Source organism: Acipenser ruthenus, chromosome 6, assembly GCF_902713425.1.
Source record: "Acipenser ruthenus chromosome 6, fAciRut3.2 maternal haplotype, whole genome shotgun sequence".
In the NCBI taxonomy this organism is placed as follows: Eukaryota; Metazoa; Chordata; class Actinopteri; order Acipenseriformes; family Acipenseridae; genus Acipenser; species Acipenser ruthenus.
In genome coordinates this window covers 75,688,194-75,821,970 of record NC_081194.1, presented here as the reverse complement: position 1 = coordinate 75,821,970, position 133,777 = coordinate 75,688,194, and the positions used below count along the sequence as shown (strand labels likewise).

General features: G+C 37.2%; 7 protein-coding genes and 5 non-coding genes across 18 annotated transcripts; 10 read left to right on the top strand and 2 right to left on the bottom strand.

Moving 5' to 3' along the window:
- Nucleotides 1-23,533: 23,533 nt before the first annotated feature.
- Nucleotides 23,534-40,845, bottom strand: eipr1 (EARP complex and GARP complex interacting protein 1). The gene is made up of 9 exons (XM_034018607.3): nt 40,709-40,845; nt 38,226-38,309; nt 35,030-35,162; nt 33,274-33,430; nt 31,801-31,900; nt 29,302-29,438; nt 25,456-25,623; nt 24,240-24,404; nt 23,534-23,783 (listed from the first exon to the last, which is right to left on the bottom strand). The coding sequence occupies exons 1-9, from the start codon at nt 40,748-40,750 to the stop codon at nt 23,609-23,611; spliced, it is 1,161 nt and encodes a 386-aa protein (XP_033874498.1). The 5' UTR covers nt 40,751-40,845; the 3' UTR covers nt 23,534-23,608.
- A 115-nt stretch (nt 40,846-40,960) lies between these two features.
- trappc12 (trafficking protein particle complex subunit 12) lies at nt 40,961-62,827 on the top strand. 2 transcript variants are annotated; one of them, XM_034018605.3, is made up of 12 exons: nt 40,961-41,058; nt 42,250-43,475; nt 45,447-45,563; nt 50,842-50,955; nt 53,042-53,180; nt 54,996-55,108; nt 56,331-56,403; nt 57,729-57,802; nt 59,566-59,664; nt 60,955-61,058; nt 61,418-61,505; nt 62,415-62,827. In XM_034018605.3, exons 2-12 carry the CDS (start codon nt 42,261-42,263, stop codon nt 62,655-62,657), a joined length of 2,379 nt encoding a protein of 792 aa, XP_033874496.3. In that variant the 5' UTR covers nt 40,961-41,058; nt 42,250-42,260; the 3' UTR covers nt 62,658-62,827. The 2 variants fall into 2 exon arrangements, with proteins under 2 accessions (XP_033874496.3, XP_058881799.1); XM_059025816.1 differs by lacking the exon at nt 40,961-41,058 and adding an exon at nt 41,113-41,131.
- A 1,462-nt stretch (nt 62,828-64,289) lies between these two features.
- On the bottom strand, nt 64,290-67,670 carry adi1 (acireductone dioxygenase 1). The gene is made up of 4 exons (XM_034018608.3): nt 67,361-67,670; nt 66,880-66,999; nt 66,586-66,765; nt 64,290-65,448 (listed from the first exon to the last, which is right to left on the bottom strand). The coding sequence occupies exons 1-4, from the start codon at nt 67,478-67,480 to the stop codon at nt 65,323-65,325; spliced, it is 546 nt and encodes a 181-aa protein (XP_033874499.1). The 5' UTR covers nt 67,481-67,670; the 3' UTR covers nt 64,290-65,322.
- Nucleotides 67,671-70,497: 2,827 nt separating this feature from the next.
- rps7 (ribosomal protein S7) lies at nt 70,498-79,939 on the top strand. 2 transcript variants are annotated; one of them, XM_034017091.2, is made up of 7 exons: nt 70,498-70,608; nt 71,219-71,300; nt 71,516-71,587; nt 72,815-72,958; nt 74,390-74,454; nt 75,656-75,806; nt 79,826-79,939. In XM_034017091.2, exons 2-7 carry the CDS (start codon nt 71,226-71,228, stop codon nt 79,901-79,903), a joined length of 585 nt encoding a protein of 194 aa, XP_033872982.1. In that variant the 5' UTR covers nt 70,498-70,608; nt 71,219-71,225; the 3' UTR covers nt 79,904-79,939. The 2 variants fall into 2 exon arrangements, with proteins under 2 accessions (XP_033872982.1, XP_033872983.1); XM_034017092.2 differs by lacking the exon at nt 70,498-70,608 and adding an exon at nt 70,821-70,845.
- On the top strand, nt 72,363-72,584 carry LOC117411629 (small nucleolar RNA SNORA73 family). Its single transcript, XR_004545820.1, has one exon. It is a non-coding gene; the product is annotated as a small nucleolar RNA SNORA73 family (small nucleolar RNA).
- LOC117411628 (small nucleolar RNA SNORA73 family) lies at nt 73,337-73,558 on the top strand. The gene has a single exon (XR_004545819.1). It is a non-coding gene; the product is annotated as a small nucleolar RNA SNORA73 family (small nucleolar RNA).
- LOC117411627 (small nucleolar RNA SNORA73 family) lies at nt 74,606-74,827 on the top strand. Its single transcript, XR_004545818.1, has one exon. It is a non-coding gene; the product is annotated as a small nucleolar RNA SNORA73 family (small nucleolar RNA).
- LOC117411626 (small nucleolar RNA SNORA73 family) lies at nt 79,474-79,695 on the top strand. The gene has a single exon (XR_004545817.3). It is a non-coding gene; the product is annotated as a small nucleolar RNA SNORA73 family (small nucleolar RNA).
- A 276-nt stretch (nt 79,940-80,215) lies between the features above and the next one.
- LOC117411630 (small nucleolar RNA SNORA73 family) lies at nt 80,216-80,437 on the top strand. The gene has a single exon (XR_009329012.1). It is a non-coding gene; the product is annotated as a small nucleolar RNA SNORA73 family (small nucleolar RNA).
- Nucleotides 80,438-82,237: 1,800 nt separating this feature from the next.
- colec11 (collectin sub-family member 11) lies at nt 82,238-94,586 on the top strand. 2 transcript variants are annotated; one of them, XM_034017507.2, is made up of 7 exons: nt 82,238-82,968; nt 83,799-83,954; nt 84,615-84,686; nt 87,836-87,907; nt 90,642-90,695; nt 91,565-91,660; nt 93,901-94,586. In XM_034017507.2, exons 2-7 carry the CDS (start codon nt 83,825-83,827, stop codon nt 94,308-94,310), a joined length of 834 nt encoding a protein of 277 aa, XP_033873398.1. In that variant the 5' UTR covers nt 82,238-82,968; nt 83,799-83,824; the 3' UTR covers nt 94,311-94,586. The 2 variants fall into 2 exon arrangements, with proteins under 2 accessions (XP_033873398.1, XP_033873399.1); XM_034017508.2 differs by having other exon boundaries at nt 82,258-82,968; nt 93,919-94,586.
- A 1,693-nt stretch (nt 94,587-96,279) lies between these two features.
- On the top strand, nt 96,280-102,434 carry allc (allantoicase). Its single transcript, XM_034017506.3, has 12 exons — nt 96,280-96,428; nt 96,660-96,807; nt 97,245-97,295; nt 98,445-98,532; nt 99,004-99,129; nt 99,245-99,324; nt 99,556-99,688; nt 100,328-100,483; nt 100,927-101,000; nt 101,082-101,190; nt 101,388-101,515; nt 102,244-102,434. Exons 2-12 carry the CDS (start codon nt 96,718-96,720, stop codon nt 102,376-102,378), a joined length of 1,170 nt encoding a protein of 389 aa, XP_033873397.3. The 5' UTR covers nt 96,280-96,428; nt 96,660-96,717; the 3' UTR covers nt 102,379-102,434.
- Nucleotides 102,435-103,358: 924 nt separating this feature from the next.
- Nucleotides 103,359-133,336, top strand: LOC117410951 (doublecortin domain-containing protein 2C). 4 transcript variants are annotated; one of them, XM_059025814.1, is made up of 12 exons: nt 103,359-103,911; nt 107,051-107,099; nt 112,368-112,444; nt 113,280-113,411; nt 113,759-113,908; nt 114,277-114,331; nt 119,466-119,667; nt 122,273-122,376; nt 123,096-123,245; nt 127,577-127,646; nt 130,429-130,499; nt 132,908-132,987. In XM_059025814.1, exons 1-11 carry the CDS (start codon nt 103,619-103,621, stop codon nt 130,455-130,457), a joined length of 1,311 nt encoding a protein of 436 aa, XP_058881797.1. In that variant the 5' UTR covers nt 103,359-103,618; the 3' UTR covers nt 130,458-130,499; nt 132,908-132,987. The 4 variants fall into 4 exon arrangements, with proteins under 4 accessions (XP_058881797.1, XP_034777664.2, XP_058881796.1 ...); XM_034921773.2 differs by having other exon boundaries at nt 130,429-130,482; nt 132,908-132,985; XM_059025813.1 differs by lacking the exon at nt 127,577-127,646 and having other exon boundaries at nt 130,429-130,482; nt 132,908-133,336.
- The last annotated feature ends 441 nt before the right edge of the window (nt 133,337-133,777 follow it).

Here is a 133,777-nt window from a genome sequence, read left to right as displayed (position 1 = left end):
TTATTATTATTATTATTATTATTATTATTATTGTATTGTTTTGGTCTCTAGAGTAAAGAGAGCTCCTTTAATAAAATGGGGTGTCCAAAATCATGCTCTTCCACATATAGTAAAGTATTATGGGATATTTACCTCCACCCAAACTGCAGACTTCTATAACAATCTAATATCCTATGTCCATTATTTATTTATTTTTCACAGAAAGGGGTAATGTCAAAAACACCAAGGGTTTTATTTGCATGTACATTAGTACCTTACTAGCAGCAATCTGCAGTGTTGTAATGCACTCAAATGTGGATTGTTTTTATTTAGGTTAATACTTGCATCCTGCAAGTAGTTTACCTATGCTGGGTTTTCATCATTTGCTACAGGAGGCAGGGGTAGTGAATGCAGCAAAACAATGACAGCCAAAAAGGTTTGTGCAGCGAGACAAAAGATGATATCACGTCGAGACAAATTACAGTGGTACGGTGCCTAAATGGGTGGAAGCAGCAAGTGCTGTACAGCAGCCGTATCACAGGGAAGCTGTGTGCATCTCTCATACGCGCTCAGAATGTAAAGCAGGAGCACCGGGGACATGATGCTGCTATTCAGGTCAGAAATGAGCCTCTTCCTGGAAGCTCATCACATGGCTAGCTCCAAGGCCCTCTGTAGGCCAGTGTGCTTATATGCAGAAAACACTCAGAAAGAAGTCATTTGAAGTGACAGGTAGCCACAAACTGGAGGCCAGAGTCTTATACATTTTTTAGTCTGTCAATAGTGACCCATACACCCTGCATCTCCTGTAGGCATACAGCTGCACAGCTTCTGCATCCACATTCTGTGAAGCAACCTTTCACAAATCCTGCTTGGCTTCATCTACAAAGCCTTCTCCTGGACGGTGTAAGCCCCAGTTTAAGAGTCACCATTGTGTTTGTATTTTCAGAACCAGACAAACTGGAGGGAGCCGGCAGATTTGCATCTAGTGTTCTGTTCCTGTAGCAGGAGACAGATTTCGAACCCGTTCTGCAGCAGCAATTCAATATACACTTAATAAAAGTAAGGTCTACCTGCTTCGGGTACATTGTTATGCAACCTTTTCTCTGTTTAATGCAGAGGTAGAAACATTAAGCAGAGAAGAGCACACAGTCCTTACTACTCTCCCTATAGAGTTGGCCAGCCACCAGACAATATTTCATGCTGTCACCTCCTTTCTCCCTTATTAGCAGAAGGATGGAGCTAGCCTGAAAATACACGTCAGCCTCCTGTTTTACTAGATTACAGTCTGAGCAATATTTGGGTCTTGTGCACCTTCAGCTACTGAAACGCATTTTATTCTCATTAATGACAAAATCCACTGCAGTATTCTTGAAGGATAATAACAATTACTTGATAACATGGTTTTGGAAAAGACCTTGCTGAATATCTAAAAAATCGAATTCCTGTTCAATTATTAATTTAGTTTTTTTTACCAAGGACAGTGTACAGTAGATCAGATGCTTCATCTTGGACACGGTTTCTCTCCAACTAACAAGTTAACTGAATTGTTCCAAATTCAGTGACTGATTTGGCATTTGAACCCAGTATTTCTCTTTCTGTTTTCATCTCTAACTACCAGTATATACTGCCTCCTAGCTGACAATTAACAAGAAAACGCTGACAAAGGGTGTTCAGTTTCTTAGCAACCGACACAGGATGCCTCTTACTAAAACACAGAGACAGAAATGTGCACTTTCATTATACAAGTATATTAATTTGAATAAATCATATCTAGTTCAGAACAATTACACATCTAAAAAGACTGGCCACTTAAACACCATCCATACACCAAAATATATTTTTTTTAAAAGGTATTTTACAGTTTCTCTGCCTCACAAGAGCACCAGCTACATTTTGGTCAGTCTAATTAAAATCCTGAATAATGATGTTCTGTTTGAAGTGCTTGAAGATGAATAATTGTTATAATTCTATAAAAATCTATCTATTATGGTAATGTATGTGATGGACTGGATAGCCTTTGCTGAGATTCCTTTTCAGCAGTTGGGTGGAGGGGTGAATGCTGCAGTGATCCAGGACAGAGTTTTAAATGACCAGACAAAGAATTCGATTTTCACCAGCACCGCACCATATTGCATTAGCCTGTAGTGGTGTTAACCCCACCATTTGGCTTCAACATAGTCCATGCACTGCCAATTTGGAAATTACATTATGTGTTCTTTAAAAATGCAGATACTGCCAGAAACAGAGAACTTCATTCTTAATTAGTGGCAAATGCTTACATATTTACGGCATGTGATGCTTCCTTATAAGAAATTGCATTTTAATATTTGTTTTAATGCAGTTAATTTTAACAACCTTGACATCGCTGCCTTTAACTCATGAATAAACTCGAGAGTGAAGCTTCCACTGTAAATCACCTCTGTGGGAAAACAGTCAGGAGTATCACAGAAATGAAGGGCTGCAGTATTTGAGAACGTTGCTGTTTAGATAATACAGTACTGTAGATTCACATCTTTATTTCTACAGACAAGAAGGCATATATTTAATATTTAATAATCGCCTCTTGACAAACGCTTGCAATTCTGCACACAAACGGAATGCAGTAGAATGCTGTGTGACAGGCTAACTACAAAGACACAAATATGAAGCTGAATTTAAAAAATAAAAAAAATCAATGTCCAAGACAAACCAATTGCTCTGATTGGCTGAACCCATGAAATCTAATTATAATCTGATCATTTAACTGATCTGCATACTGTATGTGATATAGTTATATAAGACAAGTCAACGCTCTCTGCAATCCACAGTTGCTCAATATAGGGTGGATTAAATCATGTGCAATACAATCCCCCTCGGGAAGCAAGCAAAGTGTTCTTGCCAAAGTGTTCTCTAAGACAGAGTTAGCCACCAGACACAATATGAATCAATAAATAAACACATACATATGTATTACTTGTCATGACGCACGTGCATCAACATATGAAATTAACTTAATAAGTAAAAGCAAAACAATAGGCAAGTATGTTAATAAACTATAATAATAAAGTAACAGACAAACTAACGTTAATAAAACTGAAGCAAAACAACACTGTCAAAAAGCTTAAATCGCTATGTACTATGAAATTAGCTAACGTGTGTGTTTCGGTCTATCACAATGGTAGAGGCAAAAATAATGGGTGTTACTTAGGGTTAACAACGTTAATAAACTGTCAAACAAAATTATCACAGCACAAAATGTTACAAAATGCAGCAGCAGTATACAAGACATGCACATTATTTAACAGAATGGTGAAGCAACTCACCAGAACAGGAAACACCAAATTGCTCAGCGACTTGTGTCTGATTCAGGTTTTTTCAAGAGCTTGAACAATTTCCAACATTTTGTAGCAGGTGGAACAGCGGCGCATTTTACTGTTTGTTTACATGCCAATTTGTAGCGATGAGGTGCACTCGTGGAAATCAGAATACAAAACAATTTAATGAAATGACAGTGGTTCTGGAAAGATTTAATAAACTAAGTGTTCCTCAAGACATTCGCAATGACAAGTCGCTTTCTTACAAAACAGCACTGTCTGTATCCGTTGTGAACGCCAAGAAAGTGTTATTTTAAGCGAAGTCCTGTGCCTTAGTTTAGCTGGAGCATTTACAATGGCAATAATCCGTTTCACCCTAAGGATGTTCCCTTAGGCGAAATGTGCTCTTAGGAGCTGTTCCTATTCGCAGAGACTACTGTATTAATATTCGATATTCAAAAGTTTATCATGTGAAAAAATCAGGGTGTTGTCTTTTTGAGTGATGGTAGAATTTTAATCAGAAGGTTTGTGAGCGTGAATGTGTGACAGACCTCCAAAGTCTGATAACTACCCAACATCATCAACTTAGACTGGGGATAATTAGCAAACTTGTAAAATTTACAGATGACACACTTAAAGCTACCCAGTAAATGCACAAAGATTTAGACAAAATTGGGCAAAACATGGCAAATGAAATTCAATGTCAACAAATGTAAAGTGTTACATGCTGGTCACAAAAACGTTTGGTATAGGAACAGGCTCGCCAAGAGAAAGACCTTGGTGTTTTAATAGACTCGGCACTGTCCACAACCAGACAGTCCAATCAAAACATTTCAAAATAGCCAACAGAATGCTTGGGTATATAGCCAAAAGTACAAATTCAAGGAGGTTATGATGATGTTGTTTAATGGACTGGTGAGACTGTGCTTCAGGTACTGTGTCCAATTTTGGTCACCACAGTATCAAAGGAACATTGTGGCCCTGGAGGGAGTCCAATGAAGAGCAACTAGACTAATCCCAGGGCTTAAAGGACTGAGCTACAAAGATATGCTGAAACAACTGAATCTATTCAGCCTGGCGCAAAGAAGAAATGGTGTGTGTGTGGGGGGGGGGTCTATAAAATCTTAAAGGGAATTGACATAGTTAACTATAACCAAATATTTTAAGCACAGCACAGCTACAAGGACCAGATGACACAGCTGAAAATTATGTAGAGACAGACTTAGGACAGAGGGAAGGAGAGACATCTTCCGTATTAATTTACAGGGACCGAATGGCCTCTCATTTGAAGATTGTCTTAAGAACATAAGAAAGTTTACAAATGAGAGGAGGCCATTCAGCCCATCTTGCTCATTTGGTTGTTAGTAGCTTATTGATCCCAGAATCTCATCAAGCAGTTTGAAGGATCCCAGGGTGTCAGCTTCAACAACAATACTCGGGAGTTGGTCCAGACCCTCACAATTCTCTGTGTAAAAAAGTGCCTCCTATTTTCTGTTCTGAATGCCCCTTTATCTAATCTCCATTTGTGACCCCTGGTCCTTGTTTCTTTTTTCAGGTCAAAAAAGTCCCCTGGGTCAACATTATCAATACCTTTTAGGATTTTGAATGCTTGAATCAGAATCAGATCAGATCTTCTTTGCTCAAGATTGAATAGATTCAATTCTTTTAGCCTGTCTGCATACGACATGCCTTTTTAAACCCAGTGTGAAAGGGTAGCGTCACAGGCCCAGATGTTATTGGCAGGCAAGGAGACTCCGAGGCAAGGAAACTGTAGTTAAAGCGCTTCTGCGCAGTTTAATAAACAAAAGGAAATCAAAAAGTTGAACAAAACACTGCTCACAGAGCAAAAATAAAACAGTTAAACAAAAACAAAACTTTCATACTAAAACAATCACAAAATAACTGGTGCAAGGGCCAAAACAAAAGTTTTAAACAAAATACAAAAATGTAGACTGGGCATTAGCCTACACTACACTACACTACACTACACTACACTACACTACACTACACTACACTACACTACACTACACTACACTTTTTCTTTTTCTTTTTCTTTTTCAAAAAATAAACAGAGCACAAACAAACACTCACCCAAAACACCTCCACCAAACAAAGGAATTTCCCCTTTTTTATACCATGTGGCTGGAGCCTAATTATCAATTACTCAATTAGCTCCAGCCACATTCTCACATGTATTTTGGCAGGGATAGGACATTAACCCCACCGCACAACAATATTATTTACAGGCAGGGCCCTGCCCTGCCACACCCAGGATAATTCTGGTCACTCTTCTTTGCACTCTTTCTAGAGCAGCAATATCCTTTTTGTAACGAGGTGACCAGAACTGAACACAATATTCTAGGTGAGGTCTTACTAATGCATTGTAAAGTTTTAACATTACTTCCCTTGATTTGAATTCAAGACTTTTCACTATGTATCCAAGTATTTTGTAGGCCTTTTTTATAGATGAAGACATTTCTGAATCAACATAAACTCCTATGTCTTTTTCATAGATTCCTTCTTCAACTTCAGTATCTCCCATATGATATTTATAATGTACTTGTGTATTGCCTGCGTGCAGTACCTTACACTTTTATCTATTTAATGTCATTTGCCATGTGTCTGCCCAGTTCTGAATGCTGTCTAAATCATTTTGAATGACCTTTGTTGCTGCAACAGTGTTTGCCGCTCCTCCTATTTTTGTGTCAAATTTAACAAGTTTGCATACTATATCAGAATCTAAGTCATTAATGTCAATTAGGAATAGCAGAGGACCTAATACTGATCCCTGTGATACTCCATGGTTAGCTCGCTCCATTTCGCTCCGTTTCCCCTCTAATCAGTACTTTCTGTTTTCTACATGTTAACCACTCCCTAATCCACGTGCATGCGTTTACTTGAATACTTACTGCGTTCAGTTTAAGAATTAATCTTTTATGCGGGACTTTGTCAAAAGCTTTCTGGAAATCTAAATAAACCATGTCGTATGCTTTGCAATTATCCATTGTCGATGTTGCATCCTCAAAAAAATCAAGCAGGTTAGTTAGACATGATCTCCCTTTCCTAAAGCTATGCTGTCTCCCAGGATACTGTTACCATATAGGTAATTTTCCATTTTGGATCTTATTATACTTTCGATAAGTTTACATTTAATAGAAGTCAGGCTTATTGCTCTGTAGTTACCTGGTTCGGTTTTGTCTCCCTTTTTGTGGATCGGTATTACGTTTGCAATTCTCCAGTCTGTCGGTACAACCCGTGTCAAGAGACTGTTGCATGAGCTTGGTTAGCAGCTTGTAAATAACTTCTTTCATTTCTTTGAGTACTATTGGGAGGATCTCATCCGGCCCAGGGGATTTGTTTATTTTAAGAGCTCCTATTCCCTTTAACACTTCTGCCTCAGTTATTTAAAACTGGATAGGAACAGGTCGACATGTGGGGCATGTTGTCTGTGTCCTCCTTTGTAAAAACTTGTGAAAAGTAATCATTTAATATATTTGCTATTTTTTTTTCTTCATCTATGATTTTGCCATTTGTATTGCTTAGACATTTTACTTCCTCTTTGAATGCTTTCTTGCTGTTATAATATTGGAAAAACTTTTTGGAATTGGTTTTAGCCCCCTTAGCAATGCTCATTTCTAACTCTCTCGTGGCCTTTCAAACTTCCTTTTTGACTTGTGTTTGCAGTTCCAAGTACTCTTTCTGTATACTTTGTTCTTGGTCCCTTTTAAACGCTGTGCAAAGTGCCTTTTTTCTCTGAATATTTTTTTTTTTAATTGAAACCATTTTGGCAATTTTGTTTTAGATTTAGATTTGTCTACTTTTGGGATGTAATTGTTTTGCGCCTCTAGTACTACATTTTTTAAAAAAAACAGCCATCCTTTTTCTGTGGATGTTTTCTCTATTTTACTCCAATCTACTTCTGTTAGTCTGTTTCATACCTTCATAGTTTGCCTTTCTAAAATTGTAAACCTTAGCTTTAGTAATTACTTTTTGGGTTTTAAAAAGTACTTCAAATGAGACCATGTTGTGGTCTGAGTTTGCCAATAGCTCTCTGACCTCTGTTTTAGTTATTCTGTCTTTGTTATTTGATCCATCAAAACTTTTTAAAAATAATATAAAGACAAACCACTTTTCTTTTTTGAGTCAAATCATTTTGAACAGAGCCCAATACTTCAAAATCATGGTAATGTGTAGATGTCAGGCAATAGTTTACTGCTATTGTTCTCAATAGTAGGTGGAGCCATCGTTAAGATGCATGTCACATTACAGGGACTACGGCAGCCAAGACCTAATCACTTTATAACCACTTCCAATGTTTCTAACACTATAACTGTAATGGTTGTATTTATAAAAAAATATTCTCAATAGTATTGAAATTTATTTGCTTCTGATAGTATTGTACAAGTAAGAAAAATAATAAATAATAATAACTTGAACACCACACTACACTTTCACTGATTTTTCAGTTCAGATTCCAACAGGGAATTATGTGACAGAAACTTATAAGTGTCATGATAGTATAATTTGTTAATAAAGCAGTTAATAAATCATACTTTTAAAACACTGTTAATGCTTTTTGTAGTTTTAATTTTCTTTGAATGAAATTGCTTTTGTGCATTTTCTAAATCTCAGATTTGTAATATACTTTCAATTGGTAGCTGTAAAGACAAACTGAATTACAAATGGGATTTTTTTTTGTGAACAAAAACAAAAAAAACATAACATAAGGGTAATTGTATATCTGATCAAACAGTTTGCAAACACCAAGTAAAACGGATAGGTAAAGTAGATCGGTATCGTTGATATGGCCAGTGGTTAAAACAATGTGGCAGTGAAATGGTCCATTTGTTCTCATCAACTGCAATGGAATTTTATTATTTTTTATTTATAAAATCATAGAATATAACTGTGTACCCAAGACCTTAATATGGTAGCCATATTAGGTCAGAGTCAAATGTCAAAGTCATCAACATATTTTGCATGAAGTTTTTAACCCTGCAAATATAAAGTCGCTATGAAGATACAAAAGGGCTCATTTTAAGGTATAAGATATTGACCTAGAAAGTAAAAGTTGATTTTTTTTTTGTTTGTTTTTTATAAGTATAGTTTTTGTAGTAAAGACAACCAGACAACTGGTACAAATTCTAAAATAAAAACAATGCCACAAAAGTATGTACTGTACATGTGTAATAAAAAAAAATGTTTTGCATAGACTGAAATGTCAAAGTGTCACATATGGAAACAATTCTATTAAAAGTGACAGGTGTAATGACAGGTTTTAAAAGCCATTTTCAAAACTTTCATGAGCTCAGTAACTGCTAGTCTCCTTTATCAATGTAGTGTTTGGAAGGTTCTTCCAAATAGATTTATTTTACCCAGATTGCGTTCTTTACAAAACACAACACTGAAAACAAAAACTGTATCTTCATAATGACTGAGAGTTGGCAGAATTAGCACTCAAATTTGCCAAAATCAAAAGTACTGTAGGAAATTGTTCATAGCACACCAACAACATGTCATTTACACCCTTATATTATGGAAGCACTAGATTTTTTTTCATATAAAACCATTATTACATTTATGTTTGGCATTGTCACTTTTACCAAACGCCTGGCTACTGAAATAGTTAGCAGGTAAACAAACGTTTGTATTTGCCAGACAAGCATGAGGTTAAGGGATAGTTTTTCAATAAAATATAACAAAAAGATAGATAGCTTTGTACCAAATATTACATTTAAAAATTCCAGTTATATATTGTGGCAGGGAGAAAGCCCTAGGGTGTAAATAGTTTGTGTGTGGCAATGTAAGGTTGGCAGGGATGTGGTTAAATCTGTCCCTGCCAACAATCACAGGTGTGGCCATTCTCCAATTGAGTGAGTGCTAATTGGGGAATGGTCACATGCATAAAAAGAGCCAGAAATCCTTTGTTGGAGGAGTTTGGGCAGTGTGCAGTGTGTGCAGTGTGTGCAGTGTGTGCAGTGTGTGCAGTGTGCTGGTTTGTTTAGGGTAGTGAAGGCCCAGCCTGTTTATTTGGTTTCTGTTTGTTTAATAAATGTGTGCTTTAGCGCTTGAACTGCAGCTACTGTCTCTGAGTCTCTAATTCTTGCCGGTAACATCTTGGGCACAGCGCTATCCCACCGCTTACACCACCTGTCACAGGATAGTGCTGTAGCCCAAGATATTACCGGCAGGAATTAGAGACTCAGAGACAGACGCTGCAGTTCAACTCACCCCAAACTCCTCCAACAAACAGGATTTCTGGCGTTTTATACTTGTGGCCGCTCCCCAATCAGCACTCAATTACCTAATTGGAGAATGGCACAGCTGTGATTGTTGGCAGGGACACATTTAACCACATTCCTGCCAACCTTACATTCCCACACACACTACCTACACCCTAGGGCTCTCGCACTGGCACCTGTATCTATCTATTTTGGTAAATTTAGAATCTTAAAAACTGATTCACGTTAGAGAAAAGATACTTCTATCCAGTGTTGGAGCCGCTCATAAAAGGCTAATCATGAAAACAAACTGATAGAACAGAAAAAATATCCTTTTTTACATTTCTAACAGATATCTTTAATCCAGACGTTGCTCCTGGTTGCTTTAACATTTAAAAGATCTTTCAATTTCCATTAAGAATCACACCTTCATTTTCATTATTCCAATGATATGCTTCTTAAATTAAAAGGGCATTCAGACACAAATTCCATGACATACTTATCCAAATACACTATCTGTCTTTGTTATTCAGCCTTGAATAGATCCCTGCACAGCGCTCTTCAAATGCAGGAGATGTGTGCTGCTAGAATGGCACTGATTCAAAGGTGCATCCCATCTCTGAGACGACCCATTTCTGCCACTGTACTGCTGATGCTAATGCTTTTATACTTGGGATGAGTGGATGGTATTTCAGTTTCTGCCCTGAATAACAAAATAAAAATGTAGTTAAAGCTAGGATTTTTGTCTTTCTTCCTTATACAGAGTAATCCCTTAAATTCCACGCAATATAATGTTTATTTTTTACCTTACATCTAAACAGTTTGCATTTGTATTTATTTCAATCAATGACCAGTTCTATAATTTCTCAGTTCGTCATTGAATTTCTTTTAATTGCAAGATTATACATGTACAGGAGAACCTCAGAGCTACGAACACCTTGGCTATGGAGGCTGTTCGTAAGTATGAAATGTCTGTAGTTTTCAATGAATTTAATAAATCTGTACATCTGCTTTCTACACCCTCAATCTGTCGAATAATACAAGGATACAGCACAGTAATGAAATACTCATATAGTTATGGCTCTATACCAGGGGTGTCAAACTCATTTTGTATGGAGGGCCTGACCTGATACCCTGGCGCTTGGTGCGGGCCAAGTGACAGTTATAAAAATACAGAGACGAACCCAAAACCTCCAAATTATCGAATTTACAACAATTATCATACATAGCATATTTACATTCCCCTAAATAGCACATTTTGATTATTTCACTCACTGTCACCTCTTAAAACACGTGTGCAAACATAGCTCTGAGCGAGTTCCAAATTGTCATGTTGCTGTGATTGCTGTGAATCGGCGACCGCGTGGGTGAGACGGCAGTGCATCAGCTGGTTTAAGTTAAGACACCAGTGATACCAGAAAAAGTGTTTTAGTTGATTTAATAAGTTCTGTAGTGACAAGTGTCCTCATGTCTTTATCTGTGAAGAGAAAGGTGGACCAAGAGTGCCGTGTGTTTCAAGAGAAATGGGGAATTTTGTATTTCTTTGTGGACATGAATCGAAAGCCAACGTGCTTACTTTGTAAGCAACATCTGGCTGTTGTAAAATAATACATTAAAAGACACTGTGAAGCAAACCATGGCAAGAAATATGATAAATATACAGGAAAGTTAAGTGAAGATAAATACTCTAAATTAGCACACTGAAAAAGCAGCAATCGATGTTTACGAATGCTTGTAACATAATCAAAATTTTGTTCTCAACTTACTTAACTCGATACTCAAGATATCCTCAGCCCAGTCTTTTACTCTAGATGTTGATGCGCTGGTTCAAGCAAAGTGGTCCCAGTTATCAGGAAGCAGCAGTAGCAGTCACTAATATTCTTTGTCTTTATCTTTTGGTGAGTGTTAAATAAAAAATGATAAGTAGCTATTTATATTTTGTGATTTTTGCAATTGTATTTACCTGTATCCCATACTTTATCAGGCCACTACAGATTTCAGTTGACAAAAGCTCCCTTATTTTGAAATCTCAATGTTCACGGGTATGCGGCCCACAGGCTGTATGTTTGACACCATTGCTGTAAAGTCTTTAATTGTAACTGTAGCAAATACACAGATTTAAACGTCCAGGAAAACATGGGTAACGTAGTGCTTGTTTTTATTTTATTTTAAACAAAATTAATTCATTCAGCTTGCTCCTTTGGCTTGAAAAAAAAACAAAAAAACAAAATCTGCCTGGATACATTTATTGGTATAGTAATTTTGCCTCATTCATGACCAGCACACCACTTATAAAAGTGCTCATATGGTTGCATTGTACTCATGGTTAAGTGATTGCATACCTCTATCTCAAAGTGGGGTGTTCCATTGACCGGTCAGTTTGTAAGTTTCGTGTTCCTAACTCTACTGTATTGCTAAAATTTTAACAATGCTATGAAGGAATAAACTTTGATTTCTCTAGTACAACAAACATATTTAAAAATGCACTGCACACCTCAGTAAATATGCGACTAAATAAATCTCTCTCTGTAGATATACAGTATTTGACGCAATTAATCTAATTTAAATGCTGTTTAAAAATTGCTCTTCCGCCATTAAGTTGAATGTCGTTTTCTTTTCTGCCCTGGAAACACTTAAGATATACTCAGTATCTCAGACTCATTTACACTGCCAGTAGCAACCTGCTCTATGAAATGCATGGCATTCTTGGGTAATGTTCTTTATTCTATCTAGCAACCTTTGATTGCCACAAAAGTGGTAAAGGGCACAGGCACTTCTACCCAGTGTTGCCTAAAAAATAAACAACCTAACAGTAGAGAGGGGTTTTGAAACTTACTGCTGCATTTGTAACCATGTTATCTACCTCACAAACGGGATCCTCAGGGATATTTTGCAGGCTATAATTGACTTCCTGCCATGGAACCAAAGCTGGAGGCAAAAGTTTAATCCACTTGTGTCTGCTTTCTCGAAGATAAAACAATTAAGCAACACTCTTACAGAACCCAAACAGGATCTAATATGTTTTTCATGCAATGCAATTAGATAACTCATGTTAATATTGGGACAGCTTGCGCTTGTAGGTTCAAAGCAGCTTCTTGTGCACAGCTCACTCAACCAAGCCTCAGTAAATCAAATTTACACAAAATGCTCATTCATTTGAAGGATTTGGGGGTTTTATTTTTCAAATACAAAAGATAGTGAATACTGATATCAGAATACTACAGTAGGAAAAAAAACAACTAATTATTAGGGCCTGTGATTTTTAATGATCCCCAAATATAAAGGGAGAAAAACACCAGTCAAAACCAGTCATTGTAAAATTATTTCCAGTACACCCAAATTAAGGGTAATTACTCACTACTCACTCAATTCAGCCATTTTAGAAGTGTCCCATGTATGAGGAAAACCTCCAAGATGAACTTGTTAGTGCAACAAATTGGCCAGGGATATATACTTAGTGTTCCGCGTTTTCGGTTTATATCCTTAAAAACATTTTCTGGGAGTTTATTTTACATATATTAAAATAGTGATAAAATCGGTACAAAATAGTTTTTAATTGAAACATCGGTAAAAATTGAGGGAAAAAATCTCATAAAAAACCGCCTTACATGTGGAATATGATGAGTAGCAGTTCTGGTTTCTGATTAATAATGTCACTGGCATGTATGATGAGCAGAATCTGTGCAAGTCAAAGCCACATTTTCCCAAGTTAGCTGGTACTTTGCGAACGTTTGGGCAATCGCTGTGCTGACGGAAATAGTATCTACAAAAGGTATGATCATGACATCAGCACAAAACAAGACAGGTTTATTTGCCTTGAAATCATAAAAATAAAAGAAAATTGACAACTAAAGCATCACCATTTTCTGCCAGATATGTACGATTAAGATTGTCGGTGTTAGGCAGTGTTTTACTACAGACAGTACTGTCGCATAAAGTCACCAATAGTACATACCTTTCTGCAATAAATAGTGGCTGTCCAGCAAAGCACAACGCTCTGACAAACTCATTAACACAGTCATCCTGGCTTTCCTTTTATTAAAGCACATATAAAAGCTGCATAAATGGAACTGTCTTTCAGTTCACTGTCTTGTTTTAGTTTAATGTGTCGCTTATTTTTCAGTATGTTCTTTTATTGTCAGCACGAACATGTACCTCAATAAAATAAACAAATCTCTGGGCTGGGTGAGATCCTCCCAATAGTACTCAAAGAAATGAAAGAAGTTATTTACAAACAGCTAACCAAGATCATGCAACAGTCTCTTGACACAGGGGTTGTACCGACAGACTGGAAAATTGCAAACGTAATACCGATCCTCAAAAAGGGAGACAAAACTGAACCAGGTAACTACAGACCAATAAGCCTGACTTCTATTATATGGAAACTTATGGAAACTATAATAAGATCCAAAATGGAAAATTACCTATACTGTAATAATATCCTGAGAGACAGTCAGCATGGTTTTAGGAAAGGGAGATCGTGTCTAACTAACCTGCTTGATTTTTTTGAGGATGCAACATTGACAATGGATAATTGCAAAGCATACGACATGGTTTAGTTAGATTTCCAGAAAGCTTTTGACAAAGTCCCGCATAAAAGATTAATTCTCAAACTGAACGCAGTAGGGATTCAAGGAAATGCATGCACATGGATTAGGGAGTGGTTAACATGCAGAAAACAGAAAGTACTGATTAGAGGAGAAACCTCAAAATGGAGCGAGGTAACCAGTGGTGTACCACAGGGATCAGTATTAGGCCATCTGGTATTCCTAATCTACATTAATGATTTAGATTCTGGTATAGTAAGCAAACTTGTAAATTTCCAGAGGACACAAAAATAGGAGGAGTGGCAAACACTGTTGCAGCAGCAAAGGTCATTCAAAATGATCTAGACAGCATTCAGAACTGGGCAGACACATGGCAAATGACATTTAATAGAGAAAAGTGTAATGTACTGCACAAAGGCAATACAAATGTGCATTATAAATATCATATGGGATATACTAAAATTGAAGAAGGAATCTATGAAAAAGACCTAGGAATTTATGTTGACTCGGAAATGTCTTCATCTAGACAATGTGGGGAAGTTATAAAAAAGGCCAACAAGATGCTCGGATATATTGTGAGAAGTGTTGAATTTAAATCAAGGGAAGTAATGTTAAAACTTTACAATGCATTAGTAAGACCTCACCTAGAATATTGTGTTCAGTTCTGGTCACCTTGTTACAAAAAGGATATTGCTGCTCTAGAAAGGGTGCAAAGAAGAGCGACCAGAATTATCCTGGGTTTAAAAGGCATGTCGTATGTAGACAGGCTAAAATAATTGAATCTATTCAATCTTGAGCAAAGAAGACTACGCAGTGATCTGTTTCAAGCATTCAGAATCCTAAAAGGTATTGATAATGTCAACCCAGGGGACTTTTTTGACCTGAAAAAAGAAACAAGAACCAGGGGTCACAAATGGAGATTAGATAAAGGGGCATTCAGAACAGAAAATAGGAGGCACTTTTTTACACAGAGAATTGTGAGGGTGTGGACCAACTCCTGAGTATTGTTGAAGCTGACACCCTGGGATCCTTCAAGCTGCTTGATGAGATTCTGGGATCAACAAGCTACTAAAAACCAAACGAGCAAGATGGGCCGAATGGCCTCCTCTCGTTTGTAAACTTTCTTATGTTCTTATGTTCTTAATGCAGCAGTATTTATAGCACTATGCATCCTCTGTCTCATCTGACCCACTTCTGCTATTTTTGCTTTTTGTGGACTTCGAAACATTTTTTTTCTTTTGAATATGCATAAACTGATTTATGTTTACTCTCCATTCCTCATCCACTAAAAATATTATATTTTCATGTAAGTATTTCAATTTATTTTTTGATCAAGCTAGTAGTTACTACGCCCAGCAATTGCCACATTAATCAGACTTTGATTGGCCAACATAATCAGGTGATAATGTGTTTGTGAAGTGACAGAGAACCACGTTTGAATGTTATTTGATCATCTGATGTCTAAAAGTCTGGTGTATCCTAGGATATACAGTGTAGAGCTGCTTATTACAATGTCGGAGTCAAAATAAACAGCATTTTAATCAAAATATTGTGTATTTCCTAGAAAATAGTACCAGGAAAATATTGAATAATAGCCAAAAATAGTGTATAAATCAGTAAAAACCGAAATCCAGTTAAAAAAAATCATTTTTTGGTAAAATTCAGAATAGACCAGAAACGAGAAACACTATATATACTGTATCTGTTTGTGTACATATATATATATATATATATATATATATATATATATATATATATATATATACTGTAGCGATATCGGTTAACGCAGGCAGGTGCATCACACAGGGTGAGGCAATCCACACACAAGCGGAGGGCGGGCGCGAACCCGGGACCTCTCACACAGTACAAAAGAACCAGAGCTTTTGCAAGGAGAGGAGCGGATATCGACTTATGACTTTGTGTGTGATTACGTCACCTACCAGCCCTGCTCTGTGCACGCTACAATACAGTAAGCAATCGATTTTCCAGAGATCGTGACAGTGGGCAAGGAAAACAAGAACAGTACTGATTTTTTAAATGATTTATAGACTTGATGCATTTTACTGTAGTAAAATGAACTGATATAAAGCATAAATAATTCACAGTCCTCTGAATGCTACACGCTAATAAGAGTAGACAATCTTGATTTATCTACTAGTCATTCCAGGCAGATTTCCTGTAAGATATCCTGATCTGTTCAGACTTCTCAACACACCTTTATGTAACAGGTCCTCACTCACTACAATTCAAAGAAATACTGAATATATATTCAGACATTTTGAAGCAATCACGGTAATGGGGAAAGCTGTGAAGTTTAAAAAAAGTGCTCCAACAAATTCCCCATGAGTGATTATAATAAGTCTAAATAAAAATACAACATGCAGATCCAACCTAAATGTTAGAAAATATATACTTCTATTATGTGTTAAAGTGGTACCTAATGTAAACTATGCCACCTTTTTATGGCAATGGTTAATATACTCAACACATATATTGTAATTCTTGCACTCCTCAAAACCACATTAACCAAATTACTACCCTTCAGGATTGGTGTTGTAAGCGTGTGATGAGATTCCTCTTCTGGTGGTGACGTCTTCAGTAAGTGTAACTTTTGGCCTTTCAAGAGGCGACATACAGCTGTGCTGGAGATTCCATGGTCTCTGGATCGAATTCAACCATCAAAGCTAAATATGAATCAGTCTATTTATAATCTAATTCTATAATGTGATGCAATCCTAGGTGAGAGAACGCAATATAAAGCAGTGGCTGAGGATCTAAACCAGGTTTCCAGTTTCAGACAGCAAGACTCAATTTCCAAAGCAGACTTTACAAAACTCAACTGTCAACGACTGGAGCGTTCATTGCAAGGACACTATGGGCTTGGATAAGCGTGACCTCCTGCACACAAGAATTCATTCTCTGCACCCTCACAGAACATCATCTGGGCTGTCAGTCTCTCTGGAGATGGACTGACAATAGAAACAGTCTGAACAGAACAATAACTGACAAGCTCCATGTCCATCACCAACAGTATCTGAAAACAGAACAGTGTGCAAATACCAATGCACAGCTTCATAAAAACTGAACACAATTATTCAACAGCTGCAATAACAGAGCTATATCACATGTCAATGCATCTTAATTCCCATGCAATGTTTCATCAAAATTAGACAAGTAACAACTTATTTGTTAAATACAATAAACCTTTTTGATCAACTTGAAAAACTATTTTCCAATGTTGCCACACCATTAAAACCAACATATCGATCAGGAAAACTGCTTTATTTCACCAACCAAATCAACTACAAGCAATGGTTTTATGACTTTAAGAACATAATTATTGGTAGTGTATGTAGTGTATGTAGTGATACTGGTGTAATTCATAAGTACAAAAATGTAAGCAGATGATACATTGATTGCAACTTTCCTGTTCTCTCATGAGATGGGACATTCCAGTGTATTACTAAATAAATGAAGATCTATGTACATGTGACATACAGACAGACAGTGCACCCCCCATATACTCCCAGATTAAAAGTTACAAAGGCAAACAATCTTATGAGCATGTATCATGCTTATTATTTATTTCTGTTTTTATATCCTAGTACACAACAGCTAAAGCACTTTATCTTCTGAGAAATTATGATAAATAAGATGCTTTTGACATACTGTACTTGGTCTGTGAGGTATTTGTCACTAAAACTAGTTCTCCAAGTGCCTTACATCCTTACTTCAAAGGCTCTGGACTGTAAAAATAAGTTTGCGGTGAGGACTGAGGTTTGATTAACATTTCCTCAGAACATACACAATCCTGATGTATTTGAACTACTGTCACTTGTGTTCTAGCCATGGAAGGGAGAGGTGACTCCACATTACTAATAATGTTACATTTTATCAAAAAAAAAAAACAACACTTTTTCACATACTTTTGAAATGGTATCTTGTTGAAAGAAAGTAATTTTTTTTTAGTGCCCATGCACTTTAAAGCTGTTTAGTGAACAGGTACATTTACATTTGCATTCACATTTAGCCAAGGCATACTGTATGCTGATGTTCAGAGATAGCTGGGACACAGCTTGAAACATCAACTTATTGAAGTCAAGGGAGCGTCTGTTAAAAGCTAAGAAGTTTGCACCATTTGTTTTTCACTTTGAGGCTCAGATCCACATTTATATACAGTAGCATAGGTTGTCAGGAGCAGTGTTTACAGTCACATGTATGGGCAGCAATAGCAAGTCCTCAACACGGGACTAGACTTTCAGGTCTGGAAGTTCAATTGGGAGGTCTTTCCATTATAAATGAATATGTTTTGCAGGGTCAAAAATGCACCTTGTTCTAGAAAGCTATAGGGAAAGTTAAGGCTGTTCCTGCCAAGTTTATAATAGAGATCTACTGTGTTAGCATAATAAAACCGAATAAATAAACATCTGGGTTATTAGGGCTAATATGTGAGTGTAGGATTTCCAAAACTCACCCCTGTGGTATGTCTGATGCTGGCACAAAGTTCATAATGTACTCACTACAATGACATAGCCTCGTGCCTGAATCTAGTCTAGTGAGGACTGTAAATAACAATGCCCACTTTTCAAGCCAGTTTAAGTGAAGAATTGAACACAGAGCAAAATTATACAATGAACCATGAAAGCTGATGTGATCTGACCAAGCGTGCCCAAATATTAGGGGGGGGGGGGGGGGGGGGGGGGCGGTCAGTGTGTATGACAAAGAAAAATGGTTAGGCTTATTAAATACTTAAATGAAAAATGAATGTATGTTTTTCTCACAGCTTTTCTTCAAAGTTTGTTTTTTTCCTGATTAAACAGCAACAAGATTACAAAACATTTGATCCCAAGGCCCAGGTGCAATTTAAATCAATAAATCAATCAATAAATCAATCAATAAATCGATAAATAAAGGATAAGGATAAGAGAATGCATGATCAAAAACATACATTTTCAAGTGAGATTTAAAGACTAAGACCAAGATTGAGTCTCTGAAATGTCAAGGAATAGAGTTCCGGAGTGTTTGGATGCATACAGTAGTGACAGAAGGTTTTTTTCTGGACACTTGCAGCAGGTCAGTTTCAGCGAAGTCCGATTGCTTAGTGTAGAAGGGGAGAGCAACAGTGAATTAGGAGAAGGCAAGGTCATTTAATGCTTTATAGGTTCACAGTTACATTTTAAAATCAATTTGGTAGTGTCCTGGCAACCGTTGTAAGGAGGGAAGAACAGGGGTAACATTTTGATATATTTTCGATTTGGTCAAAATCCTAGTAGAAGAATTTTGAATAAATATAGTTTGGCCACGAGGTTAGTAGGTAGCATAGCAAATAAAGCATTACAGTAGTCAGTTCTGGAAAAAAACAAAAAGCATGCATTAGCTTCTCATCTACTGGTTCAGTATTAATCACAAGGTATTAATCATAATCACAATATACATTGTTTAAAAAAAACCTTAATAAAATTGCTCGCCCGAGTCAAGGATGACTTATTTCAGGTTTGGGTATAATTTTGGTTGTAAAAGAGAATCCTGAAAGAGGGTACTTTACCCAAGAGTTTCTGGAAACCAATGACAAAGAGCTTCTACCTGTTACAGCACAAAAATACAACAAAGCTTGTTTCATAATTATTTATGACTACATATTATGCACTCCTTTGCATGGAACCCCCTTCAGAAACAGCTTTTCTGCTTGTATGATCATTGAGCTCAACATTATTTGTATTATGAAAACACAATGTCTGAAAATGCAGTGTAAGTGGAAGACATTGGGAGTAGCGATGACAGCTAATTGTCTTGTTTATCAGCCATATTCTTAAAGTGAATCGCATTTCCAATTGAAATTGAAGTATTGGACTGAATTAAAGTGGATGGAAGTCATTATTTCAAGTTGAAAATTTGTATTGAATCTCTTCCAAATCCAGTTTTAGATTTATATCTTATTTCTAGGGTTTCCAAAATAGTAGCAAAATGTGAATAAAACAATAAGAATTCCTCAGAAAAGGTAAGGGGAGAGTAAAATATTGAATATTGAAAATGTTATTTTTAAGCCAGATACTCTTAATTTAATATACATTGAAGATGAGTGTACACTATAATAGAAACACCAGGTATTTCATATTATACTGTACATTACAAGTCCATATGGGACACATCATACAATGACAAGGCTATTCTTTTTTTTTGCACTGTGATATTTACACATGTAAACATGCACTTAGTTTATTTTGAAGGGGTGCTTACACTAGATGGAGTGTCATTTAATATTTCTGGAGTATCTGGACTTTAAAAGCTACAGCATGGATATTTAATTAACTATATAACTACAATTATATACAATACCTACAACTTACTGTAGTTTTTTGCTCTTCAAATAGTTATTTTAATAGTGGGAGTGCTTTCTTTCTAATTCCCTGTCCACTTTTTGCACAATATGTAATTCAGTGCCAGCAGTATTCGGTATGAATTGAAAAAGGGTCCTGTTTTTGACTAATATTTAAATGCTTTTAATCTGGGTGTACATAACCAGTTTCCAGTTTGTTGTTGCTTTTCTGTAGCCTACATTCAAAAGGTGACAAAGTAAGGTAACACATATTGTACTGTAGAACATTATGCTGTGTAAATGTACATATCATTGTAACAGGGTGATATGTTACATGTGTCACTGGACAATGATGAGGCAGACACAGAGCATTGGGTATTGGGCATTTCAGCAGCTCCCAGCACGTCTCTCAATGGGGCTTTCCACTTGCCCAATTAACATTAACAACAATAGATGCATACTGTACATTCACACGAAATGTAAATGCATTACTTTCTTACAGCTCTGTTCAGCTGGAAAGATCATAATAATACAATTAAGGTTACTATTTTTTGCTTAATATAACTGTTTTTTTATGCATATAAACATGGATTGTTATTGTCATAAAACTTATGACTGAATACGATGTAGATATACAGTAGTGTTGCACAGAGTGCTGTCCGTTAATGTCTAGTTGCAGTAGTCAGTCTGTAAAAAAAACTGTTTTAGATCAATATACATTTACAGGATTTTCCCCATATACAGTGCCTTGCGAAAGTATTCGGCCCCCTTGAACTTTGCGACCTTTTGCCACATTTCAGGCTTCAAACATAAAGATATGAAACTGTAATTTTTTGTGAAGAATCAACAACAAGTGGGACACAATCATGAAGTGGAACGAAATTTATTGGATATTTCAAACTTTTTTAACAAATAAAAAACTGAAAAATTGGGCGTGCAAAATTATTCAGCCCCTTTACTTTCAGTGCAGCAAACTCTCTCCAGAAGTTCAGTGAGGATCTCTGAATGATCCAATGTTGACCTAAATGACTAATGATGATAAATAGAATCCACCTGTGTGTAATCAAGTCTCCGTATAAATGCACCTGCACTGTGATAGTCTCAGAGGTCCGTTTAAAGCGCAGAGAGCATCATGAAGAACAAGGAACACACCAGGCAGGTCCGAGATACTGTTGTGGAGAAGTTTAAAGCCGGATTTGGATACAAAAAGATTTCCCAAGCTTTAAACATCCCAAGGAGCACTGTGCAAGCGATAATATTGAAATGGAAGGAGTATCAGACCACTGCAAATCTACCAAGACCTGGCCGTCCCTCTAAACTTTCAGCTCATACAAGGAGAAGACTGATCAGAGATGCAGCCAAGAGGCCCATGATCACTCTGGATGAACTGCAGAGATCTACAGCTGAGGTGGGAGACTCTGTCCATAGGACAACAATCAGTCGTATACTGCACAAATCTGGCCTTTATGGAAGAGTGGCAAGAAGAAAGCCATTTCTTAAAGATATCCATAAAAAGTGTCGTTTACAGTTTGCCACAAGCCACCTGGGAGACACACCAAACATGTGGAAGAAGGTGCTCTGGTCAGATGAAACCAAAATCGAACTTTTTGGCAACAATGCAAAACGTTATGTTTGGCGTAAAAGCAACACAGCTCATCACCCTGAACACACCATCCCCACTGTCAAACATGGTGGTGGCAGCATCATGGTTTGGGCCTGCTTTTCTTCAACAGGGACAGGGAAGATGGTTAAAATTGATGGGAAGATGGATGGAGCCAAATACAGGACCATTCTGGAAGAAGACCTGATGGAGTCTGCAAAAGACCTGAGACTGGGACGGAGATTTGTCTTCCAACAAGACAATGATCCAAAACATAAAGCAAAATCTACAATGGAATGGTTCACAAATAAACATATCCAGGTGTTAGAATGGCCAAGTCAAAGTCCAGACCTGAATCCAATCGAGAATCTGTGGAAAGAACTGAAAACTGCTGTTCACAAATGCTCTCCATCCAACCTCACTGAGCTCGAGCTGTTTTGCAAGGAGGAATGGGCAAAAATTTCAGTCTCTCGATGTGCAAAACTGATAGAGACATACCCCAAGCGACTTACAGCTGTAATCGCAGCAAAAGGTCGCGCTACAAAGTATTAACTTAAGGGGGCTGAATAATTTTGCACGCCCAATTTTTCAGTTTTTTATTTGTTAAAAAAGTTTGAAATATCCAATAAATTTCGTTCCACTTCATGATTGTGTCCCACTTGTTGTTGATTCTTCACAAAAAATTACAGTTTCATATCTTTATGTTTGAAGCCTGAAATGTGGCAAAAGGTCGCAAAGTTCAAGGGGGCCGAATACTTTCGCAAGGCACTGTATGTATGTATTCTGCAAGTAAGTTTCAGTACTGACAGACTTTTATATTATATTTAGGGCTTCTGTTTTTCAGTTTTTATCATTTTTTTTTGGTGCTTATTTTTAGCTATTTTTTTAGTTTTATGTAAATCGTTTTTTGTTTTTTTTTCGGGGCTTTTGCTTTTTATGTTCTGTATGAAATTATTGTTTTCGGTTACTTTCCCAAAAAAAATTCTGTCACAATAGTAGTAACCCGACAGTACTTCCACACTTAATTGTACCTTCTTTCCTTTGCTGTCACGAAATCCTTATGGTCACCAGCACATTCTTCTGGGGTTTTTGTGTGTCTAGGCATTTTTTTACATTTCAAATTCTCACTAACTGTAATATGGCTTTAAATCCCACGAACAAGTCTACCCACAAAAGGTTTTCTTAGGTGTTTTTTTGTGGTACACTTTGTGAAGTAAACTTCAGTGTGGAGGACACACAGGAGGATGAAGCAAGGCTAAGCATGGATTTTAGTGTGTAACAACTAAGACACGCTGCCTCTTGCACTTTGCAACTAAACTGTCAGAGATTTTTTAATTTTATTTATTTATTTATTTTAATTATGGCAAGATAACTTTACAGAACAAGATATAAACATGATTAGTGTTTAATTGTTTAACATTTGTATAATTTCACCATTGGAAAACTGTAACACAAGTCATTTATATCAGACTACAGCTTACTTCTAGGAATTGGTGTAAGCCAAACCCCAATCTTGGGCTTGCAGCAATGTTTTTTATGGCATGCACCCCCACGCCACCCCACCCCCCTCACTCCCCTCCTCCCTCCTCCGTTTCAAACCGCAAATCATTAAAATGCCAACACAGACACATTCAAATTTTGGTTCCACATTGTTATAACAAGATTTGGTATTTCAGCGCCCTTGGCACTCTGTTTATGACAAGTCTTCCATCGTAACTTAAAGATGCAAAGAGCCAAGGGTCTGCAGACGACCACTCCACAGCATACACGCTGTCCTCATGTTCTTCATAGGTGGCAATTATGCTATCCTGAAGTGGTTCTTTCCTCCTACAACAAGAATTGAAATACTCTTGTAAGAACTTCTAGTGCTCATTAGCATTTAAGGATTTAATCTCTTGCCTACAAAACAGACAATAGTTCTGCATCCGGCAACCCTTATTGAAGCTCTATTTACTAGGAAACATATCATTATCTGAGTTTATTTGTATACACTGTTGTGAACAACTTTATGTTCTTGTTTCAGCTGCAACACTTTTTCAATGCTAAAAATCAATTAGCAATTGACAGCATTTGGTTAAGGATTTTAAATCAATTTCTGAACTCTTCTGTACTGTTATCTTCAGGAAACATGTGCTGTGCCATCCTGATGTTTCAAAGTTCAGAAAACTTTGAAAAATGTGAAATAGTTGATAGTACTACAGAGAACTGCCAATGCTGAGTGGTGAGCCATTACTCCGTTTGAATACTTCACCTCTTGCAGAGTATTATAACTGTAGTACGTACTTATCCTGGGGATTGTCTTCTTGGTCACTCAGGTCATCTTCATCCACCAGATGACCAAAGGGTTCTGAAGAGATGGACACCATGTTGGAGAGGATGACTCTGCTGTCACTGCTGCCTGTCAGTACCAGCTGATCATGAGAGTTATTGTACCTCACACTCCACACCCTGTGAAACAATGCAAAAGACAAGCCACAGGGAAATTCAATGCACAACCTTATTTCAGCAACGTACATCCCCCACTATGAATGTAAATATAAATTAGAGCTAACTTGTGCTAAAGAATGTCCCGAGTAAGATTAATCACAATTACATAAGTGGGTCTATTGATATACTGTATCTCTACTAAGTGTAACATGCAGAGGGAACAAACAGACAGACTGGGCACAACCATATACCCCCAGATTCTGATGGTCTCAATAACTTGTGCTAAAGAATGCCATTAGCAAGTGACATATAGTACAGTATAGACAGATAGCCTCCATATGTAGGTATAAGGAAGCTGTATAACATGTGATTCCAGGTGAATCACAAGTTATACAGCTTCCTTATACCATAGTATGGATCAAATAGTATGGATTGAGATTATACTGTAAGTGAAAGGCTTTGAACATGTGATCTTTTGGCACAGAAGAAAGTATGTCACATAATGCAATTGTGTGGTTCTCTGTAAGCATACTACTGTGTGTACTGCAGCACAGATTACACAGCTCTCTCATACTACTGTGTGTACTGCAGCACAGATTACACAGCTCTCTCATACTACTGTGTGTACTGCAGCACAAGTTACACAGCTCTCTCACACTACTGTGTGTACTGCAGCACAGATCACACAGCTCTCTCACACTACTGTGGGTACTGCAGCACAGATCACACAGCTCTCTCACACTACTGTGGATACTGCAGCACAGATCACACAGCTCTCTCATACTACTGTGGGTACTGCAGCACAGATCACACAGCTCTCTCATACTACTGTGGGTACTGCAGCACAGATCACACAGCTCTCTCATACTACTGTGGGTACTGCAGCACAGATCACACAGCTCTCTCATACTACTGTGGGTACTGCAGCACAGATCACACAGCTCTCTCATACTACTGTGGATACTGCAGCACAGATCACACAGCTCTCACACTACTGTGGGTACTGCAGCACAGATCACACAGCTCTCATACTACTGTGGGTACTGCAGCACAGATCACACAGCTCTCTCACCAATGGGAGTGATCTTCCAGGCTCTTGACAGGTTCATTGATGTTCCTTACGTCCCAGAACTTGACCTTGCAGTCATCTCCACAACTGGCCAGATAGTACTGCTTGTTTGGGTTGAAGTCCAGGTCTCTCACCAGTTGGCCGTGTGCATTTTCTATACAGTATATCTGACTGTGTCACAAGGGAAAAAAACATTTGCATTGATCTCCAAAGTCACTCAACAACATTTACATGAGCTCTTTGCCCCCGAAAGTGGGGGACAGGATTTGTTTTATTTATATGGTGTAGGTAGTGTTGGTGTTGTTAGGGGGTACTTTGACTGATGTATACTGATAGCAGCAGTCAACAGCATAAAGGGTGGGATTTTAACACTGAAATTGAAACAAATCAATCTCACTCTCTTCTATCTATTTTACACCACTGGGTAGAAAATAAAATACTGCTGTGATACCTTGACTACTCTTGAGTGACTTTACTGTAAGTCAGAGAGACACATTTCCAGATTTTCTAAAACTTGAACTGGAAAAATTGAGCACAAAATTATGTTGTTTAAGGATCCCGACACATTTAGATTTGTTTCCTTCTAAAAATGAAATATGGATTCCACAAAACTGGATATAGGGAGTTAGTCTTCCTTCCCTAAGCCGGTGGACACTGAAACCAAATTTAAAGTCTTCTCTCCTTAAAGGCAACAGAAGTTATTACAAGACATCCGTCTCCCCGGTTTAGTGATAAATCACTTTGTGCTGAGGGGATAAACTGTATCTTTTAAAAGCTTGCACAGGCCTCGGTTTCTATGGCAACCGTTGTGCACAAAATTACTTCATCGCTTATCAAAATCAAACCAGAGCTAGAGAAAAAATAAATAAAAAAATCTCTTCTATGGTTTATTAGAAATACAATCCTATGGATTAGGTTCAATAAGCATGCTCCTGAAATTAAGAAATACATTGGATGAAGCAGGTAATGTCATTTAACGTACTGGTAAAGTTAACATTTGCTAGTAAAGCTACATTTTCCATTATATTACCCAACATTTTATTTAACATACATGTATACCTAGCATGTGAATCTACATATCTACATCCTGCATTTTCCTCTTTTTTTATTATTTTGTTGTAAAAAGGATTAAAGCAGATCTAATTAAAATATTTCATTTCTCTGATTTACTGGTTGTAATTTGACATAAAAAGGCCACAATTTGGTATTACTTGTATTTATAAAAATATGATCTATACAGTAATATCGCCTGAGCGATATGCTGATTATGGTAGTGGATTCTGTAAAATACAGAAAAGGCTGAGACAGAGAAAGAGCAAACACCATTAACAACGACTGCAGAAGTCTAAAGACCTATTGTTTACAATGAAAAGAAAACAAAAGCTGAACTGCAGCAATCAGCAAAAATTACCAACTTAGATGATACAAAACATACTACCACAGACACAGGGGTTAAAGAGACCCCAAACCTAGTTGTCATTTCTAAAAGAATGGGCCAGTCCTTCTTAATGAGGAATATGGAGTGGAGCAGCCAACCATCTTGAAGCACATCTCAGCAGCGACTCTGTGTTTGTTTTCACTCTCTGCGCAGAAGTCCAAGTATGAATTCTGAGTGATTCACAGAAAGAACATCCTTTATGACAGGCATAGCTAATGCCTGAAATGTCAGACAAATAATCGCCTCCTAGCTCTGCACTGTTTTCCAGCACCCCCATGTGTTCACGCACATATATAACTACAGTATGTATCTATATCGTATTAAGCAAGACTTACATTCAATACAAATGTGAGAGAATTTGTTGTTGATGAGTCAGTATTTTAACAATCTGTCTTCCTTATCACTTGGCCATTTTAAGAAGAACTAAGCTAAAGCATACAAGACTGCCCTCTAAAGTGTGTTAGTGGAGTAGGTGAGAAATGTATCCTTGAGTGCTTTCATAGCTTTAGGGAAGTGCATACTGTCAAGCACCCTTGAATTCTCTATTGAAATCAGATGTTGCCACACCACTGAATGCTAGAGGCAAGGGCCCAGCCTGGGGATTGTCTGCCAGGGCTCTTCAGGTGCCGGAACGCGAGGAGGAGAACAAGCTCTATTCAGATTTTCTTCCCCAGCAAAGGTTGGCAACTTGTGATTGGTATTCAAACCTATGCATAGTTTTACAATAAATCCCTTGAGAAGAGCTGCTTGTAGAATGTCTTCAGTCTACAACTTGATTCTACAACACTGATTCATTTAAACACCAGTAAATAAACACTGTTGGTCCTTTTGGAAAAGCTGTAGTAGTATAGTCACTGTGATATTGCTGTGCTGTGTTCCAAGTGAGAACTGGAACCCCTCAGGAATTATTTTTGCTGGCCACAGGAATATCATTAGTCCTTAATTGTAACAGGAATACTGTTTATGTTATATCTGATTAAGCACAGTAAGAAACACCTGAGAGATGTGATTTGGCTTATTCCAAAGAAATATACAAAAACACACATGTATTCCTTAGGTACCCAAATATCTGGACTACAAACTGAGTAAGTCTTCTAATACTTCTCTCCTCTTACCTGGCCCCTCACCCTGCCGCAGCAGCCACTCTCCAAGCACCATTCCAACCCCATTGCTTTTCTGGCTTTTTATTTAGGGTTACACATTGCTGGTAAAACCACACTATTACTAACAACACTGGTGTCCTGATGGTTTGTTTAAAGCAAAATGTGGAAGATTATGGAGATAAGTAACAATCCACCAGACAATCCTGGTGGATGAAACATTTGTGAATAGCTCTGTAATCAGCAATCTCCGCTGCAGACGAAGAAAGTGCCCCATTCCGAGAGCAGAAAGTAATTCACAACAGGCACAAACAAGCTGATGAAATGAATCGTTAAAGAAACTACATTAATGATTTAAAATCGACACGTCAAGCTAATTTTAAGAATTCTAACTGCTGGACGCAAATTACCAAGCCGTAGTTCATTCAAGTATGAGGTCTATATAAATTTATTTAAACAGTTTGACGCACAACATCTTGTATTATGTCTTAATCACAACATAATCTGATAATCGTACTATTTCACATCCCAACATGTAGTTACAAACAGCGTGTTGTGGTTTAGATGATGCACACAAGACAGTCTGCAATCTGTGGCATACACTTTAATGTAAGTAGCTGTCCTTCACATGACTCATTTGTTTGTCTGTCAAAGGGATTGCCTGACATCTGTTCCGTAATATATAAAAGTTGCATCTAACTACCGATGAATCTCTGTTTTAGTAACAATGGGCAGACCAGCAGATCTAGCAAACATTACTAGAGGGCAGAGTGTAAGTTCTTGGTTGGCAGGTGATTCTTTCCTGAGGGAATTAGATTACTTCATGATATCGCTGTGGAGAAAACTATTTACTAGAGAGCACAAGAAAACCAGGCAGAGGCAGGGATCAGACAATGGCTAATAGGATTCCTAATGGTGTTATTTGTACCCTTTTTATGTTACCCCAGGGTTTAGTGAGCAGAAAGTAAATGTTTTCACAGCTCAATGTAGGGTATTATAGCGTGAATGCTGGCTGATGCTGTTCAAGATGTTGAGATCCCTGACGAGTATGAACAGAAGCGCTAAGATTAACTGTAAAATGCCTTCCTCACTCATATTACGACAGTTCCCACACATAAGCTGCTAATCTTCCTCTATTTCATGAAAAGGTCTCAGTCCAGTCGGTCCAGCCTGAAGATGTCATCACATTAAGCTGAGTCACTGTTGTCAATATTTGGCTGCATCCCAAGGCTGGTAAACAAAGTCAAGGCACCATACTGCAGTGAAAGACCAGTGCTAGTGCTTGCCAGCAAGCTGCTTTGTTTCAATTACCTCATGCTCCTGATGTCCCAGCCTCGTATGGCCGTGTCATTGGCAGTCGCAACCTGTGTGCAGTTGTGATGGGGACTCCATCGGCCAGATGTCAATTTTAACTGCCCCTTTCCTTCAAGTGTTGCAGAGCTGGAAATCTATTAAAAACAAAGGCAGCTGTTAAAAATGTAGGATTTGTCAAAACTAAAATCAGAAACAGAATGAAATTATATAAAACATTTTTTTTTTTATTTATTTAAGCAGGGTAAGAATTTATCACAACACTTTTTTTTATAACTTTATGATATACTATATACGGCTGCAGATACAAAAGGTCTTGTCACCATTAACATTATCTGAACCTATTTTCTACAGACAAGATTTTCCAGTTACCTCACTTACTATAAACACCTTTTTTGCCATTTGTGCAACATTCAATTTTAGATAATTATGAGCTGTCCATTTACATGCTAACTTAGTAATAAAGGCCTGCTTAAAATTGTACTGGTTGCCATTCAATGCTGACAATCATGGCACCTAATTTCTTTAAATAGACCGATGCTGTCACCCATCATAACTGCACAAAGGTTGCGACTATAAAGGGGTTAATTGTATCCAGTTAAAAATACGGAACATATTTAGTTTCTCCTCAACTGTAATTTATGTATAATGTGCATTTGAATAATCTCCTTTCCTGTATTAGAGGATTTTATTTGTCCACCCACCTTTCTTAAGCCTGGTTTATTCTATCTTGTCCTCAGTTTCTGAATTAATGCAGCATCATTTTGTATTTGTCTCTAGAATTTCAGGATCATTTTGTATTTTCATGTGTCTCTAGAATTTAATTCCCTAGCTTCAAGTGTTTGCTCAAGTTAACCAGACAAATCAAACTGTGGGATTTACTTGAACAGTTAAAGGGGGATTGAGCATGTTGGAAATTGCACCACTGCGAAGTTATAATCTCACTGTGTTGCCAGCTGCCCCTCTTCTAACCTCATTTCACATTTAATGGGCTCTGTTCAGACAGAAAGGCGCACCACTGAATAGCTCCTACCCACATGCTTATCTGACATTAGCATTATCATGCTGTTGCCCATGTAACAATCACTGCATTAAGGAGTAGATGCAGTGCAAATAATTTTGCGGATGCAAAATTCTAATTGCATTGCGGCCAGGCAATTATTTTGCACTGTGCCCTATGTAAGCTTAAGAGCAATGCAAATTACTCAACATGCACAAATAATGATCTGCAATTATGATAATGAGGGTCTCAATGAGTGCATCGGTCTACTTAGCGGCCGCACTTGCAGAGTTAGGAGTAGAGAGCAGTAGTCGCTGTATGGCATTTGTGGAGCACGAAAATACAAACCAAAAAAAATATGTTAAAGGAAGGGCAGCAAAGTCCTCTTGGTGCACGGAAAAGAAAAGAAAAGTTTTCTGAGAAGGAGCTGAGAGTCCTTACACTTGAGGTCACTCAGAAATGTGCCTAGCACTCTGGAAAAGGTGGATTGGGCTATCCCTCCAGACATTCCAACTGTGGTTTGAAAGGAAGCAGAGGCTAAGTAGTGCAGAGAATCCCAAATAAAGTGACCCTGGGATTGAATATGCAGGGTCTTCTTCGTCTCGTTCTTCTCCTCCGAACGTGTTCCTGCCTCTTCTTAACAAGAGCCAAGTGTCGCTGCATCAGGAAGTGTACCACAGCAGCCATCCTGAAGCCAATGACAGGTCTCTGCAGGTGAATGCTTTTATACAGCTCTTAATTACTTGCTTCCACAATGGTTTGCACTTTGTAAGAAGCTGTGTAAAGTTTTTGGAGGTTCAGCAATTGCCTAAGTGCAAGACTAAATCCTTACATCACATTATAACGTTTGCGCCCGCTTAGTATCCAGATCCCGCCCAATTCCATGCTCTTTTCTTCATTTGAATGCATTTCAATATAATTGTAATGGATTAATGATGGCAACCTGCAAATTTGATAGCGGGTGCAGAATGCCAGGTGAACACTGTTCTTTACATATGCCACATTTTTAGCGGCCGGTAAATTCAGACTTTACGGCAGCATTATGGGGGTTTTGCAAACGCGAATCACTTTGCTTATATCCTTACCCTTAGCCTGGCACCGCTATGAAATCTAGATGGGACTGGCAGGACACCAAGTACACTCTGGTATACATTGCTTACTGTGCACTTACCAAGTATAACTCTCTTCATTCTCATGTACTGTGCATATTATTTAATTGACTTTTGATGCATAATCATCCCTCAAAACCAAAGTAAACAAGAAATGCACTATACACATTGTGAATGTTACAGTTAAACTTCGCTACTAACCTCCTTGGCCTAGTGGCTACTGCCTATCACATAGACCTAGTGGAAGCTTCAAGCCAAAGACGGAGGAGACAGTGTTTTTGTTAATGACCAATTCCATACCAATCCTGTAAAACACCTTACATCATCTATTATATACAATCACCTCTTCTATACAATCAGTAATACAAAAAAAATAGAATTTTATCTTACCACCGCCTTGCTGGAACTTTCCTGCAAGTCCCAGAGCTGCACATGATTATCTGCAAGTGAAATCAGTCTTTTGCCATCACCCATGGGCTCCCAGAGAACACTATAACATATTAAAAAGGTTAATGCTTCGTGGTTTGTTCGACCAACAAGCCACCACAGCTAAAGTTATGAATGGTGGTAGATCTGTGATGTCTGAGGAATTAGGGGACAATCCATGATAATTGTACAAAAAAAGATCTATTGGTAGAATCTATCAATTGAACATGCCTTGTTTGACATAATAACCCTAAACTTCTAGAAATTTGCATAGGAAGAAACCCCTGAATGCAGACATTGGATTTTATGGACGAGACAGCAGAGAAGAGTTTCTACTTCCAGGCTAAACCTCATGTGCTGTGATTACATGAGATCAAAGCTAACTGATTTATGTTCATTGTGGTCTGGACTGGAATTGAATTTGGAACTCCTGTCAATGTCTATCCAAATAGTTTAATAAGGACTTTATAACCTACAGATTGCAGTACTGTTATAAAAAGCCATTGAATGACCTAGATGGTGACGCATTAAACTGGGCACTAGGGGAATCTTAGATACCCATTGATTTACTATCGCTCTCTCAATGATAGAACACCCTGTTCATTTTCAGCACTGCTGTAAGGGCCCTTGTTAACATTATTTGTTAATAATACATTCTGTTTGATGCAGGCACTTGGATATATCTTTCCTATGGTGCTACAGTGATCCTGGCAGTGTCTTTGCATGGTCTATGTAGCTAGCAAGTCTTTAACTGTTCTTCCCTGCTTCTAAGACTACCAGTGTCTTAGACAGGATTTATACTCAGGACCTTAAATGGATTTCAAATTGACCCATACTGTATGTGATACTAAAGTGTGAGATATTATTTTGCAAATGTATTTCTTGCTGTTGAAAAAATAGGACAAACACTGAAATACCATATGTGAACAAACATTGACTGCTTGTATCAAATGTAAAGTATACCTAATTATACCAAAAACATATTGTTCATAGACAACAAAAGCATATTATTGTATAGTGATGTAATAATGTATGTTAATCTCAACATTTAACATTTCTTCCTATAACTAGGGCTAAGCATTTGCTATGAAGGAGGAGAAAAGTGATGCATACAGTATGTTAACTGTGAAATAAATATTATTTATTTTATTTCATTAAGTCAATGACAAACAATCAAATTAAACACCTTTAACAGGTGAAGGTAACACCTTAAAAAAAATATATTTGAAAAATTATTGAATCTTTGCTGTGCAGACAAAACATGTAACCGTCACTAATACTAAGGTATCTAGGTCAGTCAGTAGCTTGTCTTATATATATACATACATACATACATACATAACAAATAAAATGGTGGAAAACACTATTAAATAACAAATTCAACCCTGGATACTATACTGTAGGTAAAAAGGTTTGAATCAATACTTGGGTTCCTACCAAGCCATATTGCCATGGGCTGTGTTGTCAAGGTGACAGAGCAGCTCTAGAGTCTGAGGGTTGCTTGATGAATCATCAGGGGATTCATGATTGCCTGATTCCAATTCCTTCGGCATCCTCCACATAGCTGCACATGTTACCACTTTACTGTCTGAAGCTAGGCAACAGAGACCAATGTTAGAGGATCACCTCATACATGACAGACACACTTCAGTGCTCAGCAATTAAACAAAAAAAAGACAAAGATAAATTACAACAACAAATCAGCAGATAATTGTGGTCACGGTACCCTTACCCACCACTGTTTCCCTTTCAGTCTTTCGCGAATGTAGCTTGAATAATGATCAGAAATGATATCACTATTGCCCTGAATAATGACAGTCCTAGCTGGGTTTAACACGGATCTGTGTTACTGAATACAAATGTACGCCCCTAGCTGAGACACAAAACAGTTTGGCCAGCAAAGATATTTTATATATTCTGTGTGATTGTATTTCAGAATCGTTGCCATACTTGGCATAATTTGAATTAATCACTGCAGCAGACAAACACATTTAAAATATATTGAATTGTTTTTAAAACATTGAAAAAAAAAAACATTCATGTACTGATTTGTATGTATGTATTATTGTCCATTTCAATGTATCCTGTAAAGGAAAGACACTATTGAGCTTCATCTGACACATTTTATACAGTCCACAATCAGGGCCCACAGAAAAACCTGGAATGGCTCAAGGATGTATTTTATTTTTTAAAAGCTTCCCTTGAGGGCATTAGTTGTGTAACATTACTGTCATGTTCTTTGTTTCATACAAAATATGTGCATATTGCAGTTAAAGTAAAGTTTTGAATAAAAATGCTAATTTATAAGCAGCATTTGGTCTACTTATAGTACTGGACCTGTGCAATGATGGATCAACATGAATAAATGTATTGCTTTAAAGCTGCATTTAGATGATGTGGGTTACACCACTACAGTAGTGTGGTCCCGCTCATATTCTGATCCAGTAAATATAGTACTATTGGCAAAAAGACTGTTGTACTGGCAGAGGTATATTTTGTGTAAGTGTTTCACAGCTTCTTGAGTGTAACATCATCACGTATTAATGTTAATTCCTCTTTTATTTACATTGTCAATATAACACTTGGCAAATGTTCCAATGACCTGCCAAGGCTTGATAAGGAAACTACTTGATGATAACAACCAAAATGATCGACCACTGTATGAAACAGTTTATTATCTAGTTAATACTATGCTTTACTGGCGATATGCAAGTAATGACCACCTGCAAAATACATCGATGTAAACTTATTAAATATTGATTTGATGGCCCTGGCTGTATTTCCCACATTACAGTTATTTTAAACATCAATTAGACATTACTTTTGCTTCTTTGTTTGTATCCAAATCTTTGCTAGTGCTACACCAGGGCTTCTCAAACTCTGTGGCTGCTGGTTTTCATTCCAACCGAGCTCTCAATTACTTAACTAGACTCTTAATTGAACTGATAATTTGCTTAATTAGAATTTTTTACTTGTTTTCAGCTCTTGAACAGTTGCATATTTCAACTTAGCTAAAACATTTGATAAGTAACTTGAACTGCAACTGTTTAAGTAAAAATGTCTAATTAAGCAAATTATTAGTTCATTTAAGGGTATAGTTAAGTAATTGAGAGCTCGGTTGGAATGAAAACCAGGACCGAGTTTGAGGAGCCCTGTGCTACAATGTATAATTGACCATCTGTACCTCACTTACTTTTACTGTAACATGTTGTCAGCACCCTTTTATCTGCTGGACTTGCACTGAGGTGCCATATCTCTCCAACTTGGTGCAGCAGTACATTCTTATTAATGATGTTATTTTCATCATCAAAGTCAACAATGTGTATCTGAAAAAATAAAGAAAAAAGATAAGAGTAAGGAGCTATATTTTGCAAGCCTCAAATCGCATAGAATGTAGACCCCAGTGCTCTTTATTGCTTAATTCACTCAAGTCTTGCACCCAGTCCTGCATCTCAGAACCTGTTTGCATATCATTGAAATGACCTGGAATTCGAGCAATCAGGCCCCTGCTAACTAAGCTGCTGTGGACTGATTGCACTTTTCACAGCTTGAATAAGTATCAGCTGTGTCTGTTCAGCAGGTTTACTACTAGTAGTCCTGATTGCTCAAACTCCTTATCATTTAAATGTAATTAAAGGTACTTAAATGTGCACTGTATTCTGAAAGGTAGTTGTTTACTACATGGATAGAAGTAAAGACTTAAAGAGAAAGTTGATAGGGGTTCAAAAATATAGCATTTTGTTGTTCTGATGCTTTCATTTTATTTGTTCCTTTTTAGCCACACATAGGTCTTTATCAAATGTATTTTAAACATGTCTGTGTTCTGCACTGTATAGTACAATGACATGGCTTCACTGACTTTTATGCAAAATGTTGCCAGGATGTGCAACCAAAAATTACAGAAACAACAGGGAAGTAAATAAAACTATTTTTTGTACCCCTGTACCCCTACCAAGTTTCCAGTGGCAAGCAATTAACATTTGCTGTATTTAGTGTATACAGTACCTCATATCAAAGTGAGGCAAATAGTTAAAATTGGCCAAGAGTTTATCCATGAAAAATAAATGTTCTTTTACACTACATGTTGTTTCTTAGTGATCGAGAGAAGCAAGACCATTAACCTTGTGCTGAACCCTAGCTGATTAAAATTATAACGCCTACAGATTATTTTACGGAACAGAGCAGAACACAAATGAGAAAAGACTTAATCAGTCTAATTTTAGAAAATACAGCTGAGCATTTGGGTAACTACACCTCAGCCAAGTAAACACTTTGTAATCCAAGAGACATGGGTAGGTTAACCCATGGCCAGGCCAATGGGTCAACTTTTCCTTATTCTTTGTATGCAACAGGATAGAGTTGTGTATTATGAAGACTATATCAAAAAGGCATTTATCAGCTTTACAGTAGATCACAGATCAAAGTGAAGGGTAGTGTTAGCTTTTGCCAAAGGAGTTTCCATAACATTGAAAATATGACATAGGCATCTCAAGTGGTTTATGATACAGTACCTTAGCTGTACGTTAGCTCACCTGCAAACCTTTTTTAATGAAATTAATGTTTTCTAAAAAGGTGTTTCTTTCAAATGTGCACATGTAAGACCTGCATAGCTATAACAGTACATCATTTATAAATTATTTAATTATCTATAATCTTACTATCAAATATCTCATTTTCATTTATGGCAGTTCAGCGTTTTTCACAAACAAACACATATTGGTACAGGTGTCAACATGGGTGCCCTGTGCAGAAATTAGCATTGCTTTATTCCCAAAGCACCGTAAAACTGAAGTGTTTGCCCCAAACTAGAGTAATTTATATACAGATATGCAAGAGAAGTTTACTGGAGAAGCAATGCTATACAATGAGATTGCTTGTTCAGTGTTAGACTGCTGTTGTAATAGACATCATTATACCACACTACCACATATGCACAGGATATAAACAGATGCAAGATGGGAGGTAAATTGATCTGGCACAGTCTATAAAATTGTGACAAAAAGTACTGCAACATACCTGTCAAATCTGCATGTGTTATATGATGTGGGTTATAGCCTAAAGGATGTTAAGCACAAGGTGTCTCAGCTGCCAAGAGTTTTCAGGAATTCTTGAGGATGTGCTCTTTTACGTGTTGAGTAGTGGAAGCACAGAACTACCTCCCATGTGAAGTACACTACATATTAATACAGTGTTGCTTTTTCACTTACACTGGCTATTGTTATACTGTATTGTTGCCAATAGGATGCACCCCGTGGAAGGAGGTTTTTAAATCCTGCCTCACAGAGAAGCTTGTTAGGAGATCAATACATTATGATAAATGCTGAAATCTTGGAGTCGACATAACCAATTTGAAAGTTTGAGATCCTGACATCATTTTTCTTCAACAAAACGTTTTGAAATCTGTGTCAGGGACATATTTTAATTTCAGTGTAAGATTACCAGACCATTCATTAATGACTGTCTTTTCTAATTCCTTCATTGTATTGTCTAGAATAGCCCACAGACTTAGAACCAAGGTGTTAGGAATGTACACTTCCTTTGGCTGCCAGTGCACATAAACAGGGCCATGCCTGAGAGTAAACTTTGCACACATTGATTGCAGTTGTCTCCTGTATCTTTTCAGGATCACACAGCACACTCTTGTTGTGCTACATAAATGACGTTTTTGCTACAGAATCATCATCTTTGAAACTGCTCCTCATGGAAGATAATTAAGTTCTGTAGTCTTGAATATGAAAGCACCTGCCAACCAAGCCCCCATATTAAAGTTGGACAGATCTGCTTTGTTGCCCCCACTGTTACTGAAACGTACTCACAACAGGGATATGCAGCCTTTATATTTAGCAGAATACATGTCAGAGATCAGTCAGGTGAAAGACAGCCCATTATTGCTATATGTGTGTGCGCTATTGTTTGAAGATTCTGTTTTATTTGCCTAACCCCTGCTATAGATTTTTTTTTTTTCTTTTTAGTATTTTTTCAACAGTAACAAAAAGTAACTTGCTTTAAAAATATAGCTGCATGCAGCTCGATAACAACAAAGAACCTTCGGAGGTTTTGTTGGAGCTCTGCTTTTCTAAGCCATCTGAAGTTAAACGTGGTTAGAATTTCTATTGTTACTGTGCAGTGCCTAGTGCACACCAATATGAAAATCCAGCTTATACTGTTTTGTTGTCTGTGAAGTTCAAACAGTGTGAATTATACAGACACAACTGGAAATGTGTTTATATACTGTTAAATGTGCTGTAAACCTTGATATATGTCATGAATGTCATGGAAATCCATTAAAATGGAACACAGTTATGAGTCATCACAGATGTAGTGCTACTTTCTAATGATTTTTTTTTTTTTTTTTTTCAACCCATTTGTTATCTATTGTAAAATAGTACCTGATTGTCGTATTTGAGAGATTGTGTGCCAACAAGAAATCGTATGGACTCTGTTTCTGCAGTTTGGGCTGTCAAAGCACGTGCCTAAAAAAAATCAAAGGAAAAATAAAAACACAAGTTATTGAAAACACTGGCCTATTTTAACCCCTTAAGGTACATAAGGAAATGAGTGCTTGTTGTTCAACGGTTTCTTCTTAAAATACATTTCAAAGTGACTCAAGTATCACAAGGAAACTGGCAATTTGGATGACCAGATACAACCTGTCAGTACATTTTAAACCCTATTTCGTGCACCTCATTGCAAAAATAAGAAAGTGAGCATCATTTTATTTGTAGCTTTTACCTCAAAGGGTTAAGACAGGGGAGCACTGCATTTTTTTTAAATGTAGCCCATTACTGTTTTGCAGTTCCCTCAATTACAAAGATGTTACAGATGTACATTTAGTAACATGGCACAGTCAGCACATACATACATTAGGAGACTGTTAACAATGATCTGAAGTCTCCGTCTATACCCTTTATACTAAAACAATGATCTGAAGTCTCCGTCTGTACCCTTTATACTAAGCCACACAGTGTCCCCTCCACAATGTTTGGTTTTCTGCTGGTGATGGAAAATGTTAATCCCTAATCTTCAGTAAGATCCCATTATCTGGCTGTGCAGGCAGCGCAGCAGGGTTCTGCAGTGGTTGTTGCTGGAGGGGAGTGCACCATCTGGGATTCAGTACTTCAATAAAGAGAAATCAGCAGTGGATCTTCTTGTGGTTCCACTGATCAGTTTGACAATCCAAATAATGTATTCTACCAAGCTGGCAGCATACAGAATGCTGAAGAACAAAACTCCAGACCAAAAAGGTGGAGGTCTGTAGCACCATACAATCAATGCAAACACAGCAACTTCTGTAGAGATGTAAAATTGTATATATGGTTTGAGTTGGTGCTTCATCAAATGCAGAGCACATCACAAGCAAAACTGTTTCTTTACTGTAAACCATTGCAAATGAGTCTATGTCTAATTATGATCAAACTCAACAGTATTTCCTTAAAAATAAAGAAAATAAATCACACACACACATACGGAACTATCTGAATGCAACAATGGCAGTTATATCACAAATCGAATTCCAACTAGCTGAGAGACAAGAATATCTATGTTTTTCCAGTATTAATTATTATTATGTATTTCTTAGCAGATGCCCTTATACAGGGCGACTTACAATTGTTACAAGATATCACATTATTTTTTATATATAATTACATTATTTTTTACACATTATTTTTACATACAATTACCCATTTATACAGTTGGGTTTTTTCTGGAGCAATCTAGGTAAAGTACCTTGCTCAAGGGTACAGCAGCAGTGTCCCCCACCTGGGATTGAACCCACGACCCTCCGGTCAAGAGTCCAGAGCCCTGACCACTACTCCACACTGCTGCCCTTGCATATTATATTCACATTGGTTCTCACAGACCCCACCACTAAACAGGGATGTGTTTCCAGATTTGGAGCCCTAACTTATACTTCTCAGGCAGCAAAGTCTTATTTTAAATCAGCGCTGTCCAACAGAAGGCTGTACAATAGGACTTTTTTGAGGTTAAGTATCACATTCACAGTCTTAATAGAAAAGAAGAAAAACATCCAACCCCTAATTGTTCTGTATTCCTAGAAAATGGATAACATTTAACTGCAATCTTTTGCTTATATATTTAAAGAGGAGTCGATTATCTATTCAGTGATAACAGTTTATTTAGTACAGGAAGTATGGTGTCTGCGTGGATCAAGGCTGCTGTGGCTCTTTTGTCCCCACAACAGATTCTACTCTATGCTAACGATGCACCTGCAACACCTGAAATATATTAGGATGCCTGGGCGGGTGTCCCAGACAGTAGGTTGAAAGGTTAAACAACAGAAAAAAAACTAACACAATGAAATGGAGGTGTTCAAGTAAGGGATAGCAAGTACTGTAGTTCAATTGACTTCAGCGTAGCTGTCTAACACAACACTACTGTAATGTGGGAATAATATTGTATTTTAATTTAGATGAGAAATTGCAATTTGCAACTGAAATATAACACGTTTTTATTCAATACATTTTGACAGCTTGGTACAACAATTGTACAGTAAACTATACATGTTCTAAAAACATCAACATCTCGTTTTGTCTTGGATCTTGTCAAACTTAAGTAGACATGAAAATAGCTTTTTGTACAGTGTAACTTCGTTGTTTAGTAACTGCAGTACTTGTGTTGTTGTTGTACTGTGGTACTACTTTGTTATTTTCAGTTCTGATATTTTTTGAACCGTAGTAAATAACGCCGGTCAGCTGGATCACATTTACATAACGTACATCTTTTTTTTTTTTCGAAACCGAATATTATCTCACATAATTGATTTATATTATGTTTGATTGATACATGTGTAGCATATATCGTAAAAACAATTATGACAATGTACAAAAAAGGGACAGGTATTTGCACGTACCTGGAATTCAAGACCATATATAACAGGCGCATCATCTTCCATATTTCTAAATGTGTTAGGCTTTCCTTTCGTTTATTCAGCAGGTTCAGTTATAAATGCAAGCTTCATTCACGCGTTTACTACTTCCTGGTACCTTAAATTCAAAACATAAACCGGGTACGTTTACACGATTTTCTTTCGTAATTCACACGAAGTTACTTAATCTAGTTATGTTTTAATCGCAAAGCTTTTCGTGAATACACTCTTGCGGTCTAGCCTGACATCTGACACAAGTCAGCTTCCGTCCTTTTCGCTTCCTGTTCTTCTTGTGCATGCACACAGTTTTATTTTGCTGTCAACAGAGCGACAAGGTAAGCGAGCGTGTTTACGTTTTAGAAATGCAATTAATATTCATTATAAACATGTAATCTACACAATGAGTAGGTTAGTGAATTATTTTTTAACAGTACGACGTTTGATATCTTAATTCTGCTTGGTACCTGTGTGTGTTGAACTGATCACACTGTATACTATCATCAGCTTCTCTTACGTATTTTCTATTTGAGTTTCGATTTTATTTATACAGGTATTTAGTATTGTGAATCCCGATTCTGTGCATTCATCCTAGGCACCTAGGGAGGATATATTTGTTCAAAGCGCGCAAACTACGGCGCTTAACGTTAACTGATATTCTATGGTCTGTTTTCTGAAAACATCACGCCTAGTAAAAAGCACAGGTCATGGCAATTTTATGTATTACATTTGTTATAATATGTATTACATTTGTTATAATATGCTGTATTGCTGATCAACCCAAGTGACAATATACTGTAATAATAATATAACAAAGCGTGTGTATATTACAGGAATAGAGAGTATAGTTCTGTTGTGAGCCGTTTAGACTTATATTGGCATAAGTTGAAGATTTGCCCTGCCTCTCAGTAGTACAACATTCTCACTTCTTTTACCATGTTGTTGTAGTTTAGTTTTCCAAACTTGAAGCCAAAATGTATCCTGCCACCACCATTTTTTGTTTTCTTGTGCAATATGCATTGGGACACCACTTGCTGTATACGATGTTGTACTTTGGTGAACACAGGATAAACTGGCTTAACCCAAGTCAATATGAAAATAAAGTTTGAAAGGGGGAGCTTGTTTTTCAATGTTTTTAAGGTGAAGGCCCCTTTTCCAAACCCTTTTTTGGGTTGGAACTCACTTTTAACCAATTTTTGCAATGTGTTTTCAATAATCCAAGGTGTTTGTTGGCAGGTAACAGCATCATTATTTACAAGCAGTTTTGCTGAAAACCTATGCTAAAGTGTATAATGCTGAACATTTTCAACCTCTGAATGGTGCCATTTTGACTAAAGTAGTTTTCTCTTGAGGTCTTGTATTATTACCATCTGTTTATGATTTTGTATAGCCAATACATTAAAATATATGCATTTTAAAGAAGTGAAATGAAAGTTTAATTTAAAATTTGCCATTTGTAATCTACCAGTGAAGAACATTCATATCACTTATAAGGTGTAATAAAACTAATTGCATTTTTGTTTTCGTAGTGCAAAGAACTATGGATAGTTCCAACTCTGACGCTAAAGATGCAAAACCTCTGTCACTTGACATCAATGGAAAAATGGAAAGTCAACAAAGTGACCAAACATCTCACCAAGAGACGTCAAGCCATCATCCAGAAGAGCTTTTCCAAGAGGAAAACATTGACCTTGATGGGGAAGCATTTGTCACGCCGCAAGAGGATATTTCAGAGAGCTTTATGGATAAACTCAATGACCAAATGATGGAAAGCGTCTTGATATCGGACTCGCCCAGTAACAGTGAAGATGACCTTGGTCAGATGGAGAGTCTGCAGGATATTTTGGAACAGGATGAAGAAAGGGAAATCTTTGGGATAAAAGAAACTGAGAATAAAGAAAACCACGAGGCTACTGGTGAGAAGACAAAGCTTGAAAGTTTGGAAAAACCTGAAGAAATCTCAAAGATAACCTTAACACATGATGAGAAACAGGACGAGCCAAAAGAAGAGTCAATAGTGGTTGAAACCCCTAGCCAACCAACAGTGAATGATTATGATTTTGTTAAGACTGAGCAACAAGAATCTACAAGTTCAGGTAAACAGTCACCAAAAGAGGGAACCATCCCGGTGTGTACTATCTTCAGTCAAGGTAATCTGCCTAAAATCCAAGCCCAGTCTTTGATGCCTGCTGGGTTTGAACCTGCAATGGTTAAGTCACCTAGTTTTGGTAGCGGCATTGAAACCCCTAACAAACTCCTTCCATTAGTATGCCAGCCAAGTCCGAGTCTCAGCAAGTTTTTTGTGGACAACGGCCATTCTAACCCAGCAGCAGACTTCTTTGATTCATTTACAACCTCATCTTCTTTCATTTCAGTTAGCAATCCTAACGCAATCTCCCCAGATTCCTCAATACCAGAAGGACTGTCATCTTTGTCCTGTCCAACTGGAGTTGCTCCCCAAGAACCTGCTACTCCTACCTTTTTCTTTGGGGGTGCTCCCCCTGAGTCGCCTGTTCAGCTATCCTCTGCTGAAATTACACCTCAGTTTTCACAGATACAGGCTGCTTTTGCAGGCAGCGATGATCCTTTTGCCACAGCCCTTAACATGAGTGAAATAGACAGAAGATATAATGCTTGGCTCCCGTCAGAAGAAACAAGGAAGATTTTGATTTCTGTCACCACTCAGCAGTACAACACAGTGTTTATTGAGAAAGAGCAGCTGACCATGCCCGGTTTGAAGTTTGACAACATTCAGGTAAATCTAGCATAACGATATATATCGTTGTGAACTGTGTCCTGTATGTTAAATAAATAAATAAATAAATAAATAAATAAATAAATAAATAAATAAGTATAACAGTGGCCAAAAAGGGTCTCTTACAAGTGTAGACATCTAAGGACCCCTTGTCTAATGATGTAATTGTTTACCAAGTGGGAATAAGGTTTGTGTGGATCAAACTAGTTTGATATGTTTTTTTTTAGTTGTCCTAAACAACCAAATTTGTTCCTTCCTTATAATTAGGGGTCTACCTAGTTCGCGATTTTACGGAAATCTGGAAATTGAGCGGCTCTTTAGGGGCTAATGCATACAGCACTACTACACAGAGAAAAAAATAAATAAATAAATAAACATAATTTAAAAGAACTACTGCACACAGCAAACAGTGTTTTAATTCTGTAGATAGGTTTTTGTTTGTATTCCTTCGCTGTCCTATCCACTTAGGCAACAACAAAAAAAAACGTCCTTACACAAATACCATTAAAAAAAAAACAAAAAAAAAACAAACTCCAAAGCAGTTAATTTTCTTGTTTACTGTTCACATGACAATGGTGTTTTAATCGCCTATCAGTACGTCTGTACTGGTTTTTCTGTGACCTGTGCTGTACAGTAGGAGGTGGGACAAAGCCATTATTGCATTATTTGGATTTAGGTTGCTAATATCTAGTTTTCAGCATTTGGAGGTAAAATACCAAAAATGGACAACAAAGCAAAAAAAAAGCAAAGTATATTTCGGCTGAGGACTGTGTCAAGAAATTTCCCAAAGAAACTTTACATGCAGATGGATGTAAATTGTTTTTGTAATGTGATCAATCACTATTTAGATTCAGAATCACACTTTAAGAAAGGCTGCTAAACAAAACGTTAAACAAATAACAGCTTTCAGAAAACAAACTGGAAAGTCAGTGCAGACAAAAAGGATTCCTGTCGGTAGTATCCAAGTTAAATCAGTAGTACAGGTACGATCTAGCACAGCCACCTCGCTTCAAACAACCTACTGCTTACTTTTTAAACGCAGTTAGAATTTTAGACCCGAATAGGCACGTTTTCTTTCTTTTGACTTGGTACTAATAAAATTAATTCCTGGATGGGACAAACAACATGACAACGAACGTGCTGCATATATGGCCTTTATTAAAGAATGGAAGATACCCTTGGGTAACCGAGTTTTGGGACTGTGTCTAATCGATTTCCACATCTGTGTAACTTTGCAATTCAGTGGATGCAGAATGTGCAGTCTCAATGTGCGGGCAAGTCTTCACAACACAGACAGAATGTCGGCAGCATCTGCTGGGGATGTTGCATGCTTTCCTTTAACGAATGACAGCACTCCGTTTTAGTAAGGCAGCAAGTACCACTATTTTTAGGCTTTTATAGTGCTCTGAAATAGTATATACATAGGTTTATTTAATGTTTTAAACAGGCCTGTGAAATGTCAGTGAAATCCTATAGAAAACATGTATTGTTGAATCTGCTGTGGCAATGGAAGTTCATGACAGGTAGAATTTATTAAATAAATAAATATATATAAATATATATATATATATATATATATATATATATATATATATATATATATATATATATATATATATATATAATAAAATGTGTCTGTGTGTACAAATATTGTATATTATTATTATTGTTTATTTCTTAGCAGACGCCCTTATCCAGGACATCTTACAATTGTTACAAGATATCACATTATTTTTACATACAATTACATTATTTATTTATTTGTTTTTTTTAAAAGAGCAGGTGGCATAGATAACAACTATCAACAAAATATAAAGGCAAGGCACATTAATTACATGCGTGGGGTGCTAATACTTTTGTTCACGACTGTGTGTGTGTTGGTGTGTATATATATATATATATATATATATATATATATATATATATATATATATATATATAATGTATAACAGTTCAAGGACTCTCTTTCAGGGTGATGCTGTCGGGGATCTTATGCTGCGTTTTTTGGGGGAGCAGGCCGCAATGAAGAGGCAGGTTTTAACAGTTAACTCTGTGGAGCAATCCTTTGTGGGACTAAAGCAGTTAATTGTAAGTAATGCATTTTTTATCCAGCTGTTTCTTGAGAGAGTTCGGGGACCAGTCTCAGCGAAGTTGACTAAATGCAGCACTAACATGGCACAGTCAAGAGATTCCTCATTTTGCTGAACATGTCCTGCACATTTTATTAAAAAATTACATCAATTCAATTAATTATATTATTTAAATGATCTGAAGGCAGGAGTTTAGGTAATCAGGGGCTTGATTGCTCAGATTCCTGGTCATTTCCATAATGTACCTAAAATAGTTGTATGTGTATGTTCCTCCTTACTGTTTGCAATTGCTCCAAGTTCTGTATACAGTAGTATACCTGTATAGCATTAGTTGTATAGCAGTAGTGTGTTTAGACATTTTTTTACATTTCGCCACAATTTAATTCTGCCTTAAATTCCACGAGTATGTAAATACTATCAAACTGTAATATAGCTTTAAATCCCGCAAGAACAACCCTCCACTTCAAGTCATTGTAATCTCATTTTAAATCTTGCAAGCGTGTACAATCCTCCAATAGAAATGCAGGAATGTGCTGTCACGGAATACTTGGGGTGGGTTTAAAGTATTCAGAACAAATCAATGCGAGATACAAGTCATGAAGGAGGGACATTGCCCAGCTGTACTGGGGAATTATTATTACTATTTGTTTTTTTTTGTAGGTTACTGCATTGTATTTTTTTTTCATGGGGAAAGGGGTCAAATCAATGATTTGCAAAATGAAAGCAGATCTCATTGCTGCTATGGTATAGAATCGTTCTTGATGATAGTGTTGAATTGAAGCTTGCTGTGTGAGCATTACAGTCTGTGCCTACAGTTTTTTTTTCGTTAATTCATTCATTAGATAAATATAGAATCAATTATGACTCATAGCTGTGACTCATGCTGCAGTCACAGTGCCGAACCGGGATGTTTCGCATTGTACTCGGTATGCAGTCAAGATCCATTTTTTTCAAAGCCTTCTTCAGCAGCGTCAAGTGCAGGTTTATATCCTAACCTTATCTTTGACCAATGTACCAGTCCTACCCTAACATTGCTGAGGTGTTTAAAATACTTCTGGTCAAGCAGGCTACTTTTAGAAAGAGATTGTTGTTGTTTTTCCACCGTTTTATTTATATGTAGTGATGTGAAATTAACCCTGATAGAATTGCCTTACATTTTTTGAATGAGGTGCAAATGTGCATAGTGAAAACTCAAGCAGGCACTAATATGGATGATATTAGTTCAATAGTAGCTCTAAGCATATATCAACTAGCGCCTGTCCCTGAATTAGCAGCAGCTTTTATTTCAGCCTCAATATGTGTTGTCACTCTGCTGGCCATTTTCCTAAAAATTAAAAAAGGGTATTTGTTAAAAACAGAAAAAAAATCATCAGAAGCATTATGATTTTAATACTTGTATATAGTCACTAAGTTTATGTATCTATTAGGACCCCAACCCGAAACACTCCCCCATCTAGATCGGGTTGGGGTTAATTACAATTTTTTTTCGTGTTCGTGGTGGGGTTGTTTTGCGAATTACCCCATCGCGATGAAGAACATTCACTTGACCCTAACCTGATCAGAAGAAGATCTTCCAAAGACACAACATAACTCAAGCAGTGAGCACATTAGCTGCACAGTACACAAGAGTACCATCATTTTTGCTATATTCAGAATAAAATAACACATCAAATAGCAGCCTAAATATTCTACATTTGTTTAACAAATAACATTAATAAAATAATCTGAATAGTGCAACTGGTCCAGAACGCTGCTGCTGCAAGAATACTGCCAAGTACAAAACAAACTAAACACATTACATCTGTCTTGGAAACTCTGCATTGGATACCTTTCAAATATCTGGTTATTTTTAAGATTCTGCTGTTGACCTTGAAGACTGTCAGGGGAACTGGCCCTAAATATTTATCGGACTTGCCGCATCCCTACATGGCTATGTGTCAGCTGTGCGCTTCAAGCTCAGAGCTGCTGGCTGTTCCATTTACCAGGTGTGTCACTCTGGGAGGTGCTGGCTGTTCCCTTTACCAGGTGTGTCACTCTGGGAGCTGCTGGCTGTTCCCTTTACCAGGTGTGTCACTCTGGGAGCTGCTGGCTGTTCCCTTGACCAGATGTGTCACTCTGGGAGGTCAGAGTTTCCTAGTGTTCCTAAACTTTGAAACTCATTGCCACTAGTGAGAGGCTCCCATTCTCTTGAGAAATGTAAAGAACTGCTAAAAACACATTTATTTTTCCTAGCATTTGGTAATAGGGAGATTATTATTTTTATGTAAATCGTTTGGATAATGTTTGTACATGTTTTATTTTAGTTATGACATTGTACTTTTGTAATTTTTATTTTTTTTCCTGTAAAGCGCTTTGGAATGACATTGCCATGAAAGGCGCTATATAAAAATACATTGATTGATTGATTGATTGATTGATTGATTGAAATATTGTAACCTGGCCAAAACAATAGAATTGTTGTACTAATGAGAATATTTTATCAGTGTTAGTATTTGTTAGAATTAAATGTAGAATATTTAGGTTGGTATTTGTTGTGTTATTTTATTCTGAATACAGCAAAAATGATGGTACTCTGTTGTGACTATGCAGCTAATGTGGTACTGTATCTCTAATTGGAAGACCAACACGCACTGTGACGTTGTTGCTCACTGCTTGAGTTATATTGTGTCTTCGGATGATCTTCTTCAGATCAGGTGATCAGGTGAATTTTCTGCATCGCGATGGGGTCGTTCGCAAGACAACCCCACACCGAACATGAAAAGATTTTGGGGTTCTAAATATTTGAATTAACCCCAAATATGAGGTCAACCCAATCTAGTTGGGGGCGTATTTCGGGTTGGGATCATAACATATCCACTAACATTAGCCTTCGGTTTATAGGCAGCATCCTAATATACAGCAGCATAGTTTAATGCAGGTTCAAAGTGTTGGACCACTTTAATGTGCTCTTCACCTACATCAAACTTTCCAATGCTAGACATTCACATGGCTTGAGGTTTACAAATTTGTAAACTTAATCCCAGAGTGATGGGTGAACTCCATAGCCGCAGTCCAGTGAACTCCATAGCCGCAGTCAGACGTGCTCAAATTTGTTGGTACCCTTACAGCTCATTGAAATAATGCTTCATTCCTCCTGAAAAGTGATGAAATTAAAAGCTATTTTATCATGTATACTTGCATGCCTTTGGTATGTCATAGAATAAAGCAAAGAAGCTGTGAAAAGAGATGAATTATTGCTTATTCTACAAAGATATTCTAAAATGGCCTGGACACATTTGTTGGTACCCCTTAGAAAAGATAATAAATAATTGGATTATAGTGATATTTCAAACTAATTAGTTTCTTTAATTAGTATCACACATGTCTCCAATCTTGTAATCAGTCATTCAGCCTATTTAAATGGAGAAAAGTAGTCACTGTGCTGTTTGGTATCATTGTGTGCACCACACTGAACATGGACCAGAGAAAGCAAAGGAGAGAGTTGTCTGAAGAGATCAGAAAGAAAATAATAGACAAGCATGGTAAAGGTAAAGGCTACAAGACCATCTCCAAGCAGCTTGATATTCCTGTGACAACAGTTGCAAATATTATTAAGAAGTTTAAGGTCCATGGAACTGTAGCCAACCTCCCTGGGCGCGACCGCAAGAGGAAAATCGACCCCAGATTGAACAGAAGGATAGTGCGAATGGTAGAAAAAGAACCAAGGATAACTGCCAAAGAGATACAAGCTGAACTCCAAGGTGAAGGTACGTCAGTTTCTGATCGCACCATCCGTTTTTGAGTGAAAGTGGGCTCCATGGAAGAAGACCCAGGAGGACTCCACTTTTGAAAGAAAAACATAAAAAAGCCAGACTGGAATTTGCTAAAATGCATATTGACAAGCCACAATCCTTCTGGGAGAATGTCCTTTGGACAGATGAGTCAAAACTGGAGCTTTTTGGCAAGTCACATCAGCTCTATGTTCACAGATGAAAAAATTGAAGCTTTCAAAGAAAAGAACACCATACCTACAGTGAAACATGGAGGAGGCTCGGTTATGTTTTGGGGCTGCTTTGCTGTGCCTGGCACAGGGTGCCTTGAATCTGTGCAGGGCACAATGAAATCTCAAGACTATCAAGGCATTCTGGAGCGAAATGTACTGCCCAGTGTCAGAAAGCTCTGTCTCAGTCGCAGGTCATGGGTCCTCCAACAGGATAATGACCCAAAACACACAGCTAAAAGCACCCAAGAATGGATAAGAACAAAACATTGGACTATTCTGAAGTGGCCTTCTATGAGTCCTGATCTGAATCCTATCAAACATCTATGCTGAAACTTGCAGTCTGGAGAAAGCACCCATCAAACCTGAGACAGCTGGAGCAGTTTGCTCAGGAAGAGCGGGCCAAGCTACCTGTTAACAGGTGCAGAAGTCTCATTGAGAGCTAAAGAAAACGTTTGATTGCAGTGATTGCCTCTAAAGGTTGTGCAACAAAATATTAGGTTAGTGGTCCCATCATTTTTGTCCATGCCATTTTCATTTGTTTTATTATTTACAATATTATGTTGAATAAAAAATCAAAAGCAAAGTCTGATTTCTATTAAATATGGAATAAACAATGGTGGATGTCAATTACTTTTGTCAGTTTCAAGTTATTTCAGAGAAAATTGTGCATTCTTTGTTTTTTGTGGAGGGGTACCAACAAATTTGAGCACGTCTGTATGTATTGTAAAGCTCATGCTACTGAACCTTGCCATTCTCCTGTAAGAATCAGTGCTGCAATCCCAGGATTAGACAACATAGTATGATTGTTAAAGCAATTATATATATATATATTTTTTTAACTTCATGGCATACAAAAAAAATATGTACGGTCCAAGTTGACTTTATCTGTTCTGATTCAGGAGTTGCAACTGCCTTTGTCAATTTTCTTGCCAGTCATTTTAAGCTTCCTTTCCCCTCCTAATGAAGATTTACTAGTGAGAGATCTGGTGATATGAAGTCTGCTGTGTGCCGGAGACACTCACACTGTGCTGGAATGTATGGGAGAAGCTGATAACAGCACCATCTTAACTGTTTAAAATGTTTTTTCTGTTTGTTCAATTCAATTTTATGCTGGTTTAAATTTTTGCCTAATTACACATAGCTTTGATGAATGACATTGCAGTTAAAACCGAATAGCTAAACTGACCTTGTCATTATTACTAATGGGTAGCTCTGCTGTACCTGCTTGCAGCCAAACAAGCAGCTGTTCATTTAATGGGTTCATTTATTCTTCGCCTTGTCCACTCCATAATAGAGCACAAAGAACTGGAGGGCTGCTGTTGACCTGACTGGACGACTACTGACTGCTCACGGTCAAGGGTATGGGAAGAGTGGGCAGCCTACCAGCCACACTACAGATTCCCTGCAGGTAAGTTTTCCACTTGCATCTAGTGCTGTCAAACCAAATGTAATCTATACTTGCCTTTTTTTTTTTTAGTAACTGTCATTTCATTTTTTGATTTTATAGTCAAACCTATAGTAGCCACCCTGCTGAATCCTTGTGTATGTATATATTCCCCCATTATCCATCTTCAAACACCTGTATATAACATGGCACCTGTGCTTTAGAAAGTGCCTTCAGTGGTCAGTAAGCAGGTCTGTTTTATTTTAAAACTATATTGGCAATTTAAAACACCCACAGGTTTATACGGACCTGTATCTTGATTATGGGATTTCTTCTAAACCAACATCTGTCTGCAATGTGTAAAAGAGAACAAATTAACCAACAAATGTAATGCATGAACTTTTTTTTCTGTCTGTCTTCTATTATAATGGTTTCTTGGTTACACTTTGATAAACAAATTAAATTGTATATCTATTGGAAGGAACGTTAACTGACAGTGGAGGAAAAAGAAGCAAGCAAAAATCCTGTGACCCTTGATTTCAGTGAATATACTGAGTGTATTGTATTGGGATAATTAATCACAGTTAACCTGGTTTCTCTTTGTTTGTTTTTTTTTGTTTTTTTGTTTTTTTTAAATTTAGTCGTTGCCAATCAGTTTTTATTATTTTCTCCCCAATTTGAAATGCCCAATTATTTTTAGGCTCAGCTCACCGCTACCACCGCTGCGCTGACTCGGGAGGGGCGAAGATGAACACACGCTGTCCTCCGAAGCGTGTGCCGTCAGCCGCCCGCTTTTTTACTCTCTGCAGCCACCTCAGAGCTACAGCGTCGGAGGACAACGCAGCTCTGGGCAGCTTACAGGCAAGCCCGCAGGCGCCCGGCCAGACTACAGGGGTCACTGGTGCGCGATGAGCCGAGGACACCCTGGCCGAATTAACCCTCTCTCCCCCCGGACGACGCTCGGCCAATTGAGCGCCGCCCCCTCGGAGCTCCCGTCCACGGTCGGCTGTGGAATAGCCTGGACTCGAACTGGCGACGTCCAGGCTATAGAGCGCATCCTGCACTCTAGCGAGTGCTTTTACTGGATGCGCCACTCGGGAGCCCCCTTCTCTTTGTTTTTTACCCATTTTTTTATTTAAAAAATATTCTGTTCAGTATGTTGTGAAACCATTGCACCTCAAACCCACATTGTGGAAATAGGGTATAAGAGTCATACAGTTTCATCGTCGCAGCATGGTTTGGTTGATGTAAACCACAGTCAACCCTGTGGAACTTTCATTCTTTGAAACAACTGAAAATATTTTTTCCTTAATACTGAGTAGTTTTGTTCCATTATCCTTGTTTAACACTGCAATGCTAAAGCACACTTTTGATATGATTATGGCAACTTCCTGGGCACTGAGGCAGAACTCCCTAAAGATATGTTCCCGAACTTGAAACGCAGAAGATTACTCTCCAGTGTCATCACAAAAGCACCTCATATTTAGTAGGCTGGCTTTTCTGTTTTAATCTTGGGTTTTTTGTTTGTGTTTTCTCTTGGGCTAAATGTGCATGGGGTTTGAACTATCAAATCACTCCCTCAGAGGTTTAAATGCCACATGGGAAAGCCCAGCCCAGATCTGTGCTTGCTTGAGATCTACTGTAATTAAGCTGCCCTGTAAGGAGAGCTTTTATACATTTTCAAAGCCACCGCTGCACCTACAACTGCTTACGAGTATCACAAAATACATTTTTGTTAGGTTATGTTTCTGCTGTGCAGAGGGACTACTGTCATATCATTCTAGGAGTGACTGCTACTCTATAAAAATGGTTCAAATCTAAGGCAAGAAAAAGGTTCCGTCTTTTATTACTTTTATTATTTGAGTTCAAAGTCATGAATAGTTGCTGAATTGGAATAGATCTGGGGTAGCAGTTTTCAACCGGTGGGATGGGGCCCCCTGGAGTTTGTGTCAAACTTTCTATGGGGTGCACAGTGAGTGTTCTAATAATACAGTAATTATAGTAATAATAAAATAATACAAAATTACATTCCTGTTTCTTTTTTTTGTTTTTAGTTTTAAATGAAGTAAGCTAAACACTTATTCTGATATTTGTTATCTTTCTTTTGCAGCTCTGGTTTGTAAGGCTAGCATTACTAACCAAATTAAGCCTGTTTCAAAATGCTGAGCAGGAGTTTGAACCATTTGGAAACCTTGACCAGCCAGACCTTTACTACGAATATTACCCGAATGTATATGCAGGACGCAGAGGTAAAAATAACTTCCAGTGTTTTGGAATTTCAGTGTTTATCGCCTGTTTTCATTGTCCAGGTTTTATACTGAGACAGAAGCAGCTATTTGAATTCAGCATTGTATTATTTAGGATTTAGTAGGTGTGAAATGCAACCAGTGCAGCATTTCACATGAGCTTGGAATCACTGTTAAGACTTCCATTTAAAGACATTCTTTTAATGTCATTATGCACATGGTGGTAATCATGTAGCAGTCCTTTGCATGGCATTGATAAAATATATTTCAAATGTAATGTTGCTGTTTTGCTGAAAGTAATATAGGTTCGTCTTATCCCAAATGCCAAGCAACAATATCCATTGTAACTGTTATCAGACTCTCTCTTGTCAACGAGATGACAGATAATTACATTGATGGTAAAATTAGTTGCTTTGTTTAACACTAGCAGATTACAAAATGTGGTATGGGGGCTCCCAAGTGGCGCATCCAGTAAAGGCGCTCCGCGAGGAGTGCAGGATGCGCCCTATAGCCTGGTTCGAATCCAGGCTATGCCATTGCCGACCGTGACCGGGGGTTCCTAGGGGGCATTGCACAATGGGTCGAGCGCCGCCTGGGTAGGGAGGGATTAGATCGGCAGAGCAATCCACCGTTCACAGCGCACCAGCGACCCCTGTGGCTGATAGGGCGCCTGCGGGTCTGCAGTGGAGCCATTCAGATCTGTGTTGTCCTCCAGCACTATAGGTCTTTTGGCTTTGCTGTGGATCCGTTGTGCGAAAAATGACGGATTGGCAGGAACACGTTTTGGAGGGGTTGCAGCGGTGAACCGGGATAAAAATAATAATTGGGTATTCCAAATTGGGGAGAAAACCGGGGTAAAAACCATTAGCGATGATTACATTATTATATGGTACATGTGGGTGACTACTGTGAGCGGTTCATTTGATCAACCATTACCCCAATAGGAGCTGTATCTTGTTGTTGGAGCATTTGACTGCACTTGGGAATCCCCCTGAATTAGATCAACATCCAATCCATGGTTATCATAAAATAACCTTAAAAACAGGAGGATAATGCAATCAAAGGGATGCTTGTAAAATGTTTTTAATGTTCTCAAACAACCCAGTTAAGGTTAAACAGGAGCCTTGTGAGAAAAGGCAGGGGGTATATGCTTTGAAAGCAAGGTGGAATCAAAGGCCAAAGTGCATTACAAGTAGTAGATAGTACATATCATCACAAAATACTACAAAGCACTTCAAACAAGCTTAAAATGGTAAAATGGAGACAGTCCAGAAGCAATGCAAAAGGGATATAAAAGTATGCATCTCTTTAGTTGGTTGGTTTAGAATTTGACTTCAGAAGATGTTTATTTAATTGCAGATTTTACTTCTGAGGGAACATGTAGACTGGGAGCAAAATCCTCTTCACCTTAGAATTTCAGGAGCAAAGATACTTTCTTCCGGCTTCATTGGGCAACTGAAATGGTTCTCACTTGTAAATGTAGAAACAAATTATACAAAGCTGTGGCCATTTAATGGTTTATTTGTTTGGGCGGTTCATCCATTTAACAAGTTATGGCACAATACTAATTGTTTGTGATTGATTTGGCCAAAGACGGGTGGTGATCTAAAGTCAAAATAATCCCAATCATATCTGTGCTGTGCAAATCTGGTACTGACTAATTTACGTGTTTCGCCTGCAGTATATACTGAGAGTTGTGGACAACATTACTTATTGAATCCGATGTATTTAATGAATGGGAGATTATGGATATTTTATAATTAAGTAAAATACTGTATATTTTTTGTTCAATGAACATGCATTTGTTTAAATCTTTAGGTTCAATGGTTCCATTTTCAATGCGGATTTTACATGCTGAGCTGCCACAGTATCTCGGAAAGGCACAAGATTCCCTTGACCGCCTACACAGCATGAAAATGATTGCCTTAAAGGTGAGCAAACAGTAGGGTCACTGGAAGGGTGTAAAATTAGTGTCAAACTCGTTTGACATTTGCGTGAAAGGAATAATCTGAAACAATATTTATAACAATAATTTATTGTAGGTTAAGTCTACCAAAATGTACATTTTTGATACAATAGTCTCCGGCTAAGAGAACACCCCTCGGGAAGCAAGGAAAGTATTCTTATAGCTGAAGTGTTCTCTAAGACAGAGTTAGCCACCAGACACAGTATGAATCAATCAATAAATAAATATGTATTACTTGTCATGACACACTTGTATCAACATATGAAATTAACTAAATAAGTAAAAGAAAAGCAAAAAGCAAGTGTATGTCAAACTATAATAATAAAGTAACTGTCAAACTGAATTAACATGGCACCCCTACACATGTAGCAGCAGAATAAGACATGAAGATTATTTAACAGAATGGTGAAGCAACTCGCCAGAACAGGAAACACCAAATTGCTCGGCGACTTGTGTCTTATTCAGGTTTTTTTCAAGAGCTTGAACAATTTCCAGCTTTTTGTAGCAAGAGAAACTGTGGCGCATTTTACTGTTTGTTTACATGCCATTTTGTAGCAATGAGGTACACTCTTGGAACTTGACAAAACGGGTCAATGATATGATGGTGGTTCTGGAAAGATTTAATAAACCAGTCTGTGTGCCTCAAGACACTCTTGTGATAAGTCACATTTGAAAAAAACATTTTAATTTAAGTTTGATGATGATGTGTTATCAGGTTACAAAAGAGTACTGTATCCGTTGTGAACGAATTGCTATCAGTGCCAAGATGTTCTTTTAAGTAAAGTTCCTGTTTCTTTAGGCGGAACATTTACAATGGTAAAAATCCGTTTCACCACAAGGGTGTTCTCTTAGGCAAAGTGTTCTCTTAGGAGGTGTTCCTATACACGGAAACTACTGTATATGGTATTTCAAATTAATTATAGTTATATGGACAGGTTTTAGAAAGCTGTGCAGTCTGGCATTAAAATTGTATGCATTATTTACTACCTGAAATAATGTTTGATATATTAACGAGCAGCTTTTGTCTGATACATTAAAAAAAAAAAAAATCAGACAAATGAATCCTCTATCCAAGTCTTTAGCAGTTACTGATGGAATAACACTTGTGAACCATAGTTGTACACACCTCATATACATAATTAAAAAAAGGAAGAAAAAAAAAATTAATACAGGACCTTTTTTTTCAGATTTTGGATAATTTGGAGAATGAACTATCAGAAGATGGAAGTATGATTAACATAACGCAAGAGAACAGACAAGGTAAACATATTCAAACTAAATTATCAAGTGGCTGTGCCATATGTAGGTAAAACATCAAATACATTCAAAAATCTAATATCAAAATTATCGTCAGTATATTGAAAAACAGATTGCAGGGATACATGGTGTACAGCAATATTTAGTAATGCGTTTGTTCTGAAATCTTCATGGTGTTCAGTAAAGCTTCACAAATAAGGCAGGCTTGAATCACGCTTGCAGGCAAATGTGAGGAAGCTCAGCTTGCCAGGGCTTGTGCTATTCCTGCTTCGTGGATAAATAGAGAGAATTTGCTGCCAATTCAGCACCATTACAGAGTCAGGAGTGCCAACAAAACATCAACAAAATAATGTAAAGAAAAGAAAAGAAAATTGCAACATGACAATGTTTGATCTCTTCACTGTGCAGGCAGCCTTATTGATTAATAATAATAATAATAATAATAATAATAATAATAATAATAATAATAATAATAATAATAAATTAAAATTAAAAAAAATGCAATTAAGATTCAAGCACTACTAATACATAATTCTCTATAAAGTGCTTAAAGAGCCTCTAAGCTGCAAAGTAACACTGCTATAGAAGCCAAGCCAGAAGTGAGGCAAAATAAATCAATGTATGTGTCAGATTCACCATACTTCCTTTAATGTGGAGGGAGGGAGGGAGAGAGAGTGAGAATAATTAATTGGGAGTTCAGAGGTTATGAGTCATTACTTCTCTAACACATTGAGAGATGCTGCTGTGAATTCATAGCAGTGCAGCCCTTAACATTAACATTATCTTTCCCTTGGATTGCCTTGCCTCTCAGTACTGTCTCTGCAGTTTTTTGTTGTTGTCTCATGGGGCTCCATGACTCTCTCAGCTTCGCACAATATGCTATTCCCCAACCCCCCCCCCCCCAGACTGCGTTTAGTCTGACCATTGTCTAAAAAGCAGATTTTTTAATACAACTGAGCAAATCTTGGGGTTAATATAGATATATATTGCAGGTAACTTAGTATTTATACATCCTTGTTTGTCCAGATATTTTCTCTAATTTTCTCTTAAATTAGATCTGCACAGCACACAATTCGTTTCATTTTCCACAGTACAGTTTTAGATACACTTTCTGTAGAACAGTTAAATCCTTTTTTTTTTTTTTTTTACATTGAATGTCTGTTTTTGTTTTTGTTAAATGTCCCTTTTCAATATATAGTCTCTCATTTTTTAATGTCGGAGCAGACGGGATGATTTTATTTTTTAATTTTGGGGGTGTAAATTCCAATAATTGATGGTTATAAAATAGGCTGCCTCACTGTCTCACAAGCTACTTTTGTTTCCTGCAGCTGCTATTCAGCTGTGGAGGTCACGTCTGTGCCGGGTGATGTACTCCATGGCAAACTGTCTGCTAATGATGAAGGTACGTGGGCGGCTGCAAGCTGCAGAGCTACCGTATACACTTGTGTACAGGGGGCTGGAAACGATCGCAAGTTTCTGAGCAAAAGAGAAAGTTAGAATGATGTCAATAGCTATCGTTTATATGCATACCTAGAACAACCATGACCAGTCAATTTGACCGGCATATTAAAACAACAAATATTATCATGAAAGGACAAACAATTGAATACAAGTCACAGTTTTATCCAGGAACGTCATATAAAGCATCTACACAACCGAAACATTGTAAATAAACAGACATTTGAACAGAAATGTTTTTATATACAGACATATTACATAAAGCGCAACCTCAAAAAACGATAGAAAATGAAATAAACAAATATTTGAAAATAAATGTGTGTATATACAGGTATATCATGTACATGCAAAACCTGTACAACTGAAACAATGTAAATAAGTATAAAAACATAGAAGTATAAAAACGTCATTGTCTGTTGCATCAGAATCGTTGTTAGAACAGTACCCTTATAAAGGAAGCCTTTTTAATGTGCTGTCTTACAATCATGTCCAGTTTTGCACTAAAACACAGTTCTCTGTGTGTCTTTACTACCTTCTTTGACTTTTTAGTCTTTAGAGTGCTTTTCTTTGTCAGAAAAATACCTTGAAAGCAGGCAGGTTTCTGCATTTAGGGACACAAGCTCCCAAAATGATGCTTAGCAAAAGTAGAAAAATAAATACAAAAGTATTTATACCAAAAAACGTAGCTGTTTTTGTAAGCTTTGAAAAACAACAGGGTTGTTTCAGGTTTTCTCTACTGTACAGCAGCTGTAATGCCTGCTGGTGAGAACGGGATCATTTCACAATCTAATTCTGCTAAAACATTCATTCTCAACCTAAAAAAGTGTACCAGGTATTTTTTGTTTCCCCTTATCCTCAAGAATGTAATGGAAGAATACATCTTAGGTTTTTAAAATCAATCTTGCACAGCTTGACTTGAGCTTCTACTTTTGGTTCTAGTTACCTTGAACCTGTTACAGTTGAAGCTGTGTACTGAAAATGTATGTTTTTCAATGACAACAAATCTGGACAAATAGTGCCATCTGCTGGAATAAATGTTGCAGTGTACAGAAAATACAATACAGTGTACTGTATTGCCATACACAAATATGCATAGTAAATATGAATCACAAATTTAAACTATTTGCGAAGACAGTTTTTATCTGACATTTACAAGGAATGATCTTGATGTTTTAAAAATAAATAAATAAAAATAGTATATAATGCACTTTAGTCATTTATAATTACAGTATAAAGGTGGCATCTTCATATTTACCCGAATAACTTACTTTGCATGTTATACAGTAAAAATGCAGCAGAATCCATCTGTTAAATTCAAGAAATGGTCTTCATGGAGATGTGTACTTAATAGCCAGAGATTTTAATGAAGAGTTATATTGAATTGGTCACAAAGCGTAAAGCCTATTCTTCTGTGAATGTAACATTTCCTAATCTACACACGTTATTTTTAAAGCAAATATGAGCCAAAAGCATTTGCAAAAATCCCTTATATTATTTCTTCCTGATGTATTCTGTTTTAGCTTGATCAGATGGCATCACCGTTGCTTGGCATGTTACCGGAGTTTGTCAAAATGTTGTTGGAATGGGAACTGTTTTATTACCAGAAGGCCTGACATGTGGTTAGATGAAAGCTGTGAAATCCATGACTGCTGTACACCTAATGCTATTGCCAAGAGTATACATTCTCTGCATTGTGTGTTCCCTTAGGATTATGTGCTAGCAGTAGATGTGTACCACTCAATCATCCAGTATGAACCAGAGCAACAACCCCAGCTTCTAAGTGGAATTGGAAGAATTTTCCTCCAGGTGAGCTCATCTAAAAATTACTTGGGTGCACCAAAGAAATGCTGTTGCTTAGATCTTGAACTTTTCCTGTATTTCTTGAATTGGCATGTTGCATAATTTTGCTAAATTTAACTAGCAAACAGTAATCTAAAACACTAACAGTAGTAATTGTCTTTTAACAGTGAATAATCTGTTTGGTTAGAATGCCAAGGTATTTTTGTTATGGGAAAGTGACCAAAAATCTATCCAGAAGTGTTGCTGGAAGGGCATTTGATATTTGACTCTTTTTAAGCACCTGGTGGGTATTTTTGTATAGGCCTGTCCAGTGTTTTAACAGTAACAATAATTTGCATCAAAATGTAAGATAGGAAAAAAGGCATGTTTCAGTTTCAAAGCAATTATGTAGTACGTTAAAATGACCAGTAATGCAAGAAATTGCTGAGTCGCAGTGCTTTCTAGTAGTTCCTTCAAACACCTCTTTTTATATAAATAAAATAAGTGGAACAAGAGTTTGCATATCACTCCTTGTTTTGTTTAAAACAACAAAAAAAATTTTTTTTTTAAAGCAAAGCCCTGTATTTTTACCAAGTGAAAACTCCAGTTTAATATTTAAGGAACAATCTTATTCTCCTTGTTCACAATCTCATCTACTAATGAGCTGACACACCAGCATCTAACATTTTATTTTTGTAGTACTGTTTGTGGAAAGCATTTCATTAACACTTATTAACACCTGCATTAACATCACTAGTTTGTCTTCCTTTGAGGTAGTCATTTCATATTTGCAGGGTTAGATAAACCCTGCATGCTAAACATGTAGCTAACCATCATAATGTGGCATAATGTGGTAGCCATATTGAGATCATGTTGTGTAGAGATAATACCCATTGAGTTATTGTCGTAATGTTTGGTACACAGCTGTATTCTTACCTTTCTTAAGTTTACCTTTACCAGTGTTGTCGAGTAAAAATTTCCATTTCACAGCAACATTGTTTCAACCTTTTTCACATCTCCATTTTACTTCATGTTTACAACCCATTCAAGAGCTACTTAGCTTTTGTTTTTAAGGAAGATGAATGTTTACAGCAATCTAATATTTCCATCTTTGCATTGTCTCTCATGGAATTACTTGCCCTGCAGAGACCCTTGTATTGCACCCAGATAAGTGAACGTCCTGTTTGTTTTTTATTGTTCTAATTTCTCTTACTGAAATATTATTACACTACTGCCATTCAAATGATTCCCCTCAGAATGTTACAAATTAGCTTTTTACAGTAGATTTTATTCATGTATTTTTTATTTATTTATTAGATTGGTGACATTAAAACAGCAGAGAAGTATTTCCAGTCTATGGAGAAAGTATTCACAGCAAAAGGAGATGATCCAAACCAAAGTACTTTGGTTTTAATGAACAGGTAATAGGTTTGAATAATTATTGTGGGTCTGTGTTGATGCACTGATGCCTCTGAGTTTTGAGCTGGAATCAGGGTGGGGTTTTAATCAGATTCAAGTGCACGCAGGTTCAGAAGCATTGACTCCACCAAAAAACTCTGTACATTTGTTTTCAGATAATAGACCATCTATTGCGAAAGGATTGATTCCTTTGTCTTTGTTTGCTGCATGTCTATGGTGCAGATTTCATTAATTTAAATAAGTACTTAATTTGTCCTATACAAGTGAATGTTCCTATTCCTTATCGGTCCATGTTTTAAAAAAGTACTGATAGTGTTTAATAACCAGTTATTTGTTGTTTCTGTTCATGTTTCTCCATTAGGGCATTTGTATACCTAAGTCAGAATAACTATGGAGAAGCACACAGTTCGTTTTCAGAGGTTTTGAAAATAGACCCCTCTAACCCTGTGGCAAGTATTACTCTAACTTTCTGTTTTTGTCACTATAGCCAATATTTTTTTGTAAATGTGTATCTTAAGTTAAACCACCCATGTGAAAAATAAAAAATAATAGTTTGTATGCATAAATGAATGTCACATTTATATATTATTTATATATGTTGATAAAGGCCCATTGCTTTACAATAAATAAATATTACAAAAAGTTGAAGTGTAAGCTGGTAAATTCTAGTATTAAAAAATAGGGAAGTTATAAGAATAGTCAGACATCAAACAAAGAAATCATTCCGAAATGGTCACTTCATTTGGAATCTTTTTTTAATCTCATTCAATTTTGTTGGGTGTTTATTTTAAAGAGCAGTGTAAACATCTTTATTGCTACTATTGACGACACAGGCAGCCTCTCCAAAGCCTTCTCTGATTCAAGGAGTGGCTTAAGTGGCATAAACTAATGTAAATGCCTTCTGGACTAAAGTAGAGTCCAGAAGGCATTTACATTTACATTACATTTACGTTTAGTAAATGCGTACATACATCAACAATATTTTTAACCAAATTACCAAAGAGTAATAAAGTTTTGTCATGGTTCTAAGCTGCCAGCCAAAACCAGGGTTAACAAACTAGCAGTTTATTTCACCTTAAAAGCATACTGGTACCATACAGTACAAAAAAAAGGTTACAATGAAACAAAACGAATGCAAAAATAAATAACATGTTATATTTATCTTTTTTATATACAACATCTAAAATTCTGACTAAACTCAAAGGCAAAATAGCTGTTTCTTCAAGCATGTTAACTATGTCATGGGGTGACCAATGGCAACATGTTATCGCATATATGCAGAAGATAACTTATTTATGCCATCATGAATGTCGGCTGTTTATAACAAGTATTTTTTTATTTATTTTTATTATCTTTAGGCAAATAACAATGCTGCTGTCTGCTTGCTGTATTTGGGTAAATTGAAAGATTCCCTCAAGCAATTAGAAGGATTAGTCCAGCAAGATCCCAAACGCTACCTTCACGAGAGCGTTCTTTTTAACCTCACGACTATGTATGAACTGGAGTCCTCACGCAGCATGCAGAAAAAGCAAGCTCTGCTGGAGTCTGTTGCCTGCAGAGAGGGAGATAGCTTTAACATTCAGTGTCTAAAGCTGCTGTAGAGTGAGTGTGTTTACAAGAGCTTTGAATTCTTCTGTTTCATGGCTTGAAGGTGGAATGTAAAAAAAAATAAAGTGTATATAATTAACAATAAAAAGATAAATTCTATTGATGAAAAAAATGTATTTAGTTTTGATTTGTATTTACGAATAAAGACTACACAAATGCAGTATCTCATGTCTCACAGATCTTACAGTTCAGTTGTACAAGATTTATGCAATCATAAAAATCTTAAACTCAAATATTTTTGTTGAATTGAAGATATCTGATTGGGTTCAGATATCTTGAGCTGCATCAAACATATTTTGAAATGCCAATTGTCAATAGGCTCGAAGCCGTAAACCCCATTTATAACTGCTTGTCAATAAATTTCAAACACAGTAACCTAAAAAAGTTAACCATCTACATTTGAATGCAAAAATGAAAAAAATGTTTACTTTTTAAAATGAATGGTAGTGATTTGACTTAATTTTATTTGCATTCAATGTACACTTCCCTCCAAGCATCTGGATGCTGGTTTTATAACCTACTTAATTTTAATTTAGAATATCTGGTGAGCGAGGACAACTGCTCTTGAGTGGTTCTGCTCATACCTGTCAGATCCACATCAGTACATGTCTTATGCTGGTTCCAATTCTTCTACCACTCAAGTAGTTCATGGAGTCCCGCAGGGTTCTGTTCTTGGCCCTCTCCTTTTTAATATTTATATTCTGCCGTTGGGAGATGTTATACGGGAGCGTGGGTTACATTTTCACTCCTACGCAGATGAAGCTCACTTAAAATTAATTCTACTGGAGTGGTTCTATCTGCATGTCTGGCTGAAATAGAAGCATGGATATCAGGTAATTTCTTGAAATTAAATGCTAACAAAAAGGAGCTGCTGGTGGCAGGGTCTAAACCCCAGCTCTAAGTGTATTACTCTTGGTAGGCATAGCTTTAGTTGCATTGCCCCTTATGGAACTGCCCAGTTGCATTTGAAATTCTACTTCAGTTTCTCAGTTTAAAACTTCTCAGAACATACCTCTTTTTGGCTGTCTTTTCATCTTAGGCTTCCTAGGTTTCGAAATATGAACTGAGATTTTGTTATCTTGTTTTTATGCTTACACTGCATCGCCATGGGACACTTTGGTGTGAATGGTGCTACATTTAAATTAAAGTTATTATTATTATTACTACTTGGCCTTGGGGAGGAGAGTTGCCTGAAAACTAGTTTAGTAAATTGCTTAGTTAATGTGCGAGGTCTTTCTGATGCATCTAAGGGAGGATTTTATACTAAATTACGTAAAACATTGATACAGTATGCTAGAAACATTTTCAAAAGGATCGTGGAGAACACTAAGACACCCCTCAGCAGTCGATACATAGCCAGATCTACTACGCCAAAACTCACTTGGAACATATGCAGGGCTTGAGAAACTGCCCTATACAGCTGCAAAGAAAATGAAGAAAACTTCGATCTACTGGTGCTTTTGGCTATAGATTGGGATCTCAGACATGGACTGATATTGAAACATGAACAAGTTAACAATGAGGTGAAAGTGAATGATAAATGCTGCTGAAACTTAGTTGGTCATTGTCACATACATAATCAATATTTAGGAATTGCATACCTACAAATAATTAAGACAACTACGTTCAAATGCAGTATTTTATTATTAAAACTTGAATAGAGGCACTATACAATAAATCAATTTTTCTCAACACTTAAGTCTACAAAACAAAGATGTAGTTGTACATCAATTCTGCATCCTCATGTAGCATGAACCATCTCTATACCTATGGTCACACTATTCAAAATCGACTGCAAAACAAACGCTTTGATAAACTTTAACAAAGTATGTACTGTGTAAGAGGAACTATGATCTCTTTCCCTTGCCCGTCTCCACAAGGTAAAAATAAAAGAAACACATTTTAAGTCTATTTACAATACATTTTTACCCCCAGAAATAAAATGTCAGTTAAAGTATGTAAAAGCAGCTTTAGTTGTAAAACAAATAACAGTATCCAAGTTGTCCTGCAGTGATAAATATACATCTCTCCCATCATATTGGACCAATCAAGACCACAAGGACGCAGCATTTCAACTTTTAAGGAGATGTTATATCATTTAAACAGAGTAGTGTATATAATATATTATAGCTTACAAATATGGATGAGATTAGGTTTATAGTGGATACAAACTAGTGTATGACAGGATTTGTGTTGACCGAAGGCTGACATTATTTTATAAAAAAAAAAAAAAAATGTTACTCTGGAAGATGTCAATAGACTACATACTCAGCTCAAATTAGCAGTCTCCGAATCCGCTAAAATGTCCAGAGTTGTGTCTCCGTACCTGACATGTATATTTTCCACAGGGCGTAGCCATCTCGCCACCCTTTGCTTTTAATGCCAAAATGACATATAAAGCCTTAAGAAAAGAAACAAAGTAACAGGAATATTAAAACAGATAAACTCCATTGTGTTAAACTTCCACGCCTATAAACCCTCACTTTAAGAACTTCAGCAGTTACAGTACAAACTATGATCTGTCACGGGATGGTGTTTTAACCATTCACAAGACAGATATTAAAACCAAGATTTAATAAAGCTTCATATATATTCTGACCAATGCAACCTACTTTAATTTTAAGGTTATCATGAATACTAAGAAGGCAGTAGCATATTCTAAGAGGCCACAGCAGAGGCAATTTTATTAAGATACTCCTTTCGACAGTCAAAATGATCAGCTGGACGGTTGTGTGCTGTCCAAACAGGTTCCCCGACAAAGAGTCTCATTGCTTTTGTGTAGTTCTAAAAAACAAGAAGAAAGCATAATGTCAAGTGAATAATTAGTCTGAACTACAGTGTACTGTTTATTTTAGGATAAGATTCTGAAATTAAGGGGATGACAATTAATAGGACCCTCCTCTGAGATTAAAAAAAAAAAAAAAAAGCTGAGATAAGTAGAATCCTCTGTAAAACCAGATGGCTACAATTAGGAAGGAAAATTGGAATGCTTCTGTAATAATTTCTAAAATTTTACAAAGTCCTTTTAAACACCATTTTTTATGCATATTTAATTAATGGTATGTGTGACATCTAAAAGCATGGCCCCCCTATAATTACCATAAAACAACACTGCCGCAGCACTTTGTTGTAAAGTAACCCATGTCAAAATAAAAAAGGAGAGGGTCAAGTGGATTTTTTTTGAGGAATAATAGCACAGTGTGCTACCTCTTTTGTTGTAAACATAGCCATGGTTAATTCTGTAAAGCTGGGTCCACACCTGAGCGATCAGTTGCATGCAAAAGAGTTGCTTATATGTGGAAGTCCCTGCAACCAGTTGCATGAAGTTTCCAAGCAACCTCCTGTAGAAATAGGCGATCACGTGGCAATTCGCAAACTCTGATTGGTTCTTATAATGCTGAATGCACGGCTTGCATATCCTGTCATAAAGAAGCGCTAATTTTAAAAATTAAAAAAAAAAGCAAAAAAAAAAAAAAAAACTTTTACATGGCTTTGTTTTTTGTTTAGGGAATATGGCATTTAAAATGACAACAGTTGAAAAAAATAATAACAGCCAACTCTTCCTTGTTAATTACTGGACAAATTAACAACCTGACCAAAAAAAGTATCACCTCAGTTGTCAAAAAATAAATACAATTCTAAACTTGTAGACACGGGACAAAACTAAAAAAAAGTGTCAACTCAGTTGTCAAAACCAAAAATAAAACTACCTCACCTTGTAGATCGAATAAAAATGTAAAAAAATAAAATAAAAAAAAAACTGCACAAGTAATTGCTGAGATGTGGACACTGAGTTCCGCAATTTCGGAAGCAATTGGGTTGCGCAACTGATCGCTCAGACAGGTGTGGACCCGGCTTAACATGCACAGCTGGACGCATTTATAATGCCTGTATTGTGTTTCTGGGGAAATCTGAACTCACATTTTGATCCAGTGTGAAGCGGTGATAGATTCCAGCAGGTAGCGTTATCATATCCCCCTTCTCCATGGCAATTCGGATCCACTTCTCATCTTTGGCCCTCACATCGAAGTAGCCACTTCCATCCAAAATGTATCGGATTTCCTCATCCAGGTGCAGGTGTTCCATGTAAAAGATTTTTAACTGCAAGACAAACAAAGACCCTTGCCAGTTACAAGACACATGGAGAGAAAAAAGGTGCCTTATCCCAACATGTAAGCGGTCTCTTGTTCATTCATGTTTTGTTTTTTGCTGTACCTTTTCTTCATAATTTGGGAGTGTGTCCTTATGTATCTCTATTATATCCACGTAAGAATAGCCTCTCTCTTCGCGTATCTTTGCCAGTTTTGGGTCCGTCTCATAATTGTCAGCATCTAGCTGGAATGATAGAAAACATTAAGATTGAAGTGTTTCTATGAATAGCAGGCGCTTTACAAAACTAGTAACAAACAGCTGCACCTTTTTTTTTAATTTCAACCACTGTTCTACTCAGTATGAAACAAGCATTTAAAATGTTGTCTAACATCTGCAATCACCTATATTGCATTTATCCTATGGAACGTATGTTACCAAGTTACTGGTACAGGCTATATGTCGCATTTCGTTGCTGTCAATGCATACTTTTATATATATATTTTTAAATGTAGCCTTCATATATATATATATATATATATATATATATATATATATATATATATATATATATATATATATTTACTACACAACTTAAAAACCTCACCTTCCAATACAAAACCCCAAGTTTTTCTAATTCTTCCAAAGAAACGGCCATGTTTGGCTCCAGCCTATGTGGAGTTCTCTGGTCCTCAGAACTGTCGTCCATATACCAGGCTTCCACCATGTTTAAACAAAAAATAATAGATATTTATTTTTTAAATGTGAAAAGATAAGCTCACTTCTTTGCTGATTTGCTGGCTGTCTCCTATATAAAAACGTAACTTCCGTTTGAGAGCACCGTGCGGCACAGCGTTCACAGAGATCATTCTGCGCAGAATCTGACCAATTTAGCCAAGTGCAGTCAAACGAGATTTCGAGATTTCGGTCCGCCATCTGCTGCTGAGAGTGCGGTAACCAATGTGCACAGGATACGCGCAGCGTTTTTCAGGGGTTTAATTTATTTAGCTTCAATACAATTGCATTTTAAACTTGGATATTAAACTATTAAATTACTCTCCAACTCTCGTTTAGTTAATTTATCTATTTAGTTGCAAAAGCAAAAATGAAGATATACACAAACCCCTAAAACTATCCGTACCCTATATTGTACTTTAGTGTAAACCGTATCATCATACTTTAAATTTACCAGTAGTGGTAATTTAATATTTTCTAAAGCATTGTAATGCAGTACTTTAAAGTTCCGCATAAACTTTCAAGCAGATGTACGCAGCGCAGACATTGCGTTGCATTTTCAAGGAGATCGAGTCAAAGTGGCAAAACTGTAGAACTAAGTGCAGCCCTGGAACCATAAAAAGCTATGTGTGAATTAGATCCTACAGCTGTTATGTCTAATTTAAATACAATTAGACTTTCATAATTCTGTTGCCCGTTTTAACAAATTTGACTGGCCCAGACATATACAAAGAAATAATAATAATAATAATAATAATAATAATAATAATAATAATAATAAAGAAACATAAATTCCACCTTATACTTGTCTGAATTGTTGGTTTGTGAAGTTAGGACGACCATTATTCATTTATTTTAATTTACTGTGTACACTTATTTGTAATACAGTATACTTTACATACTGTATATTCAGGGTATGGTACACTTAACTCACACACTCAAAAGCAGAAAATTCACAAAATGCAGAACAAATTCTAAACTTATTTACAACAACATAAAATACAGTTGTACCATATAAACACACAGAAGTACGGCTCTTGTTGCTCGCCCGAACAAAAAACAACTCTAGAAAAACCCAGACATATTTCTCAGTCAGCCTAGCTCTATCAAAACTGCAGTATACTGTAATACAGTTTAAGATGATGGGAGGGGGGAGAGTGTGAAATACCATGTAATTAAACTGGCCATCGGAAACTCGCTATAATACTCCCTCTGAAAAGTGAGCATTGGTTTGGCGTATTGCTTTATTTTCCAAAAGCCAACAAAACGCAAAAAAAAAAAAACGCAAACATGGGCAGCAGTGTGTGGTTAGGGCTCTGGACTCTTGACCGGAGGGTCGTGGGTTCAATCCCAGGTGGGGGACGTTGCTGCTGTACCTTTGAGCAAGGTATTTTACCTAGATTGCTCCAGTAAAAACCCAACTGTATAAATGGGGAATTGTATTTTAAAAATAATGTGATATCTTATAACAATTGTAAGTCGCTCTGGATAAGGGCATCTACTAAGAAATACATAATAATAATAATAATAATAACACAATACCACCAGATCTCAGTACGAATCATGCAGTTTACACTGTGCTCTTGATAGTTCTAGCAATCGAACTTGCAAGTCAGAAAAATAGTAGCTATACTAGGGTAGGTTAGAGGCTAACCTTACCTGAGACAAGTAGCTGTGGTGATGAGTAACGCTGTATAAATCAATGCAATGTCTGAAGCAACGGTCCTGTCTACTTTTTTTTTTTTTTTTTTTTACAAATAATTTCTGAGCCTGAAAAGCTTGGTGTTTCTTATGCGTTTCACTTAAAAACGGACATTAGGGCGTCCGGGTTTATTAATTCCTGCCATCCAGACACAGATGCTAATTCCCAGACTGTCCGTGTCAAACCCGGACAGGTGGCAACCCTACTACCTCATTACTAACACCGCGTAGTCTTCTTTGTTTAAGACTGAATAGATTCCATTCTTTTAGCCTGTCTGCATACGACATGCCTTTTAAACCCGGGATAATTCTGGTCGCTCTTCTTTGCACTCTTTCTAGAGCAGCAATATCCTTTTTGTAACGAGGTGACCGGAACTGAACACAATATTCTAGGTGAGGTCTTACTAATGCATTGTAAAGTTTTAACATTATTTCCCTTGATTTAAATTCAACACTTCTCACAATATATCCGAGCATCTTGTTGGCCTTATAGCTTCCCCACATTGTCTAGCTGAAGACATTTCTGAGTCAACATAAACTCCTAGGTCTTTTTCATAGTTCCCTTCTTCAATTTCAGTATCTCCCATATGATATTTATAATGCACATTTGTATTGCCTGCATGCAATACTTTACACTTTTCTCTATTAAATGTCATTTGCCATGTGTCTGCCTAGTTCTGAATGCTGTCTAGATCATTTTGAATGACTTTGTTGCTGCAACAGTGTTTGCCACTCCTCCAATTTATGTGTCGTCTGCAAATTTAACAAGTTTGCTTACTATACCAGAATCTAAATCATTAATGTAGATTAGGAATAATCTACATTATCTTTTCACTTGTACTGTATTTCATAAATATTCATAATTTCTGTATTTTTCTCAATTTATTTTTCTTAAAGATTACCTATTAAAGCTTAACGACCAAAAAACGCAGACTTTTCTATTGTTGATTGTTTAAGTGTTCCGTAAACTTTAAACAAAACCATAAAACGTACGTATAGAATTATAAAATAATATTATTGACAAATAGAACCGTATATGATTGCAGTTTATTTTATTTGTTTAAGTCCATCATTCATATAAAATATAACTTTAAAACTGATGTTGTGTGAGGTAGGAGTACTCTGCAAAAGGGAGATGCCTTTGATTAAACATTTGAGTTATTTAGCAAAATTTCCTCTATTCAAACAAGCGCCTCTCGAACGACGACGTATCGTACGTAAATAACCCAATATGACTGCGACGACAAACTTTTTTTTATTGAGGTATGACACCAAAAACCGGGCCAGTGTCACACCTCTTTTTTTTCTAACCCGTGAGGATGACCCCTCACCCTTCGTTCCCAAGATCCTCCAGCGACAACGCGATTTTAGCAGCCACTCGCGAGACTTCGGTCTCTTCCTAGGCCGTCATTGACAGAGGTTGGTTGGGAATTTTACAGTGATCTGGTTTTTAAGTAAAAATGACAAAGATACTAAGTTTAGGTTCTGTTTGTTGTCACCTTTCAAATTTGGACAAAGGGATTGATTAGATTAATACGTTTTTGTTCACGGATGGCGTTTCCCGTACTGTGAAATTTAGATGATTTTAGTCTCCCAAGACTGAATGATCTATAGGAAGGATGCAAAGAGGCCGAGGCTCAGGCACATGTGCTGCAGGTAGTTATAAATAATTACTCTGCTAGTGGTTGATATGCAGTGCTTGTGATCCTTTAAATATGCCAATTTCAAAGTGTATTTGAACGTTTTAAAATGTATTGGGGCAACCATAGGCAAAATGGTTACATTAATTACCTGTGTTACAGATAGATTGTGCCGGGTATTTAGCATAGTGTGTTTCGAGAAAACGTGTCTTGTTTCTTTGTACAACATCAAAAAATCATGTTAAAATCCATATATAGGTAATAAGTTAATAAAATCGGAACTCTTGTTCAAGCTTGTACTTGGATATTCCACAGACACAAACTACAGTTACCTGGTTTGTATATTTCAAAAGACAATGCTGTAATAGTTTTTTTCCCCCTTTTTACAGATAGGCCATGTTCAGCACCAGCGCTAAAATCGTGAAGCCCAATGGCGAAAAGCCAGACGAATTCGAGTCTGGCATTTCCCAGGTAAGAAATGTGTGATAGATATATATATATATATATATATATATATATATATATATATATATATAATATTCTTGAGCCTTTAAAGTGTATAGTTTGAGTCGGACACACGATGTACTAATGTAACTAGCGTTTGTATTTAAAATATTAAAATAAACATTGTTTCCCTTTTTCTGCAATGGCAGCATGAGTGTAAAAAGCTGACTAACTGTGTTTAGGCTCTTCTGGAGTTGGAGATGAACTCGGACCTAAAGGCTCAACTGAGGGAACTCAACATCACTGCTGCTAAGGTATGCAAGAAGGAAATGAATGGGTATTAATGCACCATCCTCTTTTGTTGCATTGCTTACTTGTTTATCACACTTCAATGAGATTTAAAGTGTGTAGTGATTGTAAGGCACATGATTTGGTGATTCACAACTAGAGACTGAAGTAACTTGAGCAGCTGAAAGAAAACAATGCATGCAACAGAATAACTATATGCTATCCTGTGAAAGTTCTCGTACTGTAAGAGTTCTTGTACAGTAATTGCTAGCTGATATATATCTTTCTGCATGCAATTTTAGCACCTTAACCATTTCCACACCTTTTGTAAAGGTGTAAAAAATAGCTTTGCTCAACACTGGTGTCATATATATATTACACACACATATTTATTATTATTATTTATTTCTTAGCAGACGCCCTTATCCAGGGGGACTTACAATTGTTACAAGATGTCACATTATTTTTACAATTACATTACTTTTGTACACAATGTTTTTACATACAATTACCCATTTATACAGTTGGGTTTTTACTGGAGCAATCTAGGTAAAGTACTTTGCTCAAGGGTACAGCAGCGGTGTCCCCCACCTGGGATTGAACCCACGACCCTCCGGTCAGGAGTCCAGAGCCCTAACCACTACTCCACACTGCTGCCATATATGTATGAATATATGTGTGAATGACTTTTTTTTAAAATACTGAAACTATTTATTTCTCTATAGCATTGGAAAAGAGAAACTTTTACACACTGTATTTTAGTGCTTTTGACTTTGTTTATTGCACAACACATTAAAACCCCCAATGTGGACATCCTGTGAGGTTGCTCTCATGTGGCTCTGTCCATGTGGCGTAAGGGAGCGTAGCGCTTTTCAGTGCCATGACGTACAGTCCCGTTCCACGACGTTGGAGAGCAAGCTTGTCCCCGGCCTTCGGGCTGGTGAGGACAGCGTCCTGTATATTCCTACATCTTTCCAGAGCCCTTGGCAATTACTGGGGAGGTAAACCATGCAGGGCACATGTATACATCTGTGAAATGTGTTTACATGTACGTTCTAATGAAGCCATGTGCTGAATTTAATTCTGATGGATTAAACCTTGTATATCCCATGACTGGTGACTGTCGAGTGCTGTTAAACTTATGTAGCACGGTACCAGCAACTTTGTGGTTCTAGTTTTGTCTGAGGAAACAGGTATACATTTATTTTTGCTTAGACTTGGTTTGATATATAATTTATCTTTTTGCTAATTAGGAAATCGAAGTAGGTGGTGGCAGAAAAGCAATCATCATCTTTGTGCCTGTGCCCCAGCTGAAGTCTTTCCAGAAGATCCAGGTGCGACTTGTGCGAGAGATGGAGAAAAAATTCAGTGGCAAACACGTGGTCTTCATTGCTCAGGTAAAATGTTAACCTCCGCTACCCTGGCATTTTGTGAAGAGCCAGTGCTGGGACTGCTTATCTTGTGTCAAGGTCTCAATTGTATGTGGATCGACATTTGCTGTAGAAGTGGTTTGACTTGTGTTCCCACTGTAAAACCAGACACTGGACTGTCCTATGTGCCTTTCCATCCAAGTGTGAGGCAGACCAACAAATGTGCTCCAGTGGTGTTTAATCCAAACATGTTTGGAGTAGATGGATCAAAACTACATTAAAGCTTGCTGCTTGAGGTTCTGCATTGTATTACCAAGAAGGCAGTGACATGTGACAGTGATTACTAAAGCCCAATTATAATCTCTCATAAGAAATGCACCTAGTTATACTGTTTGCAGTATTAAACCAACGTGGACATCCTGTGAGGTTGCTCTCATGTGGCTCTGTCCGTGTGGCGTATGGGAGCGTAGCGCTTTTCAGTGCCATGACGTACAGTCCCGTTCCACGACGTTGGAGAGCAAGCTTGTCCCCGGCCTTCGGGCTGGTGAGGACAGCGTTCTGTATATTCCTACATCTTTCCAGAGCCCTTGGCAGTTACTGGGGAGGTAAACCATGCAGAGCACATTATGAATGGACTATTTCGTGCTTTTTGGAAAAAGTATTTATGACTCTTGCATTAATTGAAAAGATCCTGTTCTGAAGCTTCTAAAATGCAACTTTTTGCTGTATAGTACTATTTGGTATGGTCAAAAGGCCTTGGACTAAAGAAGCAGGTTTGCCATAACCCAGTGATAACCAGGCAACCTGAACTCTCTTACAGTGTGTGTGTTTTTTTTTTTTTTTATAACTGAGTGACCAGTTATGTTTTCCCTCCAATTTGGAATGTCCAGTTATGTTGGTTTTTTTTTTCCTCCTCGCACAGAATTTGAGGGCGTGTGAGTGTCCTCCGATCTCACAAGCCTAAAGCCAGAATTGCTCTTAATCTTAATGTGCTTGGTGTCTAGCCAGTAGGGTTTGCTGCTGCACTATGACAAGAAGGAATTTCTGCCATTATCCTATCCCCTACCCAGGAGTGTTGGCCAATGTGACGCGTCCTTCAGAGTCCCCAGCAAAGTTCAGCCTCTTTGCACAGCCCAGATGCTAACTGGTGCAGTCCAAGCTGTATGACTCATCCTGTGCTCCCAGCGGCAGTGCTTTAACTGGATGAGCCATTCCGGGATCCCACAGTCATCTGTTTTAGCAGTGTGCATCTCAATTGCTGTAACTGGTTTAACTGATAACAATTCCTGACTGCAGAATTCATCAAGTTAAAATACAGAAGCAATTACTTAAGACAGCGTTGTTAATACTTTTGGCAACTTGGACTTTAAACATCCTTTCTAATTCAAGCTCTTGTCAAATGTCTGTAGTATGATAGGTTTGTGATAGGGTTTTCGTTTAATAATTGTTCTCTTATAGAGGAGAATTCTGCCCAAACCAACGAGGAAAAGCCGCACAAAGAACAAGCAGAAGCGTCCCAGGAGGTAGGGGCTTTCAAATACCCAATTGCTAAATGTGTTACGAATCTGATTTGTGTGTTTTTTTTTTTTTGTTGGCTTCAGAAAAGCATTGATTTATTGTTAATATTTAATTGAAGCAGTCTGCGATATAAAAATTTACTGTAAAAACCTCCAACCAACGTGGACATCCTGTGAGGTTGCTCTCATGTGGCTCTGTCCGTGTGGCGTATGGGAGCGTAGCGGTTTTCAGTGCCATGACGTACAGTCCCGTTCCACGACGTTGGAGAGCAAGCTTGTCCCCGGCCTTTGGGCTGGTGAGGACAGCGTCCTGTATATTCCTACATCTTTCCAGAGCCCTCGGCAATTACTGGGGAGGTAAACCATGCAGGGCACATGTTTTAAATGTCAATTTTGCTTTCCAGTTTAGATAAAAAAAAATTTTGGGGGGGGGGGGGGGGGGGGAGTTATTAAAGAGAAATTTGAAGGCTTTGACTGACATGAACTTGCTCGTTTTAGGGTTACAAATAATACTATTTGCTCAATGTAATTGGTTTTGCTTGCAAAATAACCTGGTCATCCCTAGACATTGAAGTGCTTGGTGCGTTTGATCTTGCCTAGATATTATAGCTTTGAGTAACAATTTAATGTGTTATAATTTTATTAAATTGAAGCTCATTCCTTAAATATATTGCCCTCTGTCTGGCACTTCAGTTAACACTCTTGCGCTACTTCTATACCAAAGTAAGAAAAAGGGTTTTTAATTAGAAGTGAAGGTGATGAGTCAAGTGCGTCTGTCTAGTATATTGCTCCCCCACCACCCCCTGCCAAAGTGTGTATGGGGGGTATTTTAGCAAATACCTGCTTTATCGTGGCTGTCTTGATTTGGTGTGCAGATACACCCACGCTGTCTTGTATGATACCAGCTATGAGGAACAATCACTTTTTATTTGGGGTTTCCATAGATATTTCAAGTAGCTTGTAAATGTGTATCCCCAGTACAGTGTTGTATTTTATGGGTTTATGTTGGTAGAAGTGGGGCTAATTGACCCTTCAAGTGCTTATGTTGTCACAATTTAAGTTAGCCACCTACACGATGCCCAGTTAAAGCTAATATTGCTCTTCAAGCAAATCAAACTGATATTCTGTCCTGAACAAAACAAGCAACATTAATATTCAGGTTAAACAGTTTGTGAGGTTATATTTCATTATTGTATATTTATTTCAGCCGTACGTTGACTGCCGTGCACGATGCTATCCTCGAAGACTTGGTCTTCCCAAGTGAAATTGTTGGTAAGAGGATCCGTGTAAAACTGGACAGCAGCAGACTCATCAAGGTCCACCTAGACAAGGCACAACAGAACAACGTTGAACACAAAGTAAGTGGTCTGGTAAACTATATATATATACACATATACACACACGCATGCAGTGCCTTGCAAAAGTATTCAGACCCCTGACCAATTCTCTCATATTACTGAAATACAAATGGTACATTGAAATTTCGTTCTGTTTGATATTTTATTTTAAAACACTAACTCAAAATCAATTATTGTAAGGTGACATTGGTTTTATGTTGGGAAATATTTTTAAGAAATAAAAAACTGAAATATCTTGCTTGCATAAGTATTCAACCCCTGTGCTGTGGAAGCTCCCAGTTTACACTGATGAAAGAAATTGCCCTAACGAGGACACAATTACCTTACCGTTGGCCTCCACCTGTGAACCATTAAAGTTGCTGTCACATTTTCTGGATAAAAACCCCACTGTTGAAGGATCATTGGTCAGGCTGTGAATCTGAAGGAAAATGAAGACCAAAGAGCATTCTACAGAAGTTAGAGATAAAGTAATACAAATGCATAGATTAGGGAAAGGATACAAAATAATATCCAAGTGTTTGGATATCCCAGTGAGCACAGTTGGATCAATAATCAGGAAGTGGAAGCTGCATCACACCACCCAGGCACTGCCAAGAAAAGGCCGTCCCTCAAAACTCAGCGCTCAAACAAGGAGACTTGTGAGAGAAGCCACAGAGAGGCCAACAATCACTTTGAAGGAGCTACAGAGTTCAGTGGCTGGGAGTGGAGTAATGGTGCACCAGTCAACCATATCAAGAGCTCTGCATAACACTGGCCTGTATGGGAGGGTGACAAGAAAGAAGCCGTTACTCAAAAAGTACCATCTGAAAGCACGTCTGGAGTTTGCCAGAAAGCATGAGAGTGACCCAGCTGCGATGTGGGAAAAGGTTTTGTGGTCAGATGAGACCCAAGATAGAGCTTTTTGGCCAAAACTCAAAGCGCAATGTGTGGCGCAAACCGAACACTGCCCAGGCCTCAAGACAACATCCCTACAGTGAAGTATGGTGGTGGCAGCATCATGCTGTGGGGATGCTTCTCATCAGCAGGGACTGGGCGTCTTATTAAAATTGAAGGAAGAATGGATGGAGCAAAATACTGGGAAATACTGCAAGAGAACCTGCTTCAGCCCGCTAAAAAACGGAAGCTTGGGAGGAAGTTCATCTTTCAGCAGGACAATGATCCCAAGCACAAGGCCAAAGCAACGTTGGAGTGGCTCAAGACCAAAAAGGTGACTGTCCTACAGTGGCCCAGTCAAAGTCCTGATCTCAATCCCATTGAGAATCTCTGGCACTATTTGAAAATTGCGGTCCACAAGCGTCGTCCGACCTACCTGAACAACCTGGAGCAAATCTGCCAAGAAGTATGGGCCAAAATCACTCCGACACTGTGCAAAGCTGGTACATACTTACCCCAAAAGACTTAAAGCTGTTATTGCAGCGAAAGGTGGCTCTACCAAATATTAATGTATGGGGGTTGCAGTGTGGAGTAGTGGTTAGGGCTTTGGACTCTTGACCGGAGGGTCGTGGGTTCAATCCCTGGTAGGGCACACTGCTGCTGTACCCTTGAGCAAGGTACTTTACCTAGATTGCTCCAGTAAAAACCCAACTGTATAAATTGGTAATTGTATGGAAAAAAAATAATGTGATATCTTGTAACAATTGTAAGTCGCTCTGGATAAGGGCGTCTGCTAAGAAATAAATAATAATAATAACTTATGCAAGCAAGATATTTCAGTGTTTTAAAATATCAAACAGAACGAAATTTCAATGTACCATTTGTAATTCAGTAATATGAGAGAATTGGTCAGGGGTCTGAATACTTTTGCAAGGCACTGATATATAGTACTGTGCAAAAGTTTTAGGCAGGTGTGAAAAAATGCTGTAAAGTAAGAATGCTTTCAAAAATAGACATGTTAATAGATTATATTTATCAATTAACAAAATGCAAAGTGAGTGAACAGAAGAAAAATCTACATCAAATCAATATTTGGTGTGACCACCCTTTGCCTTCAAAACAGCATCAATTCTTCTAGGTACACTTGCACACAGTTTTTGAAGGAACTCGGCAGGTAGGTTGGCCCAAACATCTTGGATGTTCTGTGGATTTAGGCAGCCTCAATTGCTTCTCTCTCTTCATGTAATCCCAGACAGACTCGATGATGTTGAGATCAGGGCTCTGTGGGGGCCATACCATCACTTCCAGGACTCCTTGTTCTCCTGAAGAGAGTTCTTTTTTTTTTTTTTTTTTTTTTTTTTTTTTTATATAAATTTAGTTGTCGCCAATTATTTTACCCCGATTTTCACCCCAATTTAGCATGCCCAATTATTATCTGTATCCCCGGCTCACCGCTCACAACCCCCGCGCCGACTCAGGAAACGGAGGCTGGAACACGCGTCCTCCGAAACGTGCTCCTGCCAAGCCGTCACTTTTCGCATTGAAGATAGTTCTTAATGACTTTCGCTGTATGTTTGGGGTCTTGTCATGCTGCAGAATAAATTTGGGGCCAATCAGATGCCTCCCTGATGGTATTGCATGATGGATAAGTATCTGCCTGTACTTCTCAGCATTGAGGAGACCATTAATTCTGACCAAATCCCCAACTCCATTTGCAGAAATGCAGCCCCAAACTTGCAAGGAACCTCCACCATGCTTCACTGTTGCCTGCAGACACTCATTCGTGTACCGCTCTTCAGCCCTTTGGCGAACAAACTGCCTTCTGCTGCAGCCAAATGTTTCAAATTTTGAGTCATCAGTCCAGAGCACCTGCTGCCATTTTTCTGCACCCCAGTTCCTGTGTTTTCGTGCATAGTAGAGTCTCTTGGCCTTGTTTCCACGTCGGAGGTATGGCTTTTTGGCCGCAAGTCTTCCATGAAGGCCACTTCTGACCAGACTTCTCCGGACAGTAGATGGGTGTACCAGGGTCCCACTGTTTTCTGCCAATTCTGAGCTGATGGCACTGTTGGACATCTTCCGATTGCGAAGGGAAGTAAGCATGATGTGTCTTTCATCTGCTGCAGTAAGTTTCCTTGGCCGACCACTGCGTCTACGGTCCTCAACGTTGCCCGTTTCTTTGTGCTTCTTCAAAAGAGCTTGGACAGCACATCTGGAAACCCCTGTCTGCCTTGAAATTTCTGCCTGGGAGAGACCTTGCTGATGCAGTATAACTACCTTGTGTCTTGTTGCTGTGCTCAGTCTTGCCATGGTGTATGACTTTTGACAGTAAACTGTCTTCAGCAACCTCACCTTGTTAGCTGAGTTTGGCTGTTCCTCACCCAGTTTTATTCCTCCTACACAGCTGTTTCTGTTTCAGTTAATGATTGTGTTTCAAACTTACATATTGAATTGATGATCATTAGCGCCTGTTTGGTATAATTGTTTAATCATACACCTGACTATATGCCTACAAAATCCCTGACTTTGTGCAAGTGTACCTAGAAGAATTGATGCTGTTTTGAAGGCAAAGGGTGGTCACACCAAATATGGATTTGATTTAGATTTTTCTTCTGTTCACTCACTTTGCATTTAGTTAATTGATAAATATAATCTATTAACATGTCTATTTTTGAAAGCATTCTTTCTTTACAGCATTTTTTCACACCTGCCTAAAACTTTTGCACAGTACTGTAAGTATGTCTGTGTGTGTATATAATATATTTAATTTTTTTTTTCTTTATCATGTATAAAAACCCCAACGTGGACATCCTGTGAGGTTGCTCTCATGTGGCTCTGTCCGTGTGGCGTATGGGAGCGTAGCACTTTTCAGTGCCATGACGTACAGTCCCGTTCCACGACGTTGGAGAGCAAGCTTGTCCCTGGCCTTCGGGCTGGTGAGGACAGCATCCTGTATATTCCTACATCTTTCCAGAGCCCTCGGCAATTACTGGGGAGGTAAACCATGCAGGGCACATGGCTTAAGTAGTATGTTGTACATTTTAGATGACTTTACTCTTACTTTTGTAACATGATTTCATGCTGACCTCTTGCCTTGTATTTGGTGCAAAGTAAATTGCATCTTATTAACTGGATCTTCTCATTTTTAGGTTGAAACTTTCTCTGGTGTCTACAAGAAACTCACAGGCAAAGATGTTGTATTCGAGTTCCCAGAGTTCCAGCTGTAAAGTGTAAAATGACTAAATAAACTCGTTTTTATCGCCTTTTGTAGCTTATTTCTTCATTGTCGTTTTTGATAATATTTGGGTTGTGGGTGTCCCCCGTCCCCCCCCCCCCCCCCCCCCCCCTCCCAATATATAAAATATTGAAACAGCTTTTGGTTTAATTGCCAAGCTCATTCTTCATTGAGCAATGAAAACAGATGGAACTGATATTTGTTTTAACTACATATTGTAATTTAAAATACATGCTACAATAATCCACCAAAAACTGTTCCTAAATATTGTTCTGCACACTAGGTCATTTTTTAGCAATAAAACCCAACGTGGACATCCTGTGAGGTTGCTGTCATGTGGCTGTGTCCGTGTGGCATATGGGAGCGCAGCACTTTTAAGTGCAGTGACGTGCAGTACCATTTCACAACATTAGAGAGCAAGCCTGTCCCTGGCCTTCGGGCTGCTGAGGACAGCGTTCTGTATATTCCTACATCTTTCCAGAGCCCTCAGCATTTACGGGGGAGGTAAACCATGCAGGGCACATGTTCATACTTTTAGATATGAAAACATCAGGGCTTTGCTAGGCTTTTTACTTGCCAAGTCTCATCTGTTTTTTTTTATTGTTCAGGTATTAGCATATGGCTCTAAGCATATGGGCAGCAGTGTGGAGTAGTGGTTAGGGCTCTCTGGGTTCAGTCCCAGGTGGGGGGCACTGCTGCTGTTCCCTTGTGCAAGATACTTTACCTAGATTGTTCCAGTAAAAATCCCAACTCTATAAATGAGTAATTGTATGCAAAAATAATGCAATGTTGTGTAAGTCGCCCTTGATAAGGGCGTTGGCTAAGAAATAAATAACAGCTTGCTTAGCAACAACCACTATGAGCTTTTATAAAAGATCTGCTGGCTGTAACTTCTCCGATGAATCCCTGTAAATAAAGGCCATGTTTGGACAGTTGCAGTTTTGCAGTTGGATTTATGGTAAACTAGCTGTAGCCGATTTAATGTGTGGAAAAATATTTTAGCTTTTGTAATGTTTTCAATATTTTTAGGTGTGGAATTGAAATTTCTCAATAATTTGAACTCCCCCACTTTGTTTTGGATATATTTTTTTCTGAAATTATTTTTCAGTGACTGGTGAAATTTATTCTATCATGTTATTTGCATCCTCACATGGGAATTTATACATATTGTGTGGTGAAAAGAATGCATAAAGTATAAAACCCAACCATCTACATTACAGCAAGATTCGGTTGCAAGAACATTTTATTAATGTGATCTTGCTGTTTTTAAGCTGGGCTATGACCCAATTTATAAAATACTGTTGGCATGTCAGTCAAAAAAAAAAAAACCTTTCATTATGAATATATGATTTCAATTAATCAAACCTTTATTTAATGAGGAAAGACAGTTAAGAACAAATTCACTTTTTTTTTAAATAAGGAAAGCATTACATAGTAATTATGGTGCATGTCAAAATGTGATTCAAAACCATGCATTGACTTAGTTATAAGAATCCAGACCTATGGGTTAACAAAAGAGCTACTTTACAACAGTACCAAGTCCAGTGCCTTTCCATAATATTGTAGCAAAACAACTGGTTAGCTGGTTTTAAGTTTTCAATAACATATTTGCTGATTATATAAAACCTTTTTGTAAAAGGGACGAGCAAACATTTCATATTGTTTTTCTTTTCTTTTCTGAAATCCTAATTATAACTTGATTATATTTGGAATAATGGACCTCCATGATGGGTTGAAAATAAGGGCCGCATTTGAGAATTAATATTCCAAATATATGTGTTCTTGGTTTTGGACACATTGAAAAAAAAAATTAAAAAACAGCAATCAATTGACCACAAGTGGTACAGTATATTTGTAGAACAAAACAAGTTTTTATGAAGTGCCACTCTGATTTTGTGAGAATTCCTGCACCAAAACCTGGAGGTTAGGAGCCAGTGTCAGAATCTCTCAATGTGCAAGTTCACACTCGACAGTTAAAACACTACAACCGGGTCATGGCTGGCTATGAACATTGGTTATAGAAAAACAATATATATATTTTTTTTTTGTTCTTTAGGTAACAAATATTTCTGTGGTATAGCAGTTACTGTACACACTTTTCTTAATATCGGTAAGGGCTGGGGCAAGAAAATGAGAACCCAGTCAGGTTTTGTTTGGTTGGGTTGGGTCAAATTGAAAGAACCATCTGAATTCTTGGATTAGCACTTTGAGTTCCCATGGAAAGCATTGTGTTGCTGCAAGCAGCAGCTTGTCAAAATGAAATCTAAACTATAGTAATAAGCACTTCTAGTGCTATCTTAGAGTGGGCAAAATATTGAGGAAAGGACTGGCCTAGCATGTTACTGATACATGAATTGTTATGAAAAAGTAGGTTTACTATAATTCACTCTGAGTCCTACATTTACAGTACTGTACTATCAGTGAAATAATGAATTTGTGATAAAATAGGGGCTGGGCTAAATCAAAATGATGGTGGTGCAATTGCCAATAAGAAGTGTTGCTGCTATAAAGTTGGATTTAATTTCCTTCAGATTGTTATGGCAATGTAATAATGCACACAATCCAGAGTTTTCACTGATTTAATGTAAATCAACTTTTGACAGGGAACAAGGCCTGAACCACTCACATACTGTAGCAGCTGTTCTTATCAGTGAAGACGTCGACATGCCATGCATTCATTTAAATACAATGTAAGAATGTATGTTTTTAAAGGGGCCAAATACAAAACTACTGGAGTAGGAAGGAATATTTTAAACAAAACAACGAAAAAGAAAATGTGTGAAATAATTAATAGGTGGTTGACTTCTATAAGATAATCTCCAACTTTCCCACGCAATTATCTGCTAACAGGCCAGCTGCCGTTTCTCAGTCAGGAAGTTGTTTACTGATAATGTTTTGGACTGGCCCCTTTTAGACTGGTCTGTTTAAAAAAGACTACAGAGCATCACCGCTCAAAAGAAAAAGCTGTCAGGCTTCTGTGAACAGCACCATGAGATTCATTCGTACTGTGTGCTTCAAGAGTGCTCGTTATCCTCAAGTCTCGGATCTTTCTTTAAGGTAGGTGGGATTGAATACAAATAATACATTGTTATACATGCAAGCATATAGACTATGAATAAAACATTTGTGTGTGTATTTATTGTAGCTCTATGCATCCCTGATGTGCTATGGTGACTTGAAATACACAATATTATTTCAGTAGGAAATGCTCATAATAATTAATTGATGGTATATTTTCATCATCGCCATTATAAAGTATTTGTGGCGGTTATTATTGTTTTTTAGGTTTAAATACAATTATAAGAAGTAATTATCCATTAAGTTTAAATCAATTCTTGCTGATATTGCACATATATATATATATATATATATATATATATATATATATATATATATATATATATATATATATATATATATATATATATAAGTACCCTCTTTATTATAGAAATATTGGTAACACTATTTGGGAAATGACCATTTGCGTGATACGCACTACACAGATCGAGGTTGGTAGCTTCCTGCTCAAACAAATATCTAGGACAAAAAAGACAGCCGTGTAAAACATTTGTAATTAGGTTTTGGAATAGTGATACGTTGTCAATGTCATATGGTTACATTTCCCTATTTCATATCGATTGATTAAAATGTATTTGAACTTCAGTAAATGGCTAGATGCATGTAAATTAAATACACAAAATAAAGCATTACCAAAATGTAGATATACAACACTGCAAACAATTTGAAAGTGTCGGTTTGTTCTTGAAGAATATGACATTAGTATTAGTTATGTTGCCTTCATGATTAAGGATTCCAGTAATGTGTATCTAGTATTTCTGTTGTTTATTACAGTTCCTGTACTTGCAAGTCTTGTTTCTCTTACTCAGGAGTCACTGAACTGCAAGCCCTCATTATGAGACGAGATCTGGTTTTACTTGTGACCCTCGTCAGCCTCTTCTGTCTGTCTCTGCTGAGATCTGTGCATTCTCAGCACATAGCAGAGGAGCCCTGCTCAGTACAGATCCTAGTGCCAGGACTGAAAGGTACGGTGTTCATTACTGGGTGTCTTGTGCACCATCAAGTAGGGAGGGCATTTTAAAATGACAGCATTCCATTACCAGTAAAGGGATAAGTTCATTCAGGTGCTCAATGCAAACATTCTCTGTAAACAAAACAAATACAGAGTTTATAATTTAAACGTTAATGAATAAAAAACCAAATCTAAAAATGATCTGACAGACAGTTACAGCATATATGATAATGTTATTAAACAGTGGAGTGAAGTCATAATAGTACCGTAAACTTTAGGATGTCAGTCTTGCAACAGTCTTACCTGCTAAGAAACGCAGGGCTAGTTTCACAAAGCAGTTCTAGGTAGAGTCTGCTAAATCCAATTCACTTGCATTAAAAAAGAAGAAGAAAATAACAATAAAAATAATTGCTGAGTGGATTTCTACTAAACTGTATCATTCTATCTTAAAATTTTTTTTTTTGAAACAGATAAAAAAAATAAGTGCTAGCAGTGCTTTGTGAAACTGGCCCATGGATAACAAGCTCACTAATAAGTACACTCGACCTCCCTGTTCTTGAATCATTAATGATAACTGAGCTGTGAGTGTAACCATAAATACAATGCATGCTGCAGGTGTACTCTCCAGGTATTCATCTGTGCATGCCAACTGTCTCTCTTCCACCTTTCCCAGGGGATGCTGGAGAGAAAGGAGAGAAAGGAGCCCCGGGGCGACCTGGCAGAGCAGGACCCCCTGGTGAAATCGGTACAGTACTGTTAGAAATATAAAGAGCAGGGAGACTGAAACTTTACATCAGGAAAAAAATAAAACAAGCGGAGAGCAATTTCAGTATCTTTCCAAGCAGAAACCAGTGCTTAATCTGCTAAGACAGAAGCATATCCTTCTTTGATGGGCCATTAATAGTGTTTTATTAAAATCAGCATCATTTACCAAAGGATGTTCAATAGAAAAGCAGGGGTACTACAAAGGCAATGCAATTGGATAGAAACCAAAACACCAACGTGCTGTATCTGGTTCACTGTGTATTTTGTGTAAAAGCCATTGTGTTGCTGTTGCTGGTAATGTCATCATGTTATCCTAGGCTGTCTTCACTGGTATTTAATGGTGTTCTATTTGGCATACAGGACTTGCCCTCTTGCTTAGTGTTTTAGTGCTTGACCAACTTGGCTCGAGACTGCTACAAGTATGCCTTAAGTGCAGTGAATAATATAATACAAATATAGGATTTTCAATTGGATAGACTGGCACCCCTTCACAAGGATCCTGCGTACCAGCTAATTCACTTTAGCCTAATTCATATTATGTAACTGCTTTGAAATATTCTCTACATCGCTGAAAATGACGGCATGTGATTGTACTGATACAACTCACTTCTCACATGTTTTTTTTAAGTACTTTGGATTCATTTTTTGATTTTTTAAGTTCTAATAAAAGAAAAATCAACTATAGTCTAATAGTTCTACAAAACGTAATGTTCCAGTAGTACTCTGTCCATAATAACATTACATACAGTAACAGTAGACTTTTAGGCCAGTTAGCGAGACAGCTTGAGTCTGTGTTGTTAACATGTGGCTCAGGTTTGAGTCTTGGTTCAGCCTGCAACTTGTTCATAAGAATATTTCCAATGATAACAGAGACCAAGGAAAAAAAATACCATTAGACCTTAAGCCAGCACATTACTAGTTACATGTTCCACTTGTTAGGAAGTGCAGATCTGCTTAATGTTTACAGCAAAGAAGGCTGGGTCAAGAAACAGAGCAGAAGTCAGGGAACCCTTGAGAACAGCTAATGATGAAGAGTGTTTGTAGCTGCTGTTTATAACTCTGCTGAACTGATCTATTTTGGATACGTTTGGATACTGATGAGAAAGGAAATGCTCCTTATAAACACTCAGTTTAATATATATATATATATATACAGACGTGCTCAAATTTGTTGGTACCCCTCCACAAAAAATGAAGAATGCACAATTCTCTGAAATAACTTGAAACAAAAGTAGTTGGCATCCACCATTGTTTATTCCATATTTAATAGAAATCAGACTTTGCTTTTAATTTTTTATTCAACATAATATTGTAAATAAGAAAACAAATGAAAATGGCATGGACAAAAATGATGGGACCGCTAATCTAATATTTTGTTGCACAACCTTTAGAAGCAATCACTGCAATCAAACGTTTTCTGTAGCTCTCAATGAGACTTCTGCACCTGTTAACAGGTAGTTTGGCCCACTCTTCCTGAGCAAACTGCTCCAGCTGTCTCAGGTTTGATGGGTGCCTTCTCCAGACTGCAAGTTTCAGCTCTTTCCATAGATGTTCGATAGGATTCAGATCAGGACTCATAGAAGGCCACTTCAGAATAGTCCAATGTTTTGTTCTTATCCATTCTTGGGTGCTTTTAGCTGTGTGTTTTGGGTCATTATCCTGTTGGAGGACCCATGTCCTGTGACTGAGACAGAGCTTTCTGACACTGGGCAGTACGTTTCGCTCCAGAATGCCTTGATAGTCTTGAGATTTCATTGTGCCCTGCACAGATTCAAGGCACCCTGTGCCAGGCGCAGAAAAGCAGCCCCAAAACATAACCGAGCCTCCTCCATGTTTCACTGTAGGTATGGTGTTCTTTTCTTTGAAAGCTTCATTTTTTCATCTGTGAACATAGAGCTGATGTGACTTGCCAAAAAGCTCCAGTTTTGACTCATCTGTCCAAAGGACATTCTCCCAGAAGGATTGTGGCTTGTCAATATGCATTTTAGCAAATTCCAGTCTGGCTTTTTTATGTTTTTCTGTCAAAAGTGGAGTCCTCCTGGGTCTTCTTCCATGGAGCCTACTTTCGCTCAAAAAGCGACGGATGGTGCGATCAGAAACTGACGTACCTTCACCTTGGAGTTCAGCTTGTATCTCTTTGGCAGTTATCCTTGGTTCTTTTTCTACCATTTGCACTATCCTTCTGTTCACTCTGGGGTCGATTTTCCTCTTGCGGCCGCGCCCAGGGAGGTTGGCTACAGTTCCATGGACCTTAAACTTCTTAATAATATTTGCAGCTGTTGTCACAGGAACATCAAGCTGCTTGGAGATGGTCTTGTAGCCTTTACCTTTACCATGCTTGTCTATTATTTTCTTTCTGATCTCCTCAGACAACTCTCTCCTTTGCTTTCTCTGGTCCATGTTCAGTGTGGTGCACACAATGATACCAAACAGCACAGTGACTACTTTTCTCCATTTAAATAGGCTGAATGACTGACTACAAGATTGGAGACATGTGTGATACTAATTAAAGAAACTAATTAGTTTGAAATATCACTATAATCCAATTATTTATTATCTTTTCTAAGGGGTACCAACAAATGTGTCCAGGCCATTTTAGAATATCTTTGTAGAATAAGCAATAATTCATCTCTTTTCACAGCTTCTTTGCTTTATTCTGTGATATACCAAAGGCATGCAAGTATACATGATAAAATAGCTTTTAATTTCATCACTTTTTAGGAGGAATGAAGCATTATTTCAATGAGCTGTAAGGGTACCAACAAATTTGAGCACGTCTGTATATATATATATATATATATATATATATATATATATATATATATAAACAGCTTTTCTGCTGAAGGACTGGTAACACATTCTCACAAGGTATACTGTGGTAAAAGTGGAGTAAAGTGGAGTACATAGTCCCAGTTACCTGCTATAGCGACATGGGCAATGCTTAAATGTCTTTGACTTTAGGTATGTTCATTTTGCCTGTGTTTTTATCAGTACTGAAAGCTAGGATGCAAGACAATGAGGAAGTCTTAAGGTTAACATACCTGCTTTATAACTCAGTGGATTTTTAAAAGTGTGCATGGACATTATCCTTATAATGGTGTATTTTAAATAAATACTGTTCTTCTACAGGTAATACAGGGTTAAAGGGCCAAAAAGGTCTAATTGGACGGCATGGGAAAATAGGCCCCATTGGCGCAAAAGGTAAGCTAGAAATGTTGCAGATACTTGAAGTGGCATGTTTTTAAATCTCATTAAAAATGCATTGTTTCTGGGTTTGGGGTGCTTGTAACTTTGGGAAAAGCATAGTGTAATCTTTAATGTGCTGCTGCCACCTTGTGTCTAAGGATGGTAAAGCTAGTCCTGTTCAGGATCAAATACAGTTAGCTATTAGTAATGACCTGCACTATATGTTTGGGCAAGAAAAGACAGGGTTTTTATTCTTTATAAGAATTATTTATAATACTTGACATTGTATCCAGTACATATAAAACAGTTGTTAATCAATTCTCTACTCGAGGTGAATGGTAATTAACTACACATGCACATAGCTTTACAATGACTAATAAGTGTTTTGGAGAAATATGCAGCTGATGCATAGTCCACACACCCTGGTGTGTGTAAGTCGCCTTGGATAAAGGCGTCTGCTTAAAAAACAGATAGGGGGATTGGGGAGTATATACGATTTATTTTCAGCGTTGTCAGATTCGCACATACTCTTTAATATATATATATATATACTCTAAGCACACTCTTAAACTCAGGGGAGACGTTTAAGAGGACGTAAAGATGTTTCGAACTCCTGTAAGTGGATCGTTCGTGCACCGGGCTTGCAACATATCCAGATGACTTTTAATAATCAAGAAATTCACACAGAATCATTCGATTTGAAGTTTAACGAGTCAGAGTAGTATCAGTACTCCTTCGGTTTATTAAATGCTTAAAAATGGATTGAGTAGTTACAGACTACGTCAAATCCCAGATGACAGGCAACCTGGGAGGTCCAGTGCCTTAACAGGTATAATAGCATTAATACTTCAATACATTTATGGTTACAACATCTTTTGCCCTAAGGCTATGCATGCATAAAGCTAAAAACGCCTACCGCTAAGTCCTAAAACATCCAATATGTCATTCTCATAGACTAAAACATAAGTCATATACCTTATAGCTATGCATCAATATAAAGAAGATATAGATTCAAAATATATGCTTACCTTCCAGTATATGGAAGTGTAGAATATAATGTTAGGCAAGAAACTGTCTAAATACAACACCAACAGCAATCAGAGATCTTCAGAGCATGGATCACATCAGCTTGTAGTTAGCAAGTTGAGTGACACTTGACTAGGATTTTACCTCGGTTTTTATTATTATTATTTTTTTTATTTAGCAGATGCCTTTATCCAAGGCGACTTCCAGAGACTAGGGTGTGTGAACTATGCATCAGCTGCAGAGTCACTTACAACTACGTCTCACACGAAAGACAGAGCACAAGGAGGTTAAGTGACTTGCTCAGGGTCACACAATGAGTCAGTGGCTGAGGTGGGATTTGAACCAGAGACCTCCTGGTTACAAGCCTTTATCTTTAACCACTGGACCACACAGCCTCCTATGAGAGTTTTTGCTTCGCTTTTTACATCAGAAGTCATAATTAAATCTTAAACATTAATCAGCCTTAACAACTCATGTCCAAGAGAATAACATTTTCAAAACACCCCGTAACTCCTTCTATAAAATTAATTAGCCATCATCCCCTAGTCCACCTCCCCTACATTTCCAAAATATGTGAGGTGAACTTTTGAACTGATGTAATTCTCTTTTGGTACCAGAAGGTGTTTCTTATATGTAAAAGATCACTCATTATAGAAACCTTGGATTTCAACCCCCCCAAACATTAAAACTTGCATTAGTTGCCAAAACGTTGTTTCCTTTAATTACCCGGTCTGGTACTGCAAGCAAGCAAAGGTTACCTAGATTAATTACATTCTCTTTGGCAGATCCTGCTATATGCCTGACACAGACTGGTACTGTTATGCTTTGACTGAAGTTTTTACTTTAAGTTAATTTCTGCACTATATTCTTTTATTTTCAAACTTAACAGTTAGTCTGTTAAAATAAAACATTTACACTTATATTCTGTTTGAATTATTCTAGAATACCTGTGTTTAGCTTAAAGATTACTTTCAGATCAAGATAAAGAAGAAACTTGACTGTGAACATTTGAGTTAATTAAATGAGATTCTCGTTTCTGCTTTTCTCCTCAAGGTTATAAACCTTGGCACCAGTAGCTCAGACAAATACAAGCTTAGCTCATTTCACAGGTGTTTTTTGGTCAGCGTGACCCCAACCTAGCTCCCTTTTTACTCAGACTTACAAAGATATAATCATATTTGTCACTTATAACAGAATAAACAGGAATATAGAATGCTCGCACATAACTATAGGTTAATACAGAGTATATTATAACTTTTTTGAATGAACAGTGTGTTTTAACAATGTGTTTAGTATTTCTGCTGGCTTTATATTCTTTAAAAACTGTATAGTTATTACAATATTTTAACACACATGCAGTTTCACAAATGTTCAATTTGCATCCCAAAGATCAGCCTGCTTCCAGTAGCTGTCACAATCCTGGGTCAGTTTCTCCTCTCAGTGAGTCTGTCAAAGCCACCACAGGTGTGTCTTTAAAAGCTTGATACCTGCAAAAACTTCAATCTTGTTAGCTGGGCTCCCATCTCTACATTCTCATTCCCATCGTCAGTGGGCAAACACATTTTAACTGAATCTGGGTCCATCAAAGAACCGCACACCCTTGCAACCAAGGCCTTCCATGCAAAAGGATCTAATGACTTATAACACAAAAGGGACGTGCCAGAACCGTCTGTGACAGTGTCTTACAAATTGTAAATACACATTTCGTATGCATCTTCACCAGGTGAAAAGGGAGACATAGGTGATGCTGGGCCCCGTGGATTAAATGGAGAACCAGGTAAGAAAGCATCACAGTGACTGACTGAAGGTTTAAATGTTTGTCTGGTTGGAGTAGGGATGGCAGAAATGCATTGACATGGTTCAACATGTTGTTCTTGATGCACAGGCTCTCCCAGTGAATGCTCTCCCCTACTGTACGTCAGTGAAAACAGAACAGCATTCTAGTGCAGGAAGAGTGAGCACACTGGACTCTGGAGTGGGGTTTTAATAAAATACTAGTGTGTGCCTCAGTGCAGCTGGAAATGATTCCTGTTGTGAGCTCAAAGATCACTCACAGTGTTCAGCAACAATGCATCTGAAAATAGCAACAGTGGGCCAGTAAAAAAATGTTATGGAAGTTTTCAGGAAAACTAAATTAGAATATTAATACATTAAAGACATACATACTCAGGTGAGACTTATTATCAGGTATGTGATAAACAGGAGCCTGGTTGCTCAGATTACTAAAAACATTTAGACTATTTCTATTTCTAATGAGGCAGTTACTACAAAACAGAACAAGATGCAACAACAGACAATGGGCTAAATGCTTAAGGCTATTTACTCCAATTTGTCATAAGGACAATTTTATCAGAAAGGAGGAACACACCCAGTAAAGTTACCAAACCTGAAATAAACATCTCAGACTTTTAATTCAGGACCTTGAAGGATGTATTACGTTGTTGTTCTTTTCCATTCAAAACAAAATTGTACTAATGACAATGTGGAGTAAATAGCTTTGAGAATCTAGCCCATTGTGTAAAACCCTGGGTTCCAATAAATCTCAGGTTTAAAGACCACTTGGATTGGACCAGAAAAGAAGGCAGGGTTTTTTTTATGCATTGTAAACGCTTGTAATTAAGTATTCCACTTTTAAATATTTCTTAGGAATACCTTGCGAATGTGCTCCTTTAAGGAAGATGATCGGTGAAATGGACATCCTAGTGGCACATTTAACAAATGAATTAAAATTCATAAAAAATGGTAAGCATTCACAGCACCTTTTGCATTCACTTTACCTTAATCACATACAGGAGTGCCTAAACAGTTAACAATATACAAAACATGTATTAGCATACTGTATGCATCCACTAAAGTCTTTATTATGATATGTCATACTACATTTCTTATTATTTATAGTTGCTTATAAATCTACTACACATTACACTATGTAACACAATTTTTGTTCCTGGGTAGTAAGTGTTATTTCTAAATTGCTTATGCCTCAAAAGTATAGAAAATGGCTATTATTCCCCACAAACTTTGCTTTTGTGACCAGGACAGTGATATTTTGAAATTTACCTATTTCCAATGAGAAAACGGGCGAATTTGTGTCTTTTCGTTCACATAAAGTCAGAAAAAAACAACATATGAATCCAAATTAACATGTATTTATACTAAAGTAATCCAAAAATGACTACAAAAGATTTAGAAGTGAGTAGTTTTTCGAGATTTACGATTATACTGTAAATCACTTTCACGAATCAGCCCCCAAATGTAGTCTCCCATCATGTTCTCGTTATACTGTCCTTGGTAGCGGCATTCAAAGTCCAGTATATCCTGGTGGAAGCGCTCGCCTTGCTCCTCCGAGTACGCTCCCATGTTCTCCTTGAATTTATCAAGATGAGCATCAAGGATATGGACTTTGAGGGACATCCTACAGCCCATTGTGCTGTAGTTCTTCACCAGAGTCTCAACCAGCTCCACATAGTTTTCGGCCTTGTGATTGCCCAGGAAGCCCCGAACCACTGCGACAAAGCTGTTCCAAGCCGCTTTCTCCTTACTAGTGAGCTTCTTGGGTAATTCATTGCACTCCAGGATCTTCTTTACCTGTGGTCCGACGAAGACACCGGCTTTGACCTTTGCCTCAGACAGCTTAGGAAAGAAGTCTTGAAGGTACTTGAAGGCTGCCGACTCCTTATCTAGAGCTCAGACAAATTGTTTCATAAGGCCCAATTTGATGTGCAGTGGTGGCATCAGCACCTTCCGGGGGTCCACCAGTGGCTCCCACTTGACGTTGTTCCTCCCCACAGAGAACTCGGTCTGCTGTGACCAGTCCCGCCTGTGGTAGTGCGCCTTGGTGTCCCTGCTGTCCCAAAGGCAAAGATAGCAGGGAAACTTGGTAAAACCGCCTTGGAGACCCACCAGGAATGCCACCATTTTGAAGTCTCCTATGACCTTGATGCCATCTCAGAAAAATGCAGATATGTATCCACTTAGGCAGCTGGAACTCAACTGAACTGGTGGGCTTAAGGCCCCTGTATTTATACTACTATTTATATTACTGGAAAGTTCTAGAAAGTTCTAGAAGTTACTCCAAGTTTACTCAGCACTGAATCTATCTGGAATGTTCTGGAAAATAGGTAAATTTCAAAATATCACTGTCCTGGTCACAAAAGCAAAGTTTGTGGGGAATAATAGCCATTTTCTATACTTTTGAGGCATAAGCAATTAGGAAATAACACTTACTACCCAGGAACAAAAAAAAATAAATTGTTACACGGTGTTATAAGTGTCTTCAAAATGGATTGGTCCCACAAGCAAGGGCTGTATAATGCGACTGTGTGGAATAGTGGTTAGGGCTCTGGACTCTTGACCGGAGGGTCGTGGGTTCAATCCCAGGTGGGGATATCTGGTTTACACTTAGATAGTGTCTGGTTCATGCATTCACTCTTACTGTGTCAACTATTTTTAAACCAGTTACCAAGAGCTGTTGCTGATACACTGTATTGCTTTACTTTGTGTTTTGCAATTGTACTTTTGAAGTGACTACACCTTTTGAATGCATTAAACATACTTATTAGTATGGGCAATATGTTTGCCTATTTTTATATTATTTGTGTATATAATACTGGCAACACCATGTCCCTATTGACCCACACTGTTTTTTTGTATTTTGTCCATGACTTATTGATTGATCTGGGGTAACAATCAGTTTAATTGAGACATTGTGAAACAATTATAGTGAAAACATTTGTCAATGATTTTTGTAAGTTTATTTTAGCATTGCTACTTATAAATGTAAGTGGAGTATTTTTTTTACCCTCAAGAAAAACTAAATACCATTTTACAGAGTAAAAAATTGCATTTGAAGGTGAAAGTAAAAACAAAACACAAGTAGGTCCAACCTAACGGGTATAGTCACTTCAAAAGAATCTTCTTTGACTTGCACCTTGGACGTACAGTGAAGTTTGATTATAGAAATACAAGTGCTCACTTTCCAGCACTGCCCTCCCCCGCAGCTGTCGCTGGTGTGAGAGAGTCGGACAGTAAGATCTACATGCTGGTCAAGGAAGAGAAACGCTACGAGGATGCCGAAGCCTACTGCCAAGGGAGAGGAGGACATCTGAGCATGCCTAAGGACGAGACAGCCAACGGGATGGTAGCCTCTTACATCAGCCAAGCAGGACTCAACAGGGTGTTTATTGGTATCAACGATCTGGAGAAAGAGGGGCACTTTACTTATGTGGATAGATCCACCATGACCACCTTTAACAAGTGGCGCACTGGGGAACCTAATAATGCCTATGATGAAGAGGACTGTGCTGAGATGGTGGCCTCTGGTGGCTGGAATGATGTAGCTTGTCACATTACCATGTATTTTGTCTGTGAATTTGATAAAGACACTGTATAACCAACAGCAAGTAAGCAGTCTTGTTGACTGTGAATGGAAATCACCATTTAAAGGTGTGATTATGACAATTCCAGAGCTGTACATCTGGACATGAGCATCACAATCAGAATACATGGGGGCAAAAAGTGGAGTAAAATGTATTCTTATTGGAACGTTATACAATTGTGAATCATTTTAAAGAACATGTATTAATGTAATAATAAGCAGATATATAACTATTTTGGATAAAATAACATAACTGACTTTTATTATTAAACAAATAAATGTGATTTTAGACCATTGTTTGGAACATTTTTCAATTCAATTTGTAATTAGTGCACACTGGGATTGATTCTACCAATTTCACAATTAAAACCATAAAAAGGCACCAAGATAATTGCCTCCTCTTGTTGATATTTTAAATCAAGTTAGTAGCAGTTGCCCAACGTATTCATATCTAATTATATTGGCAGCTACACTGGAATAAACGATACCATACTGCACCATGCCATTCAATACAATATACACTTCATATACCTTTCATAACAAGCATCTCAATGTAGCACATGAGATTGTCATGAACTCGGATCCTAGTGAATTGTAAGTTTAGACTTAAAAGGTGTCAGCAGGGAATTTCAAAATGTGGTGGTTAGTGGCTAAAGCAGTGCTTCTCAAACCAAATATTTTGGTGGCCTCAGTGTGGCCACTGTCAGTTACTGGTGGCCGCACTGCTAATTATGCCTAAAAACACTTAATCATATGAAAAATAAAGAAAATATAGAAATGCAATTGTAAATGGTTTTCATTTATTTTTGTAATAAAGCCACACAAAAAAGAGACTCAATCATACAAATTTGATATAAATTAAGCTAAAGTACATTACTGACTGTGACAGGGTGACTGAGTGGTCTGACGTCAGGCAGAAGCAGGAAGGAAACTGACACCAGGGAAGTACTGCAGTTAAGGTGGCGTTTGCCGTTTTTATTTACAAGTAACAAAAATAAATAAAATATTTAAACAAAAACACACTGTGTGCTCGCAGAGCAAAATAAAAGGTTTAAACAAAACAAATCTCGACCACAGAAATAAATAATAATACAACACAGGTCAGGCTGGGCAGATTGCCTTCACTGTTCCTATGTTATTTAAGTTTCGTTTCGTTTCGTTTCGTTTCGTTTCGTTTCATTTCTCTTTCAATCGCCGTCTTTCTGCTCGCTCTCTCCTCTCTAACACCCACCTCGAGTGCCGAGAGCTGCAGGCTTTTTATATTCAGGTGACCATCTCCCGATTAGCAACAAAATTAATCACTTAACTAATTCGGGAGATGGCCACCTTCTGCACGAGTTTATCAATTACTGTGGATGGGGTTTCCCATCCACGCTACTAACCAAAATAAACAAACATTCGGCTACGCCGTCATTTAAACAAAACAAAAACAAAACATACGGCGCTCGCCGTCATATAAATACAATACAATAAACAATACAAAATAACACAGGGGCGGAGGGGGACCCCATTCTAAAAATAAATAAACAAAACAATGTACAGGGCACCTCGCCCTGTTACACTGACATATTTAAGGCAAATTGTTGGAAAACCTACTTTGACTTTTCTGTTCCAATCACATGATGCACAGTTCCCAGCTAAATATAACATATTACGATTTACAATTCTTTTACATGATAAAAGTCCATAACATAAATACACCCTTGTTAAATGATAGTTATTAATATACAACAACATGCAGATAAGTATTCAGTTATTTGTTCATTTGCAAAGCATAACTAAAGCCATTACATGTAAAATGGTATTGAACATATCACAGTAGAATAGGTAGTGAAAGCCTTACTTTACCCCACTTAATTAAAACAAAGGTATTTTTAGATGCAATTTTAGTAGACATTTTGAGAATGTACTGTACTACACTTGTTACTACACTCCTTTCTGCAGCTTTATTCAAATCCAGTACATAACCTCTGTGCCAGTGATACTCTGAACCTTTCTGAAGCTTCATTCAAATCCAGTACATGACCTTCCATGCCAGTGGCTGTTTGCTCAGTTGGACTTTGTTTCAACATATTTGCTTGTTCAATCATTGGGCTTTTACCAGGACGAAACAAAACTCACGGAAAATAAGAGGTAATATTATCATAATGTATCCATATGGAAAACCTGTATTTTAACTATACATTTTGGCTAAATAAGTTGTTACTTTGAGATCACGGCTATCTGTGGGAGTGAAGAAACCCCAGTTCTTACTGTAGTTTGTTTGAAAATGCCTGCCATTATTAGCCACTGAATTTGCTTTGATTCCAGACTGAGAATCTGGAAATTGCATTATTTCTCTTCACTCTTCATTCTTGTCTACAGTGTTTTGCCTAGTATTGTGAAGAACGACCTGGTTTAAAAAAATAATTATTAATAGAAGATGGCGACTCATCGAGCAGTTCAGAAATCCAGTGTTGACCCACACTTTCTTCAGTTAAATAACCTGGCTTGTGAATCAGTTGGAGGAAAGGTAAGCTGCTGTAACTGAAAACACACATTAGAACACAGAACTACTCATCTGTAAAATCACCTATTCTTAATAGCTTTTATTTGAATGTAATAATAGTTTATTCCAGAATATTTAATTTGTGGATTGTAAATAAACATACTGAGAAATATTCACAAATAATTTTCCTAATGCAGTTTTTTCTTCTTTTTCAAAACAAACAAGTTGAATTGATTTCCACTGTAGATGGACAAAAACGTATGATCAAGATACAAACTAGTCACCTAAAGTACTGTATGTATATTGAGGGTTATTTAACTGAGTACTGGATCATTTTCCAATTGCCATTATTACAAACAGATGGGAGTTTAGGACTCATTTGTTTGCTGTTAAGAGTTTTCTAAACAGTGATTGGAATTAAACTTAACTTGGACTCCTTCCTACTCTCTGCTTTGTTTTAGGTGCTTTTTGCAACAGATGATTGGTTTGCCTCAGCACATAATCTATTGAAGGTATGTCATACAATGAGCATTGACTAGCTATAAAATCGTTTTCATTCTAGTCATCATCATGCTAGAGGAATATTCTAAAATATGTTTATTCCATCTGTATTTACTCCTATTTTACAAAAAAGATAAACATCCGTGTAAATTATACAAAATGCATGAAAAGGAAACTATTTGGGAGTTTGGAAGAGACCTTGAAATAAGCTACTCTGCTGTTTGGTTCTAGGTTTGTAAAACTGATCTGTATTTCTGTACAGCACATTGCAATCTGGTTTTAAATCAGCAGATGCACTAAGTTTTAAAGCCACTAGAGGGAGCTTTGATAGCAAATCTGAGATTTAGTTCAGGATGGTTACAGTATGTATGTAGTGCACACCAGTTATAATCTGAAAGACACTGACAAACACTTCTTGTTGAAACGTTTCGCTAATTTGAGTTTTACTCTCTGGTCGAAATAGTGTGGTTAATATAAACCCCCTTTACTCGCAGGCCTGACACAACAAGGATCAGATGTTCTCACCAAATACTTATAAACATACATTGTCAATGGGTTGCAAAAATTGCAACCCTAGTGGATAAAAAACAGACTTCAATCTCTGGTAACCAACTAGAGACTGCATCGCTGGCAAAAACAAAATATTATATAAAAAAAAAGACAAAGAGCATGTTCAAATTTTTTTAATTGCAATAATGCCCTTGCAAAGAGTGCATGTCCAGAGATTGACACCAGGTTTGGCAAAAAAATGGTCTGTAATATCTAATAAGGCCCTGTCCTGGGCAACTGCTTTAGAGGTTTAACCTTAATAAAATTGTGCACAGCACAACCTGGTGGCCAAATATTGCAATTCAAATTTCAATGTTTCACTAAATGTCTTTCGTGGCAAAGCAGGTGGTTGCATTTGGGGCATATTATCATTCTTACTCGAAATCTCAAATCCTTGTAAAAAGTGGTGCAAGTAAAGTTTCATTGCAAATATTAAAAAAGGCTCTTTATCTCTGTAGTTGGAAAGATAACCACAAATTAAATGGAACGCTATTGTGAATAGCGTGTGTATTACTTGTGGAGAAGGCTGGATTACCTGTGCTTGAGTCTAAAAAGAAAGCATTATGCAGCTATCTGTAAGTGGAAGTCAGACCTTTGTTTGTTCATTGCAGAGAGATTCAGCCACATTTATACCAAATGCGTTTACAGATTTTGGTAAATGGATGGATGGATGGGAGACCAGAAGAAAAAGAATTCCAGGTAACAAAATAAAGTTTAGACTGGCCTCTATAAAAAAAAAAAAGCCCATGTGCTGTTGATGACCTGGGGATTGATAGTAGCGTAGCCTGTGGTGTGGATGGTCCCCACCATCGGTCCACCTGTTTCACCTCCATCAACAGCCTCTACCAAATTCAGGTCCCTACCACACGTACTTTTTGTTATGCCAAAAAGGTGGTGCTTTTTATTTCACGGTTATTATTATAATAGTAACATGGATATATGCTATGACTTAATATTTAATATATAATATAGTATTAATGATCTTTCCATTTGTTGTGTTTAAATAGTCCAATTTAAGGGACACGCATTTTGAAATAAATATGTAATTTAAAGGAAAAAGAAAAATATGAAATAAGTTTAAATACAATGTTATCACAGTATATAAATTACATTAATCAAGCCTTATCATCACAGTACTGTGGATTTTTTTATGCTTTCTCTGTCCCATAGGTCATGACTGGTGTATAATCCAGCTTGGAGTGACCGGAGTTATACATGGATTTGATGTAGACACTTCCTTTTTTACTGGAAACTATGCACCGTCCATATCTATTCAGGCAGCATGTTTGAGTCAAGGTGAAGGCAGAAATAAAATACACATCCAATCAGTATTGAAGTTTGAAAAAATAGAACTGGAATTTATAGTAGAGTTCTGATCACCTTTCATAATTGGTTGTATCTGTCTGATAAGATGGGATTCCGGAATTTCCAGCACAAGGCGATAGAACAGGAACTGCTGCATCAGAAGAAGAATTCCAAGCTATTCAAAAGGTAAACATATTTAGTTAATGTATTTATTTCACTAGATCCATTGGGCTTGTGAAGGCTTCATTTGAGATTGAAGTTATTCAACATACTCAATATGGTCGTGTTATATCCATCTGGTATGTATGTCATCTTCGTTTTTTTTTTTTTTTTCAGTAAAGTGTAAGGTTTGAAAAAGAATCTGATACTATAACATTTAAAAATGCTTCTACAGATATATGTCTTTCTTTTATTCAGCTGCAGTCTGACTCCTGGGTTGAGCTGGTTTCAATAGCAGCTTTGAAGCCAGGCTACGTTGACACCTGTCATAACTATTTTCCTGTCAGCTCTCAGCAGAGATGGACTCATATTAGACTCAACTTATACCCAGGTGATAAAAGAATAGTGGAGGAATGGAGTTGTGGCATTTGTAACGGATATTTTTCACTGGCAAAAAGATACAGATGTATGTGTAAACTATTTTTTAATCTTTCATCAACAGTTCCTCTGAAGGGAACATTTGATTTATAGTTGAGAACATTAATGACTGATTAATAAAACAGCAGATGCTTGGATATTCGAATCGATAAAACATAGTGTAGAGTTTGCAAAACAATCAAAAAAGAGAACCATACACAGTAAACAAAATGTTTAAGAATGAAACATTCATCTTATGCAAGAGGGTTTAAACACATTTGAGTTTTGATATACTGTAATGTTTTTTGTTGTAACACTTGTCTATTTGAGTGCACAGGGTTTATGTTTACTTCCTAAACATTTGGTACTATTGGGCCATATTAACTAAAACTTTTCTGAAGAGTGTTTGTAAGGATTCCCATAAATTAAACAGTGCTTTGAAAAATGAGAATACATTGAAGTAAATCGTTCATGAATCACGCAGTACATCAATATTAGAAGCAGTGTTCAGTTTAAAAAAGCTGAGTTATCTTTCATTCAAATGGGAAAACACAGAAGATATCTCTGAATATGTGATGTATTGTGAACAGCCCTGGAAACTGTTCTTTTGTAGATGGTGGGATTGCCCGTCTAAAGGTTTATGGCATAGGAGAAAGAAACTGGACTGCTGTCTCCCCAGATGAGAAAGTGGACCTGGCAAGCCTGGTAAATGGAGGCGTCTGTGTTGGTTTCAGTGATGCTCACTTTGGTCACCCACGCAATTTGATAGGTATTTCATTCATCTTGGTTTTACTTTTTCAAAAATGATGTCAGTGTGTTCATTTCCATGTATGTATGTGACTAGTCCAATAACTCGTTTTTTTTTTCTTGAAACATCATGCCTTTTTTAAAATATATGTAAACATTTAAATGAATTTATAACTGATTGTTTAGAGTTATGGGTGATATTTTACAATAACGTATCTGAATGTATTCCATTTTTCCATCTTTCTTAATTTGCCGTTGTTTATTTGCACCATAGAGCCCTGCTGTAAATAAACATCTGTGATTAAGTAAGGAAGCTGCTCTACCCTGTTTAAATAAATACAAATAAAAAAAACACAATAAAGTAACTACTAGGCCTGACTAAATTCTAAGGGTCAAGTTTACATTTTTGGTTTAATACAGACTGTTTTAAAAAATGTCTTTAATGCAATGTCTGATTTATCACAGGGTTAGGAAGGGCCATCAATATGGGCGATGGATGGGAGACTGCCAGAAGACTGGACCGCCCACCAGTATTAACGGTAACACACGTTTGCAGGGTCTGCGTGGTCTAATCCTCACTGTAATATTGTTGTAATAATTGTTGTTCACTTTCTTTTCAGGTTGATGATAAAGGTGTGTTACAAGTACCTGGAAGTGAATGGTCAGTGTTTAGATTGGGCCATCCTGGTGTGATAACACAGATAGAGATTGATACTAACCACTTCAAAGGTACAGTCACTCTATAAAGCAAAAACAAAACAAAAAAAACATATTATTAATACTAGTACTATAACATTTTAGGGTTAACCTAATAGTAACAGAGCAATCAGTGGATGATTGCCTAAACGAAAGTAAGTTTCATCTGATGGTCACTCAAACAACCTTAGTATAACAAGGTCCATCTGCTGTTACTTGTCTATTGCTAGGTAACTTCCCAGACTCTTGTACAATTGAAGCCTGTGTGATGAGACCAGAAGAAGAGAAAGAAAACATAAGCATGAGGTGGAAGACTAATCAGGGATTGGAATGGAAAATTCTACTTCCAACAACAAAGGTACATGGGGGATCCAGTGGAACATAATGACCCCATTATACAGACCACACTTTATAAGATATTAGTCCTCCAGTTTGTATTAATGGTTACAAGAACTTACCTATATGATTTATAGATTATACAACATTGTTCAGCATCACACAAGTCATTCTCACATGTGGGAAAAGTTATTATCACATGCTGAACCATGAAATTAGCTGTTTCTTGAGGAGAAATGTTGATTATGATGATATCACAATGGTTACCAATGGCAACATGTTATTATTTATTTCTTAGCAGACGCCCTTATCCAGGGCGACTTACAATTGTTACAAGATATCACATTATTTTTACATACAATTACATTATTTTTTAACACATTATTTTTACATACAATTACCCATTTATACAGTTGGGTTTTTACTGGAGCAATCTAGGTAAAGTACCTTGCTCAAGGGTACAGCAGCAGTGTCCCCCACCTGGGATTGAACCCACGACCCTCTGGTCAAGTCCAGAGCCCTAACCACTACTCCACACTGCTGCCCTTATGTTATCACATATGTGGTAAATCTGTTTATCTACACTGCATGTGTTAACATGATTTATAACATATACAGCTAGTTTATTAGACCCATTAATCAACCTAATGTTAGTCCAAGACATGTGCTAATCAGGGCTAAAACCAGGTGATAATGTCTCCAGTTCTGTATTAATATCATTGAATTTGTTTATGTATCTATTCTTTACAGCTCAAAGCACATCACCAGCATTTCTTCAGCGCAATAGAACTGGCTGAAGCTGTCACTCACGTGAGGCTCACTATAGCTCCAGATGGGGGCATAAGTAGGATGCGGCTCTGGGCTTACCTGCATTCTCTGCCTTAAAAAAAATGATTTAACTTTACTGTCAACAGAAATAAAGAGAGAGAGAGAGAGACAGAGATATGTGTGTGTTTGTTAAATGTATTTTATAACAAGGTAAGTTTGATAACAAATCAATATTTTGTCACCTGTACATAGTGAAACATGGTAAAGCATAAATAGGTATAAGATCTAACACTAGGCACACAATGAATGACTTAGAAGAGTATTAATAATAAATGCATCTATAAATTAGGCATTTGGTGTACAAGAAATTATACTAGCTAGAGCAATCACTGGCCTTTGCAGCGTGACAATCTCCTGTTACTTTAGAGGGGGGTAAAAATAACAAGGCGACAGTATTATGCACTTACCAACATGCTGGTCCATGGAGTTGAAAGTCAGCCACACTGATCACTTTACACTTTTACAAAAAATTCAGTTCGGGAGGCAGGACTTTTGTTAGAAGTCACAATACGTATTATCATATTTTAAATAAATAAATAAATAAATAAATATGAAGAAAAGCATTAACTTAAGAGTAATTTAAAGAATCTGTTTTCATGGTCTTTTTACGATTGAAAAAAAAAAAGTTTGATATTCATGAAACTAACCCTTTCCCTGTTTTTCTTTTAAACAACTGACTAGTTTCAGTAATATCAAAATATATTTTTAATAATAACTACATTTATATATATATATATATATATATATATATATATATATATATATATATGGGGTTTGCATGTATATTATATACAATACTTTTAGATCACAGGCAATGAGCCAATGACTTTGCCCCATTAATCCAAAATTGTGTTAAACTTCATTAATAACAACATACTGAACTTACCAGGACAGTGGAGGTGCTTTGAAGGTCGGTCTGTCTCACTTCCACAGCGGAGTGATTAAATCTACTCTCGGGCGATTGGACGACACTTTTGTGGTTCAGTTATTACAATGAAATAGATTGATTCTTCTGCTAGTTGTCATGGAGACACATCAACAATGACCGTCTCGTTCTGTACTTCACGGGCAGCGGGGAGAACAACGATAAAAAAACATAAACAGTAATTCGCAGAGAAACAAAACATACTCATGAACACTTGATCAGAAGATGCTCCACGCTCGAAGAAGCACTGGCATCTTCACCACACAACCCAGGGTTTCAGTTTACCGAAGGAGAATCTGATCACGTTTACCCTTAGTCCGACCAACGGGTCAGACTCAACCTGTTGCTGCCTCAACCACAATCTTCTTCAACATGTCGGGGTTTTCCGGTAGAGTGAGCCTTCCAACCATACCCCCTGCGAAAACTATCATAATGTATCGAAATGGGGACGCTTTCTTCACTGGCAGGAAGTTTGTGATTAATGAGCGGCATGTCTTAAATTTTGAGAATGTGTTAAGTTTGGTGACCAAGGGAATAGAGGCCCCTTACGGGGCTGTGAGGAATGTTTACACTGCGCGGGACGGGCACCGAGTCCTGGATCTGGAACACTTGCAAAACGGAGAGAGATATGTCGCTGCAGGCAGAGAGCGGTTCAAGAAACTTGAGTGAGTGGATCGTTATTTAGAAATGTACAATAATAGTAAAGAAATTACAATCTTATATATTATTTGCCATATCTTTGTGAAATAGTAAAAAATAGGAAGCACCAATATTGAAGCCAAATCTGCTTCGGTCATTTTACCCAGACAAGCTACTTCAAAATAGCGTTTCAGGGTACCTGTAGTAACTGCAGGTGTGTGCTTTCGTTTCCTTCCATACCACTTGATGACTGCTTGTTGCACCCACACAGCGTACACGTACTACGAATACAAAAGTTTTGTGTCACACACCTCATTGTTCTAGGAGATTTTGAGGATCAATATACTCAACAGGAGGTTCTCTCACAAAAACAAACAAGCAAACAAACTCCCATCCTCCCTGCACCTGCACCAGGTGGTAAATGAGCTGAATAAAATACCAATACATAAATAGTAAAACATCTATATTATCAGTAAAAAAAATAACAACTGGGTTTTCAAAGTATATACGTCTTTCTTGGGTAAAAGGACCCGTTTTTTAAACATAAACACAACTTTTGTGTTGCACTAAGAAGCATAGAGAGTGCATAATGTTTTGCACGCATGTACTGTATTGAAGGGTTTAAATGTGCAGGTATATGAGGGTCAGAAAGTTTGGAGAAGAGAGGCCCTACTAATGATATTTGTGGAGCACGAAAATCAAACCAAACAAAAAAGTGTGTCAGAGGAAGAAGGGCAGCAAAGTCCCCTTGGCGCGCGAGAAAGAAAAGAAATATTTTCTGAGGAGTTGAGAGTCCTTACGGCTCCCAGATCGTCGCCCAATTCCACGCTCTTTTCTTCATTTGAATACATTTCAATATCATTTCAATGGATTACTGAGGCAAAGTGATAATTCGATAGTGAGTGCAGAACGGAAAGTGAAAACCATTCTTTACATGCGCCGCAATTCTAGTGGCTGATAAAGTCTCACTTTACGGTCGCTAAACACGGTATGCGGATTTTGCAGCCGCAAATCACTTTGCACGTATCCTTACATCAACCCCATGATGTATTACGTGCAAATAACTGTATTTAAAATGCTACACTACAGTTCATGACATATAGCGCCAGAGCTGTACTCTACAACATAAAATGGCATTGTGTCAAGGATATTCCTTAAACCAAATATGTATACACATTGGTTAAAATATAATTTGTTGGAATGCTTTGACCCTTACCCCTTGACTTATTTATAAGAGGGCCCTGGGAAGATCATTCACTTATTGGCCTGACTTTCAATCAGTGCTGGACAATGAATGTGTATGATTTACAGTGGCTCTCAAAAGTATTCACCCCCCCTTGGACTTTCCACATTTTATTGTGTTACAACATGAAATCAAAATGGATTTAATTAGGAGTTTTTGCCACTGATCAACACAAAAAAAGTCCATAATGTCAAAGTAAAAAATAAAATCTACAAATTGTTCTTAATTAATTACAAATACAAAACAGAAAATAATTGATTTCATTCACCCCCTTGAGTCAATATTTGGTAGAGGCACCTTTGGCAGCAATTACAGCCATGAGTCTATTTGGATAAGTCTCTACCAGCTTTGCACATCTGGATACTGCAATTTCTGCCCATTCTTCTTTGCAAAATTGCTCAAGCTCCGTCAAGTTGGATGGGGACCTTTGGTGAACAGCAATTTTCAACTCTTTCCACATATTCTCAATTGGATTGAGGTCCAGGCTTTCACTGGGCCACTCCAGGACATTGACCTTTTTGTTTTTAAGCCACTCCAGTGTGGCTTTGGCTGTATGTTTGGGGTCATTGTCCTGTTGGAAGATGAATCTTCTCCCAAGTCCCAGGTCTCTTGCAGACTTCAGCAGGTTTTCCTCCAGGATTTCTCTGTACTTTGCTACATCCATTTTGCCCTCTATCTTCACAAGCTTTCCAGGCCCTGACGCAGAGAAGCATCCCCATAGCATGATGCTGCCACCACCATGCTTCACGTTAGGGATGGTGTTCTCAGGATGATGTGCGGTGTTAGGCTTGCGCCAAACATAGCGCTTGGCGTTGAGACCAAAAAGCTCTATTTTGGTCTCATCAGACCATAGAATCTTCTTCCACTTGGTCTCATAGTCTCCCACATGCCTTCTGGCAAACTCTAGCCGAGATTTGATGCGAGTTTTTTTCAACAATGGCTTTCTTTTTGCCACTCTCCCATAAAGGCCAGTTTTGTGAAGCACCCGGGCTGTTCTCTTTTCCTCTGCCTTCAAACAAGCCTCTATCACTCCCCTCCTCAAAAAACCTACCCTCGACCCCACCTCCCTCCAGAGCTACCGTCCTGTCTCCCTCCTACCCTTCCTCTCCAAAACCCTCGAGCGGGCTGTACACCGCCAGCTCTCTGCTTTCCTGTCCAATCACTCTCTGCTCGACCCTCTCCAACCTGGCTTCCGCTCTGCTCACTCCACTGAAAGCGCCCTCCTGTCTGTCACCAACTCACTAAACTCTGCCCGAGCTGCCTCTCTCTCCTCTGTCCTAATTCTCCTCGACCTCTCTGCTGCCTTTGACACTGTCGATCACTCTATTCTACTATCCTCTCTCGCTGACCTGGGAATCTCTGACACTGCTCTGGCCTGGTTCTCCTCCTACCTCTCCAACCGCACTTACCAGGTAACCTGGCGTGGAGCAACCTCCACACCTTGCCCTCTCTCAACAGGTGTCCCCCAAGGGTCAGTCTTGGGTCCTCTCCTGTTCTCTCTCAACACCCGCTCCCTGGGCCCCCTCATCGCATCCTATGGTTTCTCATACCATTTCTATGCTGATGATGCTCAGATTTTCCTCTCCTTCCCCACCTCTGACTCCACCATCCCCTCCCGTATCTCTACCTGTCTGTCTGCTATCTTAAAAATTAAGTCTAAAAAAAATACTGAATTGTAGCCTACCCTAATTGCTTGTGTATCCAGCATAAAAAGGGTTGTATACAAACAGCTGAGCATTACACTTTTGAATAATCCCAAAAATAAAGCTGTTTAGTTTAAATAATGTATTTAGTTTTATTGTGGTATCTAATGATGAAAATCAATCATAGAATGCGACGCTACCTGTTTAGGCCAGTACTAGCACAGTTATGCTTCACAATGTTATCTTCCTGTCAAACACACCCTCCTCTGTTTCTTGTAGTTACCTGCACATAACAACAAAGAAACCACAGAGAAAGAAGCACGACTTGGTAAGTTTCTGTAGAAGTTAAGTGAGGACCTGATTGTAAGGTTTCAGAGAGCAACCTGTATCTAAATAGTGAAGAATTTGAGCTCTGCACTAACTGAACACAAAAATACAGATTGGCCTCGTTAGTGGCTTGGACCATGTGGCCCCTGCAAATTGTTTCAGTAGAAACGGGTGTGTCTTGTCCAGTGTTGAAGGTTTCTGTGATTGTGGCTACTGTGGTACTGTATGCCTGTGGTCTGAATAAATTAGTATGTAAAATCAGTAAGAAATATACAAGTTTGTTAAATCAGTATCCGTTGTATGTTTCATTTCATTCAGTGTGTAGTGCCCTAGAAGGATGCCAGTATCTATACATTTATAACTATATTTGGCAATACAAATTTTGTGTTTTCAGTAAACCCTTAAAGGGTATATAAGGACCTTTTTTATTTTATTGTGTTACATGGTCCCATGTGTTGCTACAACTGTTTATGTAAGGTGTGTGTATTGTTTTATTTATTTATTTATTTATTTATTTATTTATTTATTTATTTATTTTATTTTTACATTTTGACCACTTTTTTAAATGTTTAAATTGCATTCCCTGCCTCAAGATGGCTTCCCATGTACCTGCATGGACCTCTCAGAACTACATTTCCCATCATCCTCCTGCTCACATATGTAACTGAGATGGATTTACCAGTGAGAAGGAGGATGATGGGAAATGCAGTTCTGAGAGATGTATGCGGGTACATGGGAAGCCATCTTGAGGCATTTGTGAGAAGGAGGATGATGGGAAATGTAGTTCTGAGAGGTCCATGCGGGTACATGGGAAGCCATCTTGAGCAGGGAATGGAATTCTAAAGTGGTCAAAATGTTAAATAAATAAATAAATAAAACCACTCACACCTTACATAAACAGTTGTAGCAACACATGGGAACATGTAACACAATAAAATAAAAAGGTACTCTTTAAGATGTGATTACTCTAGTAACTAAATGTGGTCCCAGAAACTTTTATTGGAAAAGTAACCAAATAAAAGGTTGCAGTTAAATATTGGACAATATTACTACTAATTACAATTTAAAAAATGTGTGTTATTCCACATGCATATATAGATTTGGGCCAATATTTCTTTCAAGCTTTTTAAACTTATGTCTTTATCATTACTAGGAAATTCTATGCAATACTAAAATCTGATAATTAGGGATGGGTCAGTGTAGTCGAATACAAAACTATTCGAATAGCACATATTATATATTTGAGTACACGAAAAACTTCTATTGGCATATTAAACGTAAGGACCCTAATTAATCATGCAATGAAAATTACTAGGATAATGCTGTGTGTTGTTGAACTTATGAAAGCATGATAACTAGTAAAAAACATATTCTTCTTGCTCAGGCCTCTAGGTGAAAACAAAACTGCAGGTAACTTAAAATGCACTTGATACATGTTGATTAATACTTAATTGTTTGCTGGAGTGGATCTGGCAGCAGGAAAAGCTTCATCTTTATTCTATCCTCAGGGGCTATATTAAATACCAATACAATAGCATAGCAGGCTAATACAGCGCCAGGAGCGGAATTTAAATTAAAAGTAGTTTTTATATATTAGGTTGCTCATGCTGTTTGATATTATTACCTATTTTTTCCACCAGCATCTCCTTACCTCTTGCATTGTCTGCTCTAAAAATACAGTAAAAACACTGCTGTTTGGAGTGCTGGGAGAGTGGTCTCCAGTGGCAGCCCCAGTAAAAGCACTGCTGTTTGGAGTGCTGGGAGAGTGGTCTTCAGTGGCTGTCCCAGTAAAAGCACTGCTGTTTGGAGTGCTGGGAGAGTGGTCTTCAGTGGCTGCCCCAGTAAAAGCACTGCTGTTTGGAGTGCTGGGAGAGTGGTCTCCAGTGGCTGCCCCAGTAAAAGCACTGCTGTTTGGAGTACTGGGAGAGTGGTCTCCAGTGGCTGCCCCAGTAAAAGCACTGCTGTTTGGAGTGCTGGGAGAGTGGTCTCCAGTCGCTGCCCCAGTAAAAGCACTGCTGTTTGGAGTACTGGGAGAGTGGTCTCCAGTGGCTGCCCCAGTAAAAGCACTGCTGTTTGGAGTTCTGGGAGAGTGGTCTCCAGTGGCTGCTCCAGTAAAAGCACTGCTGTTTGGAGTACTGGGAGAGTCATTAGACTGTGGTTGGAAAGACCACTTGTACAAAGTTGCAGATCTCGGTTTGAGGCACCCAGGGAGGGCTGCATTGACCTTTACGTTCCTGTATTGTTAGGGTGGAAAATTATCTAGTGCTTTTGGCTCTACATTGAATCCAAGGGTGAAATCCAAGTATCTGCCAAGTAACACTCCCAAGATAAGTGACTCGCTTGCAGGTTGCTGGTCGTTAAGGTAAAAGGTATGATGACCAGGGTCATCGTACTGAGGTACCTCACTTTTCACTGAATTGATTTCTAGACTGAGGCTTTGAGGGTTACTTGAGATGGCTTTCGGTAGGTGATGGAAGCACATTGCACATACGGTGATCTGAAAATTGTACAGCCTTACAGTAATGTACTTTACACCGCAATTGAGAGTAAAGTCTATATAAAGAAGGGGATGCTCTGTTAAACAAATATGTCTGTTTCGAAACTGACAACGGTTCTAAGAATACTTCTGTGCACTTGTGACACAGTGGCTCTTGTATGGTGATGTCAGACCAGGAACTGAATGACACAGAGTTGTGCAGTGAATACGCTGTTTGTGCCGCTTTATTAAACAAACAAAATAAAACATTTAAACAAAACACTGAACAAAACAAACGGCACGTTGGCCAAAATAAATAGACAGACAAAACAGACAGTGGACGAACCCCAAACAAGTATTGTGCTGGTCCTTCCAGCATGAGTAGCTCCCATTCTCCACTGCAAACACACCAACCCCGAGTGAGTGATTCGTGCATCTATATATACAGCTGTGCCGGGATTCAATTGCCAATTAATCATTCACTTGAATCCCGGCACGTGAACTAATTTGCACAATCCCTGTGCTCACTTACAACTATCCATTTTAATCTGCATGTGAAGTGATTGTGCAACCCCCGTTTACAGTTTACATCACTCGTGCTACATATCCCACATTATATCCCGTGCACCAATATATATACACCAACAATAACACACTACATACAACATAAAAACATAAAATACGCACAGGGGTGGGCACTCTGCCACAGCACATTTTGGAGTTGTGTGGTAAATGTTTCATATATGTCCATACATGGCTATAAAAAAACTATATCTTAAGGTAGTTGTCATATTTAATTATACAATGGCAAATATCTCTTTCTGTTCATTTCAATGGGCTATGTGATGTCATAGCCACAGAGATATGTTAGGACTGCCACGGTTCTCTTTAAACCTATATTTGTTAGTAGTTTTTTTAAATCAAATGACCTTAGAACCATTGTATAATGCAATATGGCACTTGTGTAAACGCACTTGAGACGTGGTGATATCCCACAATAACACACACCCGGTGTTGTAGTGCAAAAACTTGACACACTAGATAACCTGTTATAGTTGTCGTTGAAAGACAGAACACTTTTGCAGCTAGTATCTGTATTTAAAGTCATTATTTCATTATCCAAACTAAAATGATCCCTAAAGAGGTGTTGAATAGAGAAGACTTATCGCATCTTACAGTATAAGCTGCACAGTTATCAGGGCAGTACAACTCAGCTTGTGAATTTGGCTTCTCTACAGAAAAATTGAGTCTCTACACTGGATGCTTCTTTTCAACATTCACAGCCTAACAATTTAAAACCGTGGTACATTTTCTGAGATACGTATTGAATACTTTGCTTATTATAATGTATTGAAGCTGTCCCTTTAACCTTTCAATCAGAGTTTCGTGGAAAAACTTGGCATGTGTTTGATGATCTTTAAAACAGTGAATCACAAAAAGACCCGACTGTAACAGGGTCATGTTACCACATGCGCTCTAATCAGCAATTGCTGAAACTGAAAAACAGTGTACTTTCTGTGTGAAGCAATAATAAATGAAATGTCTGCAATACTGTAGCTGCAGGAGGTACACAGTCTATGATTATAACCATGTTCGTTAAAAATTGACTGGCTTTTAATCAATGTTGTTTTGGAGACACAGTGCAATATTTGAAATGACATGATTTGTGCTTTGGTGATTCCTTTAGGATTGCTGGTTTTCTTCACCTGTAACCAAAAGTATCCAACATTTCAAATCTTGGCAGAACTTACCAGTTGTGAGTTTGAGAATATTCATTTAGAATCAATGAAGAGTAGTACAATGTTGTTTATATATATATATATATATATATATATATATATATATATATATATATATATATATATATATATATATATATATATTAGCTGAAAGAGCCAGCTATATATATATATATATATATATATATATATATATATATATATACACAATACTGAAATGTTAGACAAGCTTTTAACACAAAGGGTCTGTTAATATAAATGCAAAACAAAAAAATTCTAAATATTAGTACAGCAAACGACTTGGAAATTATTTTCTGCACATTTCCTCAACCCGAACACAAACTTGATAAAAAATATAATTTAAGGTATTTTAAGCACTTACAAATGGTTTTTATGCAATGCTATTTGGAAAAATATACTGTATAAGTATTCATAATTATTGGTTATTACAACAGTATTTACCAGAGATGTATTTCCATGTCTGCTTGTTTAGGAGAAATACTAAGGCAGTGTACTTGAATGTAAGACATATAAAAATATGTTGGAAAATGTGTTGATCGAGGTATCAAATAGAATCCCTCCTTCTATCATGTTTGTAATGTATTTAAAGCTGTTGAACTACATTTTCACCACCTTGGATCCGTTCTACACAAATTAAATAGCAAATGGGAACTGAGCCAAATGTAACAGTAGTTAATATTAGCCCTGACTGGATCTGTACAGCTTTTGCACTGGCCCATGAAAAGATATGGATGAGATTAATTCAGTTAGGGTTATGCAGTGTGATTTTTCATGGAAAATGTCAGTAATATGATTAGTAAATTAGGTACAGTATGCAATCTAGTCTTATTATCCTGATTTTTTTTCTACAAGAAAGGAGGAAATGTAGATGTACTTTAATGACCGGTATTTAATAATCCCCTTGAGTGTCATATACAAAGGTGTCCAATTCCACATCAAACATTGTATTAACATAGACTGCATTAAGTATAGAATTTAAAGAGCATAAAGTGAACATTTTCTGATTAGCCTTTTTTTCTTACTTTCATTGCAGATACGCCCAGTGCTTCACAGCAGAATAATTGTCTCTGCAAGATGCAGAAAAGTTCTCCACGAGTCCTGCACTATCAAGTCAGTAGAGGTTTTCAGATTAAGCTGGAGTAATTGTACATTGACAACAAAAATTCCACAAGGGGGCAATAGATAACAAACTATGTGCAAATTGTCACCATTTCCAAATTATTTTTTTTTTAGATTTAGAGATATTGTAAAATGATGGTCACTATAAAAATTAAAAAATGAACTTGCATTTCTACCTTAAATCACGATTTTATCAGCATCCAACTAAAAATAATGAATTGATGCATGTGTTGTTTTCAAAAAAAGTTTTCTATTAAAGTTTATGCAGTTTTATAATCTCAGGATCATAACGTTGTATTTTTGTTGAGTGAGACTTTCACTTTGTGCTACAGTAAAGTACATTATAATATGTTTAAGGCACAAAGTGCAAGCAATGATCTGACCTAGATACACATTATACAAATTACCATTAAAACCAAAACTACACAAGATTAATCAGATTGGATGGTCATAGATACTGAACTGCTCCCTCAGTGCTGGCTTGAGGCATGCATGTAGGGGAATTGCCAGAATTCTTTTCAATTTTTTTTTTTTGCCTGCCCTTCATTTTTGCATTTCTGTTGCATAATCGATAGAAGGTATTGGAAGTTTCTGTAAAAAAAAAGTGTTAGTCAGGGGAAGACTTTTCTGTTATTTTTTTTGAAAGATGTTTTCCAGAGCACAATTTATTTATTCAGTTAGTTAGTTATTAAATGAGTGAAACTGTATAGTTGTATGAAGATTATGTCTTGTTTTTTACTAATAATAGAATTGATACTTTGCCTGTTTGCTGTTTATTGTAGTGCATGAGAAACACTGAGAATTATTTATACATTTATTTTTTTAGTGTTTTTACAAATGGGGAAATCTTGGTTCCTCCAGTGCGGGTACTTCTACCTAAGTACACTTTAAGAAACTGGGACCGTGTGCTGGCCATGGTAACTGACAAAGTACAACTTCGCACAGGAGCAGTGTATAGGTAAGCACTGAACTTAGGTAAGCATGGTTTTTCTTTGGAGTTGTATTAAAATCTAATGAAATATTGTAGGAAATCCATCTGCAGTATTTACTGATGACAAAAAAGTATGGAAAACACAATGATGGATCTTTATTGAGGATATCACAGTCGACGAGATCAAGTAATGTTTGAACCAAATAAGTACAAAATATACATTTGGCACCTTAATATTTTTGTAGCTACTTTTGTAATCTGATTGTTTTATCGGAACTCAAACTGCTTATCATGTAATGCAATATATAAAAAAGATAATGCATTTTTGTATTTAACCAATGCTCTGTTACTGAGATGAAGGGTTTGTTTTTCAGACTTTGCACAATTGACGGGACACCTTTACTAGGCTCAGCCGAGCTGGAAAATTTCCATTATTATGTTGCTGTGGGAGCTGAAAGATTTAAACACCTTCAGTATTTCCAGTGGGTTCAAAATAAAGGAACCATCAGGGACACGGTTCACACGTAAGCCTCTTCTTTATTGTAGTGCTATTGAAAATACGTAGGCCCATGTATTATGAGATGCTCTTCTACACCCTGGGGAGGTAGGTCATATGGCCTGTAATTTGTGTATTTGTATGCTAGTAATTTACTTTGCTCTTTTGAAAGGATTTCAGTCAAACTTACTTTGCTCTTCTGAGAGGATTTCATTATCTGCATGCCGTCCAAACCCTTGGTCAATTAGCACTTTTATTGAGGAAAGCAAACTGCACCAAACATGTATTGCTACTTGATATGGAAGATAAAATACACTGCCTAAACAAAGAGTTATTGATATAATAAATACATATTGATCTCAAATACCTAATTTACTACTTGTCTTTATCTTGTAGGATACATCCTGAAATACTAGCGCCAATAAAAAATGTCAGGAAAACAAAAGATACGGTATGTTCTTTGATGTATAAATCAAGGTTTAGTATTAAAAGATGTACATGGATGCATTGCATCATGCAATATATTTTCATGTATGCATTCATCTTTTACCACATGAGGCCTTGTGTGAATGTGAACAGCATTTTAGTCAATGTGTTTGGCCATTGTTTGCAAGATGTCAGAATGAAGGCTTGTGCAGGTAAATGATTAATCCTCCTTTCAAGAAATGCAGACAAACAGTGTATACACACAGAAACATTTTCTTATGATGGCATTCTGTCAAAACCGAGTAAGGTGTGGTTTTTTTTTTATATACAGTGCCTTGCATAAGTATTCACCCCCCTTGGACTTTTCCACATTTTGTAGTGTTACAACCTGGAATTAAAATGGATTTAATTGGGATTTTTACCATTTGATTTACACAACATACTTAACACTTTGAAAGTGTAAAATATTTTTTATTGTGACACAAAAGTTAATTAAACAAAAAAAAAGACATTTGTTGGTTGCATAAGTATTCACCCCTCTGAGCCAATACTTGGTAGAAGCACCTTTGGCAGCAATTACAGCTGTGAGGTTTTTTGGGTAAGTCTCTACCAGCTTTGCACATCTGGATCCTGCAATTTTTGCCCATTCTTCTTGGCAAAATAGCTCAGGCTCTGTCAAGTTGGATGGGGACCGTTGGTGAACAGCAATTTTCAAGTCTTGCCACAGATTCTTAATCGGACTGAGGTCTGGGCTTTGATTGGGCCATTCTAAGACATTCAGGTTCTTGTTTTTAAACCACTCCAGTGTAGCCTTGGCTGTGTGTTTAGGTTCATTGTCCTGCTGGAAGGTGAACCTCCACCCCAGTCCCAGGTCTCTTGCAGACTGAAACAGGTTTTCCTCTAGAATTTCCCTGTATTTGGCTCCATCCATCTTGCCCTCAATCCTGACCAGTTTCCTAGTCCCTGCCAATGAAAAGCATCCCCATAACATGATGCTGCCACCACCGTGCTTCACCGTGGGGATGGTGTTCTCAGGGTGATGAGCAGTGTTGGCTTTGCGCCACACATAGCGTTTAGCGCTAAGGCCAAAATGTTCAATTTTGGTCTCATCAGACCAGAGAACCTTTTTCCACATGTTTGCTGTGTCTCCCACATGCCTTTTGGCAAAATCCAAACGGGATTTGATATGAGTTTTTTTCAGCAATGGCTTTCTTCTCGCCACTCTTCCATAAAGCCCAGTTTTGTGGAGTGTCCGGGTTATAGCTGTCCCATGGACGGTTTCTCCCATCTCAGCTGTGGATCTCTCCAGCTCCTTCAGAGTTACCATTGGCCTCTTGGTTGCTTCTCTGACTAATGCCCTCCTTACCTGGTCACTGAGTTTTGGTGGACGGCCTTCTCTAGGCAGAGTCGCGGTTGTGCAATATTCTTTCCATTTTTTAATAATGGATTTAACGGTGCTCCGGGGGATGTTCAAAGTTTGGGATATTTTTTTATAACCCAACCCTGATTGGTGCTTCTCCAGAACTTTATCCCGGACTTGTTTTGATAGCTCCTTGGTCTTCATGATGCTGTTTGTTTAGATATTCTCTCTAACAAACTCTGGGGCCTTCCAGAAACAGGTGTATTTAATCTGAGATCATGTGACACTTTAATTGCACACAGGTGGACTCCAGCTAATTATGTGACTTCTGAAGGCAATCGGTTGCACCAGAGCTTATTTAGGGGTGTCACAGCAAAGGGGGTGAATACTTACGCCATCAAGACTTTTCAGTTTTTTATTTGTAAATAATTTTGAAAAATATGTAGATTTTTTCCCCCACTTCGACATTATGGACTATTTTGTGTAGATCAGTGACAAAAAAATCCTAATTAAATCCATTTTAGTTCCAGGTTGTAACACTACAAAATGTGGAAAAGTCCAAGAGGGTGAATACTTATGCAAGGCACTGTATATATTGGAGCTAGAATAGGGAATGACAAGCGTCATCCTCAAAAAGGATAACGTAATTACAGATGAAAGAGGAAGGATTATTCTGTTTATGTGAATAAACCTAGTTTGCATTTTAATGAAAAAGATTATTTTGCTGTTGGAGGTTCAGTATTTTTTCATTTTGAAGATCTAAACGATTTCTTAACAATCTATAGAATTTTCAGTACCTCGTTTTCCAAGGAGGTCCCAAGGGCACCAGACACTACATCAATCAAAAGTTCCATTATCATACCAAAAAAAAAAACATTACACATATACATATGCTTATACAAAGCATGTACATTGTTTCTGTAAATGGCTGAAGAACTTTCACTTGAATTGACCAATTTTACTGATTTACATGACAATGGTTATCAGTACACAGTACGAGAATAATTTTAGTTTGTTGAACCTTAGGCTTTACAGTAGTTACAGTTTGATTTGAATCAGGAATATTGAGGTGGGAAAATTATACCTATGGTTATGGTATTAACAAAAATTCCATCAATTTGATCTGAGTAAATATGATATACAGTATAGCATCAATCATTATCTTATAGAAACACTGGGCTATCTTTCTACTTTAATAAACATCTCCATTATGCACTGTACCGTATGTGCCCCTTGATCAAGTATTTTGAGTCATGCAGAGAGAAAAGATTCACTTAGGAAAGAGCAAAAATGCAGGTGACACTTTGTATTGTGATGCATTGTGTGTAGCTCTGTTGGCTTGCAAATATAGATACATTAAACATAATTTGTAACTAATTAGTAGGGCTGTAATAATTAATTGTGTATCAATAAATCGTGATATTTTCTTTACATGATATATCGTATCGTTTGTATAGTGATACAAGACCAAACGCACAACAGAGCAAAGTGGTTCTTGAATGAAGAATAAGTGTGTTTTAAAGTTGTGTGCACACCCTCCCTAGCTCATTTACTTTTAGTTTTTTAATAAAATTGGTCATTTGATCTTATTGTGCATCATACTAGGAGCCAATCAGGAGCATCACATGTATCATGACCCGCATCATACCACTACCTGTATATCGCAGTAGATGTCATATTGTGACCCCTATTTACAGACTCTTCCTTTGCAGCTAACCCCTGTTCTTTCAATACATCAAGTTGGTGGGCTGTCCTGAACTGCTGAAAAAAAATGCGCTATCAAGTTGTTGATGTTTCAAAATTTAAACTTTTACTTTCCTTTTCGCAACTTTTGCCAACTATGATATGTAGAACGGTCAGAGAGATAAGTGTTTATATAGCTCTGCTGTACTATTTAAATGGCAGTTTCTTAGGGTGTGTTATTCACTAGCACAGACAAGTCATTTCTTCAACTGGCATGGCTTTCCTATAGCAAATAAACTTTTCAAGCCATTAAGCTCTTATTTTGCATTTTTTTTAAATTGTTTTGAAAAACATGCAAATGATGACAATAGAACAGTGTTATAGAAACTGTCATCTTGAATATTTATTCCCTAATTTTCCCTGCTAAAAGTCTTTCTGTCAAAACCAAGATCAAAATTCACCTCTTTGACTGGCTTTACCATCTTACATGATTAAAAATTCTGTTTAATGGAAAAATAAAAAAATATGATTATTACATCCACAAATGTTGGGACTATTTGACAATAATACAGCATTACCTAAAGACAGGATTCTTCAGGAAGCAGTCCTATTTTAGGCCTTTGCCAGGTATTTGATAAAAGTGATTATCACATACACTAAACCAAGCAGACCCTTTTTATACAATATGGGAGAAATAAACACAAAAGTTGGCAGACAAACTCAAAGGAAAAGGAGCTGAATGTTGATTATGACATCCAGTGACAACATATATATTTTCATTGCAGGAGATAACATTACTATTTTTATTACATTGTTGTTAATATTCTTTACATATTTATATTTGTTATCTTTAGCTAAATCACCTTGTCTTTGATACGTTTATTCTTTCAATACTTTTAGCAAATAGAATGAGTGCTACATATATTTTTTTTTTATCTGATCCAATCATGTTAAACAGTTCTGGTTCTGGTTGCTGTTGACCCTGCTCAGTGTAAATGAGAAACATTCCATAGCTCATATCAATGAAGTACTAATAACATGCACAAAAAATGAGTGAAGACCTTGAAAAGTGGTTTGGTTGAAAGCCAAAGCCTTGCCTGCTTCTGTTTATATCCTCAAGAACTATACACATTAAGTGATAAAGTGCATTCAAGGTTGCAATATACCAAGTACATAGAAGGCTCTGGAAATGTGTAGAATTCTCACTGGATTTGAGCTTGGGATGGCTGATAGACTTGTGGGCATTAGAGAGTAGCCAACCCTATTCAAACCTCACCAGTCTATACAAATACCCCTAAAAATGTTTTATAACCTCATCCTTTGGAATACTGTAAATATGCCTTAAAACTGCAAGTTGTCGAGGGCTTTAGAAAAATCAAATAATGTTTTCTCTACATTTCTCCATTTTTGTACAGTCTGTAATTCCCATGAATCCCTCCTAGCAGGATGGCATGCAGCATTGCCTTTGTGTCTGACTGCTTCTGGAAGAAGCTGGGAGATCTGTAAGCACCCCTCCAGCCAGCTTCTTCCTCCAAGTCAGCTAAAAAACTATTTGAAGTTTGATTTTCCCTTCCTGTGAGGAAATATTTGCTCACATTACTACATAGGAGAGCAGCCCTCCTGCAGTGCACCATGTAGAAGTCTTTTTTATATCTAGTGGGAGAAGTTCAGCTTACCTTGTTGCCTGGGCTGAAATATGCACTTGTGTTCTTGTGTACTAGTATTTTTCAAGCCCTTTCTAAAAGCATGCCGTCTGACAATAAATAAGTTATTCCCCTTTTCTTGTTTGGATTTTCACTGTTTTGCTCTTGTTTGATAAATAAGGCCAAATGCAGTTGCAAATTCATGGCTGCCTTATTTCATCAATAAATGATTAGTTTACCCTGCTGTTTTATGATTCATAGGCTATGCATGGGGTGTATTGGAACCAGAGGAATTCAATACTCTGAATCACAAGGGAGCTACAAAAGCATATCGGTTAATGAAAAATTAAAGGCAGTATAGGAAAAAATGAAAAAAAAAAACACAGCGAAGCTAGTTCACATCTTGAGTTCTTTTTGATAAAGTATTGTATTCATGCCTTCATTGATCTGTTCTTTATGAATTTCTTGTTTAGTCAGTCGGTCACAGTGCTCCTTCTACCAGAGATGGGCAGGTAGTTACTGGGCGCCCAGGAGTACCACATGGAGTTAAAGGGAAACTGAAAGACCAGGCAGACTTAACAGTGAGGGAGGAAGACTCCTTTTTCTATGCCAAGCCAGTGAAAGTCAAACATAAGAAGCATTCATCCAGGTCCCCACATGCATTCTCTGCAAGGGGTAAGCTATTATTATGTTAGAACCGTTACAGTGAATAATGTGACTATATTTCTTAAATGTTTCTATAGAAAATTATAAAATGTGAAAGTAATGTGCAGGTTGGTACAGTACATGCAGAGGTGGTTTAAATTAAAGTTATGTATAAATATTAATGAACTGATTATGCCAGAACACTCAAAAGTCCTTTTAATGTCATTGTGCATGAAATAGACAAAAGGGAGAGACAAAATGAGGTTATGGAATTTGATCTTGATATATAACAAACTAAGGATTGATATGATCAACTGGAATGTATCAACCACCTTCTGTACCCATGATTATACAAGGATTAAAATGAGTATTGAAAGCTAGAGTGATTCCCTAGTGCTTTAAAGTAATAAATCCAGCTGTAGCTTATTCTGGCAAGTAGACAAATGTTTCGTCTAGATTTCAGTCATCTTTGTTAGACAAAACTTTTGTTTTAGCTTTACTTTACATTTTTTGATTTGGTGTGTGGTTGACTTACAAGCCCACAAATCAAACTATTTTTGTATGCAACAATAACAGCTTTTATTTACTGTACTTTTAAATTTGAGTTTTACCTAAGCTGACAGTGCCACCAAGTGGCAATATGTTTTCATTGCAGTGTTTTTTCATAGCAAACAGTTCCACCCCCCCTGGTGGAAGGGTTTTGTAATTGTGGAAAGAAGGAATGGCTATGTTTTAGGGAGCACTGATGTAGCTCTGTGCCCTTTTCCCTGTTTGATATATTAATGGTCCCTTATGTTATTTATTCAGAATTTCTGCAGGATTTGCAACAGGATTACAAGAGATAAGGAGAATTCTAGAAAAACAAAATTCCATTCTGGGTGCCAGAAGTCATTGTCAATTGTAAAGTTTTGGCACATCATTCATTGCTACTGCAGTGGAGCCAGCAACCGAATACTGCACCCAGAAGCTTGTGTGACTATTTGGCCATAGCTTTATTAGGCCACAATTGTTACAGTTCTGATCTGTAGACAGCTCACCTCACACCTACAGTAGTGTACCATTTTATTAAGCAGTGCCCAGGCAAAAATGGGTTTCTCATTATGTTATAAAAATGCATTAAAATAGGGTTCTTTTTTCTTCTAAATACATATCAATCATTTTGTTTAAATATTCAAACATGTGTTCCAGCATTAAAATCACAACAATAGAAAATAAAGCAGATGGTTGTTATCGATAATCTGTTGTGGGAAATGCCATTATTGACATGATAGCATTGAAATGTCAAACATTAGAATTCAAATATCTTGATTCCATTGTTCTGCAGCATGAGAGTGAATGGCTGTTATCGAGTGGAAAAAAAACCCTGAAAATGAATATAAAAGTATCTGCCGATGGCACAGCTGAGTTTAGTAATGTTACACTTTTTAGTAACCTTAACAGATTGCTTAGCATCTGCTTTCTGTAATCTTACTAGCATAACAGAATGTTGTTATTGGGGAGCAGTCTTTAGGTATTCATAAGTAAGCGTAAAAGCATTAATGTATTGACATTTGCTTTCTGGCTAATAGTCCTAACCAATTATTACTTCAGTGTGACATAGCTTCTGACTCACGAATTAGCTCAGCCCTTTTTCTCACTTAAGTTTATTATATTGATGATGAGACATGTTATTGGATTTGAGAAGCTGAAGGAATCAGTTCTTTGAGATAACTGGAGTGGTTTTGAAGCATGATTAATGCATACTGCATAGTGATGTAATTGGATGTAAATTCCCTTTTTGAGTTAGCCAGTGTATGGAAAAAACAACCTTTCCAATAGCCGCAATATATCTCTTGTGATTCAAATAACCTTGCAGCATTGTTATGTATGTGATAGGCTTGCAGCATTGTTATGTATGTGATAGGCTTGCAGCATTGTTATGTATAACTTTTGTTGATTGTGTGGGCCACTATTTTTCTGTGGGGAATGTGGGGCAACCCCCCAATATCCCCAGAACCAAATGCTAATGGTGACCCTGATTCTCACTAAAATAATCTAGACTGTCTTTATTGCTGCTTCTGTTTAGTACTAAAATCATGAGCTCAGTATCAAAGAAGTTAAATCTCAAAGTCAGCAGTCTGTTACATGTCAAAATAAAAGGATTTTGGTTAACAGGAGTAGGAATAATTCCCTCAGTAGCAATAGTTTCCCTGAATGTAATCCCCTTTCTGTCACCATCAAAGGCCACCTTGTCCCATTGCTTAACTGACCCTCAATGTTGATCATTAGTAGTCATTAGACATGAGTTCAGCTTTGTCTAGGACTTAATTACTCACACGTACCAGACTATAATGCCTGGTGGTCACCCTGATGTCAGTTTTGATTATTTCATTACTGTATTAAAATGATAATCACTTTAGTGTTGGCTGACTGAGATTTGCGAATCTCACACAAGTGATAGGACAAGGTACTGAATGATTATTTTCTTATTTAGCATGGATGTTCAGTTAATTTATTTATATTATGTATTCAATTAATTCGATTGATTGTACCATCAATGTGCATATCATTTAAATGCATCCTTTGAAATGTGTGATAACATATAGTCGTTTCAGAGATTAACAACTAATAGTGATTCATGTCTTGTTTTACTCAGAGGAGGGAGGGGTATTTAAAGCTCAGGCCAGAAGAAGGGAGATTCATGGAGCCACCGAGGTGCATGATGATACCAATATGAAGGTGGACTTGCCCATTGACGAGGTAAGCATGAATAGACTGCAATTAAACTTCATTCAATACACTGCTGCAGTACTAGAGGATGAAGACTGGGGTATTTGTTTAACAATATTATAGCAATAAAAGCCTGATTAGAGATCATTCCCCTCTGGTAGTTATCTGTGTCAGAAACAGACAAGGTCAACTACCGAGGTAATACCCAATATTCAGTGATTTATTGCAATGAGAAAGCGGTAAACTGCCTTTTTTTTTAAAACAATTAAATATTTAAATTACTACAGTGGCTCATTGAGGACATTGGAAAAATAAAAATGAAAACGTGCTGTGTCGAAATCCTAAGATCATTTCAATCATGACATAACGGTTTGAAATGTCGACACCCAGAGAATTTATCACATGATCTCGACAATGATTTGAAATGTCAAGTTCCAGAGATTATTTATTTCGTGAGCTCAACATAACACATGTCTATTTATTGTGTTTGACTGTCCTTAATGAGTCACCGTAAATGACAGATGTATTTATCTTGTAATCATTTTTTTAAAGCTAGACATTTTATGACTTCTGGTATGATTTCATGTTTTGTGTAGTCGCATTGACTGATCAGACTTTGTCACATGCATATCCACAAGGATTCCTATGTACATCATAGCTATGGTGCACTGACATTTGTGTGACATCCTCCAGTTAAAAGTGATACCACAATTGGGATTCCATGAAAGTCTATTTATTTTACCACACAGGTTGCAGCTGAAGTTGTTCACGAGGAGAGAATTTCATCACTAGATGTAGAAAGGCAGACAGATCCAAATACAGAAAAAAAACACTCGCCTGTCCAAATAGCATCTTCTGACAAGGATTCAAAACAGGAGTTACCTGGAGATGTCAAAAAGGTTGGTGTTCCAAAAATAAAACACATTTCCAAAACATACACCCATTTAGTTTCTGTTTTTAATAATTCTTATTGAAACTTTATTTAAAAAAAAAAACATTTATAATTGACCACAAAATGTACATGATAACAAAAAAAAACTTTTTGAAATAATGTTACAGCTGTTTTAAAAGATTCACACAACTACATACAGAAAAGGAAAGTTTAAAAAACAGGAAATATTTTCTTTAAGGGCTTCTAGTTTCTAAATCAAATTTGACATTTTTACATTTGTATAACCCAATTATCCAAGAAATATGTATAATATATAAAAAAAAAATAGCAATCACAGTATGGTGAGTTTTCACTGTACATTTTTGTACTGTAAATGAATATTATAGGGAATTAACACTGTATGTCGTTGGCAGATAGCAAAACCCATCAGTTTCAGGAAGTTACTCAGCTGTAGAGGCACTTGGAAACACTGAAATGTGCTTCAGACAAATAACAATCTATTAGGGGATCAAAGAAAGAAAAATCTACAAATTAAAACATGTATCATTCTCTCAATTTGTGTTTTTAAGTAAATAAACTCAATAAAGCGTGTGTATACATTTGCACAAAGCATTGTAGGTAGTTGAATATTTCAATAATATTATTCACGACCTCAGTTTTTTGCTGAGATGCAATTGAATTAAATGCATTCACCACCAGTGCCCAATGATTTTCTTATATTTAGAAACTATGTGTTTAACTTAGATATTGTAAACAGTTAGCTGTGTTGACTTCCAACTTGGAATGTATGACAGCCATCTTTGGTGGATTTGTTTGGTGACCTTGACGTCTTTCAGTTCCTCAAAGATTTTTCTTGTTTGCTCTATTGCTGATGAATATATTTCTATCAAATTAAAAGAGTAATTCAATTGGAATTTAACAACTACAACAAAACACAAGGCAAGCTTAATTCCTGTTGATGTTGGATACATTTTGGAGAGGATCCAATCTATGTGACTTCTTTCCTATTTAGACATTATTAATTGATGGAGGGACTTTTGACACTGCTGATACGCTAAATGAGTTTTAAGTTGGTTATCTTTCCTTTAAATTACATAGGAATACTTGTATTGTGAATACAATTTTAAGTTGGCATTTAGCTGAATTGGTTTTTTTATTGCACTATGGTGAAAGTGTTGCAGCATATTTAGCAGTTGCAAAGTTTGTGCTCTGCAAAATGTTTGGAGTAATGAGGTCTGATCTTGTTACACGTGTTTTGCGATCTGTTTTTTTTTTAAATTTAGTGTTGGGAACCAATACTAGACAAGAAAATGTGTTTGTTCTGAGATACAGGATAATCATAAACTCCACGTTTAATCTGTTTATCACAGCCTTTTGTTTTAATTTACTCAGACAGCTGAGCATTTCTTATTAATGAATATTGTTGGCTATGTCAATACAACTAGGCATGTTTGATCAATGGTCTTCCTCTTTTACAGACATTTTGTGATAAAAATCAAATACCCATTGATTTTTCTATTCTTTGCCAGCACAGTGTCTTGCATTCATCTTGCTTTATTTTCTGGATACTATTCCCCATCTAAGGTTTTGCAATAATTTCCTCACACTCAATGTCAACTTTAATCAACCTCAGACACCATGACAGACTTAGCTTTGACTGCAACTAAGATTCACTGGGGATTTTAGGGTCACTGTATTGCACTGTCTAGATTGTTGTTCATTATACACTCGTTCATCAGAACCGTCAAATATTCTGCAATTCTATGCTACATTGAACACTATAGAGCACACTAATTAGCATTGCTTTTTAAACAAACTGTTAAAGACAAGTAAAAATCAGGCACATGTTGAAATATAACTAACACCCAATGTTCTAAACCTCACCTTCATTTCTTTCATGGTGTACGGACTGATATTTTCTTTCAGTTTCATTGTATTCCCTTTGTTTTATTGGTTTGTAAATAGCGTATGTTTGGTCAGTCCCTGACAAAAGTAGCTCTCTCCTTGGGTTTTACTCTGCATTATTGCTTAAATCACTTAATCACACACAAGAAATACTGTAATTCTGCTGGTAGTGATTCTAGTGTTGCTATTCAATAAAATTAAATGCATCATATAAAATCTGTATTATTGGTCACCTGAACTGCTCGTACCAGCCAGTAAATCCAAAAAGTGTTCAGTCATTTTGATGACCGTTTTAATCCAGGTTTTTACTGTATACCATCCGTAAGTAAGTGAAGTGACCTAGAAACGCATAGTTCATATCCTTTATGAAGTTCTGGCTTGGTATGCTGTAACATGTTGTAAACACATAACCTTTATTGTAACATGTTGTAACATATTGGTTAATAAAACGAGTGCTATGGTCATTTTGATGTGAAGTGTGTGTTTATTATCTCAGCCTAGTATAAAACGATTACTCTGGCAGGCTGGAAGTGTTTCGAAGAGGGTATGGAAAATCCATCTGGGTTAGAAAAAATCTATTGGGACCAAAGTTTGCCTCTCAGTCCCATAGCAGTCTTGCTGGAAAGTAAATTGGCATGGTGCACTGTCTTCCAATTGAAACCTGTCATCCAATGTTGTCAAGCATCACTGAAAGAATGCATCTTTCAGTGAAGAACTAACTTTTGTGAAGACTTAAGGTGTAGAGAAACTGTTCATGTAACAAAAGGGATACGCTTCATCCCTTTTTGTCCAAAAAAAAAGCTTCACACTGGATTTTATTTAAGTAGATTTTCCGTGTTTTGGAAAACAGGATGATTTCATTTCTGTTTTTTACATGTATTTTCTATTTTTAAATGTGATCCCTATAAAACAGAATAATTGCAATTCTAAGCCCTATTCACAAAGCTTGAACTCGTGAGTAATTTCAAAGTCTGTTTTTATGAATATGTTTAAAATGCATCAACCTCTTTGAAGATCCAGGGATATCATAATATCCTAATTGATTACCTTTATTTGGATACCAAGTACGTCCTTGTCCCTTGTCAGGGAAATGGGATTAATCCTTCAATGTGTACATGGTACATTTTTGGAGTGCAGTTGCAACCCATTCCACCTTATGAGGGTTGCAAAAAGTGAGTGAGCTATATTTTTGACATACCACAATAACTGCTCCTTCTTCTAGCAGAATAGATTGTTGAGGCTTGCGGGAGAGAAGGGGAGCCTGTCGCCTGGTAGCGTCACAGCCCAGATGATATTTGCAGGGAGAGAAACGCATACGCAGAAAGCTACAAGTTAAATGCGCTAATGCACTCTCTATTTACACAAATACCATGGACAAAACCACTAAACAAAACACATTAACAAAATAAATGGCACAAGGGCCAAAACAAAAGGGTCTACAAAAACTCACCAACACAGCACAGTAACACCAACACGGTCCACCACCTCTATTTGAGCACCCTATTTTATCATTTATTCAATTGTCAGCTCCAGCCACATTCCCACGTATTTTGACAGGTAGAAATTTAACCCTCTCCCTGCCAACTTAATATTCCCCACACAACACACTCAATTCGGCAGGGCTTTCACCCTGCCACACAGCCCTACAGATATATATATTTTTAAGCCAATAGTTATTTTCATAAAACTACCTGTATATACATTGTACTCTTTACAGCATCCTGCTTATTACATGCTTGAAAAAATATGATTTTATAACATTTTCCCTTATCAGGGAGTTGCAAAAAAGGCATGTCTTTCATATATTGTACTGTATAGGCTACCACGCACGTCTTCTGCTCACCTGCAGAACAGAGTGCTGAGATTTTCAGTGGAGGTGGAATAGACGTGCAAAAGGCATATTCGTTCTAATATTATTGATTTATCTTTGGAGATTAGTTTTTTTAGCCCTATGTTTCCAACATGTTAGCCCTATGCTCTTAGAATGAGCGTCTATGTGTGTAAAATACATCTGTTTCCAGCACTGTATTTGATAACTGGATTCTTTACAATACCTTGCTTATTATCCCCTGGTGAAAGCTGTTTTTTATCATGCAGGGTCAGTTTTTACTTTCACTCATGAAATGTTGAAATAGTAATTTCTGGAGTAAAATTCAAGTTTTCACTCCAGAATTTTTATTTGACATCCTGTGTGTTTAAATCAAATATGCTTTGGGTTCTTTTCAATTGATATATAAACGGTGACAGATCTAAGAACCGCCAGTAGTTACATATTTTTAAAGACAGACTCACAGACACTATTAGATGTTTACTGTTCATAATCTTGATCTGTAGTATTTAGATCTTCCATGTGTTGATCAATTGAATAGAGCACTTTAAAAAATTTTGTGACATACTTCGATTTCTATATAAGAGATTTCCTGTATATTTCAGGAAACAAAAGAGCAAGAGAAGTTCTCAAAGATGTTTGGATTACGATTTCGGAAGTCTCACTTTTTCAAGGGTAGGTTTATTGAAGCATGACAGTATCACAGATTTTCAGCAGTCATTGCATTCTGAAATATAATCCAGTCCAAGCTTGTTGGTCAAAATTCCTTACTGCCTTCAGAAACGTGTGAACTGGTTGAATAAACGGTGGTTTGATCAAGGTTGTAGGAATTTCAATTTTCTTTTAGAAACTTGGAAAGTTAAAATACACTATTTGTTTATTCTGGCATCTGTGCAGCACATCTCTTCTGGCAGTGCTTGGTATGTATTTAATAATTCATCAACTTTGTTAAACATTTGATGAACTTTAACATTACAGATTTCAAACCCCTGTATCAGATCGTGGAGTCCCTTGCCGCATTTGGGCAATGAGGCTGAGCTTTTAAACTTTAAACTTTGTAACTCCTTCAACACTTGAACACTTTTTTAGTAAGATTTCCAGTTCATCCTCCACAAAACCTGGATGAAGAGTAATGTACTGGGCATGATATTCATCTGCAGAATACCGTCTGCCCCATTGTGTTTTTTTTTTTTTAATGGGGGCAACATGATTGATTGGTACTAGCTTTGTCAGCCTCTGGGAAAGTATTTTTTCAGATGGGGTGGATATAAAACACAGACTGGTTCTAGATACGTGGCACCTTTATTTTTATTGGACTTTAGTTTATAGAAAGGGGTAGGGGTAGTTGTATTGGAAAACAAAAGCGTAAGCAGAGGTCAAGATTAGGAACCAAGAAGCTAGTAGTCTGCACTAGTAGACTACGCTTTATCTTTAAAACACATCTATTGTACAATGGACATAATTGTCCTTAATTATTAGGGCTACTTAGTAATTATTCTTTAGATACACTGGAGTTTGTTTGATATTCTGTCAATATTTGGACATCTAATGCAGGGGAGTTTTTTCTTGCAAATTCTGTCATGAACTTTTAAAGGCCCTGCTTATAAGTTGTATTCATTTAATTAATTAATTCACCAAACAGTATTTACGAAGCAAACCAAAGTATGCTTAGCGATTGTCGGTACCCTGTTTGTGGAATTCTCGAAGACACTTGATGGTCAAATTTAATCAATAGACACCTAACAGCAGTATGTTTAATGTGTGAATGCATTTACTATTTCAGAATGCCGTTGCTGTCATGCCTGATACGAGTATGGACAAACATAGCGATTTCATTAGAGAGTAGTTTTTCTAGCCCTAGCTGTATTTCTTTTTTAACAGTGTAGCTGAAGAAAAACATTAGACACTTACAGATTGAAATCTGCCTCAACTGTTCCCTGTAGTATAAAGAAATGTCTCGGTGGCATAAAAATATTAAACTGCAGTACCTCTAATATGATGAGAGGCCTCCAGCTGAATGTGACCAACCACATACATTTTTTTTTGTCAGGTATCCTTACAAGAAGGACAGTGGAAGATACTGTCTGATCAGCAACACTGGGCACTATGCTTGCTTCTTTATCTTGGTTACAGATATTCAGAAAGAAATCTTGCTACTTAATTGCTTCAAAATTAAACTGAGTCTATTAAAGCCCAGTGTCCCATTCAACACCTCCCTACGTGCTTGTTCTATGACTGGGGGGCATTAGTGGGTTAATATTGATTTAATCAGTATTGGTGGGAAATTAAGATACATGAATGGGAAATAGAGTATTACTTACATACAGTAAAATATATGACTTAGGTTTTACATACGACTGCAATATTTTAAGGTTTCTTGGAAAACTCCACAGTGAACAATTATTTGGTAACAAATGCATACCTTACTGCCTGCAGTTGACATGTGGGAACCCTAGTGACTAAAGTATGTTACAGACAATGTTATATAATGTATACTCATAACATAAATTATTAGGGATATATTAATAGTAAAATAAAACAATTATAGTTATCAAATGGAATGCAGCCTCTTTAATAAAGATGTATTAATTAGTGCCAGTTGAATCAGGGATTGCTGTGAGTAAAGGCATTTGGAAAATTGGAAACTTTTGGAGGAATGTACAGTACACCCTCGCTATAACGCCCTTCATTATAACGAACCTTCGGCTATAACGAAACTGGCCGCTGGACCCCAAATAATAAAAAAAAAGACAATAAAAGATAATATTATAACGTATGGGAGGTGTGTGAATTGTAGTAACACTGTGTATCACCTATGGGCGACAGGCACGGAACACAGGAGCTGCTGGTGATTGGCTGTGGAGTGGGATGAGGCGGGACTAACTGGAGCTAGAAACCAGTGATAGTGGGAGTGTTTGTTGTTGTTGTGAAACAGAGACAGAATTAAAGAAGGAAAAAAAACAATGAAAAAAATAAAAAACTGCAGGGTCTGATCAACTTTTCATGTCAAACGTTTCATGTTGGGTTGATTTGGAATAAAAGATCATTTTGGGATTCTTGCATGTTATATTAAGATTTGGTACACTTTGAAACTTCATGCCAGATTGATTTTGAATAAAAGGTCTGGTGCTGCATTAAGCCAGAGATCAGTTTTTTTGCAGCACGCTTTAGGTAACTGATTAACAGGGTCCACCTGAAACTAACTTATCCTCCAAAAAGTTTGCTACAGAATCGTTTCCTATTAAAGAGAAAAAAGGATCTGCACACCGAAGTAGACGAGGTGCAAGTTCACAAGGCTGTATAGAGAAAGAGAGAACGGCACACTCAACTGCCCCCCAAAATGCAATGTGTACTTGTTATGTTACAATGAATGAATAGCGTATTTTTCTGTTGATCAAGTACAATTTAATGCCATGCCAAATGCATGCATGGTAAATGATTGTCTCTTATCTTTCAGACAAAACCAAAAAGCAAGAAGGATTCTGAAGCAGAAAATCACATTACTCCAGAAGTGGGTCTCGTTTCTGGGTGTGTCAGGGCTTGCTTATGTATCCCATAAAAACAAATCATTCAAAACTACACAGCCCCTCCCTATTCTTTTTTACAGTAATCATTCTAAAAATGTCATCGCCATTTAAGTCATAAAATTGATTGATGTTGCAAATGAATGGCTGAGATCAAATTCTGCGGAAGCAGCAGATATATTACATTTTGTTTTATTAAAATCCAGGACACAACACTTTTCAGCAAGTTCACAACACTCTTCACGTATAACTAGAGATTTCATTGAGTGTAATTGTGGACAATCTTCTCCCTCCCTTGTATAAAAACTTAAGCTTCAGTCGTAAATATATTAATATTTCATAGCAATTTATTTCAGTTTCTGTGATATACAGACGTGCTCAAATGTGTTGGTACCCTTACAGCTCATTGAAATAATGCTTCATTCCTCCTGAAAAGTGATGAAATTAAAAGCTATTTTATCATGTATACTTGCATGCCTTTGGTATGTCATAGAATAAAGCAAAGAAGCTGTGAAAAGAGATGAATTATTGCTTATTCTACAAAGATATTCTAAAATGGCCTGGACACATTTGTTGGTACCCCTTAGAAAAGATAATAAATAACTGGATTATAGTGATATTTTAAACTAATTAGTTTCTTTAATTAGTATCACACATCTTGTAATCAGTCATTCAGCCTATTTAAATGGAGAAAAGTAGTCACTGTGCTGTTTTGTATCATTGTGTGCACCACATTGAACATGGACCAGAGAAAGCAAAGGAGAGAGTTGTCTGAGGAGATCAGAAAGAAAATAATAGACAAGCATGGTAAAGGTAAAGGCTACAAGACCATCTCCAAGCAGCTTGATGTTCCTGTGACAGCAGTTGCAAATATTATTAAGAAGTTTAAGGTCCATGGAACTGAAGCCAACCTCCCTGGGCGCGGCCGCAAGAGGAAAATCGACCCCAGATTGAACAGAAGGATAGTGCGAATGGTAGAAAAAGAACCAAGGATAACTGCCAAAGAGATACAAGCTGAACTCCAAGGTGAAGGTACGTCAGTTTCTGATCGCACCATCCGTCGCTTTTTGAGTGAAAGTGGGCTCCATGGAAGAAGACCCAGGAGGACTCCACTTTTGAAAGAAAAACATAAAAAAGCCAGACTGGAATTTGCTAAAATGCATATTGACAAGCCACAATCCTTCTGGGAGAATGTCCTTTGGACAGATGAGTCAAAACTGGAGCTTTTTGGCAAGTCACATCAGCTCTATGTTCACAGACGAAAAAATGAAGCTTTCAAAGAAAAGAACACCATACCTACAGTGAAACATGGAGGAGGCTCGGTTATGTTTTGGGGCTGCTTTGCTGCGCCTGGCACAGGGTGCCTTGAATCTGTGCAGGGCACAATGAAATCTCAAGACTATCAAGGCATTCTGGTGCGAAACGTACTGCCCAGTGTCAGAAAGCTCTGTCTCAGTCGCAGGTCATGGGTCCTCCAACAGGATAATGACCCAAAACACACAGCTAAAAGCACCCAAGAATAGATACGAACAAAACATTAGACTATTCTGAAGTGGCCTTCTATGAGTCCTGATCTGAATCCTATCGAACATCTATGGAAAGAGCTGGAACTATCAGACCTGAGACAGCTGGAGCAGTTTGCTCAGGAAGAGTGGGCCAAACTACCTGTTAACAGGTGCAGAAGTCTCATTGAGAGCTACAGAAAATGTTTGATTGCAGTGATTGCTTCTAAAGGTTGTGCAACAAAATATTAGGTTAGCGGTCCCATCATTTTTGTCCATGCCATTTTCATTTGTTTTATTATTTACAATATTATGTTGAATACAAAATCAAAAGCAAAGTCTGATTTCTATTAAATATGGAATAAACAATGGTGGATGCCAATTACTTTTGTCAGTTTCAAGTTATTTCAGAGAAAATTGTGCATTCTTCGTTTTTTGTGGAGGGGTAACAACAAATTTGAGCACATCTGTAAATCACTCACTCAGAACTCAGATACACAAAATAGGATCACCACGAATACTAACCAAATGGCGCACAGGGAATGTAGCAATATTCTTTTTTACTTATGTTTCTGATTGGCTTACTAAAAATACGACACATTTTCTGGTTTTTCTGGTTGAGTATTGCATCTGAGAGTTGTAAAACAAATTATTTGTAAATAGAAAGATCTCGTGATCGTTTTGTGTGTTTTTATTATTTAATTAAAATTTTTTTTAAAAATGGACTGCTGTACTATACATTGGAGTATAAAAACATGTATATGGATTAACTGTGCCCAACCTTAGTGTATTTCAATTTGAAGCCATTTCACGTTGCATGGTGATCAACCTATTTTCTTATAAATTGCAAGTTTTTTTAAGCATTCGTTCATAAGATGCTGTCACAATTTTCTGCTTTCTTTTTTAATAGATTTTAAACCGAGCTCCTGAACCTTCAGCTGAAAGGACAAAAGCAGACGGACAGCTACAGTAGCTAATTCTAAGACCCCCTGTATACAATAAAAGTGTTTTAAATAAAAATGTCCACATCTTGACAGTGGTTTTATATTGGCAGCATTTTTTCCCCAAAATGTATTATATAATGATATATTCTTTTTAGTATTGCATACACTCTGCCTGACACTTTGGCTGGTAAGTATGCTAATTGCAGGATTTAATTTATTTAATAACAGAAATTCAGAGCGAGTTTCACTGTATGGTTCATTCTTTTTTTGTAATTTTCTGATAAATTGTTTCAGGGTTTCTGCCTATACAGCTGGCAAACTGTGAAATATAATTGCACTTGTGAGAAAATGACTGTCCCATGAGATGAATTTGTTTGCTGATTAAACTGGGTAGATTAAAGTAATAACACAATGGTATCCATATGGGCTGCAATACTTGCTCTATACAGGGCTTTATGTGTCTATCTTCATAACAAAAATATGCACCTTTTCTATACATACAACACAAGTAGCTAAAAGAATACAGACAACAACTGAAATGAGTTGGACAAAATTGGAAATATGTAACACACACTTTAATGTAAATGGAAAGCCCCTAACATGAGAGATACAGCTTCTCTCTGTGGGAAAACCAGGACACTCCAGCATTCTGTAATGCAGCTCAGAGCTCCAACCACTAAACTACCACTCACTAGTAAGCAAGAGAAACCCTTATCCCACCCCTCTAAATACATTTAAAAAAATGTAGTCACATTTACAAAATGTAGTTTATAAAATAATCCAAAAAGGAAATGTTGTATCTATGTCTAAAGTGAATGCAAATTATCCCCATGTCT

What these genes read in the sequence shown, in the direction of transcription:
- eipr1 (XM_034018607.3), bottom strand. Translation starts at nt 40,750, where the DNA reads ATGGAAGATGATGCGCCTGTTATATATGGTCTTGAATTCCAG. An exon ending in TATATGGTCTTGAATTCCAG is followed by an intron (nt 38,310 to 40,708) that starts GTACGTGCAAAT and finishes GATTTTTTTTAG; the next exon opens with GCACGTGCTTTGACAGCCCA. An exon ending in TGGGACATCAGGAGCATGAG is followed by an intron (nt 25,624 to 29,301) that starts GTAATTGAAACA and finishes CTTGTGACACAG; the next exon opens with TCAGATATACTGTATAGAAA.
- trappc12 (XM_034018605.3), top strand. Translation starts at nt 42,261, where the DNA reads ATGGATAGTTCCAACTCTGACGCTAAAGATGCAAAACCTCTGTCACTT. An exon ending in TGTATATGCAGGACGCAGAG is followed by an intron (nt 53,181 to 54,995) that starts GTAAAAATAACT and finishes TTAAATCTTTAG; the next exon opens with GTTCAATGGTTCCATTTTCA. An exon ending in ACTGTCTGCTAATGATGAAG is followed by an intron (nt 57,803 to 59,565) that starts GTACGTGGGCGG and finishes GTGTTCCCTTAG; the next exon opens with GATTATGTGCTAGCAGTAGA.
- adi1 (XM_034018608.3), bottom strand. Translation starts at nt 67,480, where the DNA reads ATGGTGGAAGCCTGGTATATGGACGACAGTTCTGAGGACCAGAGAACT. An exon ending in TCCCAAATTATGAAGAAAAG is followed by an intron (nt 66,766 to 66,879) that starts GTACAGCAAAAA and finishes TTTGTCTTGCAG; the next exon opens with TTAAAAATCTTTTACATGGA. An exon ending in GCTTCACACTGGATCAAAAT is followed by an intron (nt 65,449 to 66,585) that starts GTGAGTTCAGAT and finishes CTTGTTTTTTAG; the next exon opens with AACTACACAAAAGCAATGAG.
- rps7 (XM_034017091.2), top strand. Translation starts at nt 71,226, where the DNA reads ATGTTCAGCACCAGCGCTAAAATCGTGAAGCCCAATGGCGAAAAGCCA. An exon ending in TCGAGTCTGGCATTTCCCAG is followed by an intron (nt 71,301 to 71,515) that starts GTAAGAAATGTG and finishes AACTGTGTTTAG; the next exon opens with GCTCTTCTGGAGTTGGAGAT. An exon ending in AAGCAGAAGCGTCCCAGGAG is followed by an intron (nt 74,455 to 75,655) that starts GTAGGGGCTTTC and finishes TATTTATTTCAG; the next exon opens with CCGTACGTTGACTGCCGTGC.
- colec11 (XM_034017507.2), top strand. Translation starts at nt 83,825, where the DNA reads ATGAGACGAGATCTGGTTTTACTTGTGACCCTCGTCAGCCTCTTCTGT. An exon ending in AGGCCCCATTGGCGCAAAAG is followed by an intron (nt 87,908 to 90,641) that starts GTAAGCTAGAAA and finishes CATCTTCACCAG; the next exon opens with GTGAAAAGGGAGACATAGGT. An exon ending in TGGATTAAATGGAGAACCAG is followed by an intron (nt 90,696 to 91,564) that starts GTAAGAAAGCAT and finishes AATATTTCTTAG; the next exon opens with GAATACCTTGCGAATGTGCT.
- allc (XM_034017506.3), top strand. Translation starts at nt 96,718, where the DNA reads ATGGCGACTCATCGAGCAGTTCAGAAATCCAGTGTTGACCCACACTTT. An exon ending in CAGCACATAATCTATTGAAG is followed by an intron (nt 97,296 to 98,444) that starts GTATGTCATACA and finishes TGTTCATTGCAG; the next exon opens with AGAGATTCAGCCACATTTAT. An exon ending in ACCGCCCACCAGTATTAACG is followed by an intron (nt 101,001 to 101,081) that starts GTAACACACGTT and finishes CTTTCTTTTCAG; the next exon opens with GTTGATGATAAAGGTGTGTT.
- LOC117410951 (XM_059025813.1), top strand. Translation starts at nt 103,619, where the DNA reads ATGTCGGGGTTTTCCGGTAGAGTGAGCCTTCCAACCATACCCCCTGCG. An exon ending in TCAGGAAAACAAAAGATACG is followed by an intron (nt 114,332 to 119,465) that starts GTATGTTCTTTG and finishes TTTCTTGTTTAG; the next exon opens with TCAGTCGGTCACAGTGCTCC. An exon ending in TGGACTTGCCCATTGACGAG is followed by an intron (nt 122,377 to 123,095) that starts GTAAGCATGAAT and finishes TTTACCACACAG; the next exon opens with GTTGCAGCTGAAGTTGTTCA.